The 144,179-nt window shown below is 45.6% G+C and overlaps 1 protein-coding gene across 1 annotated transcript; it reads right to left on the bottom strand.

Annotated features, from left to right (window-relative positions):
* Positions 1 to 64,926: 64,926 nt before the first annotated feature.
* On the bottom strand, positions 64,927 to 143,912 carry NUAK1 (NUAK family kinase 1). Its single transcript, XM_027541899.1, has 7 exons — positions 143,410 to 143,912; positions 110,038 to 110,158; positions 89,309 to 89,460; positions 86,151 to 86,216; positions 73,910 to 74,029; positions 72,034 to 72,166; positions 64,927 to 69,125 (listed from the first exon to the last, which is right to left on the bottom strand). Exons 1-7 carry the CDS (start codon positions 143,650 to 143,652, stop codon positions 67,972 to 67,974), a joined length of 1,989 nt encoding a protein of 662 aa, XP_027397700.1. The 5' UTR covers positions 143,653 to 143,912; the 3' UTR covers positions 64,927 to 67,971.
* Positions 143,913 to 144,179: the final 267 nt, after the last annotated feature.

Genomic DNA, 144,179 nt, shown 5'->3' with positions numbered 1-144,179 from the left:
TGCTTTTCTAAAATAAAATGCTAATAGTACCCACTTCACATGATTTTTGCAAGGATAAACATGCTGCAATATACATAAAGCAGTTGGCACATAGCAAGCACTCGATAAATGCTAAATACTATCAGTTCTTTATTAAGAGAAGGGGCATATAATAGAGGTGGTCAAAGTCTTCTGGGGTGACCCAATGCATTCCTCCATATTCCCAGACCTTGATTACATCTTCTACAAGTTAATCAGAGCATTCTTCCCAACATTCAGAGTTGGGATGAGTAATTGTTCCTGTGAGTCTTATAATTAAAAATAAATAGAAAATGATAGTAATACTTACCTGACCAGATTGTTGGGAGAATTAAGTTTATAACAATAAAAATGTATTGACAGCTGACATGCCAAGCAGTATAGTAAATACTGGCTTCCCAGGTGGCTCAGTGGTAAAGAGTCTGCCTGCCAACCAGTACACATGGATTTGATCCCTGGAGAAAGAAATGGCAACCCACTCCATTATTCTTGCCTGGGAAATCCCATGGACAGAAGAAGCCTGGTGGTCAACACTCCATGGGGTCCCAAAGAGTCAGATGTGACTTAGCAACTAAACAACAATAACATAGTAGATTCTAGGGAAACAGATATGAATAAGATATTGTATTGTTTATCTATTGCCCCAGAGCTCAGTGATTTAAAGCAACAGTAATTTTATTGCCCACAGTTCTGTGGGTTGGCCAGGTGGTTCTGCTGATTGCAGTTGGGCTCACTCATGCAGCCACAGTCACCTGGTGACTTGACTGTGAAGTGCGCTCAGCAATCCTCAGAAAGCTGTGTTCCATGACAATAAGCACAAGTATGCACCAATCCTCCGCTTGCATCTTGACTGCTGACATCCCACTGGGCCACAGGAAAGAATACTGGAGTGGGTTGCCATGCCCTCCTCCAGGGGATCTTCCAGACCCAGGAATGGAACTCCCATCTCTTGTGTCTCCTGCATTGGCAGGTGGGTTCTTTTACCACTAGTATCACCTGGGAAGCCCCTTCATTTTCAGCCTAAGTAAGGGTTTGACGGGCTTTCCAGGTGGCACTAGTGGAAAAGAACCCACCTGCCAATCCAGATGGAGAAGGCAATGGCAACCCACTCCAGTACTCTCGCCTGGAAAATCCCATGGGCAGAGGAGCCTGGTAGGCTGCAGTCCATGGGGTCGCTAAGAGTCGGACACGACTGAGCGACTTCACTTTCACTTTTCACTTTCATGCATTGGAGAAGGAAATGGCAACCCACTCCAGTATTCTTGCCTGGAGAATCCCAGGGATGGGGGAGCCTGGTGGGCTGCCATCTATGGGGTTGCACAGAGTCGGACACGACTGAAGCGACTTAGCAGCAGCAGCAGCCAATGCAGAAGTCATAAAAGAAGCAGTTTCAATCCCTGGGTTGGGAAGATACCCTGGAGGAGAGCACGGCAACCCACTCCAGTATTCTTGCCTGGAGAATCCCAAGGAGAGAAGAGCTTGGCAGGCTACAATCCACAGGGCCGCAAGATTCAGACAGGACTGAAGCGACTCAGCATGCACACTCATAAGGGTACGATAGGGTTCCTTGGTTGTTTGTTTTTTAGAACACCACTGTCCTCTTTCTGTGCTCTAAGATCTTTCTGTTTAAAACGGAAAGTGTGGCTTCTTGGGATAGCCAGTGTCCCTACTTAGTCAACCATAGATTTAACACACTTACTTTGTACATTGGTCCCCTCTTATCCATGGTTTCTCTTTCCATAGTTTCAGCAACCTGCGGTCAGCTGAGGTCTGAAAATACTACATGGAAAATTCCAGAAATAAATAACCCATAAGTTTTAAATTGTGTACTGTTCTAAGTTGTGTGATGAAATCTCATTCTATCCTGCTTCATCCCACCCGCCATGTGAATCATCCCTTTGTCCAGCATATCCTGCCTGTTAGTCAGTCAGATGGTAGCCATTGAGGTTATCTGATCAACTGCCAAGTTAACACAGCTCTTGTGTTCAGGTAACCCATATTGTACTTAATAATGGTCCCCCAAAGGGCAAGAGTGGTGATGCTGGCAGTTCAGATTTGCCAAAGAGAAGTCATGAAATTGTGCCCTTAAGGTTCTCAACTTAATAAGGAAAGGAAAAAATCATAAGCCTAGGTTCCTAAGATCTATGGTAAGAATGAATCTTCTACTGCAAAGCTGTGAAAAAGGAAAAAGAAATTCGTGCTGGTTTTGCCATTGCACCTCAAAGTTAGGACCACAGCTCATGACAAGTGCTTAAGATGAAAAGGCATTAAATTTGTGCTGTAAGATATTTTGAGAGAGAGACCACATTCACATAAACTTTTATTATAGTGTATTGCTATAATTCTCTTAATTTACTAGTAGTTATTATGGTTAATCTCTTACTCTGCCTATTTTATAAATTAAACTTTATCAGAGGTAGGTAAGTTTAGAGAAAAACTATACAGGGTTTAGTACTATCTGCAGTTTCAAACATCCATTGGAGGTCTTGGAATGCATCCCCTGCATATAAGGGGCACATGTGCACTCATTTGGAATCTCACTGAAACCCTCCACATGATGAATACACTGGAATTTGTACTCTGGGCATCACAAATACTACTATACATGAAGGGGTGGCAGGCAAGTATGCTAGACATGTTTCTCCTGCTCACACGCTTGCTCCATTGTCCAGTCAAATTTCCCATATAGAACTCAAGTTCAAAGATCAAATTATTAAACATTTCAAGATGGCAATTAAACAAGCCCAGGGCCCTTCCTCTGAGCCCAGCACCTGGAACACACCCATGCAGCTGGAACAGCCGTTTGGAATTTTCACAGTCATCTCCAGCTAAAGACATCCCCAACTGATGTCTTCAACTACCCACCAACTCCACCATCAAACATTACCCACACCTTCTCCTCCCCATCTTGGGAAATGGTTCATGCTAAAATCACACATTGGTGGACACCTCTCTCCCTCACCACCAGCTCCTCCTCTCCACCGCCTCCAATCCACTGCCAAACCCTGTGGATTTTCACATTCAAAGTCTCTCCCCAGCCTGTCCACTTTTTTTAAATATAAATTTATTTCTTTTAATTGGAGGCTAATTACTTTACAATATTGTATTTGTTTTGCCATACATCAACATGAATCCGCCACGGGTGTACACATGTTCCCCATCCTGAACCCCCCTCCCACCTCCCTCCCCATACCATCCACTTTTACACATCTCCACTGCTCTGCATGTAAGCCACCATCAACTCTCATCTGAACAACTAAAACAGCCTTTTCCTTGGTCTCCCAACTTACAGAGTGAAGTAAGTCAGAAAAAGAAAAGCAAATATTGTATATTAATACACATACATAGAATCTAGAAAAATGGTTTTGAGGATCTTATTTGCAAAGCAGAAATAGAGACACAGAGATAGAGAACAAATATATGGATCCCAAGAGGGATGGTGCGTGGGTGGGATGGATTGGGACTGACATATATATATATAAATAAATATATATATATATAATTGATACTATGTATAAAATAGATAACTAATGAGAACCTACTGTATAGCACAGGGAACTCTATTCAGTGATCTGTTGTGACCTAGATGGGAAGGAAATCCAACTTCCACTTTTGCCCTTTAAGATCCACTTCGCACATAATTTTTGGAGTGATCAACCTAACATGTAAAGACTCGGTTCAACTCCTGCTACTGAAATCCTTTCATTAACAGGCTCCTCTGAGTCTTTAGATCTGAGCTCTAATGTTGCTTCCTCAGAGAGGCCTTCCTGGGGCCCTGATACTGAGTGGGCTGGCCCCATACCCATCCCATTCTTCTCTCTCCCAGAGCCAGTTCTTTTCCTCTGCCACACATATCACAACTTGAAACTATATACTTGTGGGTGTCCTTTGAGCTTGAGTATAAATTCAAGACTCTGATTCATTTGCCACACTATTTATCCAGCAACAAGCACAGTGCAAAATCCTTGGTGGGCACTCAATTTTTTTTTAAGAAATGAACAAAGGGATATATGAGCTGAAGTAGAAGGAAGGGTCTAGGCTAATCCCAGGGTCTCTGGGGGACATGACAGGGGACCAGTGGTGGCACACAGAGGGAGCGGCAGTTCTGAGGGGAAACCATTCATTCGGAAAGAGAATGAGCAGATGCATGTGAACTTGCTTTGTGAGCCTCGGCATTGTAAATGTGCAATAGGGACAGAAGCCATCGTGAGCTAGTGTGAGCTGAGGTGACTAGATCATCAAGACCGAGGCACTGTAAGAGTGAATGAGCACTAGAAATAATGTTTGGCAATAGGCATAAACCAGGACTGGCAGCAGACAGGACATGGGTAACCCTAGGCATAGATTATATAAAGATGCGTTACAGAAATGTAGACACAGATAAACTGTCATGGAGTCCAAGAGCAAGGGTACAGGGGAACTCATTCATTCTAGAATTGATAATAAGAAAGCTCTAGGGAAGAGGCAGTATCATGTCCCTGTTTCTCTGTCTTCCTTTCCCTCTCTCTTTCCATCATTTCCAGTTGCAACTTCCCAGGGAAAGGCTCTAACTGGCCCAGCTTTGGTGAAGTGCCAGCGCCTGCCCCCGACTCCCATCCCCAGTTCATTATACTGGGACCGGTAGGCAGGAGACCACCTCACAGACATGGTTTCCAGGTAGTACATGAAGCTGGGCAGACTCTCCAAAAGGGATCAACCACAAAATATAACTGCTGCTGCTGCTGCTAAGTCGCTTCAGGCTCCTCCATCCATGGGATTTTCCAGGCAAGAGTACTGGAGTGGGGTGCCATTACCTTCTCCAAAAATATAACTAACTAATGTTAATTAGTTAGTCATATTATACTATAACTAATGTAATTAGTTATATTATACTATTATAACTAACTAATGTTATATTAGCTCAGCTGGCAAGGCATGATGACACATCAAATAAATGTTAGAGTCAGATGCTATCCAAAACTTCATAGCAGGGAAAGACAGTCAGGGAAGACTTCCTGGAAGAGGTGACCCTTGAGATCCGCTAACTTTGGATGGAGGTGGAGGAACCAGAGAAGTTTCAGGAGAAGGGAACAGCATGAACAAGGGCCAGGAAGCAGGATAAATGATTATTTGTAGATAGGTCATTCTCATTTGGCTTTTGCTATTCCCCCAGTTAGCTGCATGGTTTGTTATTGCAAAGTCATTTTTTGGGTAATAATCTGTTTGAGGATTTGAAACCTTGCTCCCCATTATCCTTCTGCTTCTCATGGGTGGGCAGAGTGAGCAACTGGCCATAATTGGCATTGTCTACAGGGTTCAGGCAGGCTTCCCTTGTGGTTCAGCAGTAAAGAATCTGCCTATAATACAGGAGACCCAGGAGATGCAGTTCCATCCCTGGGTTGGGTAAGATCTTCTGGAGGAGGGTGTGGCAACCCATTCCAGCATTCTTGCCTGGAGTATTTCGTGTACAGAGGAACCTGGTGGGCTACAGTCCAGACACAGAATCAGGCACAACCGAAGCGACTGAGCCCTGCAGCACAGCGTTCAGGCTGTGGGACGAATAACTGAAGCCATTTTATGAGATGCCATTGAGACCATTTACAAAGATTTCTATAACAGAGCTTTTCCAATCATGTATTAGTGAGTCAACCTGTATTTATTTTTAGTGATAAAAATGGCAGCAGAATAGAACATAGAAATCGTTGCAAGAAGTAAGGGTAAATATCACATTGTGAAACTTGTTTCAGTCACATTTACATGATGTGTAGGTCATGGTCAAAAGTATTTCAGAACATTGCCTGAGTCAGACTCTCCTTTTCAGAACTTCTCCTGAGGAATGGCTTTATGGGAGTGAGTGTGGAAGTCAATGCTATTAACTGGAGGCTTTTCCAAGATTTGAAATGAGGACAGAAGAGAACCCTCCAGTATCTGGGGTTTTGTGTTTTAAAGAGGTGCGTTGATGTATGTCAGCCTCAGTTTTCAAGTGCTTCTGTTACCTTCCTCTCATTCTCTATCCCATCCTCCTTTTACCCATAAAGAGGTCCACTGATATGGAGCAGGAAAAAGGGAAACAGCACAGACTGATGTGCAATAGTGATGCATGGTTTGGACAAGAATTTCCTGCTCATCAACCTCAGTGTGGATTCCCCTGGTAGGCTGCTCTTTGAAATGCCTTCACAGTGACAGGTCATGATCCTGGAACTCTCCCACTAAGATACAAATGACCAGACCTCCCTCCCATCCACAAACAGATCATCCCAATCTTCAGACAGCCATGCCAAGCATTTGGGTTGTGCACCAGTTTGCACAGGGTGGACCAGCCCCTGAGGAGTAAGCTAAGCAAGTTCCCAGGGTCTAGCTCCAAGGTCGGGATGCTAGGAGCCAACAGATTCTGCCCTACTTTTCCTCACCCATGGAAAAGTGCAGCCTTTGGGTCATTGAATAGGCCACTGAACAAATGCCCAGTTGGCCCGTGAGCCACGCCTTGCTCATTTCACTGTGGGAGGTCAGTTTCCTTTTTCCCCTAAGAATCCAACATTGAGTTTCCCAGTCCCTCTTCTCATTACACATTCCAGCTGTTTCCTGCAGCCGCCGGCCGGGGTGAGAGCACTCGGCTGGAGATATGGCTCTGAGACCAGGCTCCAGCACTCTTTAGCCATAGCTAGGTTGCAAGTCCTCTGTTCTCTTGGAGCACAGTTTCTTCATCTGCAAAATAGGAAAAGCCTCCCTGGGCTTCCCTGTAGGGCTGTGGACAGGATCAGGTGGCACTATTGCCACATTCCCTTCCGGAAGCCTGGCTGCAGTCTGTGGAAGTTGGAGGGGTGGGGCGGAGGGAGAGGCCAGGGTTGATGCTCAGACGAAATGCTGACCCAGGGATACCTACATTGTACTTGGCCCTCGGCCCACCCACAACTTTCCCAGCAATCTTGCCGCACCTTAAAACCACCCAGCGAGAAAAGGGGGAAACTATTTCCCTCAGTCAAACCCTCGGGTCCTCCCTCTGAAACCAGAGCTTCAGGGAGAGTAGCGAGTGAGTGGTGACTCAGTGTTTAGTCTGTGGCATTTTGGGAGCATAGGGAGACTCAGGGGGGTCTCGCTGAGCTTCCAAGGCTGCTCGTAGGAGTCTGTCTGGGAATGAGGCTGAGTCCGGGATGACTGAGGCTGAGGGGACATGCTGTCCAAAGCAGTGAGGAGGGAAAGGTTTAAAAGGCTGCCCTGAGCCTGCAAGTTGGGGTCAAACATGGGATGGGCTGGGGTCAATGTGGAAGACCTTCCAAGTGGAGGTTTCTGGAGCCGATGTGAGGCTGTTTGGCAATCAGAGAGCTTCTTCCCCAGTGGATCCCCAGAAGGGAATGTAAACAGCACGTGGTCTCCTCAGGACCCCATGCATGACTAAAGCTAGGGAAGGAAGAGCCCTGACCCACCTCCCACCTCCCAGGCTCCTGTCAGACCCTCCACCTCGAACCCTGGGAGAAATGGTCCCCCCAAGTCTCAGCCCCATCCAGGAGAGGAAAGTGCAACAGAAGAAACGTCTGCTCCTCTTCAAGGGAATAAAATGGCCTCTGTGTGTGTGTCTCTGCTTCCCCCTCAGGCCTCTGCTCTCCCAGCTCTCTTTCTTCCCGACTTTTATAAACATAATATGTGATGCTTGGGCTCACAAGCCAAATCCTGGAGATATCTGGGTGGGTCTGGCATACGTGGTTCATTTGCTCCATGAAGGCCTGGCTGCCAGGTTGAAACACATCCCTAGAAAGAGGCAGGGAAAGAAGAGGAAGCAGGGGTGAGTTGGAGGTGTGAGGAATCCAGGGAATGAGGGACAAGCCAGGCTCACACTCTGGAGGTGTCACCACCTTCTCAGCCCACGTGCTTAGTGACAACTGGGGACACTTTGATTTGTCCCTTCCTGATGTTGCAACCTCCCCAGCCCCAGGCCATGGTTTCCACCTGCACCTTATTTCTTCCAAAGTTTAATGCCAGGACTCAGCAAGTCATAAATAATGGTAAAATAAAGAATACTGGTGGATGTTAAATCATTTAATACATCAGGCTGACCAGACATCTCCCCCTTTAACTGAAGGGGCCAGTGACAGCAAAAGCAGCTGTTGCCTGATGGCCACTAGCCATTCATGCCATGCATTTTGACCAACCCAGATCAAATCTGCTGCTACTGCTGCTAAGTCGCTTCAGTCGTGTCCGACTCTGTGCGACCCCATAGATGGCAGCCCACCAGGCTCCCCCATCCCTGGGATTCTCCAGGCAAGAATACTGGAGTGGGTTGCCATTTCCTTCTCCAATGCATGAAAGTGAAAAGTGAAAGTGAAGTCGCTCAGTCGTGTCCGACTCTTAGCGACCCCATGGACTACAGCCTACCAGGCTCCTCCGTCCATGGGATTTTCCAGGCAAGAGTACTGGAGTGGGGTGCCATTGCCTTCTCCGAAAACCTCACAATATACCCCAAATATTAAGTAGCTTGTATTCTTTAAAAATGGAGGTCAATCCATAGATACAGACATGTGAATTCTAAAATGTAGTTAGAAGAAAAATAATTATTACAGGGCAATGTGTACAATATGACCCTCTTTACATAAAATAAGATGTGAGAATCACTTTCATTTCTTCTTAATCTGAGCACACGTAATTATCTTTTCCTAGCATTATTGCAAAGTCCTCTCTCTCGGGTTTTCCCTTTTATCTCCCAGCCTCTTTTTTCCTAGTCGTATCAGCCCGTGTGCTTCATAGGAGACCGGTGATACTCATGCAGATGAATTGCTTGGATGCAAGGGGATAAGTCCAGGAATAAAATCGTCTTTGTGTTGAAGGAAGATAGAAGATGATCAACCCCCTATCTCCATAACACTTCATTTTATCACTGCCTGACATGATAGTCTGTGTGTTATATATATCTTCTGGCTCCTCCATTAAAAGATAAACTCCATGAGGATGGAGACCTTGACTTTCAGGGTTGATTGCTCACTGTATCCCTAGTGCCCAGGACAATGCCTGGAACCTAGTAAGTGTTCAGTGAATATTTATTCAATGAATGGATGCTTGACTGAATCTCTCTGATCAGATTGGAGTATGAATGACAAGTGAAATGTCTAACCACACAAACACAACGGGCACAAGTGTGCATGTACACTCACACAGGACTGGGAGGGTTTGTGTGAATATGTAATGATAATATTAATTCTGACAATAATAGCTAAGTCAAGCCTCTCTATGTCATGAACTGTGCTAAGCATGTACCAGCCTTGTGTTAGTGAATATTCACAATGTCTTGCCCTACCTTAAAGGTGACAAAACTCAGAGATTAAGTGACTTGGCAAAATCAAGACTTAGTTGAGAACAGAGCCAAGACAGGAGACAGATCCATCTGCCTATAAATTCCATGCTTTTTAACCATGATATTCTTCTCAAGGTCATCATTTCATTCAAGAATTTATTGTGTCCAGCAAAATATTCTACAATTATTATTCAACTTCTCATAGTGCCTAATCTCTATCACTAAATTAGAACCTCACAGAGTTAGGGACTATATCTTATTTCTCTATTATATTACAAGCAGAACCCAGTACTATGAGCTGACCAGAGCAGATACACAATACGTCTATTCAATTAATTAATTAATATAACCAAAGAGCACATCATGAAAGAGAACTCAACTATAAATGACCTTCGAAGGATGAAAGAAATGATAAGACAGAGGTGTCAAAATGGCCCTCAGTCAGTTTAGTTCAGTCGCTCAGTCGTGTCCGACTCTTTGTAACTCCATGGACTGCAGCACGCCAGGTTTCCCTGTCCATCACCAACTCCCAGAGCTTACTCAAACTCATATCCATTAAGCCGGTGATGCCATCCAACCATCTCATCCTCTGTCACCCCCTGCCTTCTCCACCTTCAATCATTCCCAGCATCTGGGTGTTTTCAAATGAGTCAGGTCTTCGCATCAGGTGGCCAAAATATTGGAGTTTCTGCTTCAGCATCAGTCCTTCCAATGAATACTCAGGACTGATTTCCTTTAGGATGGACTGGTTAGATCTTGCAATCCAAGGGACTCTCAAGAGTCTTCTCCAACATCACAATGCAAAAGCATCAATTCTTCAGCGCTCAGCTTTCTTTATAGTCCAACACTCATATCCATACATGACCACTGGAAAAACCAAAGCTTTGACTAGACGGACCTTTGTTGGCAAAGTAATGTCTGTGTTTTTAATATGCTGTCTAGGTTGGTCATAACTTTTGTTCCAAGGAGCACCATCTTTTAATTTCATGGCTGCAGTCACCATCTGCAGTGATTTTGGAGCCCCAAAAAATAAAGTCTTTCACTGTTTCCATTGTTTCCCCATCTATTTGCCACGAAGTGATGGGACCAGATGCCATGATTTTAGTTTTCTGAACGTTAAGTTTTAAAACAACTTTTTCACTCTCCTCTTTCACTTTCATCTTTAGTTCTTCTTCGCATTCTGCCATAAGTGTAATGTTACCTGAATATCTGAGGTTATTGATATTTCTCCCAGCAATCTTGATTCCAGCTTGTGCTTCATCCAGTCCAGCATTTCAAATGATGTACCCTGCATATAAGTTAAATAAGCAGGGTGACAATATACAGCCTTGATGTACTCCTTTCCCAATTCGGTACCAGTCTGTTGTTCCATGTGCAGCTCTAACTGTTGATTCTTGACCTGCATACAGATTTCTCAGGAGGCAGGTCAGGTGGTCTGGTATTCTCATCTCTTTCAGAATTTTCCACAGTTTGTTGTGATCCACACAGTCAAAGGCTTTGGCATAGTCAACAAAGCAGAAGTAGATGTCTTTCTGCAACTCTCTTGCTTTTTCTATGATCCAACGGATGTTGGCAATTTGATCTCTGATTCCTCTGCCTTTTCTAAATCCAGCTTGAACATCTGGAAGTTCTTGGTTCACGTACTATTGAAGCCTGGCTTGGAGAATTTTGAGCATTACTTTGCTAGCATGTGAGAGGAGTACAGTTGTGCAGTAGTTTGAGCATTCTTTGGCATTGCTTTTCTTTGGGATTAGAATGAAAACTGACCTTTTCCAGTCCTGTGGCCACAGCTGAGTTTTCCAAATTTGCTGGCATATTGAGTGTAGCACTTTCACAGCATCATCTTTTAGGATTTGAAATAGCTCAGCTGGATCCATCACCTCCAAAATGGTCCTACCTGGTTGGAAATCTCTCCTTGGCAGGGCCAAGTTTTTTTCTCTTTATACTTTCAGTTGTTCATAAAATTCTTGGCATCATGTTTATTGCATGAATTAAAGACAAACTGGTTCATAACCTGGGGTCTCACACAGTGGAAGAACTGAATAGTCTTGGGGAGGATTTTATCTAGAATTCTGAAGGTTTTGATGGATAAGCACCTCATATAATGTCTAGCCTGTACCATATACTCCAAAAATTCACTAAATCAGTGGTAGCCTCAAAGTACCTGGCACAATATTTGACAAAGAGTGAGTATTCAATAACTGGTTACTAAATTATATGATCAAATGATTTTTGCTGATCTAATAAAAAGTTTCCATTTATTGAGCCAGGCACTTGAATTAATCATCTCATTTAATCCACATATTACTCTATGGAGTAGGTTTTTTTTTTTTAATCTGTATTTTACAGATAAAGAAACTGAGGCTCAAAAAGGTCAAGAAATCTAAGGTCCCACAGGTAGAAATTGAATTGTTTAATTCCAAAGGTTTAGCCTTTGGAATGCTAACAGGATAGGATGATGCTTGGTGCTGCCCTGTTAGCTCCTTCTGGCAGAAGCAACGTGACCTAACAACATTGTTTAGTGACTAAATCATGTCTCTTTTGCGACCCCATGGACTGTAGCCTGTCAGGCTCCTCTTTCCATGGGATTTTCCAGGTAAGAATACTGAAGTGTGTTGCCATTTCCTTCTTCAGGGGATCCTCCTGACACAGGGATCAAACCTGTGTCTCCTGCATTGGCAGGCGAGTTCTTTATCACTGAGTCACCAGGGATGGTCCTGGAAATACGCAAATCCATGAGCCCACTTTCTGGAAAGAACATCAGGTACATGGCAGAGACTTAAGGGGGCACCATCTTCTGACTTCCCCGTGGCCCACAGCCAGAATCCCCCATGTTCTCCTGCCCTTGCCCTAACAACTTTAAGTCTCGGGTAGGAACATAAAAGGTTGAAGGCTCTTAGTCTACAAGGATGTCCAGTACCTAAGTTCTTTGCTTTCATTGTGTGATTTAGGGGTCTCAGAACTGTGTGATGTATATACTGATTTTATTCCCATCCTTTGGAGGAAGAAATTGAGGCTTAGGGAGGTTGAGTTTACTTGTCCAAGTTCACATTGCTGGGAAGTGGCAGAGCTGGGTTTCAAACTCAGTTCAAGTGGCTTCCTAAGCTCTTCACCACCACGACTGCTTTATTTAATTTTACAGTCAAGACGTTACTATTTTATTTTATTGAAGCAATGTTGTGTTAATTTCTGCTGTATAACAAAATGACTCAGTTTTATATATATGTATGTATATTTTTCATGTTCTTTTCCATTACAGTTATCATAGGATATTGAATATAGTTCCCTGTGCTATACTGTAGGACCTTGTTGTTTATCCATCCTCTATAACAATTTGCCTGTGCTATTTGCTCCTTGGAAGGAAAGTTATGACCAACCTAGATAGCATATTGAAAAGCAGAGATATTACTTTGCCTACAAAAGTCCATCTAGTCAAGGCTATGGTTTTTCCAGTGATCATGTATGGATGTGAGAGCTGGACTGTGAAGAAAGCTGAGTGCCGAAGAATTGATGCTTTTGAACTGTGGTGTTGGAGAAGACTCTTGAGAGTCCCTTGGACTGAAAGGAGATCCAACCAGTCCATCCTAAAGGAGATCAGTCCTGGGTGTTCATTGGAAGGACTGATGCTGAAGCTGAAACTCCAATACTTTGGCCACCTCGTGTGAAGAGTTGACTCATTGGAAAAGACCCTGATGCTGGGGGGGATTGGGGGCAGGAGGAGAAGGGGACGACAGAGGATGAGATGGCTAGATGGCATCACCGACTCGAGGGACATGAGTTTGGGTGAACTCCGGGAGTTGGTGATGGACAAGGAGGCCTGGCGAGCTGCGATTCATGGAGTCGCAAAGAGTCGGACACGACTGAGTGACTGAACTGAACTGAACTCAAGCAACAGCAAGAGAAGGAAACACATGTGCAGAGTAAGAAATGCAGGTGCTAAGTGGAATGCCTTTTAGCAGGTAGGATTAGACCCCTTCAAATAACATTGCGAAACCTATAAAAACCTGTTGGAAAATGAATAATTTAAATAGATGGCTCTAGGTGTTTTCCAGAAATAAGCATGTTACGTTGTTATCATTAGAATCAACATTGTCGGAGCAAGTCTTACACATTCATTAAGCTGGCAAATGCTTCTGAGTCTAATTTAGGCACTCAGGGAGTGATCAGAATAACTCCTAACATCCATATGAATTTATGGTGCATGTTGCTTTTTCACATATACCATATTGCTTTGTACTGACCACAAACCATTGACACGTACAGGATTTTCATTCAGAATTAAGGAGATGAATGTTAAGATTTTAGGTTTTCTGAATTAAAAGGCATTGATTTTTCCATTACTCTTAAATGTAACAATAATAATACGTATAATATTAATAATGGAAATTAAGGGAATAGCCTGGCAAAGCAGATATACTTGCCTTTCACATCTGCCTGGGCCTTGTGTGATATGTTGGTTTCTTGTATTTTGTAAGAGATGATGAATAGTGAGTTAAAAATGGATGTGATTCTTCCCTAATGGATGAGTATATTCAGGTGAGGTAATGGTGTTGCCTGTCTGAAGAAAATGCATTTGTGCATTCATCAAATACAAGGACATAAGGCTTTGCTGGCACATGACAAGTTTTTGTGCAAATTCCCAAAAGGCACCTCATCTTTACCCCAGGTAAAGACATATTTACTGACTGGCACAGCACTGGCCAGATTTAGCTCCCATTCATCCCTCAGGCCAGATACCTTTGTCCAGTGTACAAATTGTTTACCCAAAGCAAAGACTCATATCTAGAGGAGGGGATGATGTATATAAGTGGATCATTGCAGCAATGTAATTAATATAATAAAAGATTTGAGAAAGGCACTTCAGGAGGATTAACTAGGAGTTGTGTTCAAAATTTTGCTTTTAATACTACTGTTGAGTACTTTTAACAGTAGTACTCCTGTTGAGGTTTGAGAGAGCCCAACTAGTGTTCTTTTTCCCTGACCCTGAACCAATTGAGAGATAAAATTTTAAAATAAACATATTAGAGAATGTGACTTTAAGCCTATGAGCAAGTAGACATTTTCTTACTAAACCTCAGAAAGAGACTAATTTATACATCTGATCAGTTACCAGTCACATTAGGTTTTCACTACCTTCAACCCACCTGGACCCACACTGGGGCCTGGTCATATCAAACTCAGTGTTTGGAGAATCCAGGCAGAATGTGTGTTCCTACAAAGCGAATTACACATGAGAAATGAGGAAGAAGAGATGGAGATACCCATTCCCAGTTCCTTATCCCCAGTTCAAAAATTCAAAAGGCCAGGAATTATAGCAGAATTACTCCCCCATGAAAAGAAACATCAAAAATGGGGAAGGACTTTCACCCTACCCTGCTCTCATCTAACAAATATGAAGATGTTATCCCGCCCCAGCACTAGATCACAAGCAGGGACCATATCTGTTCTACTCTCTACTTTTTCTCCAGTATCCATCACAGCCCTTGGTGCACAGTAGACCCTCAATAAATACATTAAAAAAAAAACAATGATTAGGGACTTAACTGGTGGTCCAGTGGTTGAGAATCCACCTGCCAATGCAGGGCACATGAGTCTGATCCCTAGCCCAGGAAGATTCCACCAGCTACAGGGCAACTAAGCCCATGAGCCACAACCACTGAAGCTCATGAGCTCTAGAGCCTGTGCTCCTCAGCAAGGGAAGCCACCACCAAAGAAGCCCGCACACCACAAGGAAGAGTAGCCTCTGTGAGCTGCAGCTAAAGAAAGCCTGTATCCAACCACAAGGACCCAGTGCAGTACTCAGTCACTCCAGTTACGTCTGACTCTTGCAACCCTATGGACTGCAGCCCGCCAGGCTCCTCTGTCCATGCGATTTTCCTGGCAAGAATACTGGAATGGGTTGCCATTCCCTTCTGCAGGAGCTCGTCCCCACCCAGGGATCAAACCCACATCCCCTGTATTGCAGGTGGTTTCTTTACTGTTGAGCCGCCAAGGGAGCCCAAGCAAGACCCAGTGCAGCCAAAAATAAATAAAATTTTTTAAATGATTAAAAGTTGACTGGAAAGCTCATAAAAAGCCTTTAGAAAGGAAAAGTCATGTGAGTTAAGCCTTAAAGAATCAGTAGCCAAGATAAAGCAGTGATGGAGGGGAATTGCAGGGACATGAATAGAAGCAGCAGGATCTGTGAAAAGGCAAAGATGGGAGGTGATACAGGGGAAACCAGGTGGTGAGATGCCTCAGATGCCAATCAGAGCAGTATTGGAAAAGAAAGAAAAATAAACAAGGGTGAGCTGTGGATTCACGGAATAATGTCTGGGTAAACAGAACAGTATGGAGAAGGCAATGGCACCCCACTCCAGTACTCTTGCCTGGAAAATCCCATGGACGGAGGAGCCTGGTAGGCTGTAGTCCATGGGGTCGCACAGAATCAGACACGACTGAGTGACTTCACTTTCACTTTTCACTTTCATGCGTTGGAGAAGGAAATGGCAACCCACTCCAGTGTTCTTGCCTGGAGAATCCCAGGGACGGGGAAGCCTGGTGGGCTGCTGTCTATGGGGTCACACAGAGTCGGACACGACTGAAGTGACTTAGCAGCAGCAAACAGAACAGTATAGCAGTGTAGCTGAGACCCCTTACAAACCTGCCTCCTCAAGCCTCCTATTCAAATGCCCATGAAGATGTACCAAAGGGCAAAATCATCCTCAACAGAGTGAACAGAAGATTGTAGATTACATCATTCCTGGGAGAAGTTCCACCATCCACTTTATGGAAGGAAATGCTGCTACAAAGTGCGTTCTAGAGCTTTGTTTCACATGCTCCACCTTGAAGCAGAAGAGCGGAACCCCCAAAAGGCAGACACCAACACTGCCGCTCACACTGCCATTCCCTTTTAATGGGCAAAGACTTTAAAGGTGCATAAAAGAGAAAAATGTTGAACTATGTGCTGCTTAGAAGAGTTTCACCTAGAAGAAAATGGCTTAAAATGGTTAAAAACAAAAAGATGAGTATATCATTGACCCGCGGACTTGTCTGGGCTAGGGCAGGCAGGAGAATCCATTCATGAATTCTCAGTGTGACACCATAGCAACTAACTCCAGGGAAAATCATAACCAAGGCCAGTAAAATCAAACTACCACAGTCATTACTTAATCTTTCTGTCTTCCTCCTGGCTTCCATCTTTGATTGCTGCTGCCCGTGTGCCCCTTACCTGCCCCCAGGATGCTCACCTACCTGGGCATGCTGGCCTGCATTCAAGAGTATCGTGAAAGCTCTCTTACACAGAACTGGGCACAAACTCTTCCTTGTACAAGACCATCCTCCTGTTCTACCAGTGTTCTCTTCTGGCCACAAAAGGTAAATGAAGTGTGTGGGAGTTGTCCAACCTCGATTTTTTCTACAAGTCAATCTTTTAAATACACAGCCCAACCCAGGACCTCTGTGTCCTCAGATACAAGAGCAGCCACGAACAAAGAGGAAGCAAGGGCACCCAAAGTCATATCAGATGATACAGAAAGCAAAGTAAAAGTGCTTTGCATTTGGGACAAAGAGGGTTATTTTATTTTTAAATGTATCTATTTATTTTTGAGTGTGCTGTCTTTCTTGCTGCTCGGGCTTTTCTTCAGTTGGGATTCGTGGACTTCTCATGGACATGACTTCTCTTGTCACTGAGCACAGGCTCCAGGGTGCGTGGGCTTCAAGATTTGCAGCTCAATAGCTGTAACTTAGTAGCTCTGCAGCATATGGGATCTTCCCAGATCAGGGATCGAACCCGTGTCTCCTGCATTGACAGGCAGATTCTTTACCATTGAGCTGCCAGGGAAGCCCATTGAGGGTCATTTTAAATGGATACATGGTAGACTCCACCACAAAGACATCGCTAATTTTTATGGACCCAGTATTCATAAAGTGAAAACTTCCATTGCTAATCTCAGTCCCTCTCATTTCTCTTTGTATTGTGACAACCTCCCAGCTTGTCTCCCTACCTTCTCTCCTGGGACTCTGTAATCTCACTCCCTACTGAAGACAGAAAAGATTTTTAAATGCATTCTGTGAGTGTCAGGGCTGTGAGAGCAGGGATTACACTTTATGTTGTTCCTTCTTAAAACTCAGCACCCAGCACCAGTGCCTGGCACCTGCTAGGTCTACCTAAATGTATTAGAGTAAATAAGAGAAGAGTTTGGGGTGGAGGGGGGCATGGAGGAAGTGAAAGGAAGGAAAAGAGGAAGGCAGGGAGGGAAGGACCACTTAGAAGAGACAAGGACAGAGAACTAGTAAATGTCTTCAGCACAAGGAAAGAAATGGAGTAAGACTCCATCAAGGAGAAAAGTGAAAGTCACACAGTTGTGTCTGACTCTTTGCCACCCCATGGATATACAGTCCATGGAATTCTCCAGGCCAGAATACTGGAGTGAATAGCCATTCCCTTCTCCAGGGGATCTTCCCAACCTAGCAATCAAACCCAGGTCTCCTGCATTGCAGGCAGATTCTTTACCAGCTCAGCCACAAGGCAAGCCCAAGAATACTGGAGTGGGTAGTCTATCCCCACTCCAATGGATCTTCCCGACCCAGGAATCAAACAGGGGTCTCTTGTATTGCAGATGGATTCTTTACCAACTGAACTATCAGGGAAGCCCTCAGGAGAAAGGAAGAGTCAATAGATGAGTGTTCTCTGAGTCTTCTGTTGGGGGATCCGGGAGTTTGCTCCCAGAAACCTTCCATCCCTTTGAGGGTCTGAGACTTTCAAAGGGATGGAGCCAAGCCAGGAAGGTCTGTCAAATGAATCAAGTATTTGAAACAAAGACACCCTAAAAATCCAGGAATTCTGGTCATTTGTCCCTGTAACCCACATGTGTGTGTCCACGCTAAGTCACTTCAATCATGCCTGACTCTTTGCAACCTCACGGACTGCAGCCTGCCAGGCTCCTCTGTCAGTGGGATTCTCCAGGCAAGAATATTGGTGTGGGTTGCCATGCCCTCCTCCAGGGAATCTTACCAACCCGGGAATCAAACCCATGCCTCTTAGATCTCCTGCACTGGCAGGCAGGTTCTTTACCACTAGCACTACCTGGGGAGCCCTGTACCCACATGGGACAGACCAAAGCCACACCCAGAATGAAGCCACAGAAATTCAATGCACTCCACTGGAGAAGCAAACTAGCTAAACAGCCCATTTCACTTTCATTTTTCCTTTCAGGGGACATGAACCTTATGTGAGAGTTGCAGGTTTGAAGAGAAGCATCCACCCAGTAAATAATGACGGGTCCTGTCACCTTGCGTTCACCATCATGGCTGTCCAGGATTGTCATCTTGGGGCCTCCAAGATGCTTCTCCTTAAGGACAGAAAGAAGCTCATGTTCCTGCTCTCTGCTCTACCCACCCTCTCTTCCTCCCCTTCTCCCCCATCCTACCCCTCCCTAAACACACACACACACACACACAGCACCCACCCCCACTCCTTCGCTAACACACAAACAGCTGTGTTCTCATGATTGGAATGATATGAGATCTATTTATTTGGGCTTAAGAAGAAAATGTTTATAATTCACAAAATCAATGAATGGTTTCCTAGCAACTTCTTGTATAACTATTATGAAATAATATTCTTTCACTTCTCCCTTAGTCGCTCTCTTTCTCTCTCCTTCTTTCCCTCCCTTCCCTTCCCTCTCCGCGTTTCTCTCTCATATCCTCTCCCTGACCACCAAGGAGTCTTTTTCTATTTTAAATAACAGAACACACTGAGGGTTTGATTTTTAAAAACTGCAAATCTCTTCCTAGAAAAACACATGTAAATAGACCCATACTCATTCACACTTCTGTGCATACAATTCAAGGAGTTCATAGCACCCCTGAAACCTACTCATGGAACCTACTTAATAACCCTTTCCTACACAGGTAACATCCTCTTAGTTTGACTTCTCTCTTATCCTGACAAGAAAAAAAAATGGCTATGGGGTGGTTATTCTGGCAAAAACTTCATGAACTAAGCTTACTTCAAACTATCTCCTCCACCCATCCCCAGCATTACACATTCTACTCCCAAAGCATCGTTTCGCCTGCCCAGCAGCATCTCTTCTGCCTGTCTCTCCCTGCTTCCCTCCAGCTAGCTAGCTGGCAGCTAGCACATGTGAACACACTTTATGATTGCCTGAGAAAATGCCATTAACACAAGGCACCTGCAAAGCTTTCAATATGCACGTCACCAGTCTCCTCTCTCGGCCTGAGCCACCGCTGGGTGTTGGCGAGAGCCATGGCCAAAAGCAAATGCTGGGATACCCTGCTCTCCCACACTCCTAAACACAGCCCAAGGTTGACGTCACTGCTTCATGAGGCCCAGGGGCCTTGTAAATGTCAGCTGGTTTGGGGATAACCAGTCACTTCAACATCATCAAGCTGGAACATCTCCTTGATCAATCCTTTATAAAATGAGAAACAGAATAAAGGCAGATGCTAACAATGATCTCTTAGTATTTATTATGATTATGTTCCAGGCACTGGGTTAGATGCTTACCTTACATATCCTTCTTTTGTCTATGGTATCACTTTCAGGAGTCAATATGGTGTGGAAATTAAATAGGCAGCCTCTAGAGACAGAGTCGGAGAAGGCAATGGCACCCCACTCCAGTACTCTTGCCTGGAAAATCCCATGGACGGAGGAGCCTGGAAGGCTGCAGTCCATGGGGTCTCTGAGGGTCGGATACCACTGAGCGACTTCACTTTCACTTTCACTTTCATGCATTAGAGAAGGAAATGGCAATGGCAACCCACTCCAGTGTCCTTGCCTGGAGAATCCCAGGGACGGGGGAGCCTGGTGGGCTGCCGTCTATGGGGTCGCACAGAGACAGACACGACTGAAGTGACTTAGCAGCAGCAGCAGAGACAGAGTAACCTCCTTGGAAGCCCATGTCTGCTACACACCAGCTATGTGACTTTGGCCAAGTTGTTTAGCCTCTCTGTGCTTCAGTTTTTCATCTATAAAAGAACTCTCCTTTTACATCATTTACATTATTATTCTAACAATGCTTTCAAATATCTCTGTTATAGAGTTGTCACGAGGATTAAGAGAACCATTAAATATATGACATTTGGAACAACCTAGGACTTCCCAGGTGGCTCAAGTGGTAAAGAGTCTGCCGGCCAGTTTAGGAGCCATATGAGATGAAGTTTCAATCCCTGCATCAGGAAGATCTCCTGGAAGAGGAAGTGGCAACCCAATCCAGTATTCTTGTTGGGATAACCCCATGGACAGAGGAGCCTAGCAGGCTACAGTCCATGGGGTTGCAAAGAGTTGGACATGAATGAAGAGACTGAACACACACACGAACTGGCAGCAGTTAAGTGCCTGATAATGTAAGCCAATACCACTCTATCCATTTTACAGATTATAACACAAAGCCTGAGAGAGGTGAAGTGACTCTCTCAAGTCATACTTCTCAACTACGTCTCTGACAAGTGATCCTAAGGCATGGAGTCATAACCAATTTGTGATGCTTCCAATCTTGCTTGAATTCCAAACCCTTTGAAATGCTCGCCTTTTCAAAGTCAGTCGTTATAATACCACATTATTCCCATGATATTTCTGTTCAAAATGCAAAGCTGCATCTAACTTATAAGGAAACATCAGATAAATCCAAATTGAGAGCCATTCTAAAAATAACTGGCCCCCACTCTTGACAAACATCAAGGTCATGAAAGACAAAACTGAGGACAATCTTACGTTTCAAGAACTAAAGAGACTTCACAATTATATTCAACACAGGAGCCTGAAATGGATCCAGAGTTAGAAAAATGTTTTTTTCCTTTGCTATAAAGGATATCATTAGGCCAGTTGGCAAAATTGAACAAGATCTGTGAATTACAAATAACATACATCAATGTGACTTGCCTGATTTTGATCACTGCGAGAGACAGTCCTTGTTCTGGAGGGAATACACACTGAAGTATTCAGAACTAAGGGGACATTGTGTCTGCAACTTCCTCTCAAGAAGGTCAGAAAAAGAAATGATAATATGTATATAGAGAGAATGACAAGGTGAATCTAGTAAAATGCAAACTTTGGAGAAATCTAAGAATATTGGGGGAATCTTTGTAATATACTTGCTACTTTTCTAGATCTAGATTTTTTAGATCTGGAATTACTTTGAAATAAAGTGGTTTGGATGGGCTTCCATGGTAGCACAAGGAATCCACCTGCAATGCAGGAGATGCGGGTTCAATCCCCAGGTCGGGAAGATCCCCTGGAGAAGGAAACGACAACCCAATCCAGTATTTTTACCTGGGAAATTCCAAGGACAGATGAATCTGGCAGGCTACAGTCCATGAGGTTGTAAGGAGTTGAACACAACTGAGCCACGAAACAAGAACAAAGACAAAGTGTTTTGGAAAAAGAAAGACAAAGCATCAGTCTTTGTCCATGATTGCCCCTGAGCATACTAGCTGTGGGGCATGTTTTCTTACATTCTTACCTGTAGACACAGCCTCATTCCAGAGAAGGCTTCCTTCTTGATGTTAAGACCATAGATACGCTTTTCCAAGAGAGAAAATACTCCTAAACCTTCCACTGGACCCTTCACATTAAATGAGAGACTTTTAAAATTAGAAGGCATTGTTCTTTTTTGTCCAAGAGGATGTAACAATTCCTTATCCCTTTCCCCACTCCTAAAAAAAAAATGTTCATGGCTACACTCATCATCTAACACCCACTCACAAAACCCTTTTTTGTCTGCCAGATTTTCACAGGCTTCTAAAGAATGCGGTGAATTTGCTGTTGCTGAATGTGGTTCATTTGAGCAAAATTCCTCAACCCCCTATTTCCATCCTCGCTTTCATCATCCCTGCCCTTTTCTCCAATAGGTCACTTAAAAACAGGACCAGAGAATGAGGGGAGGAATGGCAAGGGTGAGGAGGGAGGCTGCAGCTCATTCCTCCGAGTAAGATTTGTTTAGTGATTCCCCTACTATGTGCTGCCAACAGGGACAGGGACCCAGCAAAAAGGAGGAGCCTGACCTGCCTGCATGGAGATTGCCTTGCAGAAGGAAAGTGGGAGCTGCTAACCAAAGCGTAGAGAGTGCTCCAGAAAGGGAGGTACAGGGTGCTGGTGGGGCATGTAGGAAGAGAACAGGTCAAGGGAAATCTTATACCTGAGGGATGACCACGTGCCAGTTAGATCAGAGGGGGTCTGGGTGAGGAGTGGGAAGGAAAAAGAATGATTTTTCACTCATAAAAATAAACAACCTACTCTCCCCCTGCCCCATGCCCACATCTCCATTCTCTGCATTTGTGTCTCTATTCCTGCCCTGCAAATATCTGTACCATTTTCCTAGATTCAATTTAATTCGCTCAGTCATGTCCAACTCTTCGAGACCCCATGGATAGTAGCCCACCAGGCTCCTCTGTCCATGGAATTCTCCAGGTGAAAATACTGGAGTGGGTTGCCATTCCCTTCTCCAGGGGATCTTCCCAACTCAGGGATCAAACCTGGGTATCCTGCATTGTAGGCAGATTCTTTACCATCTGAGCCACTTGGGAAGATTCCATATGTATGCATTAATATATATTTGTCTTTCTCTTTCTGACTTACTTCACTCTGTATAAAGGGCCTGGGTCCATCCACATCTCTACAAATAACCCAATTTCATTCTTTTTTTATGGAGACATATATACACTACCAAGTGTAAAATAGATAGCTCTGAAAAGATGTTGTTAGCACAGAGAGCCCAGCTCGGTGCTCTGTGATGACCTAGAAGGGTAGGATGGGGCAGGGAGGTTCGAGAGGGAGGGGATATATGTATACGTATGTCTGATTCACTTTGTTCTACAGCAGAAACTAACATTGTAAAGCAATCATACTCCAATTTTTTAAATTAAATTTTAAAAATAAGCATGTATATACTTTCTTAAAGCAAAACCAAATAGCCCATAGTTAGTAGAAGGAAATAATACAGGTCAGAGCAGAAATAAATGAAATTTTAAAATGATAGAAAAGTTCAATGAAAGTAAGAGCAGTTCTTTGAAAAGATAGACAAGATTGATAAACCTTCAGCCAACCAAGGAAAAAAAAAAAAAAATAGACCAAGGAAAAAAGAGAGAGGGTCCAAATAAATAAAATTAGAAATAAAAAAGAAGTTACAAAATGACATCTCAGAAATACAAAAGACCATAAGAGGTCACTAGGAACAATTATATGCCAATAAAATGGATAGCCTAGAAGAAATGGATAAATTCCTAGAAATGTATAGTCTAATATCAAAACCTCAGGTTCTAATTCAAGCTGAAATTTCTCCCTCCAGACCCTGGCCCCTCCCCACCACTCAGTTCAAGCCACACTCCAGTCTGGAAGCTGCCATTGAGGAGTGGGGACCAGAGGGTCTTTCTTCGCCCTGCTCCAGCTCCTCTCTTACTCCCTAAGGCTGTTTCTGGTCCCTCAGGGGCAGGGGAGAGCAGGAGCGAAAGGAAGCTCTGACTGGGTTGGTACTTGCGAAGTGGCCAGCCGTGCAGCAGATGAGAATGATTTTGTGGTGGCTGGAGATTCTCTCCTTGGCACTTCTCTCTAGCCCTTCTCTGGCCTAGGTGACCCACCCGGACTGACTGATTACCACAACCTTCTCCCATCACCCCACACAGCCCTCAGCTCACCTTGCAGTTCCAAGGAGGGGGTGAATCCTGCCATGATGATCTGCCATGGCTTCCTCATCCATTCTCTGCCACTGCTCCCCTCACCATTGGCTATCCTATCACGAGCCACTCAAACCAGCTTCTCGCTTTTAAACTTCTCCAAGCCAGAATCTAGTAACAGTCCCTGCATTTCTCCAAACATCCCCAGACATCCCCAAATTCTCCCAAGAGCTCTCTAATTACACTCATCTCCAACCCAATGGAGGCCTGGAGGCCAGGAGTTTGCACAACTCGGCTGGTATGTGGGCAATTGGCATATTTGCTTGCTTCCTGGTGGCCCTCTCTACTCTCTATGAAGGGGAGCTCCCAGTCTCTGACAGCTTTCTGCACACAAAACCCCCCCTCCCCTTCTTCCCTTGCTCTGTCTCATGTCTTTCAGTTTAGTAACTCAGTCATGTCCGACTCTGCGACCCCATGGACTGCAGCACGCCAGGCCTCCCTGTCCATCACCAACTCCAGGAGTTTATTCAAACTCATGTCCATCGAGTTGGTGATGCCATCCAACCATCTCATCCTCTGTCATCCCCTTCTCTTCCTGTCTTCAATGTTTCCCAGCATCAGGGTCTTTTCCAATGAGTCAGTTCTTCGTATCAGGTGGCCAAAGTATTGGAGTTTCAGCTTCAGCATCAGTCTTTCCAATGAATACTCAGGACTGATTTCCTTTAGGATGGACTGGTTGGATCTCCTTGCTGTTCAAGAGACTCTCAAGAGTCTTCTCTTTAGCACTGGCTGAAATGAGTGATGGGCACAGGTCACAGAGCTGGTCTGGGACCACACTGTACATGGATGGTCTAGCACAGTGGGTCTCAACAGGGGCAATTTTGTGCCCTCCTCCACTTCAGGGACATTTGACAATGTCTAGGTTGTCATACCTGGAGGGGTGTTACTGGCATCTAGAGGGTCGAGAGGTAAGGATGTTGCTAAACATTCTACAAGGAGCAGGACAGCCTTTCATAGCAAAGAACTATCTGGTGCAAAATGTCAATAGTGCCAAGATATGGAGAAACTTGGCCTTGTACCTCCCTTTATATAATGCTGGGGGGAGTGGACAGGTGCCTCTCAGGTTTGGGACCTTGGTCAAGAGTAGAAAAAAGTCCCGTTAGACATCTGTCCTTTATTATTTGTATTAAGAGCTCCCGAGGGAGAGTAGCTCTAGACTGGATCAATCCAGCACCTCAACCCTGCTTCAAGGGCCCTTTGAGAGGGACTGGGGCATCCCCGGTGCCAAACTCACTGTGCCAGTCCATCTGCTTAGGCTGGCTCCCCTCACGTTCCCAAGATGGCTGCTTCACCTTCCAGACTCCGAAGTCTGGGGACAGAAGAGGGAATGTGTATGCATGCGTGAGTGCCAAGTCATTTCAGTCGTGTCCGACTCTTTGTGACCCTATGGACTGTAGCCACCAGGCTCCTCTGTCCATGAGATTCTCCAGGCAATACTGGGGTGGGTTGCCATGCCCTCCTGCAGGCGATCTTCCCAACCCAGGGATCTAACCCATGGCTTCTGCAGCGCCTGCCTTGCAGGTGGATTCTTTACCACTGAGCCACTGGGGAAGCCCCAGAAGAGGGAGTGATTATCTTTTTAATCCACAAGGATAGCTATTCACAAAGACCCTGTTGACATCCGTTCCTATCTCCCTGCCAGCACTGGGTTACGGGGCCACACCCAAACCTGCGGTGGCAAGAAGGATCCCTGGCTTTCACTAGTCAGGATTTGAGGCTGGAAGTGTCCAGTCTCACCAGAACAACACAGCCACCCATGACCTCACACTAAGTTTTGTCCAGGCAGCAAGTACAAAGTGGAAGGGTGACTGATGGGTAGGAACCCAACAGTGTCTGCCACGTCCTGATCCTATGTCCCTGGCCTTCCCCTCTCACAGCTCAAACAATTGTTCACATAGTGGCCCTAGGGCAGTGCTTCTCCAATATCAGCACACATCACTGCCACCTGGGGACAGAAGCGTCTGCACTGGGACCCTTGCAGATTTGTCCTGTGTACCACTTCCTCTGATTGCTCATGTGTGTCCTTTAAATGGTCATCATTCAGAATAGAGTTTCCCTGAGTTCCATAAGGTCTTTCTAGTGAATTATCAGACCTGGGGCCTAGGGATCATGGGAAAACAAAAACAAAAAAAAGTGAAAATGTTAGTCACTCAGTCATGTCCAAATCTTGACCCCATGGGTTGTTGCCCACCAGGCTCTTCTGTCCATGGAATTCTTCCAGCAAGAATACTAGAATGGGTTGCCATTCCCTTCTCCAGGGGATCTTCCTAACCCAGGGATCAAATACGGGTCTCCCGCACTGCAGGCAGATTCTTTACTGTCTGAGCCACCAGGGAAGCCCCAGGGATGGTGGGGACTGCTGAATTTGTAGCCAAATTAGGTAGGATGTGTGTCGCCTGGAGACTCCCACTTGCTTCTCACGTCTGAAGTAAGAGCCATCTTGTTGGGGACCTGACCCTTGTGGAACCTGATGCTAACTCCAGGTAGTTAGTGTCAGAATTGAATTGTGGGACACCCATTTGTTGGCAGAGAATTGCTGTTGGAATGCATCAATCATTAAATCGATATTATACATATACGTTTTAATCATTCCCATTTTAGAGATGAGAAACTGAGACAGAGTGGATTCACATTCCCACAATCACACAGGAGGAAGCCATAGAGCCCAAATTTACACTCAGATTTGTTTATCTCCAGAGCCTGAGCACAGTGCCGGGGGTAGTGCTAACATTTCGTTCATGTGGATGATCCTCCTGCCATTGTGCATTATTGTGAAATGCACAACAGCACTTCCCCAGCATTGGCCGGACTTGCCTGATCACCAAAATCACCTGGGGCACGTAAACAGGCATCTCCAGCCCCTCCTCTGACTCGGTAAGTTTGGGGTGGGGCCTGGGAATTTCTATTTTTAACAAGTTCCCCCCAGTGATTCTGACATCAGGCAGTTTGGCAAACACTGCACTGCATTTGCCAGCCTCCTCAATCAGGTGTGTCCACCTGCTCTAGAACCCAGCCCTCCTGTTGCCCAGGTTTTGTCAGGGACCTACGCATCCCTGTGCAGAGTTTCTAAGAGCTGGATATAGCCTTTTCCAATCTCCATTCTGTTGCTCATTCTTACATGGGAAGACTTTTTGTGAATCAGGCAGTGTGAGTCCAACTCAGCAAGGCCAAAGCCAAAGCCATCAACAGTCCCCCTCCTGCTTCCTGCTCTTCCTCCTACGTTCTCCAGCTCAGCAAAGGACCCACCATCCACCCAAACGGCAGAGCCAGGAATCTCTGGCACATCTTCTTTGCTCCACTTTCTCCTTTACTCCTCATTTCCTGATCACAATTTTCTAGTGATTTCTACCTCCCACATAATACAAATCAAGCCCTCCTCTTCTTCTCCTCTTTCTTACTGCTTATTTGACATCCAACTCAACTTTCACCCAGACCAGATTGCTAATAAGGCTTTCTGCCATCATCTTCTGCTCCCATAGGAGACAGATTGCATAGTCCAAAGATGGTTACAGTATCTCTCGTCTCGTACATTCTTCTAGAATCTTGCCACTACTCCATCAAAAGGTAGGGTTTAATATCCCTTCTCTTGAATATAGATGTGCTTTTGTGACTATTTCAATCAATAGAGTATGCAAAAATGATGCTATATGATTTCTGAGGCTAATTCCTAAATGATGATTCAGATAACCCTTTACTCACTATGACACTCACTCTTGACATCTCTAGTCTCCATTTATGCCTCCACACCACCAGTCAACTGTTCTGAGACCACCATGCTGAGAGGAAGCCCAAATTAGCTCACAAGAGAGATCTCTTGACATTGCCTTGAAACTACACAGAGAAAGAGAGATGTCTGATCAGCCCCCAGTTTCTCCAGTCCAGCACTATTAATAACTCCAGCCATCTCCAGCTACAATTTCACAAGAGACCCCAAACCAGAAGTGACCAACTGTGCCCCTCCCAAAATTCCTAATGCAAAGAAATCACGCTGCTGCTGCTGCTGCTAAGTTGCTTCAGTTGTGTCAGACTCTGTGCGACCCCATAGACGGCAGCCCACCAGGCTCCTCTATCCCTGGGATTCTCTAGGCAAGAACACTGGAGTGGGTTGCCATTTCCTTCTCCAGTGCATGAAAGTGAAAAGTGAAAAGTGAAAGTGAAGTTGCTCAGTCATGTCTGATTCTTAGCAACCCCATAGACTGCAGCCCACCAGGCTCCTCAGTCCATGGGATTGTCTAGGCAAGAGTACTGGAGGGGAGTGCCATTGCCTTCTCCGAAGAAATCATGAGAGATAATAATAAAATAATTGTTCTAAACCAGGAAGTTTTGATAGTGACATTTTTATGCAGTTAAAGTTAACCAGAGCCTCATTCGATGGGCACACAGTGGCCAAAACTACATGAAACATAGCTACACAAAGCGTGGCCCCTGGCCCAGGGCTGGAGAATGAATTGTTTGTTACCAGTCAGTATAGAAAATGAGAGTAAGTATTAAGAAGCTTTCTTGGGGTGGTTTTATTGAATCTAATAATTTTAAAAAGTTGGACTTTTGTTCTATCTGGATGTGGGCAGACCTGGGCTCAAAGAGCAGAAAGGAAAGCATTTTCGATTGGTTGGTCAGACACAGCCCCTTTGGGAAACAACAGAGCATTGAAATGATGGAGAAAGGCCTCGGGTGAGGAGCGTGAGGAGAAAGAGGACCGAGCAGAGGTGAGTGTATAAGGCAAGTCCCAATCTAACACAAGAAAGAGTGACATGTTCAGGGGACTAAAAGAAAGTGAGGTGTCTTTAGACAAATGCTCACCTTGAGAATCCCTTTAGCTGCAGGTCACAGGAAGCCCTTCTCCAGGGGCTTAAACAAATTGTGGTTTATTTTTCTTGTTGCATCAGAATCTTGTTGTGACACCCCCATATCCTCTTGGGAGTGGACACTTCTTGTGCATACCAGCCAGTCTTCCAGAGGCCAGAACGTACAACTCTTTGAGGGCTTTCTCCAAAGTTCCAGAAGGTCACTCTGCCCTTGGGGAGGATGAGGAGTGTGTGTTCTGTATGGGATCCCAGGTGCCTGAGCAGGATTCAGCCCCAGGTGCCCAGAGGGGTCATACTGAATAACTCACGTTTATCGCCTTTCTTCTCCCCCTTGTCTTCTGCTCCATGTCCCTCATCCACATTTCCAGGGATCACTTACTAAATAAACTACTTGCATTCTGCGGAGCCAAAGCAGCCTGAGTAAGATAGAGAATGGTCGGTGGTAATGCTGGAAAGTAGAGACCAGAGAGACAGAAGGGAGTAGACTTGCCTGAAGACACCCAGAAATCATCACTCAGCTAAAATTAGATGCTCCCACGTGGTAAGTCTGTCCATTTCATGAGGCTGCATTGTGCTCACTAAGAAGTCCGGAGCAGAATGGTCAACCTCGAGTTGCCTCCAAAACCATCCTCGTGATTCTTCCTCCAAAGGATTCCACCCAAATTCTTACTCCTCATGGTTTCCTCCAGCCAGGTAGAACCTACCTCAGAGCGTTTCTAATGCTTAAACTTTTAGACCAAAAACAAAGAAAAAGAAAAGGCTCAGAGGGGCTGGGAGTGTCCCTACTAGTATGTCCACATCAGTCAGCTTGAAGTGGGAAAAACATAGCCCTTGAAGTCACAGACTCTGCTGCACGTATGCCTCCTCTATCTGCTTGCTGTGTGACTAAGGGAAATTTTATTAATTTTTCTGTGCCTTTTGTGTAAATAGACATAAGCTCACAATGCTATCTTGCTGGGTCATTTTGAAATAAAACATGGAAAAATGCTGAAGTTGTGCCTAACACCCATTAAATGCTCCAGTAATGGCCAATCTCCTCTCTTTCCATACATTCTCTTTCACTACAGAAGGAAAGGTCACGGAAAGATAATATTGGCCAAATAATCAGCTGCACTGCCTGGCATTTCTCATCCCACTTGCTTCACATGATTATTTCTACGAGGTTAATACCTCATACAATATCACTGCCCTCTAATACCAGGGGGTCCATAAAAAGAGGCCCAACTAAAATACAACCATTATAATCATGGCCCAGTTTTAATCACTGGCTAGTGGGCTCCCCAGTGGTTTGATTAAGAGCCAGGCCATAGTCAAATAATCAAACTGCAGATGCTAGGAGAGCAAGTCAGCTTGGATTTAAACAGTGGCAGTGACTCAAATGGCAGTGAGGAGAAAAGAGAGATGAGGAGTGGAGAGGCAACCTTGCACAATGTTGGAATTTCCCTTCCACGTCCTCCGGAGTTAATTGGCCCATAAAACAACCAGGCTTGTTAATGAACGATAGGCTCATTCCTGAGCAGCCCCTGGGTCAGGCAGTCACTCAGGCCCGGCTGGCTGTCAACTCTGCTCTTAGAGCTGAAAGGAACCCCAAAGGTGACATGAAGGCAGAGGCACTGTGATCTCTTCATACCAACTGCTCATGAGAAAGAGAATCCTGAGTCCTAGAACCAGTCAGGAGAGGAAAGAAGAGGCAGATTAGCTTGAGGAGCCTAAAGCTTGTTCCCTAGTGGCTTAGTGATAAAGAATCCACTTGCCAATGCAGGAAATGCAGGGTTCGATCCCTGGGTCGGGAAGATCCCCTGGAGGAGGGCATGGCAACCCACACCAGTATTCTTGCCTGAAGAATCCCATGGACAGAGGAGCCTGGCGGGCTACAGTCCATGGGGTTGCAGAGTTGGATTCAGCTGAGCAACTGAGCACGCACACACACAAAGCTTATACAACTGGGGTGGGGGTGGGGGGGTTCCTCTTTGAGAAAAACCAGACAAAACTATCCATACAGAATATGCAATACCACCTGGGAGGAACACCATTCAGTACCACCTTGGTCATCCCAACTCCACTCAACCCAAGAAGTGTGAAGGAAATGAAGTGGGGTGGAAAGAGAACAGCAGGCGGAGCCCACTGCAGCTAAAATGACTTTAGAAAGCCCACAGCCAGGTGAACACGAAGCCAGAGACACACCTAAGCAAGTGGGGGGCCCTCAAAGCTTCATTAGCTTCATGGTAAACTCATCTCTGATGGGGACATAAGACCATGCACTCCTGAGTTTTCCAGATTTTGTTTCCTGATGTCATTCCATCAAACCAAGAACATGATGCTGCCTAACTTCAGAGCTGGACTGTCAATAAGAGCATGGCTTAACTAGTCATGCTGGCAAGGCAGAGGATACCTGAATGTGAATGACAGCACATAGATTGTTTCCAAAACCAAATCACCAAGGGATTTTGATTCCCCAAGTTGTTCTCTCTTCTATCCATAAGAAACTACTTTAAAGCTAGATACTTCAAGAAATAGGTGGATACTGAAGCCCAAATTCTTCAAAGGAACCTGGACATTCAAAGAGAATTACAGTTTAGACCCTCACTGGGCAGACTGTCAGTGGCTGAGACCATCATGGCTAAAAGTATAGGTTTAGGGGCTTTCTTATTTTTTAACTGGAGGAAAATTGCTTTACAATGTTATGTTAGTTTCTGCTGTATAACAACATGAGTCAGCCATATATCCCCTCCCTCTTGAGTTTCCCTCCCCTTCATCCATGCTGCCCGTCTTGGTCATCACAGAGCACCAGGCTGGGCTCCCTGTGTTATACAGCAACTTCTCACCAGCTATCTATTTTACACATGATAGTGTAGGTTTTTAAATTAGGCAGATTTGGGCTCAAGTTCCTACTATGCTGTTACTAGTTCTGCGACCTGAGATAACTTACTTAACTGCCTTCAACATCAGTTGCCTCTTATGTAAAATTGAGGTAAAGATAATATCTATTTCATAGAGATTGAAGGGTTAATTAAGATAATTCACATAAAGCACTTAGTCCAGTTTCTGACATATAATCATGGGAGACAGATTCACTGAGATTAAGAATAAATCTACTATCCCTGAAAGTTTGTTACCTCCCCAAAATTCATATGTTGATGCCCCAGCCCGTGGTGGAGATAGGGCTTTTGTGGAGGTAATTAAGGTAAATGAGGTTATAAGGTGGGTCCCTGATCCAGTGGGGTTAGTGTCCTTATAAGAAAAGATAGCTACCAGACAGTTCTCCAGGTGAGGACACAGGGAAAGGGCCCTTTTAAATGTCTTTTGTTTAAGCCACTCCAAGCACTATCTGCGGACTGCCAGTCTTCCCAACCCCATTTCCAGCCACAGGGGTGGGCCAGCAATCCAAGATAGCCAACCAGAACACTTTATCTCTCCAGCTACAGGAATTGGACAAGAAGTGGACACATGACCTGAGCCAAGTTAATCAGTCTTCACTGAGATTTTTCTGTTAAAGCTATCTGGGAGGACAACTTCCTGTTATGGGGGTTCTTGGGAGCATGTGTAGTTACAGCTTCCAGGTAATCTTCCTCTATAACAGGGAGTTAACCTGTCTACAGGAGGAGAAAATAAGGCCAATGCAGAGAAGGAAAAAGAGCAAAGAGATGAAGAAAAATAGGGCACTCTGAAGCTGAGTGAGGCTTTGATCCAACTATGCCTGAAACCTACCTTGGACTTGCCAGTTACATTTTACATTTTCCTTAAGCTAATTTGACTTGGATGGTTGTGGATTTTTGTTGTTGTTTTTGTAACTTTTGTCAAAGAGAGTCCTAATACACTTCCCAAGATACACAACCTGACCAAATATTTTTGGCATCATTTGGTCAGATGGGCAGCATTCTCCCACATTACTCCATACTCAAAAGTGGCCATTCTTTCTTGTTGTCCAGTCCTTAGCCACCAAGTGGCCTCGGTGGTATCATGCCTACAGGCCTCTGCAAAGCACATGGCCCACACAACAGCATTTAAAGCAGGAAAATCCAAGTCAGGGCTGCTCTGCTAAAGTCTATGCCAGGTACCTTTAAACTTGCAAACGCACTTACCTGAGGGAAAGTTGGTGGAGTCTGCCAGCCCAACAGGTTCAGCCTGAGGGAGGGGTCAAAGTTTTTCTATCGCTCCCACCGCTGGCTTCCAAAGCTGGGACTGCGGGTCCAACGTCTGCTCCGGAGAGAGATGCAGTTTGTCTGTCTCGGGTCCTCTGTGCCGAGGAGCCAGCACTTCTATCCACAGGACACAGAGAAGTGAAGCCAGCTTGATCTGAAGAGTGGCCAAACCATCTGACGTGGGGCTGGAGGGCACTGGCTCCTGGGAAAAGCACATTCCCGGGTATTTGGTTGACAGCCCAGTGCAAGCGAAACAGAGCCATTGCTGGGCCACCACGTCACCGCCCCAGACTCGCTGGTGACAACTCATCTGGGAAACAAGAAATCAGAGCTTCATAGCATTTCTTCCCCTTTAACCTGTGAGAGGCTTTCACAGACGGCAACTCCATTTGAGTCTCCCCCCAATCCAAGGACGGGAGGAGGGGACCGGGCAGAAGGGAGTCTCTTCCATGTGCTATCTAGGGACACTGAGGTTAAGAGACTAAATTCGTTTTTCAAAGCCACACGGCCATTCCTGTGCCTCAATTGCCCTGCCTCAGCCCTTTCCAAGTGTGCCTTATCTTGGCCCCCTGACCCATCTGCCCCCGAAACCCGGAAGGCCTTAAGTGATCCCTGCAGTGTCCTGCCTGAGCATCTTGGAATGAGGCAGAAATTTCTTCAATACACAGACAAACAGTCCCACACAAGCACACCTTCTTACACAGGTACACACACACACGGACTTACACTCACTCATATGTGCACAGGCATGTCATGCCCCCAGGCTTATCACAAACACATACACAAATACCTGTGCAGGATACACAACAAAAAGACACATTCACCTCTGGTAGAGTTTAGTACCTGGCACCCCTTTAGGCAGAGGTTTCCCTGGTGGTTCTGTCAGTAAAGAATCCACCTGCAATGCAGGAAACCCTGGTTCGATCCCTGAGTCAGGAAGATCCCTTGGAGAAGGAAATAGCAACCCACTCCAGCATTCTTGCCTGGAGAATTCCATGGACAGAGGAGCCTGGCAGGCTACAGCCCATGGGGTTGTAAGAGTCGGACTTAACTTAGTGACTAAACCACTATCGCTTCAGGCAGCTTCACAACACAGACCCTTAGAACTGATGCCTGCTTTCCTCTGTTGAACTGAGTCTTCCAGCCTGTGACCCCTCCCCTACACCCCCAGAGCCTAGTGATTTCATCCAGAACCAAGATCTGAGTTTTTCTTTATTCAAAACTTCTTACTGATGCTCCAGGACTATAGGTCTGTCACAATAGCCGGAACAAAATGTGTCACTAACATATGTGGAAATGCGATGAAGAGGAGGTGTGATCCAGTGGAAAAACCAGCAACGGTTCACTTGTGCCAAAACTAAACATGGAGAAAATGCAAATAAAAATCATAGTCCATATTCACTAAGATAGATGCCAAATTCCAAATAAATATTAACATCAGATTTAGCACTGTAATAAAAGAAATACAGTCATGGAAAGAGTCATGAAGTAAGACATCTGTGATTGTAACTTATTACATTAACTCATTCAAAAATACTTATTGTGTTGTTTGAACACTTACTCTTTGCCAATGTAGTACTGGCTCAAGGACAGAGCAATGGAACAAAATAGATGGATGACCATGATTAAGGCTACAAATACATAACTGGAACAGGAGATCCCAGAGACAGACTGATATCTAGAGACATACCATACTTCTTCGATAAGGGTGACAATTTAACTCAGAAAGAAAAAAGGCTACTCAATACATGATATTGACACAATAGCTCAATTACAAAGGGAAAAAATAAAATTAGATCCTACTCAATGCTATTCAAACTAATATATCCCAGATGCTTTAGATTTCAATATAAAAACCCAAACTACAGAGTATGTCCCATAACAAATGAATTCAGATAAAGCACCAGTGATTGGCAATTAATTCTCATCTTCAGGGCCTGAACACCAGCCCCACCTCTTAAGTGACAATGTTTTGGGCCCCGCTTCTAGGAATATCATGAGGTTTTAGTATACCTAAAGAGAACATAGGAGAATATTTTCACAACCTTGATCTGGGGAGAAGTCCATTGTAAATAAGACACAAATTCAGATGCTGTAAAGAAAAGATTGACAGACAGAACTACACTAAAATCGGAAGTCCTACAGGGCTTCCCTGGTGGCTCAGTGGTAAAGAATCTGCCCGTCAACGCAGGGGACACAAGTTCCATCCTTGAGCAGGGAAGATCCTACGTGCAGCAGAGCAGCTAAGCCTTGTGCCATGACTGTTTGGCCTGTGCTCTAGAACCCATGGGCCACGACCACTGAAGCCTGCATGTCTAGAACCTGTGTTCCGCAACAAGAGAAGCCACTGCAATGAGAAGCCCGTACCCCACAACTAAAGAGCGGCCCCCTCTCAGCAAGTAGAGAAAACCCTCGTAGCAACAAAGACCCAACACAGCCGAAAATAAATAAATCATTTTTTAAAGATAAATGAAAAACTGAAAAAAAAGTTTTTTTTAACGAGAAGGCTCTGTTACATTAAGAGCAAATGAAGTTCCAAGGTGAAGCACTAAAAACAATATAAATGTTCTCAAAAGTGTAATCACTCATAAATTTAATAACATAATTTACCATCCAGTCTTTTGATGCAATCTTAGTTCAGTTCAGATCAGTTCAGTCACTCAGTTGCGTCTGACTCTTTGCGACCCCATGGACCAAAGCCTTATGTATGGAATTTTATATGGAATCTTAGTACTGGTTACCAAAAGTAATGCAAAGTTATATGTATACAGGTGGAGAAAATTTTCTAAGACATAGAGCTGTGTCAAAAATGAGTCACAGAACTAATGGGATAGATGTGAGATGATAGATCTCACTCACATTCAAGAAGCAGTGTGAAAATTATCAGTGAACTCCATAGAAAATGAGCAACACTCATCCATAATGAAGCGTTAATAATAGTTATCTCTGAAAGTAGGCCAATAGGTAAGGGGAAATTTCACTTTTCACTCTATATGCTTCTGAATTTTTGAATTTTTACAAAAAGAGTGCAGTTGTACATTCCATGTAAGAGACAAAGAAAATAACATGTGAAATCAGTCAGGCTGTCATCCTAGCTCCAACTTGGATCATCTTTCTGAGTTCTAGCAGTTGACTCTGTCAAAATGGGGCAATAACACCCTCCTCATAAAAATGTCCTGAGCACTGGATATATTATCAGTTCAGTTCAGTCACTCAGTCGTGTCTGACTCTTTGCGACCCCATGAATCACAGCACGCCAGGCCTCCCTGTCCATCACCAACTCCCGGAGTTCACTCAGACTCACGTCCATCGAGTCAGTGATGCCATCCAGCCATCTCGTCCTCTGTCGTCCCCTTCTCCTCCTGCCCCCAATCCCTCCCAGCATCAGTCTTTTCCAATGAGTCAACTCTTCGCGTGAGGTGGCCAAAGTAACTACTGTTTATTGAGTACCTACCTCATACCTGACATGCACTACATGCTAAATCACTTCTGTCATGTCCAACTCTCTGCATCTCTATGGGCTGTAGTCCACCAGGTTCCTCTGTCCGTGGGATTCTCCAGGCAAGAATACTGGAGTGGGTTGCCATGCCCTCCTCCAGGGGATCTTCCCAATCCAGGGATTAAAACCGTGTCTCCTACATATCCTGCATTGGCAGGCAGGTTCTTTACCACTAGCAGCACCACATTACCTTTTAAATCTATTATCATGCTGAACCGTACTAGCAGCCTTTTAGCTATTGTGTTTTGCTTGTAAGAAACTGAAACCCAGAGGGGTGAAGTGATTTGCCCAGGATCACAGAGCTGGTAAGGAGCAGAGCTGGGGAAAAACCTGGATCTTTTCGACTCCAAGATCAATGCTAATTCCTCCCATGTGCACCACTCAGGGTCCTTTCATCTTCTCTCAGAGGGGTGATGCTTGCCCTGGGCTGAAGCAACAGTCCAGAATAAATCTTCTACCAGCTCCAGGACAGCCCTCAGCCTAGACCCTGCAGAAAGGGGATCAGGAATTCCTGACTCAGAGCCGCAGCCGATTGCTCACAGACAGTGTCTGGAGGCGCCTATCTCCCACTTCCTCTGAAAGAGATAACAATGGCTATTTTAGCCTGAAATGCCCTTGGTGTAGACACACAAAGAGTGATAAATCTCGGTCTGAAAAAACACTCTTTGTAAGATAGTTAAGGATAGGGAAGCCCGGTGTGCTGCAGTCCACAGGTTTGCAGAGTCAGACATGACTTAGCCACTGCACAATATCAATAACAAAGTGGCAGTCAGGGACTTGCATTTTAAACCCCCTTACCCTGCTACAGCCTGTTGGAACTCCCACTCTGGGGACCTCCTGCCAAAGAAAGGAGAGAAAGACCAGGGGACCGATACCATAAACAGTAGCAGGCTAATTAGAACCTTTAGAGGCAGAAACTGAACAGAGGTAATTAGCCAAGAATGGCTAATCGGCTATTGAATTTTTTATGGCAGGGTACAGATTTCCCTTGGTGAATCTGAAATGTTCAATGTACCTACAAATATTAGCCAACCCCTTTTAAAACTTATTATGTGCCAGGAAGTGTCCTAGGAATTTTCACAAATTGACCCACTTAATCTCCACAACAATTTAATTATTATCTTAAATTTCCAGACGAGGAAACAGAGGCATAGAGAAATTAGGTAAATTGTCCAAGGTCCCAAAGCTTGTGACAGGCCCAGGAAGTCTGACTTCAGGATCCCTGCCCTTCACTGCCACGCCACACTGCCTCTCAAACCTTTGAGGGAGAGGGGGTGCTTTGCATTGAAATCAAAGTAGGAGCTGAAAGTTAGGTTTGGGTTGATGTAGCTCAGAGAGGTTCATCTCAAGGCCAAAAATGGCCTAGAGGAAGTCAGGAATATTCAGAAGTCTGGAGAAGAGAGTTGGACTGCCTGGAGAATGGGATTTTTCAAGCCAATCTTATCTGGATCTCAAGGGTTCCAGAAACCCAGCTGTTGTCTGAATTATGTTTCTGAAAGACTTGACCACTTTTTCTCCCCCAGATCTCTTGGGAGGTCAAGAATTCCTAATGTGCTGGTCCTTGGCAGCTGGGTCTCTCCCTTGTAGTCCCCCTCTCATTCCCCAGTCCAGTTTCTGGACTGTTTCACCCTTGTCCTTGCTTGACTGTTTGGGATTTGAAGGGATCCATTCTCCTCTGCCATGAAGCCAGGCTTCAACAGTATGTGAACTGTGAAATTCCAGATGTTCAAGCTGGATTTAGAAAAGGCAGAGGAACCAGAGATCAAATTGCCTACATCCACTGGATCATTGAAAAAGCAAGAGAGTTCCAGAAAAACATCTATTTCTGCTTTATTGACTACACCAAAGCCTTTGACTGTGTGGATCACAACAAACTATGGAAAATTCTGAAAGAGATTTGAATACCAGCCCACCTGACCTGCCTCCTGAGAAACCTGTATGCAGGTTAAGAAGCAAGAGTCAGAACTGCACATGGAACAACAGACTGGTTCCAAATAGGAAAAGGAGTACGTCAAGGCTGTATATTGTCACCCTGCTTATTTAACTTCTATGCAGAGTACATCATGAGAAATGTTGGACTGGATGAAGCACAAGCTGGAATCAAGATTGCCAGGAGAAATATCAATAACCTCAGATATGCAGATGACACCACCCTTATGGCAGAAAGTGAAGAACTAAAAGCCTCTTGATGAAAGTGAAAGAGGAGAGTGAAAAAATTGGCTTAAAACTCAACATTCAGAAAACTAAGATCATGGCATCTGTTCCTATGACTTCATAGCATAAGGAAACAATGGAAGCAGTGAGAGACTTTATTTGTGGGGGCTTCAAAATCACTGCAGATGGTGACTGCAGCCATGAAGTTAAAAGATGTTCACTCCTTGAAAGAAACGTTATGACCAATCTAGACAGTATGTTAAAAAGCAGAGACATTACTTTGCCAACAACTGTCCATCTAGTCAAAGCTATGGTTTTTCCAGTAGTCATGTATGGATGTGAGAGTTGGACTGTAAAGAAAGCTGAGCACCAAAGAATTGATGTTTTTGAACTGTGGTTGGAGAAGACTCTTGAGAGTCCCTTGGACTGCAAGGAGATCCACTTAGTCCATCCTAAAGGAAATCAGTCCTGAATATTCATTGGAAGAACTGATGCTGAAGCTAAAACTCCAATACTTTGGCCGCCTGATGCGAAGAATTGACTCATTTGAAAAGACCCTGATTCTGGGAAAGATTGAGGGCAGGAGGAGAAGGGGGCAACAGAGGATGAGGTGGTTGGATGGCATCACCAACTTTATGAACATGAGTTTGAGTAAGCTCCAGGAGTTGGTGATGGACAGGGAAGCCTGGCGTGCTGCAGTCCATGGGGTCGCAGAGAGTCGGACACGACTGAGTGACAACCGATTTGCCTCTGCTCCACTGCCCCCAGGGCAAAATACCTCTAGCACTATAAACACAGAAGTCAGGTGGAGGGTAAAGTGCCAGTTTTGTATTGTCTGGCTGGAGAACACAGCTAATAGCTCCTGGCTAATGGGGTTCCTATGACTTTCCCCAAACGTCCAGCCCAGTGCCATCCAATTGAACTTTCTACGATGATGAATATGTCCTGTACCTGCACCGTCCAATAGGTAGTCATAAGCCATGTAAGGCTCTTGAGCAGTTGAAATGTGACTAGTACAATGGAGGAAGTGAATTTTAAATGTGTATTTAATTTTAATACCTACATACGGCTAGTTACTGGGCTTCCTTGGTGGCTCAGTCCCTAGAAAATCTGCCTGCAATGCAGAAGACCCAAGTTCAATCTGTGGGTCAGGAAGATACCCTGGAAAAGGAAACAGCAACCTACTCCAGTAATCCTGCCTGGGAAACCCCATGGCAGGAGAAGCTTGGTGGGTTACAGTCCATGTGGTCTTAGGAGTCGAACACAACTTAGTGACTAAATCACCACCAATGGCTAGTGGCTACTGTGTGAACAACACAGCTCTAGACCTTGAAGCACAACCCATGAAGATGAGCCAGACACCACACAGCAAGAAGGGGAATTGCTGCCTAATAGCAACTGAGTCTGTATTAGTATCTTACTGCTGCTGTAACAAATTACCCAAACTTCATGGCTAAAAGCAACACAAACTTATTATCTTATAGTCCTAAATATCACAAACACATGTATTAATTTCACTGGGCTAAAACCCTGTTGTCAATGGGCCGTGTTCCTTTCTGGTGGCTCTAGGGGAGAATCTTTCCTGCATTCCTTGGCTCACAGCCCCATCCTCAATCTTCAGAGATACCAGCACAGCATCTTCAAGACTCTTTCTTCATCACATCACCTTCTGTCTATAATGACTCTGTGATTTAACTGGACTCACCCAGATAAACCAGAATAAACCTCTCAAGAAGACTCTTAAGAGTACATTGGACGGCAAGGAGAACAGACCAGTAAAATCCTAAATGATATCAATCCTGAATATTCATTGGAAGAACAGATGCTGAAGCTGAAGGTCCAATACTTTGGCCCTGTGATGTGAAGAGCTGACTCATTGGAAAAGACCCTGATGCTGGGAAAGATTTAAGGCAGGAGTAGAAGGGGATGACAGAGGATGAGCTGGTTGGATGGCATCACCAACTCAATGGGCATGAGTTTGAGCAAGTTCCAGGAGATGGTGAAGGACAGGGAAGCCTGATGTGCTGCAGTCCATGGGATCACAAAGAGTTGGACATCCTTAACCTAATCACATCTGCAAAGTTCCTTTTGCCATGTAAGGTAACATATTTGGAGGTTTGGGGGTTTAGGATGTGGATGGCACATTAGTGAGATGGCACTATTTTGACCACAACAGCCTAAATGGGGAGAGCAAGAGATGCACTTGCAGACCTGCCTCTAAAAACTGTCTTTGAGCCCTGATCCAGAGGTGTTTTCCACTGGAGGCTGGAGATGGAGAAGAATGAAGGGCCAGCACCCTGCTCAACTCTAAGGAGTGCCATTGCCCCTTTATGCAAAGGACTGCAAGGAGTTTTGCAGTGCACAACATTAGCAGCTGTATGTGGGAGCCCTGGGAGAAAGACTTCAGCCTATAGACAGATCATAATGAAGGAAGAAAGAGAAAAAGAGGTGGGCATATATGTTCATTCTTTCTCCGGGTTTGGCCAATCAGATTAGATCCTCTTCATCCCTTGGGGGAAGATTCAGTGAACAAAGGTAGAAAATGCATTATTTCCAAATACTTTCACCTCCTGGAAACATAAGGAAAGAGGGGAAATTTCTCCTAAAGGGCTTCTTGGTTCAAAGCATCCAGCTACTACTTGGCCAGAGTAAAGAAGCCTCCCCACATCGCAACACATACCCAAAACCTCCCCACCTCAAACGCTCCATGGACTGATGCAGCTGGAAGACCAATAAACCCCAAAGTCCCTCACAACCAAGATCACTAGATAAAACTGGCCCACAAAAATGTCCTGTGGGGTTGACTTTTCCCCACTGCCGAGGACCAAGTGAAATCAGCATTCCTTACCCCGCTCTCGGCCTAAGTCCCATTCACCATACCCCACCTCCCTTCAAGAAGAGGATTTGTCATTTAGCCACAGTTTTCCCCTCTACCCAGTACCAGTAACAAACAGCATTTCTCTGGCTCCAACCCCACACATCTCTCAGGGGAGATCCAACCACCATCAGATTCCCCACAGTGAGCTGTGGGGGCCCCAGGTGGGGCTCAAGTGTGCTCACCAATGTTCCCTCCCAGAAAACAGTGGCCAGTCTTCCGTCCTGCTCCCACAATGACATGTCCTGGCCCTTGATGTCTGGGCCATCACGTCCTCTCTCTCCTCTGACTGCACTATAGGCTGGGACAGGTCATAGCCTGACTTGATCTCTGTTTCATAAAGGCTACAGTGCTGAGCCTGGAGACAGCAGGGACTAGCCATGAGGAGACTGGACGCTTGGGATCGTCTGCCCAGTAAGAAAGATGATTTGAGCAGAGTTTCTCAATGTCTACCTCAGTGTCCCTCTAGAAGTGGCCAGATAGCATTCTGGGTGCAAAAACAGAATGAAACCCATAGATTCAGTGATAAATGAAATGCTCACTCACTTCATTAACAGTAGCTCCTCACTCGGTCAGCAAACGAACTACATCCAAAATATTAAATCAGTCACACCTTAAGTTGGCTGCTCTTATGCTACCACTGAAAATCTTCTAATGGTCTCCCATGCACTTAAAAAAAAAAAAAAATCATGGATACATCCTTATCCAGATGTTAAGGCAGTACTAGCAGCTGTATCAAGCACAGACCCAAATCTCAGTGGCCAAACCCAATAGAAGTTTAATTCTTGTATCTGTGCTGTGGACTGAATGTTTGTGTCCACCCCACCTCCAGCCCTGGCCCACCCAAATTCATATGTTGAAACCCTAATCATCAATGTCATGGTATTTGGGGCCTTTGGGAGGTAATTAGCTATAGATGAGATCATGATGGTAGAGCCCCCAGGATGGAATTACTGTCCTCTTAAGAAGAGGAAGAAACTACAGCCATCTCTCTCTCCCTCTGTCCCTCTCTGTCTCTCTGTCTGTCTGTCTCTGTGTGTGTGTGTGTGTGTGTGTGTGTGTGTGAGCGATAAGAGCGTACAGCAAGAAGGCAGCCATCTGCAAGAGAGATACCTTTTCCTGGACTTTCTAGCCTACAGAACTGTGAGAAATAAATGTCTGTTGTTAAAGCCACCCAGTCTGTGCTGTTCTGTTATGGCGGCCAAAGCTGACATGGATAAAGTCCAAATGGGTGCTCCTGAATGAAGGGTACCTGGCCTCTAAATAATGATTCAGGATTCAGGCTCTTTCCATCTTATGGTTCCACCATCTTAAAATGTGGCTTCTAATGTTATCATATTGAAGAAAGAGCATAAAGTATGGGGCTAATGGAGGTGCCATTGCCTAGAACTCAAGTCGCATGACCACACCTAACTTCAAGGAAGGCTGGAAATTGTAGTCTGTGTGCCCAGGAGGATGAGGAGGACATCTAATAGGCTTGCCCTCCATGTTTACAATGTTCCTCACAATCTGGCTTTTGTCTACATCTCCAACTTTCTCCCAGGATCCTCCTGTTACCTGCTATGCCTCAGTCTTCTTTCCATTTTTGAATACCAAATCCCAAACCTCCCAAGCTTTTCCTGCTATGAAACTAGCTGTTCATCTGCCCATGAACTGTTCATCTTCACCTGATCTCTCATTGACTAAATTCTTCTCATCAGGCTCATCTTTATTCAAAGGACATCTTCGATCTAGAAATTCCACTGTAAGTGACTTTCACATACATTATCTAATTTTCAAGTCCTTAATGGATGTCATATATATATATTTTTTTTTTTTTTTTTGGGCACAGCAGGCTACAATAGCAAAACTTCCAGTAAGATATGTATGGACAACTGTCCTGATGGTGGTGATTGGGAACTGGTATGGGTTGAATTGTGTCCTCTCCCCAAAATTATGAAAAATGTCAAAACCCCAGGACCTCAGAATGTTATATTATTTGGAGACAGAGTGTGAACTGAACAACAATACACATACACACACACACACACACACGTATATTTGTTGTTGTTTAATCCTAAGGGAGATCAGTCCTGAGTGTTCATTGGAAAGACTGATGTTGAAGCTGAAACTCCAATAATTTGGCCACCTGATGTGAAGAACTGACTCATTTGAAAAGACCCTGATGCTGGGAAAGATTGAAGGCGGGAGGAGAAGGGGATGACAGAGGATGAGATGGTTGGATGGCATCACCGACTCAATGGACATGAGTTTGGGTAAACTCCGGGAATTGGTGATGGACAGAGAGGCCTGGCATGCTGCAGTCCATGGGGTCACAAAGAGTTGGACACGGCTAAGCAACTGAACTGAACTGAACTGAATCACTAAGTCATGTCTGACTCTTTTGTGACCCTACAGATTATAGCCTGTAGGTTCCTCTGTCAATGGAATTTCCCATGCAGAAATACTGGAGTGGGTTGCCATTTCCTTCTCCATACACACACACACACACACACACACACACATGTAAAATTTACAGGTGTATTTATAGGTATTTATTTATTTACTGATTTATTCATTTATCTATAAATATTTTTAAATCCTTGATAAATAGCAGTAATTAGTTCTGGTTGGTAGGCTTATGGGTGATTTCTGGGTTTTTTCCCTTTATATTTATTAACTATTCTATAAGAGACATGTGTTACTTACATAACAGGTTTTTGAGGTTTTTTTTTATTATTTTAGAAGAGTCTTTGAGATTCTGAAAATTATATTGCAACACAGTGATATACAAGTTGATCAACAGCCAGTTAACAAAAGAACATTTTCTCCCTGAGACCTGGGCTTGGGTTGTTAGTGTCAGGGAGAAAGAGACCTGCAAATTTGCCATTGGCAGGATTGAGCCCTTCTTCCTGTTCCTGGATTGGTCAGCATGGGGAGGAAGAATGTGGGTACAAAGAAGAAGGGCTCACAGGACACAGCCCAGGAACAGAGGGTAAAGCTAAATCTTGCAGGCAGGGGATCTGGCTTCTGATGATCACTCCCTCCATTCATAATGTGTGTCTATACCAGAAAGGTCTCAATTATTTATTAACTTATGTTCATTCCATTTATTGCATTCAAGAAACTTTTACTAACTACTACACACCAGGTATTATATTGAAAATAAAAAGATGATTCAGATGTAGTTCCTACCTTCAAAAAGCTCGCATTGTCCTTGACATTTTGTTCTTTTATATTTACACAACTAACTGAAAAGATGAAGTCAGACATCTGAGAAAGAAAAGTACTCCAGTCCCATAAAATGCAAGCATTCCAATTTTTGACACTGGAAACTCCTGCCAGGTTAATAATAGGCGATGAAACATGTGTACAAAGCTCTCTGCAAATCTGATAAAAAGGCATTGTAAAAGATCCTGGACAATGTGAAGAGAGATGTACATGATAACAAGAACAAGCAGTAATAAGGGGATGAGATGGTCAGATGGCACCATCGACTCGATAGACATGAGTCTGATCAAACTCAGGGAGATAGTAAAGGACAGGGAAGACTGTGCTGTAGTTCATGGGGTTGCAAAGAGTCAGACAACTTAGTGACTGAACAGCAACAATATCTGGATAGCATTCTGTAAACTCTCTCCAGAATCTCAAGTCTCAGACCAAGAGAACCCAACTGCTTCATATCATCATCTCCTAAAGGCTGAGTTGCCTCCTTCTGAAATGTTACCCCTTGGGTTGTGTGTTTTTTGACCTGCACTGCCTGTTATCCTTAAGATTCCTGCAAGACACAGAGAGAGGCTCTGAAACTGAGGTAGGTCAGAAAAGAATAAAATTTGTGAAGCCTGGGAAGGAGGAGATTAATAAGCCCTCATCCCCTCCATCATCACCATCATCATTCTCTCCTTCAGGAGATTTTATTGAGCATGAGCTATGTGTTCAACACAACTGCAGCTACAGCATGAGCAACACAGAGGAGGTTTCCGCCCTCATGCAGCCCCCGTCCTCATCAAAGAGTGACAATAAAACAATTTCAGAAAACACCAGATAATGATAAATGTTTTGAAAGAGATAAGACATGGTGACATGGCAGGGAGAAGCTTGGGTCCTCAAGCGGGGAGAAAACTTGGAGAAGGAGATAGGAGGAAGCATCCTTGGAGGTAAGAATCTAGGGATAAGAAGGAGCCATGAAGCTAAAAGTTTGTGAGGACCATTCTCCGTGCATGCGCCTTCCCTGGAGACCCAAGTTCGATCCCTAGGTTAGTAAGATCCCCTGGAGAAGGAAATGGCAACCCACTCCAGTTTTCTTGCCTGGAAAATCTTATGGACAGAGGAGGCTGGCGGGCTACAGTCCACGGGGTCGCAACAGTAGGACACGACTTGGCGACTAAACCACCACCACCATTCACCATGCAGAGGGAATAGCACAGGCAAAGGCTCTGAGCTGGGAACAGTCTTGGCATGTTGGAAAAGGCAGAGAAAGAGTGGTGTTTGCAACAGTGTGTAATCAACAGCAGGGAGAGGAGAGGAGACAGGGTGGGAGAGATATGAGGGACCAGAGCATGTGGGGCTTGTAGACCACATCAAGGAGGTTGAATTGTGTTCATAGTATTACTGACTATCTATTACCTTCCAGGCATTTTACAGATACCCTCTCTTTAAATCTCAGAGTAACCACACAAAGTTGATGTCATGATTGCCGTCTTATAGATGATGATGACACAATGCAGGGAGTTTACAGGATGTGTTCTGTGTTCCACAGTAAAGGGCAGAGCTGGAATAAATCCACATTTGTTGGGCTGCAAACCCTGTGCAGCTAACCACTGCACCACGCTGGGTAAAAGGATAGGATTTTAGTGGTTACAATACCACTGTGTCTTCCCCTCTCCTCTCTCCTCATCACCCCCCCAACTCTTTCCCTCAAATATCTGTGGTATGTGAACAATTTGAGGGCCAGTGCAAGACAGCCTCCCTAGAACCTTCCACAAATCTCAGAGCCCAGGACTCTGCATCAGCAAGCACTTCTCACCATTGAAAGGGAAACTTTATTTCCCTCCCCTGGAGTAACATTTCTAACTTCTCTGATTAATATGTACTTAAAAGACTGGGGTTCAAATCCTGGTTCTTACTGGTGAACTTTATGACAAGCCCTCACCCCCTATCTAGGCCTCATTGCCATATCAGTAAAATGAGTAAATTTAAGAAGTAAAAACTCTACGCCCTGTTGATGGAAAGGTAAATGATTATTGACATTTCCAAAAGCAATCTATCAGCCCTGAGTGAAATTAAATGCATCTATGTCCTCCTGGGTACATATATCCCAGAGAAATTCTGGTTCACAGTAAGGGTTTATGGTAATAGATGTTGCCAGGGAAAATAAAGTTAAATGTAATGAAAGTGGTCCATGGAACATAGTGTTGCAAGGAGGTGACAAATTTCACATCCCTAGGGCAGAGTGGATAGATTTCAAAGGGATGGTATTAATATGCAAAATAAGCGAGCAGCCAGAAACACATGAAAAGACTTAAACCCTTTACTCATAATAGCAACAACAAAAAATGCCAATTAAATCTATAGTAAGATACCATTTCTCACCTATTGTGTTGTTTAGTCGCTAAGTCATGTCTGACTCTCTTGCAACCCCATGGACTGTAGCCCACCAGGCTCCTCCGTCCATGGGTTTTCCAGAGCAAGAGTACTGGAGTGGGTTGCCATTTCCATCTCTAAGACACCACTTTTCACCTATCAGATTACTCCAAATAGACGGGTGTGACTTCACTCTATTGGTCACTGGGAACGGGGCATCTGTCTTCCTGTTCCACTGACCTCATCTGATGGCTTTGGCCTTAAGGTCATTTCACGGTTCAATACGAATGCCAGAATGCCACAGATACATCTACATTACAGGCCAGATAAAGGGGGAAATGTGAAAGACCAAAAGGAAGGAAAAACACTTTGTCCCCTCCTTTTTAAACTTTCCAGAAGTACCAAAAAACACTACACTGTGACTACATTTCATTTGACCTAACTTAGACACTTGGGCACACCTAGATACTACAGCCCAGTAATGGAACCCAGGAAATACCATCCTTCATTCTGGAGGATGCACCCAAATGGAAATGATGGTTTGTTAGTGAAGAGAGAGAGTTCAGTGTCTGCCAAAGGAGTAGGAAAATAGGCTTTTTGAGCACAGATTATGTGCCAGGTATTTTAGCAGACTTAGCACACCTATTCATAGGTTGACCAAAAATCTTTGTTTGAATTTTTCCATAAGATCGTATGGAAAATTCATACAAAATTTTTGACCAACCTAATATATGACCATAAAGCATGGGATACACTTATACTAAAAATTTATTTGTGGCTTACCTGAAATTTGAATTGAATTGTGCATGCTATAGTTTTGTTAGTGAAAACTGGCACTCTTACACCCTCAGGTGATAAAGGCTAGCAATTAGCCAGGAAACTGTACGGTTTAGCAGCAAAGCAAGCCAACTCCAGGGGCTGAGTACAAGGGTTCAAATCCCCACAAGTGATGGGACCTTGAATAATTTCTTGGTGTTTTTAGTCTCTTCCTATGCTTCAAGTTCTTTGATTATAAATGAAGATAATAATAGGCTCTGTTTCTTAGGGGATAGTCGTTAGGATTGGATGAGCTATGTGAACAAAGCACTTGGACAGGGTGTGTCTAAATACATACAGGAAGTCAGTTTTGGATAAAGGGCCCAGTCCACCATCTTGTGCTTCCTGCTGTCTTGTCCTCCTGTCGCTCTAGCAGGCTGTGGTCCAGAGAGCACGTACAACCATTGGCTTTCTATATTTCATAGTCAGTACTATTGCTAATTATAATGATTGATCATAATAGCAGGAATTCTAATCATCTATCCACTGTGCTTTACGAGGTATGAAAACAATCTCCCTCATACTAACTCATGCTCTCACCCTCCATTTCCTCATAAAATAGCAGTGATGATACCACCTCTGGGGCTGCAGTAACTAGTGAGTGAGGTCGTGTGTGTTGCATGCTTGGCACATAGTAGGTGTTCAACAATCATGTGCTTCATTCCTGTGCTCTACTGTGTAGCCCTGCTGCTGCTGCTAAGTCGCTTCAGTCATGTCTGACTCTGTGCAACCCCATAGATGGCAGCCCACCAGGCTCCCCCATCCCTTGGATTCTCCAGGCAAGAACACTGGAGTGGGTTGTCATTTCCTTCTCTAATGCATGAAAGTGAAAAGTGAAAGTGAAGTCACTCAGTTGTGTCCGACTCTTCGCAACCCCATGGACTGCAGCCTACCAGGCTCCTCCATCCATGGGATTTTCCAGGCAAGAGTACTGGAGTGGGGTGCCATCGCCTTCTCCACTGTGTAGCCCTAGGTGTGCACCAAATAGCAAGTGTTTATGTATTGAATATTTGTCTCATATATACTTGAATATTGAATGTGTATTTATATCTTTATTGAATATATAGTTTGCTGTTGTTCAGTCACTAAGTTGTGTCCAACTCTTTGAGACCCCACAGACTGCAGGACTCCAGGTTCCTCTGTCCTTCACAATCTCCCAGAGTTTGCTCAAATTCATGTCCATTGAGTCAGTGATGCTATCTAACCATCTCATCCTCTCCCGGCACCTTCTTCTTTTGCCTTCAATCTTTCCCAGGATCAGGGTCTTTCCCAAAGCATTGGCTCTTCCCATCAGGAGGCCAAAATATTCAGCTTCAACATCAGTCCTTTCAGTAAATATTCAGGATTGCTTTCCTTTAGGATAGACTGGTTTGAATATATAGGTATATATTGAATATTTATCATAAATAAATGCCTCCATGAACCAATTCTTGTCAGTGCCACTAGTCATCCTCAAAGATAACTTATTGGGGAATCACCTGAGGCAGTTTTGAATTGGGGTTTCCCTCTCTGGGGGTCTGAGCTTAGTTGTTTCCATCTAGCTTGGCCTTCACACCAACATAGTAACTCAAACCTCATAATCACCGGCCAGTGCCTCTTCTGCTCCAAAAATCTTGAGTAGAAAACAGGCTCCAAATGAGAGGGGGTTTTGCTGTTGTTCTCTCTAGTGCTGGCCTGGCTCAGAGCTAAGAGGACATGTGGCAGAAGAAGAAAGGATGCTAGGTAGTACCTGGAGTGCTGAAAGCACCAGGTAGGTCCCAAGACCCAAGGAATGTTGTGACTGCTGGCTCTTCCTGGATGAGTGGGATTCTGAGGACTCCATCCCATTTCCTGGCAATGCCAGGTGGAGAAAGACAGCCAACGGGACAAGAGAGCTGGTATCTGGTGTGAGTAGGTAGGAGAGACAGAAGGGTGAGGCTTCCTCATGCAGGGGGAGTCTCACCAGGAGGGCTCAGACATCCCTTGTCTGAGTCTAACATAATCACATCTATGAAGTCCCTTTGCCATTAAGACTTGAGTCTTATAGGGGCTGTAATTCAGCCCACCACATCTTCCTCTCCTAACCTACTCTGCCAAGCCTTAAATTTCTCTCCTTGCTCATTGACCAGCTTAAACCAGGTTTGGAAAGAAAGAAGTGGAAGCAAGTGAAGTCGCTCAAGTCACTGACTCTGCGACCCCATGAACTGTAACCTGCCAGGCTCCTCTGTCCATGGAATTTTCCAGGCAAGAATACTGGAGTGGGTTGCCACCTCCTTCTCCAGGGGATCTTCCTGACCCTGGAATCGAACTCAGGTCTCCCACATTGCAGGGAGACTTCTTACCATGTAAGCCACCAGGGAAGTGGTTTGCCTCCCTTAAATAGATTGACTGATTAGTCAAACCTTGAGTTATTTCACAGACAGCACTGCACCTGTTCAAGTTGGGTGTCCAAGTCTCCAGGATGACCCAGAACCCAGAACCTTCAGTCTACAGAGCTCAAAGAATAGAAATGCTGCCACCAGAACCCTTTACAAAGCAAGGAGTGCTGCAGTAAGGAAAATCTGGCCTCCAGCAGCCCAAGTAGCTAATATGGACTGATTGGAGACTAGCCAATCAGCTTCCATGTTTTAAATTCCCTGAACCCTTTAAATTTCACCCTAGATTCTGGATCAGGGAAACAGACTTGTGAGCTTGGCCTCCTGTCTCCTTGCCAATCGACCTCTCAATACAGCTCTTTCTTCTCTCAAAAGCCAGTGCCATGATATTGGCTTCTTTGTGCGTCACATAGTGAGCTCCTGCTCAGTAACACTAAGACTGTTGATCTGTCCTAGAAAATGTTTTACAAGCGTGATCCGATCTGTGTTTTAGAGAGATGCCTGTGGTGGCAGTGTGCAGGAGGGAATGAGGAAAGAAGAAGGCAGTATGCAGGAGGGAGTGGGGAAGAAAGAAAGAAAGATTAGCTGGTGTGGGAGAGGATAAGGGTGAAAACCAGGACGCTGGCAGTGGGAGCAGACATGGCATGGAGGGTGATGGAGAAACCGACTGGAGATGGAGGTGGAGAGCCGGCTCTTCCTAGTTTCCGTCCTCATCTGATGCCTTCAAGCAAAGCGGGAAACTAGGGAGGAAGACAAGCAGGTTTGCTGGGTGGGGAAAAAGTGGCTTTTATTCTAATGCGTTGCATGGGAGAGGCCTGAAAAATATCACAGTTAACATGCATCCCCAGGTCCCAGGAGGAGGCAGAGGGACTTAAGAAAACAAAAGTTAAAGCCAAAAACAGTGAAAGGAAAGGGAGGGAGGAGGGGTTGGGAGGGAGTGGGAAGCACAGTCAAGGAGGGAGAATTCAGAGCGTCTCAAACATGTGAGAGTGCTGCGGAGGACTCAGATCCTGCCGGCTCCGTCCAACATGTGACTTCAAGTTCCCATCTGCTGCCTAATCATCCACGCCAGCCATTGCTTCCAGAGCACAAGGCTCTTAGGCTTCCCGGCAAAGCTGCAGCTCGGCACCGGCCGGCTGGCCTGATTTCGCAGAGATAAAGGCTGCTTGCGGGGACTTCATGGAACTCCAGATGGCACTCTGGGATGCCTGCCCGCACGCCTTATGCTTCCCAGTTCAGTTCAGTCGCTCAGTTGTGTCCAAGTCTTTGCGACCCCACAGACTGCAGCACACCATTCCTCCCTGTTTGTCACCAACTTCCAAAGCTTGCTCAAACTCGTGTCCATCAAGACAGTGATGCCATCCAACCATCTCATCCTATGTCGTCCCCTTCTCCTCCTGCCTTCAATCTTCCCCAGCATCAGGATCTTTTCCAATGAGTCAGTTCTGGGAAGTCAGTTATGCTTCCCAGGCCCCTGAATTCTCCTCTTTTCCTGCTTCCCATCCCCAAACGGCCTACACAGCAGCCCTTTATCTGTCTCCTTCCTCCTGCATCTGCCCTGTGAAGCCGTGGAAAGATCATGGACTCAGGAACCCAACAGACTTAGGTTAGTACCTTCACCAGCTATGTAGCCTCAAGCAAGTTTCTTAACCTCTCTGAGGCTCGGCTTCTTCACACAGAGAAAGAAATCAGCAATACCGGTGTCAATAGGCCTGTTGCGAGTAAATTGCCTAATACAGTGCAAAGTAGAAACCCAATCAGGGTCAGTCCCCATATCCTGCCTGACACACAGCCTGTGGCTCTCTTTTCAGAAGCAGTAAAGCTACAACCACAAGCCCCAGGGCCAGAATGACAGTGATGAGCACAAGCTTTACAGTGAGAAGGAAGGAGTTACCATCTGTCTTTGTCACTTCTCATTGATGTAATTGTGGGCTCATCATCTATCTAACCTCTCTGAGCCTTGTCTTCCTCATCCAGGAAATAGAGGCAGTAATAGCTCATGCCTGTGCTGAGGATCTACCATGTGCCCCTCCAGAAGTACTCGCCACCTTTTGCCATGTGCTCTGAGCCCTTAGAAGGTGTCGATCACATCAGAAGATGTCCCTGCCCTGTGGGTCCCATTGAAGTTCGGCTGAGGGCTGCGTGGCAGGGGGGGCAACTACTGGCAGATCAGAGGAAGGGAGAAGAGTGTTGGCTTGGTCAGTGCCAAGCTCCCTCCCTTCAGGGTCACTGTGGAGCAGTATGGTGCCCAGGTCGCCAGTCCCGGGGGAAGGCTCTAGACACTTCTACCCCCACTGCATCTTGTTACCAGAGCCATCAGGAACACAGTGCAGTCAAATACTGGGTGGAGCAAAGCTTTACTTTCACAGAGAAGAGATGGGACAAGGTCAGCTTCCAACAGTGGGTGTGGGTCCCCCCTGGCTGTCGGGTCTCTCTCGGTGCTGGGTACAGGGCAATTGGCCTCTGTGGACTCCTCTGTGCCACCGTGGAAGGAGCCTGTTCCCTCCCCGAGGACAGGTCCAACAGCGCTGCTGGCCAGGTGCCATGTGACACACACGCCTTAGAAAAAGAGCACCCATTGTGCCTGAAGCATGGAAAGATAATCCCACAGAGTGGGAGGCCCAGCGCAGGTGGGGTGGGCCCTTTCTCACGAAGGAAGCCATCAGTAGGCAGCTGAGTGGAGGCTCAAAGACGGCCGGCCGGAGACCAGCTTTCCCAACGGTCCCCCCAGCTGCCGCTTCCCTTGATGACAGCTCCTGTCCTTCCAGAGTCCAGCACCTGCCCCCTTCATCACACGGACCTCACTACCCCTGGGGACTTCGGAAATTGTCCTTTAATTAAAATATCAAGTTATCCTGTTTCACGCCAGGACCCTGCCTAAAGCTGATAAGGGATGAATTGATTAAAAGATGCCAAGGGCTTTAAAAAATTTCTGGTATAAACACTAAATGTCAGCTCTTATGTTACTTCATAGGGATTCTGTGAAAATTTAATGAGATTATTTTTGTAAAGTGCTTGGTAAACGTGTCTGACACAAAGGAAGACCCCAGCTAATGGCAGTACTAGGAGAGTGTTTATTCTTCCTGCTTTGACAAAGGGGAGGGAACTCCTTTCCTACGTAACAGAGGGAATAGCAGGACTGTTTTATCCTTCTCTTCACCCCTCTCTCCTATGGGACAGAACGACCAGCTGGTGAGACCAGAAGAAGTGCACAGAGCAAGGTCATCCAAGGACACTTTGGGTCACTCCCTTGCTCAGCATCCACCCACAGGAGCCTCGGGTTCCTCCCTTGTGCCAGGTGAGGCATCTTGGGTGGAGGAGGCTATGTTCATCAGTTGCTCTGCCTCTCACTGTTTCACGTTCACCTGAAAAGAAGACGCAAAAAGGCTCCGTATGGTCTAAGGGCTAAGCTGTAGTCTCTAATTTTGCTTGATCATCAATATAGCTAATGATAAAGCTAACACCTGGGGCAGTTTTCAGAAAAAATGAAATTGTTACCCTATCTTAAACTAGAAGTTGATTTGGTATCATCATCACCATCATCATTATTATTGTTGTTATTCTACTAAAAAATAACTTGCAAACAAAAGAGAAGTAGCATTCGTTGCTTGGCTTTTTGAGGAAATATGCCATATGAACCTATTTTTGCAGAACTTGTCAAATCTTAGTCTTCCTCTAAAGTATAAACAAAGTTCTTGGGGCCAAAGATGCTATATATTCAAACTTATTCCTTAATATGGCAAACACTGTGGATATTTGTCATCCACCTAGCTGCCTAACACCTCTGGACTCTCACCCTTTGTCCAAAGAAGTCCTCATCTTACGAGGCTTAGTGCAAGGTAGAGGTTGTTATAGAAACCAGATAGTCATGTCCCTTGATGCTAGGGTACAGGCATGTGACCCAGTTCCCATGAGTTAGACAAACCCATGCCCAGCTTTGACCCACAGGCAGACCCCACATAGAGTCTATATTCTAGAAATGGAGGTGGCTGCTATCTCCAACTTTCAGCGGCATCTGTGACAAATATTGTATCATTAGTGGCCTGTCCCCAGCATCACCTTGTCAGATGTTGGCAGGGCAAGGGGGAATGTCTGGAACTGGCTGGGGAATCTCTACCTAATAAAATCTACAGCAAAACTATTTCTGTACCTGCAGTCTCAAGGTCTGGCCCTCCCAAAGTTTCTATGTTTACAAAGCAGCCTTTAATAATTTCCATTTCTACATAAAAGACCCAGAATTTGATTCTAATGTTTGAAGCTAAGAACTCTGAATGATACAGCCATTGAAATGACAGCCTCTTGGACCATGAACAACATGAGGGCAGAGGCCAAGTCTGTCTTGATCACCACTGCACCACTAAGCGTTCTCTTTGGCTTTTTCTTCCAGGTTATGCTCAGAAACTGTATCAGACAAGAATTCTCTGGTCGCAAGTGACAGAAATCCAAATCGAATTAATTAAGCCTGCCCCCAAAGAGACTAACTCTTATAACTGAAGCCTTGGGCTACTGTTGTCTTTCTGCTCAGTTGTGTCCAACTCTTTGTGACCCCATGGACTGTAGCCAGCCAAGTTCCTCTTTCCATGGAATTTTTCAGGCAAGATACTGGAGTGGGTTATCGTTTCCTCCTCCGGGGGATCTTCCTGACCCAGGGATTCAACCCAAGGCTCCTGTGTCTCCTGCATCGGCAGGTGGATTCTTTACTACTAGCACTATCTGCGAAGCCCACTGTTTGCTTTAGGGACAGCTGAACCCAGAAGTTCAAACGATGCTGCAGCACACATTCCATTACTTTTCTTGGTTCTTTTTTTTTTTTCTCACTTGGCTTCATTCTCAGGTCATCTTTCTTATCACTTGGTTATAAAACTGCCACCCTTCATATCTCTAGGTTTACCTCATTCTTACCGTGATTCCAGAAAGAAAAGGAAAAAACACAAACCCCTCTCTCGAAATATTCACACCTGATCACCCAAATGACACTGACTGACCTCGTTTGGGTTTTGGAGTAAATCTGGGACCCATCATTGGATTCAGGAGAAGGAGAATTCCAACTCATTAGAGTGGGTAAAGCACTCACTTGTGCAGCGCAGAAGGTAATTACAGCTGGTGGTGCCTCACGGGAGTCACATTGCTTTAGGAGGGACTATTCCCCAAAGGAAAGTGACACAGAACATGCAGAAATGACAAAAAGGGCAGATTTCCACCTGGGAACCATAAGCGGCACAGAGTTGGTAGTCAATAAAAGCCAGTAGAAAGGAAACAAAAAGTCTTCTCCTAAAACCAGTATATTTTTCTCTCTCTCTCCTATCTCACTGGCCCATACATTCACATACAAGGAAGTGGATTCAAACAGTCCTGGGATCCTTGGAAAGTGGAAGACGATCACCCCACTATTACTTAGGCAACAAAGCTCAAGTCTCTTGTTACATCAGGAGGAAAAGACAAACCGTGAACTGAGGCATAAACTTCCTATTGTGAGGCCCCTAACTGGCAGACAGTGAATACCTCATCATTCTCAAGTAGATCATAAGCTTCAGGAAGCTTTCAGTAAATATCCTTTTATGTTGACATGAATAAAGTTGATAAGGTGTGGGCTATGTTTGAGGTAGTAGAGACTGAAAAGAGAAAAGAAAAAAAAAACCCTGTGTTTCTGATGTCCCTTTGCATCTCACTCATTTCCAGATACTGACATTGAACCACCACAACGAGCCAAGTATCATATTCCCAAAATATCTGCCAGACATTCTTGCCATTTCAGCCTTATTGAATTACAATGTGGTGCAGCCTTAGAAATATAAATCATGGAGAAGCAGGAAATGCATTTATTTCATTAACCCATGTAGCCTTCATTTAAGGCCTGCTTAAGCCTCTCTTAGGAACAGCTCTGCAACCTCACCCTGCAAATACATTACATTTTGCTTTCCAGCTGCAGCAGACCTAGTGATAGACCATCATTTAAGTCCTGCCTCTCCTCAAAAGTCCTTTCTTTCCAATGCAGTTGCCCAGATGGAGTGCAGAGCTTTAAGATGAGAACATCTTTGTATGTTTTTGTTTGTCATTTCTTGGTCTCCTGGGCAGTTGTTGGCCAGACTTGCTTTTCGCTTCCATTCCAATCAACCAGCCACATAGGGGAAGAACTCATTCCTAAGTCTGGCAACAAACATCTGGATGACATGCAAGAGCCCTGATGACCTTTGGCACAGAACTTGGTGCTCTGTGGAGGGGCTGCATAAGCAAGATGCTCAATTGATTGCACGAGTAATGAAGATAGATGATTCGGTCATAGCAAGCAACTTTGCATGCTTAGATGACAGAGCAGATTTTAGGATTGGAGTCTCTGGAGTTACATGGCCTGAGTTCAGATTCAGGCCATGCACTTACCAGCTGAATGACTTGAGTCCATGACTCCCCTTCTCCAAGCATCCATTTTCTCAGTGGAATTAATGTTTGCCTCCAGGGTCTGTTGAGAGGCAGCTTCAAGGAAAAAGATAGTATGGAGGGAACTTGTAACCCAGGGGTCCCCAACCTCTAAGATCTAATGCCTGATCCTCTAAGGTGGAGCTGCTGTAATAATGACAGAAATAAAGTGCACAATAAATGTAGTGTGTTTGAATCATCCTGAAACCATCCCCCACTCCTTCCAATGGAAGGAAATTATCTTACATGAAACCAGTCCCTAGTACCAAAATGTTGGGAACCATTGCTGTAACCTACAAAACATTACTCGCTTTGTTATTATGACACCCAGACCGAAAAAGGCAAGAAACATATGCTTGCCTCAAGTGGCTCAGCTTGAGGCAAATTTCAGAATGTATCCTTGCCACCTTTCCTGTGAGAATTTCTTTGTTTTCTCATCCAGTCCCATTTCCCAAGGAGCCATGTTGGTCTGCATTCTTATTCTCAGTTAGCCTTTAATACATTTCTCCTGAAGCACTGATGGCTGGCTTATGTTCAGTGGCTTGATATGTGATTCCTCCTGGGGGTTATGGTGCTTAATCAGGAAGGAGACCCTAACTTCTCTCCTAACCACTAGAGACCTCACCAGAGTCCAGGGAGACATTCTGAAAACGTCACCATCTGGGCATTTCCCACACGATCACATTAAAGTTTTGGGAGAATGAATAAGGAGAAGAAGAAGAAAGCAAAAGAGAACCTAAGAGGAGTTACTTCTTGTCCCCCAGCATGAAGAAAAGCCTAGTGTCTGGGATGTGGTAGTTATTCCATAATCTTGAATGGATAAATAATGATAGAGAGAATGAATGAGCAAATTAAGTGAAGAGCCACCCTGCATATTCTTCAGTCACAAGTAAAAAGAATAAATGAAAGCTCACTTTGGTAGGGCACCTATGAGAAGTTGGCACCTATGTAGCCAACTACAATGGCAAGCTCCTGGACTAATCCTCTTTGCTGGAATTACCAGTAAGCAGAATAATCAACTTGCCTTTCACTGACAGGATTTTTACCTACCTGCTTTCCAGAGTGTGTTTTTAAACAGAGGGTGGGGATGGTGAAGAGGAACATGATCTTAGTAACACTGAAAGCCACAGGCTCTAAATTCTGTCATATCTGAGTCTAAGATCCAGTTCTGCCATGAATTATTTCTGTGTTTGGACAAATAACTAAACTTCAACTTCTATCTGTGAAGGAGAAACTCCTGTGGGATACGCCTTGCCCCACTGGTTTTTTGTTTTGTTTATATTTTTTTCTTTTACAAAAAAACCCTGCAAGACAGGGCAAATATATTAAACAGTTGTTTGCAGACATTAGACAATAAGCAACCTAGGACTATAATCGCCAATAGAAAGGAAAAAATGAGGTAACCAGAGGGCAGTTTCTGGTGAGAATCACCAGGAAGGGGAACCAGAGAAAATGACGGTACTCAGGAAGACCATGAAGACTAAGGCAGCTCGATTTGGATCACAGAGTGCTGGAGAGGAGGGCACTGTGCAAAGAAAGATCTCCAGAAGTCTGCACAGGGACACTAATTTGCTAATGTGTAGGGGGAAAGTAAGCAAAGAAAAATAACATGAAAGAGAACTTTCTCGGGAGCAGCAAACCAAACAACTTCTGAGCTTACCCAGGCTGGAAATAATTCAAATTCCCACCAGCCAGAGTACAGGGACATTGATGAATTCATGTAAGTACCCAAAAGTACTTTTAGAGATGAAAGTAACAATATCTGAAAATCACACATCTAAAAATTTCACTAGATGAAATTAACAGCAGATTAAATACTATCAAAGAAAAGTGAACTTGAAGACATACTCCCCCGCCCGCAAAAAAAAAAAAAATCCAAAACAAAGCACAGAAAGACTAAAAAATATGCCAACAAAGGCTCATTGTTTTAAAGAATAAAATGTGTGAACAATATCAAGCAGTATAACATATATAACTTGAGTTCTGGAAAGAGAATAAATATGAAGAGTATCTGAATACATAATGGCAATTTTAAAATCAAAATTTTAGCAAAAACAATAGACTTATAAATGTAAGTAGGTCAATGAACCCAAAGGATAAACACACAAAAAAAGCATACCAAGAGAAATCAGAGCCAAATTACTTTAGAAAAAGTGATAACTAGAAAACATGAAATGTTGTTCAGAAAAAAAAGACATGCTAGACACGCTATACACAGAGAAGAAAGAGGAAAATTTTCATAGACTTCTCATCAGAAACTATGGAAACCAGAAGACAGTGGCATATCTTTAAAGAACAAAAAATAAAAACTGTCACCTAAAATGTTATAACTGGAGAATATCTTTCCAAACTAAAGTTGAAGATTTTTGTCAGACAAAAGCTCAGAGAAGTTGTTACCAGCTAATCATTACTAAAAGAAATATTAATGAAAGTTTTTACATAAAGAAGGAAAATGATACCAGAAAGAGAAACTTGGCACACAAAGTAGTAAAAATACAGCAAAAGTGAAATCAGGAGTACACGTGAATTATATGGTCTGATTCTTTAATGAAGCTAACTCTATTTTAAAGATAATATTAAGATAATTAAAACAAACAGTAATGTACTGTGAGGTTTAAAACATGTAAAAGTAAAATGGGTAAAAACAGTAGAGGAAGTTAAAGTTTTTACATTATATCAAGTGGTATAATATTATTTGAAGGTAGATTGTGATTAAAGTTGGATGCAGTAAACTGCAGAGCCATCAGTTTACCAAAAAAAAAAAGGTCTGTCCTCACTCTGATATGTAGTTGTGAAGATCTGGGGGATTTCTAGCCATCCTTGGGCCATATTTTTGCAAGTTTCAGGAAAATAATCTCTCCATATACTCCATGTGGGCTTCTGTGGCTTGGGATGACACAGCCATCTACCTCCTTGGCATCATCTCCAGTCATTTTCCTAATATTCCTCTGCTCCAGTCACCCTGGTCCTTGTTTTCTCTTGAGTTCCTCAAATGTACTCCTTACTCAAAGCCTTTGCACTTGATGCTTCCTCTGGCTGAATACTTTCTCAGTACACAGCTGCAGGGCTTACTGCGTAACTGTCACCTAATCAATAAAGCTTTCTCTGACAACTGTACCAAAAATACTGCTCCTCATCCCATCCCCATTTCCTTGTCCTGCTTTATTTCTTCCATTGACTCATCATCATCTGTCACATTGTGTGTTTGTTTGTTTGTTGCCTGTCTCCTCTGACCCACCATGATTCTGGATCCCAAAAAGACCTGAGCATGTGATTATGAGTTGTTTCTCTCAAAGGGGAAGCATTTTCCCCCAAGTGTCTTAATTCATCATCATGATGCCCCAAATGGTGTTTATGAGAAGTCAGCCTAAAGCAGCACCCACTACCTGGGACCATCTGTACTTCATAGGGATTAAAGCCACAGCCATGGCCTCCTTGGAGCTAACCAGCAGGCTTGGTTCAGAGGTCCACATCTGGCTTTCTGCTTTGCATGCATCTTTCGTCTGGGCTCCAAAGTCTGATGGCTGATGCTTCTGGAATGCCCTAGGCACTGCTGAATCAGATGTTATTTAGCTTCAGTGATTCACAAATTCCAATTTGCAGGACTTTCTCAGGATGGCCATTTTGGGGAGCTCCTTTTCTCCATTGCCTCGTAAATGAATTTTTCCCACCCTGAATTTCACCTAACCGCAAGGAGTTCCTCTGGAAGTCCAGCTGGAACCATGCCTGTACAATGGCCCCCTGCTCTAGGCTTTGAAGACACGGTGATGCTCTGCGTCTTGTGTGATTGAAGATGCTGTTGCTGTGCCTGACCCTAAGCACATCCATGCAACCCAGACTGATATCCTGTGTTTCCATATGTTTCCAAGAAGTTGCTTTGTGCTCTCAGGTCTCTAGGAGCAGGGTTGTGTTAGGCACACTAGCACAGGAAAGAATGTGTGGAGCCCTCTTTGGGGACACACCTGATTACATAGCTTTGGACAGAAGGGACCTGGCCACTGAAGGCCTATGTCCTCTTTACTGAGTTCTAAGACCCAGCAGGTTCTCAGGATGGGAAAGACTCACTGTTCATCCCATGCCAGTCTAGCATAAACAAATCTGAGTCAACTATGTTAACTCCATCTACTGATATTAGGTCTTCTAGAACCTGATGCCAATGGGGTGTTGGGGGACTATTGCTCTCCTATCCATGTTTGTTGGGAGAATGCACAGACTTGGGCCAGCATCTTCATTTCTGATGGTATCTACTTAGCTTCTGCATGGAAATGCCATTTCCATGAACAGGAATGGTGACAGGATGGGTCATGTGATCAAGGAGCCTGACTTGAAGGATCATCCCAGGTGCACAATAGAACAATTAAAGTCTTGGACTCAGAAGCTGGTCAGTCTGGTTTGTATTGGAACCCAGGTCCACATTTAACCATTGGATGATCTGGACAAGCTACTGTATGTTTCCAGGACTGCTTCCCCATCTTTGAAGTGTTAGTTGTTCAGTTGCGTCCAACTCTCTGCGATCCCATGAACTGTAGCCCACCAGGCTCCTCTGTCAATGGAATTCTCCAGGCAAGAATACTGGAGTGGGTAAGACATTCACTTCTCCAGGGGATCTTTCTGGTCCAAGGATCAAACCTGGGTCTCCTGCATTACAAGCAGATTCTTTACTCTCTCAGCCACCAGGGAAGCCCTTCATCTTTAAAAACCAGAGATAAGGAAACACAAGGAACATTAAAAGAGGTAAAGCATTAAAGGGAAGACTCAATGCTGCAGCTCAGTGGGTACCTGGTTGCTATTAACAATACTGATTTTTGTTTATGCTGCCCGCTCACCCATGGTAAACAGGTGGAAGTTATGACAGAGCCATTGTTATGGGTCCATCTGATTTTATTTTACTTTTCACTTTTTTAAGTACTATATACTTGAAGACTATGAAGGAAGTTAGGTTGGGGTCAGGTGACTGATTTCTAATGATGAACACCACATCCAGTCCTGATCATTAAGAAGTCCTGACTTGTGCTCTCTCTTGCCTTCACTGGAATAGATAGAAAAGAAGGACCCCAAGATGACAGAACCACAGGATGAAAGAAGCTCAGATCCTGGAGTACCCACGTGGAGATGGCATGCTCAGAAGAGCTGCCCAAGTTATATTGCACTTGGTGAGACTAAGGGCCCCTGAGTAACCCACATTTCAGGGTTGGCTACTTTAATATAACATAGCCCATCCAGACTAATTGAAAAATGAAAACTAGCACAGGGAGTGGACAGAGGAGCCAGTTGGTCAAGATAGAGTTGCTATTCCCAGTCAGGTAGGGACAGGAAGTGTAAATTTTTTATCAGTAAGAAAATAACTGTCAGTTTTAAAATAAAATGGATTGCTAATTTTCTACACAATTCCTTACTGGAACCACACAGTTGTGATAGAATGGGGCAGGTTTTATGATATGAAAACTTTAGTCTGCATTTTTCTGATCTTTATAGAACATCACTGCTCCACGTCCATGCCCCAAACTTCACATGGTTCTGTGAATTTAAAAAAAAAGAACCCTCTCCATAAATGTCAATACATTGGCAGCGATTTTCTGCAGTGGAAACATATTCTCCTTGAAAATTGCATGTCCTGGCATATGTCTCGTCTGGGGACCACCTGTCAGAGGAAGCAGCCATTTGTAATTAAGGATACACAGAATCATAAATGATCACAGCCAGTTCACATTAGAACGTGGCCACATATGTTTAGCAAAACACCAGACTTCCTGGATCATGATTGTGCTATACAAATGGACCTGAATTTAACCCTATAAAGCTCTGTTTTAAAGACACTAAAGCCTTTGCATACATTGTTCCCTCTGCCTGGAATGATCACTCTTCGTATAGTTAGTTCTTCATCTTCAGACCTCTCCCCAAGGGTCATCTCTTCAGGGATGCCCTCCCTGACTACTTTCTACAAGAGGTAGCCTTCCCTTAATTCTCTGATTCTGGGCCCTATCCATTTAATTTATAGCTGTCACTGCAATCTAATTTGGGGTGGTGTTTGTGTGTGTGTGTGGGGGGGTGTTTGTTTACTATCCATTTTTGGTGTTTGTTATTTACTATCCATTTTTCCCACTAGACCTAAGTAACCATGATATCCGTCCTATCTAAAATCCCAAATATATGAACTACTAAAGTCCCTGTAGTGTTTAAACCAGTCTCAGCTGAATTTTCTGATGTTATACCTGATTGTACAGCTAAAAATCTTCCTAAAAAATGTGTTTCCTCTCTATATTGCCTTTCCTGATCTCTTGTTTATAAATTAAACAAGAGATCTGTGTCAGATCCTGTATTAAGTGATTTATTTCATTTAATCTTTACAATAACTCTGAAAGTTAGGATCGTTTAATGCTATTTTATAGATGAGGAAATTAATGTCCAAAAGTTGCAACAAATATGGGTCACTTTTTGTCAGGTTTACACATCCCTTCTTTTCAGACAGCAGCCCTCCCCCACTCTGTGATTCTGAAGGAGCTGTCACTCAAGTATACCACAAGGGTGGGCACATGATCCAGGATAGCCAATCAGAGCATCTCTCTACATGGACTCTGTGATTGGGTCAGAGTGAGACATGTGACCCCAAAAGGCCAATCACGGTCCTTTTTTGGCACATAAAAGCTAATATATTAAACATCTCTCTTGACTCTAGGATCAAACTCTAAGAGGACTACATAACTCTGTTACTAGCTGGAGCTCTCTTGCTGCCATGCAGAGAGAACTTGCCCCCAAATAAAGCTTACATCCGGCAAACGTCAGTGAAAAAGAGACAGAGGAATCACTTGAACTCCTGGATCAGCTGTGCCTGAGACATACATCTTGGACTTCTCAGTTGCACGAAGCAGTAAATTTGTCTTGTTAGGTAACAGGGTCGCTTCAGTCGTGTCTGACTCTTCCCGACCCTATGGACTGTAGCCCACCAGGCTCCTTCTATCCATGGGAGTCTCCAGGCAAGAATACTGGAGTGGGTTGCCATTTCCTCCTTTAGGGGATCTTCCTGACTCTGGAATCGAACCAAAGTCTCTTATGACTCCTGTATTGCAGGCAGATTCTTTACTGCTGAGCTACCTAGGAAGCCCTAACATGGTCTAAATTGGGTTTATACCACTTGCCACTGAATAGGATGAAGCGAGCACCCATGTAGAAGCTCAATTAATACTAATTTTCTTGATTTTCCTGAACGTTACCACTTTACATTAACCTCACATAACCTCAGTGACATAGTTTACAATATGTTAGCTGTGGCAATCCAGACAGCTCTATTTTCTGGCTACCCTTTACATGTCACATTTGATTCAGCCTCTACAACAGGGTTTCCCAGGTGGCACAGTGGTAAAGAATCCACCTGCCAATGCAGAAGACATGAATTCAACCCCTGGATCAGGAAGATCCCCTGAAGAAGGAAATGGTAACACAGTCCAGTACTCTTGCCTGGGAAGTTCCATGGACAGAAGGAGCCTGGTGGTCTACAGTACATAGGGTCACAAAAGAGTCTGACACTTCTTTGCAACTAGACAACACCTGCCCAGATGGAGAGAACCCTGGCAGGGTGCAGGCAGAGGAGGCTGACATGGCAAGCAAGTGTGGCTGAGTTAACCTTTGATGCTATCTCCAGTACAGGTTGCAGGAACCTGGTCAACTTTTTGGAAACTAGAACTGAGAACATGTGAATTTGTAAGCTATCGGGTAAGCCAAGGTGGGTCATTAAAACCTGGGAGAAGAAAGTAAGGCTATGGAAACAGAATAATAAAATCGGACTGTGAGAAGGAGCAGAAAAGAGGGCCTGGATCCTACTTTTTCAATTCCTGGTTCCAACTGCACTGCCAGCTACATTTCCTCTTCTGAGAACTTTGAAGAAATTTCCCTTTTGTACTTAAGCTAATGGGTGGGTTTCTGTTACTTAATACCCAGGCTATCTCTTAACTAAGAGAAAAACAACCAAATAAAGACACAAGTTTCCAGTTCAGTTCATGGCAATTTATTTAATTTAAAAATAAAAACAAACAAAAACAAAATCAGTTTCCAATGAAAATACAAACATTTTGGGTGGTTATCCAGCTTTTTTTTTTTTAATCCCCTATAGGCTGTCCTGGGCTCAAACCAATCAAATGAATGAAAACCAATTTTGACTGGAGCCATAAAGCATGTTGCACCAATTAAATTACACCAATATATTATTATTATACCTTTGAAATGCCTTTCAGACCAATAAATAAAAAAAGACAAATTCAAATAAAAAAGTCAACTTTTTATTACCAAAAAAAAAAATAGAAATTAAATAAAAGTCACAACATGGATTAAAAAAAAAAATGTGCAGTCAAGTTTCTCTCTTTTTTTTTTTTTTTCTTCTAGGAATGATACCATGCCAGTAAATCCCTACAGAACATTTCCAGTTTGGCAATAAGCAGTCAGTCAGTCATTCACATTTGTACTCAAGACAACAGGCTTGGCCTACACTCACCTGAGTTTCACCCCAAGAGGTACTCTTTGCCATCTGCAGAAGCAGCACCTTATAACAGGGATGGAAATTCAGAGAGCACTTGGCATTTTCATTTCACCTGAGGTCTTGAAGCACTTCCTGAAAACTGATCATGCCTTGAAATTTACCTGTAAAAAGAAGTATTAACTCTACTCCTTTGGCAGATGTGTAAACTAAGACACTGAAAGGCCCACGGAGGCAAGGAAAGGACCAGGAGAGTTGACCTCGAATCTCCTGCTTGGTCCACCAGGTCATCAAAGTGTCTCTCACTTGTAATTCCATGGAAATAAATCAAGCATGATTTCCTTGGCTGGAAGGGATGAGAGGACTTACTCAAGAAGGAAGGGAGCTGCTTTGCGGTCTTTTCCCTCTATTCCAAGTTTTTTCTTTCTTTAAAAGGACAGAGTCAACATCATATCCAGAATCAGAGGACGTTAGCAGAATGTCAGAACTAGGCAGGGACTTGACAGACCAGCTAATCCAGCCCTCATTGAAGAGAAAACTCAGCCCCTGAAATACTGCAGGTGCCTAAGACCACCAGCAGACTAGGACTCAATGCAGTCTCTGCCTCTGAGTGGAGAACCGTCTTTGCCACAATCCACTGTCTGGGTCTGCTGAGAAAGAGAAAATACATGTTTTCTCTTTTGGAGGCTAGGGATAGAATGACTTTCCTTAATAGTGTCACTTTTACTTAAAGATTATAAGGATGGAAAATACCAAACAGACACAATCACTTGGGCAAAAGGAAACTACATCAACCAGTAGGTAGATGTTATACCTAAGTCACACTGACAGCTACCAACTAGACAGGCTGCCATGCATGAGGGACCAGCAATGTGGCAGTATAGGCTGTCCAGAAAAGGTTGCATAAAGTGATACAAGGAAGAGGGAGCTTTAGAGGTTGGAGAATGGCCTCCACGCACCCACATACCCCACATACAATTTGCTAGCTATAGGTTTTTTTCCCTTTGAACCTATATTGGAATTCAGGAAGGAGGTGGAATTGAATGAAAGGAAACCCGCAAAGCTTCCCATATTACACTACTCGGCTCAACCCGAAGGGATGCACAAGCCAAAACCCCAGAGCTGGTGACAAGGGGAGAACTGGAGCCATCTCCTTTGGCAAAGGGCAGTTTCATTCTAATTAATGTTCTTAGTGTCTGAAGGTAAATTCCAATCTCAGCTCCCCATGTTGGTTTTCCCCCCAAACACCCCCCAAGACTAGTTCTTCTTAAATATCCAGGTGGCTTTCAGAAGTTGACCATCTTGAAACAAGAGTTTCAATTAGCTGGGGCCAGTAGAATCTGAGGTCGTCCCAAACTCCCAAATATGACCATCAATCCCAAACTCAGTATCTGAAGATGTCGCACCGTGGGAGTGATGTCTTCTCACCTGCAATGTGGGTGTCCAGGAGTTACACAAGTGAGTTATGTGACTTTTCAAGATAAGAGTCCTGTCACACCTCTCGTCTGCCTTCTCCAGAACCATCAGGAAGACGTCCAGGGAAATGTTCCCTCTCCCACTTTCTTCCTCCCAACCCACTCTGCTCTTTCAGCAGCTTATTCATTTGAGTGGTTGGAACCTTTCCCTCAAAGTCTAGGGGTTCAAACCCATGACAGAGAATACCTAGATTTGAGGGGGAAAACACCTTCTGCCTGACTTGACTTTCCTCCTTCAAATATCCCACCTACGCTCTAACACCCAGAAGCAAACTCGCCTACCTCTGAGGATTCTACACTGAGTGGATGAGGAAACTGTTTACTGTGAGTAAACAGGGTAAATAGTTGAGTCAGTTATTCCTTTGGAGACTATAGCCAGTATCACATCCAATTCAAAACATTCATGCAGGTGAGAACCCACAAGGCAGCATTCCAGTTAATATTGAGACATTAAAGAAATTGACAAGTTGCCCCCTCGCTGGTATGGATCAATTTCTGTTCATTTAGAAAGATCACAGAGGGTCTCGAGCACTGTTCTACACCATAGTTTTGACCTCTGACACCACCAACTTTCCCCCTGTCCACCCTTGGGAGGTTGTGCTAAAGAGCCAGGCAGACACTAGGAAAGAAGAGGCAGACAACAAGAAGCCAAACAATCACCATGGGCTGACTCGAAGTCCTTAGCAGTGTCCAGAGCATTCTTTCTCTGACCAAGGCCCTGTCTTCCATTCAAGGTAGAGTAGCAAATTAACAAATGCCCCACGGTGGCATAAAAGAGACAACATAGATCCCATGGGATCTACACTAACACTCCCAGGGCTTAGCCAGGTCAAGGATGACAACTACAAGGCATGAGTGCCCCCACACCCCTTCCCCTCCCCATGACAGCCATTACTAATCAATCACAGCACTCCTTCCCACTGGGCTACTCAAACCAATGCACCCAGCAGTCCTTATCAATTGATCACTGATTCGAGCTCAGATAACTAAAATCGACATGCCCACCCTATGCAGTCAGACCAAGCCTGCTAATAACATGAGAAGGAGCAAGCTCTGAGTGATTTCGAAACAGATGGCTATAGTCTGTCCTGCCCTCCTCCAGAAGCATGTGGATGACTTCTAGAGAAATGCTTCCTCTCCCATATGCTCTCTCCCTATCCTGGAAGTGCTGGCCAACACCACCTCCCCTGGACAGCTGGTCCCCTAGGAGATGCCATAAAGCAAAATGCCAATTAGGATCCCAATTCTAACTGGCAGTCAGCAGGACTGGCCAACTGCCCACCTCTCCCACATAGGCACTGACTCAGCTTTCAAATTTGGCCAAAGCCAAACATCACCAATCCCTTTGTCAGTCTGTTGTCACGGCCATCAAAGAGGTAACCAGCTCCAGAGCCCAGTCATCATTCCCACTCCTCTCCCTCATACCCACCCCACCCCACCCCTGCACCCCAGGAGCTAGTTGAGCTTGTTGCAGATCTCTAGCGCCTTCTTGTAGACCTGAGTCACGTCATCCATGTCCGTGAGGAGGGAGAAGCTGCTGTCTGCCAGCCGGTTCCGGTACCGCTTCAGGTACTGGGGCCGGGGCCGGTTCTGGAGCCCCTCAAAGTCCTGGATCTGGAGGAAGTTCTCGGCAGAGACGCAGCTGCGGATGCGCTGGCGGGTGGGGCGGTTCTCCTGCAAGTCGAGCAAGTCGAAGGAGTCGCTGGACAGGACGCTGTCATCGCTGATGACGCTGGAAGGCCGGCTGTAGCTCCGGGAGAGGCCCTCAGAGGGGACGCCCGGCTCTAGCAAGGATTCCAGTGTGGGCATTTCGGGGCTGGCCAGGGCCGGGTCCATGGTGCCCGCTGAGTACTTGCTGTTGTGCTTCAAGATGCCCTTCCTGCGACAGGAGAGGCTGTGGGATGGCACCCTGGCCGGGTCCGGGGGACTGGGGGAGGGGATGCTGCTGCCAAGCCCATCGTTACTGTCAAGCAGCTCCGAAGACTCGCTGCGCTCCGGGGATGAATAGTAACCCGATTCTCTCTGCTGGGTCTTTTTCAGGATGCCTTTCTTGGGCATCGTGGCCGACTGTTTGGGGCTGAGTTTACCTGGCGCTTCGGCCTCTGGGGGGCTTGGCAGGGGCACAGCAGTCCGGCACAAGTCCTGTTCCAGCTTGAAAGTGGGTGGTAAGGCCGGGCTGACGACACCCTCGATGAAGCCAGTGCTGTGGGAGCGATGCTCGCTGTTGCTCCGCTTCTTCAGGATCCCTTTGGGCCGCTTGGAGCTCAGCTTGGATGGGCTCTCGGGCACCGAGTCCTGGCCAGACTGAGGGAAGTCGTTCTCTTTCTTGGACTTCTTCAGCGACCGCTGACGCTCCAGCACGACCTCAGGGGCCCCAGGTTTGGCCAAGCCTTTAACTTTGGCTTCGGCTTCAGCCTGCAACCCTGTGGAACGGTGGTGCCAGTCGATAATGCGGGCCAAGAGTGGGGACTCGGAGCTGTGAAGGGCGTCACAGTCGCAGACACTGCTCTTGTAGCCCCAATTCACCCACCAATGGTTGGCGATGTCCTCGATGGTGGCCCGGCGGTCGGGATTCACCATCAGCATCCACCGAATGAGGCCTCGAGCATCTACGGGACAAGAAGCAAAAGGAACAATAAATTTTTTTGTTTATTTTTGGCCATGCCCTGCATGGACCAGTGATCGAACCCATGCCCCCTGCCATGGAAGTGCAGAGCCCTAACCACTGGATCACCGGAGAATTCTAGGAACAATACATTTTATGGGAGCTTTGGGCTTTGCCACAGGGCTGACACTCCAGGAGACACTCATTTGAGGAAAATCCAAAGGAAGCCCTAGTTCGGCCACACTGTGGAGCGGGAAGCTGCAGCCTTCCAAACTGGACATCAGAAAGCACCAGCCAGACTCAGAGCCACAGGCCGGGGTGCCGTCACAGCCTGGCATGCTTCTTCACACAGGTGATGCAATGTCGAATTGTTGAGCTTTCCATCAACTCAGATCTTTATAAAATGGGGAAGACCAGGTAACCAGGAAAGAATCCAGGTCCAAGCCCAAGCAGGGCCCCACCATTCTTTTGGTGGGTATCATCTTACCAAAAGGGAAACAGGTGTAGATTACCATGACTTTCTTTAGTCCTCCAAAGGTAGACTTATATAAATACACACTGCTCGAGTCATTGGGAAAGTATGTCAGCACAGAGAGGGAATTTTAGGGCTAAAATGGCAAAAAAAAAAAAAAAAAAAGAGGCTTATCAGAGAGGGAGAGACAGAGAAGGATGGAGCGGTGCTCATAGCTGGCATACCTGGGCACTGAAAGGCACTGTACTCAAGGCTGGCCTGAACCCCAAGGCCTCAGCCAGGCTGAGACCCACACCCAGCGCTCACCTCCTATCCCTCTCAGACATAATCCACAGCCTACCCAGCTGTCGGATCAGAGAGCTGATCTCTATCTGCTATCCGTTTATGGCCCGTCTGAAAAATTCCATTTGCAAATTTCTGCTGCCAAAGAATTAAGGGAAAGCCCCAAAGGGATGTTGAGGAGGCCACAGGAACCAACTGACTCTCGCAGCTTATAAATCACCTTTTAAGATCAAACTGTGCTTCCCCAGTGGGGGTTGAATTATATCCTGGGAAGGTGCCACCTCCCCTCTGCTACTTATGCAGCTAATGAGTAGCTGGCAGGGGCCTGGCAATGGCGCCGGGGGTGAGGCACACCTCTGTACAGCAACAGGATGTTCATTCATTCGGTCAAGAAATAGTCTCTGAACCCCTGTAATGTGCCAGAAACTGTGTTGGGACCATTTGGCTACTGAGCCAAAAAGGCTACCATAGAGGTCACCCTGAATTTTCTCCAACAAACCCCACAGATTGGCTCATTGAAAAATATATACAGATATAGATATGTGTATATCTATATCTATTTATATAAAATAAGTCAATGTTCATTATTCAGATTCTATATTTGTAAACTTGCCCACTCACTAAGCTGTATTTGTAACCCCCAAATCAACACTCGGGGTGCTTTCCACAGAGGGGCAAAAAATGTGTTGCCCCCACTGTGCATTGTGTGTTCCCAGCTGAGCCAGAGCCAGGCAACATGGCACTGTCTTCTTGCTTCTGCTCTTGTGCTGTAAGTGTCCTTTTCATAATCCATTTAGTTCATGCTTTTCACATTGTTGCCCTTTTTGTTGGTGATTTCACTGTTGAAATGGCCCCCAAGTGTGGTGCTGAAGTGCTGTCTGGTGATTGTAAGGGCAAGAAGACAGTGAGGTGCCATGCAGAGAAAATGTCAGACAGGTATCAGACAAGTGTCAGACAAGCTGCTCTCAGGCATGAATTAAAGTGCTGATGGCTGTGAGTTTGATGTTCATGAATCAACAGTATAGTTTAAAAGAGGCATCTTTAAACAGAAATGTACAAAAGACAAGGACATGGAGTGATCCGTTGACAAAAACGTTGTGACCAGAGGCTCACAGGAGTCGAGCCCTGTATCTCCCTAGGAGCAGTGGCTCAGTATTCAGGAATTCAGCATTCACTGCAACTTTACTGAATTGCCACAAATAATGAGAATCAACTTGTGTGTGTGTGTGTGTGTGTGTACACATGTAGGATGCACATATATGAAAGGTCTGTTAATTACATTCTAAAGTCGACTACCTATACACACCCCTTCTATACCCACATGATGCTCTCCTGTCAAGAGATGGAGCTTATGGCCTTGGTCACTTTGACTGATAAAACATGGCAGATATGACCTTATCTGGCTTCCAAGGAGACATTAAGAAGACCTGGCAGCCACTTCTTCCTCCATCTTCAAGCCCTGAACTGCTATGTAAGAAGTCCAGGCTACTCCCTGGAGGGACAGGCCTGAGGAGGCTGCTCATAGAGACAGCCCACACAGAGGGACCCCAAGGTATCCCCACAATTGGCCCCAACCTCAGCTACCATCTGACTGCAACTGCAGGAGAAACCCCAGCCAGGCCAGAGGAGCTCTCACCAATCTGGGAACCAAGAGACATGGCTCATCGAAGTCATTTAAACTGCTGAGTTTGCTAGGAGGTGGGGGCAATGGGACAGAGTTGTTCTCGGCCATGGTAATGAAACAACACCCATGCACCATACCTGCAGTGGGGCAAGGTGTGAAAAAGAGTAGTTGCCACCCTCGTGCACTTAGAGTCTACCAAGGGATTTTATGTCTACACAGACTCGAAGGGATTTCATGTAATACTTTTTCCAAAATGTGCACCAATAGCGGAAAACAGAATCTAAACAGGGTAAGAGCCTTGCCCAAGTTTGCACAGCAAGCAAACAGGACTCTTAGCCTGCTCTGTAGAACAACTGATCTGCAGGTACCACATTGGAAAGGTTTGGGGAAAGCGGACTAACAAGTCAGCTCAGCAAAGATCTGGGGAGAAGAGGAATAGCAGCTGTCTTCCTTACAGACATCGACACAAAAGCGGGACATGTGAGCTGGCCTCGCCCAGCCCAGCCCAGCCACTGGCTGTCCACGGGTGCATACCTGAGGGCTGCGTGGGCTCCCGATATTCACCACTGCTGATCTGCCGGATGAGGTTCTTGTGATCGAAACCATCGAAGGGCATCGTTCCGTAAACAAGAGTGTAAAGCAGTACGCCCAAGGCCCAGCTGTCCACCTGAAGCAGAGAGAGACAGGACAAGTAGATTCCCTTCCCAAACATCAGCATCACAGACCGTGAGCAGCCACCCGCAACGACCCCAGGAAGGGAATTTAGCACCTGGCAGCCAGGTTCCCACCATGGCCTGACACCTGATATGTAGTGCACCTGGGGCCTGCTTCAGAGCCTGACCTTTCTGTTTCAAACAGTCCTAATTCATATCTTCTTTGATCCTCACTATAATTTGGGGAAACAGGTAGGGCCCTGCGTTATTTTCAGCCCCATTTGACAGAGAGGCCCAAGGGAGTTAAATGGTTTCTCCGGAGACGCCCCATCCCAGTGATGGAGGTCAGACAGGAACACGGATCTCTGGACTCCTAATTCAGGAATCCTGCACCGTCTTCAAATGGCTCAGAGGCTACAAACCCAAATGGCTACAAGAGCCAAGCAGGCAACAAACATGAACAAGGCAAGACACAGGGTGGGGTACAACGTGGAGTGTTGGTTTGAAGGCAAACTGTGGCGGGCAGTCACCCATCTTAAGCAGGCAGCCTCCTCCGGCTAGTGGGTGCCACTTAGTCAAGCAGGCCCAGCACTATTAGAGCCTTTGGGTTTTCAAGAGAAGTCAGAAAACAGACTTTTATGTGAAATCGCCCACTGATTAAATGTTTGTCCACTTTTTTAGAAAGACTAACGTGGCCAAATAAAGTATGCTTGCTGGCCAGATCACAGGCTGCCAGCTTGTAACCTCGGAAACAGACCATCAGCGATCACAGGAGCATTCGTTATCTATGATAAATTTAGTGTCGAGTTTCTGCAGTTTTGTAAATTGGATCCTAGGCTCCTCCCTTACATTCTTATTTTAGAAAGACTTTACTGCAGTTGATGGAGGCTCTTGGCATCCATCTCTCTACCCTCTTGCCCTGCCCCTAAACACTCTCAAACAGATAAATATTTGGAAGAAAACATTTCAATCCACTGAACGGCTGCTATTTAAAGGATCCTAAGTAGATGACTCTGTCTGCAAATAGAACTATCTTTCTAAAAATGAGTAATCAGTCACAACTCACCCATTTTCAAAAGGACTTTCTCACATACACGTCTTTCATTGGCCCTGATAGGTTTAGGCATATAGAGAGATGCATTTCTCATGAGTCAGAAGATGCAATTAATGTATTAATGGAAATGTATTTCCATTAATGTATTTCCTGGATCAAAAATACATGCTGTCCAAAATGCATGCAAAAAGATTCACTGCAGACTGAGACAGTTTGCTTTCTGTTTTGTCTGTTTTGTTATAACAGGGAAAAACTAAAAACAATCTAAATCTAGGTAAGTGATTAAATAAATTATGGTATATGCATAAAATAAGTGTGTCATCACTAAAAACCATGTTTTTAATAACATTGAGAAAATGTGACAATTTTAAGTTAATAAAAGGTGAGATATACACATATATAGTGGTCTCAATTATTTGAAATATGAGATCTACACTGGGGGGGGAAAAAACCCCTTTTAAAAAATCACATAAATATTAAGTGCTTATCTCTCATGGGGAAATTTGGAGGCAACTTTATTTTCTCTTTTAGGCTTTTCTGGATTTTTCTTCCAGATATATATATATACACATATATGTTATGGCTTTTATAATCATATAAGGTTTTGCTTGCTTGCTTTTATGGGGTTTTTTTTAAGTATTCCTAGGTTAAGTTCTTTCCTTCCCTTAAGCCCCCCACCTTACACACCAGGCAAGCTGCTTACCTCTGGCCCTCGGTAAGGCCTCCCATTGACAATTTCAGGAGAGGCGTAGAGTGGGCTCCCACAGAACGTTTGCAAGAACTTGTCCTTCTGGTACAGGTTGGAAAGCCCAAAGTCCGCAATCTACAAAGAGAAGTGAGACCCAGGGAGCCTGTTAGCACTGCAGTCAGTGTCTGCACGAGCTCCGCTCACACCTCCCAGACTAGAGCATCTGAGGCGCCCCTGGCTGGCTCTGCCAGCTGGGTTGAGTCATCCTTTGCTCTCCAGCCCTGAGCTTTCACAGAAGGACCAGTTTGCACAACTGGGCCTGTGACTCCCGACTGCAGTGCTTGGCACCCACTGCGTGGTCTATTACTTAAAAATCACTCTGTGCAAGGACTCTCTTCTCACATCAGTAAAGATGTACCCTGAGAAATACCCACAGAATCACATGCTTGGTGTTTCTGATGAACACTAATGTTTATAGTTGCTACTCTGAGAACTGTCTGCAGCCTACCGAAAATCTCATGGCATCCATCCATGTGGTACATGCACCTACCTGTGCACCAGACATCGCCTACACACTGATCAGAACTGTGTTGTGCACACCTTGGAACCCTAGATGAAATGGACCCAGAGCACCGGGCTCTGTGTCACCACATTGCAGCCCACACTCCACCACCAGCCATCTGTGTGCCATGGAGCAGGGTCACTTAGCCACTCTGAGCCTCAGTTTACCTACAAGAAAATGGAAACCCATGATCCCTACCGTGTTCTAGATTGCAGGACTATTGTGAGAATGATAAGAAAAAATTAATCAAGGTGAGATTGTGAAGGCCAAGGTACTTTGTAACTTTCAAGTCTTTAGGGTCCAGCCAAATGTTTTTCTTAACCTTCCTTCTCTTGTATCACACACCCCTTGGAATCACTCTCTTCTCCTTTGGTTTCTTCAAGTGTTTTATTATCCTTCATGGCAGTGCTCTTCCATGTGTTTGTGTGTGCACCTATTCATATATTCATATAAGGCATATATGTTACATGTATACACATATTGTCACATGCATATGTATATTATACATTATGAATTATCACATATATTCATATATACTACATATGTACATATAAATCTGTATATACATATATCCTGACATATACATAAGTATGTAGTATATATAAGTATATATATACTACATATATATAGTATCTATATACTATATACTACTTATGTGTGTATATATACATCAGGACATATGTATATACAAATATACACATACATATATATGTAAATTCACCTTGCATACTAGGTTGAGTCCCCTGAGTCAGGTGGCAGGTTCCACATCCACCCCTCATCTTTGTATCATCCACTGCTTAGCCCCTGTCCTCACCCAAGAAACACTTGTCACCAGAATAGGCCTTATATTTTGAAAAGCACAAGATAATTAGTAGATAATATAAAATAATAATAATAAACTTAGTTACCACTTATTGAATAACCTCCAGTTATTAGGCTCTGTCCTAAGCACCTTAGCTCCTTACACTCTCCAATCTAATCCTATCTAAAATCCCATTTACACAACAATGTGAATGTATTTCATGCCACTGAATGGTACATCTAAAAATATCGAAAATGGCAAATTTGACATTATGGATGTTTTATCACAGTTTTTAAAAAACCCACTGAACAGATGAGGAAACTGAGGTTTAGGGAAATTAGGTCTTTCATCTCAGGAGAGCTAACTAGCAAGCGACAATGTAAACCAGGTGTCTCTAAAGGTTCAAGCCGCTGCCTTGTGCTACCCGTGGGCAATCTGCAAATTTCAGCCAGTCTAAGACAGCCTTCCATGCTGAGCCTCTGAGGACTTCTGCCCTACCCTACACCCATTTCCACTCGAGCCTTATAAATAGGGTGAGTGATTTCATCCATCCAGCTGAGGCTCTGAATGCAGCGCCAAGAAGCCAGTTTTGTAAAGTCACCCCAAATGAATGGAATGGCACAGAAAGCAGTTGGCACATAACCGCACTCAGAAAATGCATTCTCGGGACTCAGATTGCACTTAATTGCCCTGAATTTCACTTTCTTATCAAGGCCCCTCCCTGCCTGGCTTGCAGGAAGTTGGTTAGAAGCTTTATGAAGCATGCCCTGTCAATCAGGACACGAAGGGACCAGCTGCAGCCCTGGAACATTCCAAGAAGTTGGCTAAGGCAGGAGCCGACACAGCACTGTGAACGCTGGTGGCATCTGGGGCACTGTGTGAGCTTCCAAATACACACACACACACACACACACACACACACACACACACACACACAAGACACCCGCCACCACTACGTGCAAATCCCCACATGCACACCCGAGTGCTCCAAGTCTAGGCATCCTCGCTTTCTTTGTAGCCCTTCTGAGAAGCGTGTTTATGTTATGTCCCACTCCCATCCTTACAGACTGATGTCTATCAGCCTCTCCCAGTAAAACTGTCATTGCTGCTGACATAAAATTAATAGAAATCTAGATTAGTCCATGTTCCTGGCACTTCAACAGAAAAGCAATATTAATCAACACATACACTTTTCCATCTTTGAGCCACTTGAACTTGGGCTGCAGCTCTAAAATTCCACACCACATGGAGCGTATAACAACGGTAAGACAGGGAATGTCCACTGGTTCTAAAACTTCTCAAAGTCTCCATTTCTCACCTGTAAAATGGAGGTAGGAATAGTATCCAACCCCACGATGTCATGGTGAAAATTAAATGACATAATGTATGTGCCAATTACCATTTTAAGCATTTTTACAAAGTTGGAGCTCAAATACATGTCCCCCCTTTAAATCCACATGGGTAACTTGATTAGCTTCATTATACTCAAAGCAATACTGGTTTTCCCTTGGAAGTAATTATGTAAGGTTTCTTTTTCAAATACATAGGATTTTTTAAGTGAATTGAACTCAATAAAAATATGAAAGTGAAATAACACAGAAGATACTAGAAAAAGGCAAAGAGAATGAAATAAAAGATATTTGGGGATTTGGGGAAATGATTATTTTATACATGCTGCTAAGTCACTTCAGTCGTGTCCGACTCTGTGCGACCCCAGAGACGGCAGCCCACCAGGCTCCCCTGTCCCTGGGATTCTCCAGGCAAGAACACTGGAGTGGGTTGCCATTTCCTTCTCCAATGCATGAAAGTGAAAAGTGAAAGGGAAGTCGCTCAGTCGCGTCCGACTCTTCGCGACCCCATGGACTGCAGCCCACCAGGCTCCTCTGTCCATAGGATTTTCCAGGCAAGAGTACTGGAGTGGGGTGCCATCGCCTTCTCCAATTTTATACATAATAAAACAAAAAAGAATCCCAGAAATAGTTCCAACCTGAAAAAGTCATAATGGAGCTAGTCCTGCCCCTGCTCTGGAAGTGAAGCATATGAAGGTTAGAGGACGTAAGAAGATACTATGTATACAACAGTGAGAACCACTGTGCAGCACACAACTCCACTCAGTGCACTATGGTGACCTGAACGGGAAGTCCAAAAGGGAGGGGTATATGTACATGTATGGCTGATTCATTTTGCTGGACACTAGAAACTAACACAACCTTCTAAACCAACTATACTCGGGTAAAAATCAGTTTAAAAAAGAAAAAGAATCTCTGCTGAAGGTCAGAGACAGAAGACCCATGTGAACACTGGGTTCTCTAAGACTCTCTGTAGCAGAACATCAGTTGTGTATTGAGACTGACTCTCCACCAAGGAGGCATCTGGTTTTGCTTTCAAAGTTGTACTTTGCTGACACACTGGTAAGCTTTGGAGGAAAGTAACCACTTTGCATTTGTACTGCTAATGGACTGCTGCTCTACCTTGTTCGGAACCACCTCTGTCCTCACACTGGGCTGTTCAATTCAGCCTGAACTCTGAAAAAGACGTCAATGCTCATGTCCTTAATTTCTGGAGTTTTGTTGTTTTCTAGAGGCGTGCCCTGCTGGATGAAAATCAGAGACACAAACTGGAAAATGATTATTCATATTTCAAAAGAATTAGCCTCGCTACAATATGGATGACCCTTGAAAATACTATTCGCCTAAGTGAAACAAACCAGACACAAATGGATAAATGTTACATGATTCCACTTATGTGAGGTACTTAGAGGAGTCAGGTTCATCAAGAAGCGGGGATGCCAGGACCGGGATGGGGGACGGGGGATGCAGGGGCAGGGGTTCGGGAATGGGGAGTTTCTGTTGAATGGGAATGAGTTTCAGTTTGGGAAGATGTAAAAGTTCTGGAGGTGGATGGATGCGGTGGTTGCAAAACAACGTGAATGTACTTAATGTTACTGAACTGAAAACCTAAAAATGCTAAACTTTATGTTACGTATATTTTACCACCACTGTTTTAAAAATTATTGTGAGTAATCCCTGGGAGTTCACCCAATGAAAAAGGAAGTACTGGCTTGCTGATGGTTAACCTCTGGGAAAGAAAGTCGATGTTGATAACATAAGCTGTGGTCAGACAGTAACTGCAGTGACTAAGAGGACGTGCATCGGACAGATCAGAGACAGCTAGAAGAACCTGGAGCTAGCCTTAGACTCGGCACTGCCAGGTGATGTGGGAACTGCCACCAATTTCCTCATCAGCAAAACAGGAATAATAGTAGAACCCACCTCTAAAGCTGCTGTGAGGATTAAAGACATGTATGTAAAGCCCTGCAATAGCCCTAGTACTGGCCAACTCTATAAACTACAGCCATTAGGATAATGCCAAGGGTTTGGTTTACTTAACAACTGTTTGCTCAGAGTCCACCAAAGAGCCAAGAGAAATGATTAACATCCATTTCCAAAATAAGCATGTCCAGCCTTACAGAGGCTGCATCATATGATGAGAAAAGCAAGGGATGCTGGGTTTGAATGTTTGAGCTCAAATCCTGGCCTCACCACCTACCAGCTGGGAACCCATTGGAAACTGAGGCTCCCAGGCCCCGCCCAGAGCCTACAGTGTCAGGGTCTGCACTGTCAGAAGATCCCCAGGGGATTTGCTGCATGTCAGCCACTCTGACCCTGGGGTCCTTCAACTGTAACTTAGAGGATGATGGTTATGATGTAACCTACCTCACAGGGCTAACATGAAATCAAATGAATTGGTAGATGTTAGCCTTTGACTGTGTGGATCACAATAAACTGTGGAAAATTCTGAAAGAGATAGGAATACCAGACCACCTGACCTGCCTCTTGAGAAACTTATATGCAGGTCAGGAAGCAACAGTTAGAACTGGACATGGAACAACAGACTGGTTCCAAATAGGAAAAGGAGTACATCAAGGCTGTATATTGTCACCCTGCTTATTTAACTTATATGCAGAGTACATCATGAGAAACGCTGGGCTGGAAGGAACACAAGCTGGAATCAAGATTGCCGGGAGAAATATCAATAACCTCAGACATGCAGATGACACCACCCTTATGGCAGAAAGTGAAGAGGAACTAAAAAGCCTCTTGATGAGAGTGAAAGAGGAGAGTAAAAGAGTTGGCTTAAAGCTCAACATTCAGAAAACGAAGATCATGGCATCTGGTCCCATCACTTCATGGCAAATAGATGGGGAAACAGTGGAAACAGTGTCAGACTTTATTTTGGGGGGCTCCAAAATCACTACTGATGGTGACTGCAGCCATGAAATTAAAAGACGCTTACTCCTTGGAAGGAAAGTTATGACCAACCTAGACAGCATATTCAAAAGCAGAGACATTACTTTGCCCAAAAAGGTCTGTCTAGTCGAGGCTATGGTTTTTCCAGTGGTCATGTATGGATGTGAGAGTTGGACTGTGAAGAAAGCTGAGCACCAAAGAATTGATGCTTTTGAACTGGTATTGAAGAAGACTCTTGAGAGTCCCTTGGACTGCAAGGAGAACCAACCAGTCCATTCTAAAGGAGATCAGCCCTGGGCGTTCTTTGGAAGGACTGATGCTAAAGCTGAAACTCCAGTACTTTGGCCACCTCATACGAAGAGTTGACTCATTGGAAAAGACTCTGATGCTGGGAGGGATTGGGGGCAGGAGGAGAAGGGGACGACAGAGGATGAGATGGCTGGATGCCATCACCGACTCAATGGACGTGAGTTTGAGTGAACTCCAGGAGTTGGTGATGGACAGGGAGGCCTGGCATGCTGCAATTCATGGGGTCGCAAAGAGTCAGACACAACTGAGCGACTGAACTGAACTGAACTGACTGAAGTGCCTTAAACCATGCCTTATACATAGCAGGCCTTCAGTCAATGTTAGTGATCACTACTTCCAGCTGAGTCTGTTTCCTTTTCTGGAAAAGGGAATTGCAACTGGCCCAACCACACGCTGTTGTGAAAAGCAAAATCAAACTAAATGAGAAAATCATAACAGCAGCATTGCTACACAACAGTCGCCATTCTGTGAGTGGTACGTATATTAAATTCTCACACCAACCCTAGGTGTTATCCCCATTTTGCAGATGAGGAAGCTGAGGCCAAGGGAAGGAATGCAGCTAGTCTGAGATGTGGGTGAAGAGCTGCGCTGGCTGTAAAGCTCCACATAAAGGGGAGTTATGGCTCTCGGTGGGTAAGGAGGACATGGGCTCTCTGTGTCACTCTTTAGGAAGACACACTCCATAGCTCTCTTGGAACCTGGAGTTCACCACCGTGGCTCTCCCCATGACAGCCTCGCTCGAGTTGTTCCAAAGTGAAGGTAGGGAGTGAACCAGTGAGCAGGAGTAAGTGGAGTTGGCTTCTATCTTAAGATCTAAGATCACACCTCCTCCCAAGAGAGACAGGAAATGACGCACCCCAAGCCACCTGGGGAAGGGAGGCGCGTTCAACCATGGTTTCCCGAAACAGCTGTTCTGACCACAGTGACTCGGGCTGCCTGGCCACAGCCACCATCGGCACTTGGAGGGTTTCCCCTTGGGCCTGCTGTCTCCAGGCCGCCTACACACAACGTCAGGCAACTGAAGCAAGAACGCTTGTGAGTGTGAGGATGCACTGTTGGATTTAGGGCAAATTTGGGTGGGAGAGTTACAGAATTTATCAGGTGCCTGATCTTCACTGTCAAACAGCCCTTAGGATGGTAGCCAGCCCCACTGCTTATCAGCTATGGGAGCCTCATCTGTAAAATGGTGGTAATCAGACCCACCTTAGTGGAGGCATTCTCAGAACCAAATGAAATAAGGCATGTGGAAGCTCTGCCACAGGGTTCTGGCTTCTAGCAGGGGCTTAGACTAGACTTCCTAGTCTAGCCTCCATGACTTGCCCTATTCCTGTGTTTACTGCTTCTTCCCCTTGGAAGGTCATCATCACATTGGGCTTCCCTGGTGGCTCAGCTGGTAAAGAATCCACCTGCAATGCAGAAGACCTGGATTCGGTCTCTGGGTTGGGAGGATCCCCTGGAGAAAAGAACAGCTACCCACTCCAGTATTCTATCCTGGAGAATTGCATGGACTGTAAAGAGTCACAAAGAGTCAGACACAACTGAGAGACTTCCACTTTTTGTTTCACCCCTTGGAAGGCTGTCATCACATTCCTTTCTATTGAACTCCTACTCATCCATCAAAACCCAGTTCAGTCACCACAACCTCAGCAATGACTTTCTGATCCTCCCATAGTTCAGACCCACTGCTTCCTTTTAACAGGAAGGTTACAATGGGGCTATAATGCACACAGCAGAGCATCTGGGCCTGCTAAGAGATAAGGACCAAAGAAAGCTTTCTGGAAGAAGAGGACTTGAAGGTGAGACTCTAAGGATGGGTAGGTAAAGATCAATAGGAAGAGCATTCCAGGTGGAGGGAATTGTGTGTACAAAGGCCAAAAAGCCTAGTGAATTTGAGTTGAGTCCTATGCAAGGGGCCATCTCTGACTGCCCCCACCCCCACTGGCCCCTGGCCAAAATAACACCCCCATCCTCCAGCCTCACCCTGCATGGATTTTCATCACCACCAGGGAACTACATGATGTATTTATTGTTTGTGACCCCAAATGGAATTCTAAATCCATTAGGGCAGGTACCTTACCTTCCTCATTCACCTCCGTAACCTTCTCAGGCCTCATTATTACTACAGCTAGTTTAACAACTGCTAGAGCCTGAGCTCCGAGAAGAGAAGAACCTGGACATCTGGTTCACTATTAAATGCCCAGCATCATCTAGCACCACATCAGGTACACGGTAGCAACTTAGTAAATACTTGTGGTCGAATAAGTAGTGCTTATGGGAGATGTTCACTCTGCTGAACGGATAAGTGCAAGGATGGAGGAGTGAATACAGGCATTCATGGATATATATGTACCCACACACACACGTAAGTGGACAAATTAACAAGCAAATGAATGGATGTGTGAATGCATGAACGCAGCATCCTCACATTCACATAATCAAAGCCCAGAGGTCCGTACCCTGAGCTGCCTATCCTGGTCTTGTTAAGCCTCGGGCCTTCCATTTCAACTCAGCCCTGGCCATTCAGAGCCGCTCTTATCTGCAGCAGTGGGTGTTTCCATTGTCATCAGGGGCAACGGGCCATTTCCCCTGCGTCCTTCTACTCTGAGCCCTGGGAGCTCACCAAATTCCCAGCCCTCTTTTCTTGGGGTCGGTTGACCCTGGTGCCGGGCCCTCTTCTCATTGTCAGGCACTTTAACAGGAGCCATCTATGGGAATTGTCAGCATTCCATTCTCCCAGAGAGTGGGATGTGAATCTGGCCCGTTTTTATTAATTGCAAATTAATGCTATGCTGGGTGTCTATTTTGGTAGACATGCTTCTCCACAGAGGACGGAATGCAACCCAGAGAAGCACATTGCTCTCATTCTTTCTGCCGACTGACTGTGTGAATATTTTTAGAAGCCGCACCCTTGCGCAGTGGCCAGATAAATAATTCCCAACGCCAGATGTGCTCTTTGCAAGTCAACATCAGGAAGGGAAGGGAAGAGGAACGAAACAAGAGCCATGGCTCACACCAAAATTGCAAGGACATGTGACAAGTTTCCACCAGTAACATCTTTATAGGCTTCCTGGGCAAAGGCCCTTTACCCTTGAAACACAGAAGATGGACCCACCTTTTGAGAGGCACCTGCTGCTCATACTCTGCTGGTTGGTAACAGACCTTCAAGGTCAATGCCCACCTCCACCCCTTTCACCCCCTGCCCCCTACCCCGTCCAGACACTGATGACATGGGATCTCTTGAACTCGGAGGCCAGCTTGCAGCCATGTGTCTGTCTGTCTTTGCTACAAGTGCCCTTTCTAAATATATTTCCAGCAAAATGCTGAGTCAGGAAGAGCTGAGCACATGCAGCCAGAAGAGAGATCAACAGCAGCTGAAACACATTTTCAAAAACCTTGGAAGTGGGTGTGAGATGATGAAAAGAGAATCTTCCTGGAAGTCAAACATGCGAATTCTAATCCTGGCTGTCATCCCTTCGCTGCAAAATCCAACAGTTCAGAGTACCTACTGTGTGACAAGCTCTGTGCCACTTTCCAGGGAAACAAAGACACAGTGATGTACTGAGGCAGTCAGACTTTGTAGGCCATAAGGGTTAAAACAGCAGTCAGAAAATGACCTAAAGACTCCTTCAAGCTCTAGGTTTCTCAGATCCTTTTAGGAGTCCTTGAACAAGCAGAAGGAAGGGATAGCATCAGAGAAAGGGAAGGTTATAGCTTCCCAGGTGATGCACTGGTAAAGAATCTGCCTGCCAATGCAGGAGGCTCAAGAGAAGTGGGTTCAATCCCTGAATCAGGAACATCCCCTAGAGGAGGAAATGGCAATCCACTCCAGTATTCTTGCCTGGGAAATTCTATGGACAGAGGAGCTTGGTGGGCTACAGTCCATGGGGTCGCAAAGAATTGGACACAGAGCACACACACACTCTTCTCACTCTCAATTAGGCATTTTAGGTTGGTAAATGCCAGGAGTAGAAATTCTTAAAGACTCCTAAGGCAAAAGGATCAAAACCTCAATTTTCATAATATTTAATGTATCTGCTTTTTCCTTACATAATGGTCAGGGACCCTGGAAGGAAGACTTGGTCCTGGGAGCTGAGAGGCCCTATATCACTGCCCTTTTGCTTTATGTAAATGAGCCATTCTCTCAGGCCTCCTGCCCATTGTTCCCAGCACAATTGCTTTCTGAATGCTAACCATTCTTCTCCTCCATTGGGGAATTCTATGACTCCATAGGAAGCTATGTGCCTTATCACTTCTGCTACTACATCGTGGGACCAGGAGGTCAAGCTGTACCACAGAACCCAATCCCTGAATGACAGGCTTGCATTCCAGGCCTTGTAAAGACTACGTCTTGTTTTGAGAGCTCTGGGAGCAGGTGGCAGGAAGAACCTGCAGAGAAAGTTGCCAGGGTGGAAGACACAAGCCCTTAGAATGTGTCCCTTGGAGCAGAACCCAGTTCTCTCGCTGTGGTCTGACCACCAAGCCCCAGGCACCTTCAGTGCAGCTGACTTCCTGTTCAACTTCCTCCTGGACGGCCAGCCTTATCAGCAGGTATCTTGGATATGAACAGTCAAGTGCTAAGAGCTTTGACTGTCTAAATTCCTCACATTTGTCGTGGATTATCCAGGACTAGGCACAGGGCCTGACACATGGTAATGAACAGATAACCAACAATCCCCAAAGAAATGGGCTGGCATCTCTACTGGACAGATGAGGAAACTGAGGTTTAGATAAGTGAACAATTCCTCTAAACACTGCCGTCAGTAAGGGGCAAGGCTGCATTACCAAACCAGGCCCTCCAACCCCAAAGTCACTGCTTTTCTTAACTGTGACTCACTGAACAGTGCTCAGATAAAGCTAAACAGAGTATCTTGTTCAGTCCTCAAGACAAGCCTGTGGGCATTACCACCTCCCTGTTTTATGGCTGAGGAAACAGGGTTAAGTGGCTCCCCCAAGGTCAAGCAGCTAGTAAACCACACAAGATGGAACTCTTTTTAACCCTGCAGCCACTGCTCCTTCGAGAATCATCCAACCACTTTGCCAGAAATGGAGAAACCCTGAGATTTCACTTCCTGTTCCTAGAAAGACTAATTTGACCAACTGTTTCCTTCTTACACGATGGACTACAGAGAAATACGTGATCACCGCCAACCACTCACAAAAAAAAAAAAAAAAAAAAGAGATCACCCTGACGTGTCTTCCAGGGGCCTCTCATAGGACGATGGTGACTAATGGTTGCCACCATGATCCACGAACAGAATCCAAACAGCAAGGCAACTCCACTCTCCCTGGCAAGGAAATAGTCTCCCTGTGACGCACTCCCCCAACTGAGAGCAACAACCAAAGGAGGGGATGATGCAAGGTCATTCCCATGCCTGGTTTGGGGACCAGGGCTGAGACACTAACGTCACCAGCAGCCAATGGGAGGGACCCCTGGTGCCGGGAGTACCAAGGCCATTTCATAATGAAACCCATGCGGTGAGCTCCCGTTTATTTTGAAACTGCATTTGCTTATTTTGTAGCCATGATCAAAAGGCCATTTGGAGTGCTCTGCGGGAGGCACTGGAACCCTGTTGGCCAGGAGAGCTTTCTCCAGCTCCGGCAGCAGCCAGCAATAATATTCCCCATAAAAGTCAACCCCATCACTTTGCTGGTATGTTCTTTTCCCAACAGCATTTCAGTTTCCCGGTTCCACAGCTGGGGTGGGGGTGCGGATGAAGGAGAAGTAGGAGACAGGGGATGGGAGTGACAGAGGAGTGACCAGGATAGATAATAAAATTGGGGGCCTGCGGGCAAACCCAGCACAATGGTTCAAACTTGGGCTCAGTGGATCAGAGAGACGTGGGTTCAAACCCCCAGCTCCGCTGCTTACCACTGTGTCATTTCAGGACAGTTATTTAACATCTCTGTGCCTGAGTTTCCCTATCTGTTAAATGATATAAATAACAGTCTCTATCTCACACGGCTGTTGTGAAGATTCTATTTAAGTGATATCGGGCAAATATGATGTGACGTACAAATGCACTGGGCTACTCTAAGTATTTTGATGGTGATCATTACAGACTATGAGTTTCCCAAGGGCAGGGACAGTATTTTAAGTCAGTTCTTAGGACAATGTCTGGCATGGAGTTGGAGATCGATAAAAGCTCATTGCATGAATTCAACCGAACTGAGGGCTCAAGCCTCGTGATGCTCCCCACCCGGCCAGCCAGGGAAGGAAGTGGCTGTCTTATTCGTAGGCTGCAGCTTGAAGCAGCATTTAACCACCATCTCCCCGCCCCCCACCAGCTACAATCCCCAGGTCTGGCACATCCATCAGCGTGGCAAGAGCTTTACCTTAATATTACAGTTGTCATCGAGCAGTATATTTTCCAGCTTCAAGTCCCGGTGGACCACACCATTCTGAAATGAGAAGACATGCAGGGAATTGAATGGGAGTAGTTGGGATGAAGGAGAAATGTGGGGAGGGGGAGGAAGGGGAAGGAGGGTGAGCAAAGGGAAAAATCTTTGACAGATTAAAGTGCACCAGTGCCGGTGGTCTTCGCCCCCATCCTTCGGGGGCCTCTCTCACTGTCATGAAGCGTCCCGCCAGCAACCAGCACCAGCGACAGGAGAGCATTAGTCACTTGCTGCGTGGTTAAGGGAAAAATGACTGGAATCCATTCTCCCCCAGAGCCTGTAAAACAGCGGGGGGATTCTCTGTGGGAATGTCATTCCACCGTGTGAAAGCAGTATCGTCCCAGGCAGGGGCAGACATCGTCTGTCTGTGATGGCGATTCCCAGGGAAGAGGCAGATCTCCCTGCTGGCGGCTCAGAATGCAGGGCTCACAGACCGGGCTTGTCTCTCTGGTCTACCTGTCTCCCCAACACTGGGTTCAACCTTTTTAGACCCAGAAAACCATGCACAACTGTCCTGAGGATAACAGACGCCCTTTCAAGGGTTATTTCCTAAGCAGCTGGGAGGGAAGGTTCTAGAAATCCCTCTCTTCTGGGCAGAACTCAATGTGGGGTGAAGGGTGAAAGGCGGAGAGGCCAAGGAGACCAAAGCAGACCACTGCCATACTGCAGGACCTTTCCGTTCAAGCAAACACTGGCAAGGCTGGCTGCTGAGCCCAGTGACAAGCACACAGCCAGTTGAACAGTGAAAAGAAATCCTTAACCAATAGGCCGCTGGTCTATACAGCAGTTACAACTGTCCAGTTTAATTCTTTTTAAAACCCAATGATCTTTTAAGGGGGTGGGTGGGCAGGGAAAGAGAAGAGGAACTGAAAGAACCAGCTACTCAGACCGGGAGATGTTTTTAACATCATTCAGCATAAAAGACCTTTGCAATTGAAGCTGCCCTTTTAAGCAAACCAACTGGCTAGGAATTCTCTTTCATTCAGGATTTCTTTAGTTCAGAATCTGCATGTTCACAGCTGGTACTTTATTGCTTAGTTTCCTTTCCATTTGACAATTCTTAATTTCTCCAAAAACACTGACCGAAGAGGTTGAAAACATGTATTTCTACCACTCTTTGTAATTCAAACCTTCAGGGATGTGTTCTGAAATCAGAAATGCACAAAGCAGGGCTCCTGAACAAAAGATACAGATCACAAGGTGGCTGATTTTGTTTAAGCATTGGAAGTAGTTTGGTTTACACGGCTGCATTCCTAGTTTTCATAAGATGGAAACCCCATTCATACACAATCCAAGTTTCACACTCTTAAATAATGAAAATAGGATCTATGATGCTTTATGATAATGCATGATGATAAGATACAAAACACTGTACAATCTGAATCATAAGTGCCTTTTGAGTCAGCTAAGAAGTCAAATAATGTTCATGGGTTAAGGATTTTAAATTGTAAATAATTAGAAGATGGTCATCCCAGAGTGACTCTCAATTAACCGGAATATTGAACAAACCAGAAGGCCCTGTGTTGCAATCACTTCAATGAAGAAAATGACTCTAGTTTGGAGGCTATGCTGGATTCAAGTCACTACAGTCCTCAAAGTGAGGGACTGTTCCAGGTGTGACAGTTCTGTGGAAAAGTATGAATGGGATGAAAATCAGGACTAAAGTGATAAATAATAATTGGGTGAAGTACGGCTTGGAGTTATCTGTGTACTTCACTCCCTTCTGCAGAGGCCAAGGGTAGCTAAACTAGGGGTATTAAGAGTACATCCCATTAGTTGTGTGGCAATAAACTGTACATGTGTGTACAAAACCTGGCTTCCCAGGTGGCGCTAGTGGTAAAGAACCCACCTGCCAGTGCAGGAGACTTAAGGGACTCGGGTTCAATCCCTGGGTCAGGAAGATCCCCTGGAGGAGGGAATGGCAACCCACTCCAGTATTCTTGCCTGGAGAATCCCATGGACAGAGGAGGCTGGCGGTCCATAGGGTCCATAGGGTCACAAAGGATCAGACACAACTGAAGTTACTTCCTACACTCGCACACTCGTACATAACCTATGTGGATGTAACCTATGCAAGGAAAAGAAACCAGGGCATAGAAAGGTTCAGAACCTATGGTCTACTAATTCCAGTTCTGGAATTTCTCTTAAGTCAATTATTCAAATGATAGAAAAAAGGTTACTGTAGAAAGATGTCAGTCATTATTTATAATAGCCAGGACGGCGGAGCCTGGTGGGCTGCCGTCTATGGGGTCGCACAGAGTCAGACACGACTGAAGCGACTTAGCAGCAGCAGCAGCAGAACGTCTAAACATCCAACAATCACAATAATGATAGAGAATTTTTAGTAACATAGAAAACTGTTTAAAACCCTAAGTGAAAAAAGTAGCAAGACAGAAATATAAAAATGCTTACAAAGTGGTGTCTGGATTGGATCCTGGAATGGAAAAAGGTCACTGGTAGGAAAACTGGTGAAACCCAAGTTGGAAAACTGGTGAAGCCCAAGGAAAACTGGTGAAACCCAAGTAGGGAAACTGGTGAAACCCAAGTAAAACAAAACTGTGAGTTTTGTTAATCACAGTATACAAATGTGGGTGTCTCCGTTTTAATGAGTGTACAACAATCTTGTAAAATGTCAGCATCACGGTAAACTGAGTGTGGTGCATGGGGACTCTGTACTATCATGGAAACTCCTATAAACCTAAAATTATTAAATAAGCTTTTAATAAATGTGAGGAGTAGAGGGAAGAAGATTGGAAAGAAACAAACAAGAATGTCGATAGTGGGTGATTCCTGGATTCTGAGATTCAAGGTCATGGTGATTTTCTTCTTTCTAGTTTATAAATTCTATGTATATACTACAATGACTACAATGGCATCACCGACTAGAGGGACACGAGTTTGAGCAAACTCCAGGAGTTGGTCATGGATAGGGAAGCCTGGCGTGCTGCAGTCCATGGGGTTGCAGAGTTGGACACGACTGAGCAACTGAACTGAACTGATACTACAAAGAACAGATGTCACCTTCATAACATGAACAGAATCGCGTGGTCCCATGGAAACCACCTGCGGCGGAAGCACTGGTGGGCGGGCCGTACCTTGTGACAATAGTGCACGGCGGAGACGATCTGCCGGAAGAAGTGTCTGGTCTCCCGCTCGCTGAGGCGCCGCCGCTCGCTGATGTAGTCGTACAGCTCCCCTTTACTGGCGTACTCCATGATGATCACAATCTTATCTTTGTTCTCAAACACTGCGGGGGGAACAGCGACACACAAACAGCCAGTTTAACCGACAAGCTCACTTAGGACTACAGACAGCACAGTAGAGAGAGGCGATGGTGGAGATGTCGCTGCACAGGGAGCAGACCAGTCAGGCCATCAGCGTGACGAGGAGAGGGGCAAGTTGCCCAGCCAGGTGGACAATGACATCATCGCTGCTCTGACTGGACTCGCCTTGCTAACGCTGCAGGATAAGTGCCTCTCTTCTGAGGACCCCACCCACTTCACCAGGTTCATTTCTCACAAGCCCCTCCCACTTCTACATCTCCCTTCTTGATGGGATGATGGGGAATAACAAACACAACGACCATTTATTAATCACTGGATATGTACCAGCTACCTGGATCCCCAAATGGGTGGCTGAACTTGTCACCTCTTTACTCAAAACCTTCCAGATTCTCATCTTACTCAAAACAAAACCCAAACTTCCAAATGTGGCCCCCAGGTCCTACAAGTCCTATGGGCCCTTCTTATCCCTGTTACACATCTGTACATTTATTCTCTCTGTCCCATTAGAATGTAAAGTAGGCGGGTCTGTTTTATTCACTGAAGTATCCCAAGCATTCACGGCCTTTTGGCAAAGGGGTTCAATCAATATTTATTAAATGAGGGGTACTCAAAACTTCATAAATGCATTCTAGACTGTTACAGTAAACCACTGCATGGCACTAAATGCTTCTTTCTGCTCAACCCTGATATTCTCTAGCAATGACACTCAAACTCTGTTAGACTGACCTAGGAGTTCTAGGCAGTCAGATGCCCATGGGGCCAGGTCAGAGGAGGACATGAAAGACGGGCTCCAGGTCCTCAGCTCCACCTCAGCCAAAGCTATTCCACTGCTGTTTTATGAGCAGAAAGCTTGGGGCTTTCACATATGATGTCTTTTGAGCAAGGACAAAATAATCATTGTGTTGAAATCCATCAGTCCCAAAGGATATAATATAAAAATGTTTGTAGGATACCCAAGGCCCTCCTTCCCAGGTAGACACCTGCCTACCTCTCTCCATCTCATCAGCTTCTGCCACTCCCTGTCAGGCCCCCTATGCCCACTGATGCCAGACTGTTCACTGTTTCTCACTATCACACACACACACACACACACACACACACACACACACACTGCTGTCTCCCACCTCCATGCTCTTCCCTCTTTTTTTACTCCCACCTGTCTGACCTACCAGGGCCCCTCCAACTCATCAGGCAACAATAAACTCAAATATGGCATCCATGTTGCCTCCTTTCTACCTCTTACCATACTTTCAAACTGTGTGGATATATTTGCTGACTTACATATTTATTTCCTCTGTCTGGACTGTGAGCCTAGACTTAGAGAGGTAATAACTAGTTTTGGAACCAGACACTCCTAAGTAGATTTCTGGATCTGCTTCTTACTTGCTGTCTGACTCTGGGAGAGTTGCTTGCCCTCTCTGTGCCTCACTTGAACGGTAAAATGTAAATATATCAGTACGTACTTCTAGAATTTTGGGGAGGATTTATTGATATCCGCTATTTTAAATGCTTATAACAAAGCCTGCCTTTTCACTCAATAATGTTAGTTATTCTTGTTGGTATCAATACTATTGGAGCCCAGGACCTAGCACTGAGCCAGACACACAGACACACTCAGTGAACCGGAACGTGCCCGGGCCTGGGTCCCCTGTCCTCCCACATCTTGTCACTGGCTGCTAGAAGCTCAGGCCCCTCCAGTTCCTTTTTGGCTCCTTCAAGTCCAGCCAAACCTCTCTGATAAAAAAGAAGGGAGAAGCAGGAGGGCAGGGAGGAGGAGGAGAGAGAACAGCCAGATAAAACTGGCTGCTCCCAAGTCTCCTGGCCTCGCTGCACCCTGCAGTCTTGGCTCCTGCTGGGGATTTCAGCCTGTTGTGCACTTTTCATTGACAATAAACTCTGGAAACTGGAAAACCTGCCTCAAGATGCATGGCTCAGCCTCAAAAAATGACAGAGTAACAGGCCCTGGAGAGGGCAGCAGGTTTTCTAATTTTAAAAGTTGGGGTGGCAGAGCGGGTTTGGGGGGAGGTAATTGAGGGGGAGAGAGGGAAAGTACTTTGATAGGGAAATAAACACGGAGCCTCACACTTCCAACAAGCCTGATACGTGCTTAAAGAAGGCCAAAGCCACTGGTCCCTTCAGTGACCAGCAGAAGGTGTGGTCACTGGCTGCCTGCATACAAGAGGCCTGTGACAGTGACCAGACGTGTCCCTTTCCAACTGGCTAACTTGGTATCAAGGAGGTATAAACACAATTCTGTTTGACATAGTTCAATGTGCCAAACATTTTACTACACAGCTTCCAACAGTCAGTCCTGCTGCTCCTACCTTTAAAATAGACCCTGGTTCTGTCCACCTGTCTCACGTTCCTAGGCATGCCTTTCCTAATAATCTCCCCCAATCCTTTCACTCTTGTTCCTTTGCTGACTGTGTTTGGAGGGGCTGGGGAACAGCCAAATACATGTTTCATGGAGCACTAGTCCCGCAAGACATCCAGAGGAATAAAGGGTTCCACGGTCAAACATCGGTAAAATACTTGGAAAATGCTGATACTTGATCACCCCTGGAGAACCTGGCTTCTTTAACCCTGAGTTTTGCAGGGTGATTTGGCCATTTCAATATTCTTACTGAACTAACTAGGAGCCAGTTTGGGAAATGCTGGATGAATGAGGCAAGAGCCCCACTGTTGCCGACAAGGCTGGTGGGCAGCTGGGTTAAGAGAACTGTCCACGTGACCAGGCCTGGCTCTGGAACCCCACTCTTAAGTCCTCCAGTAGGAAGCAGCTGGAGTCTCGGGGTCAATGCCATAACTGCAACCCTGTATAAGGTAACTGCAAACATTTCTAGACTTGGAGCATCAGTGATTCATCAAGGAGGCCATGAAGTGTTATATATGAAGCTTTCTGAGCCCTTCCTAATAATAGCAGCATTTTTGGAAGGCCTACTATGTGCAGGCACTGTGCCGATATTGCATGAATTATATCACATGGCTTTGGTCCTATGACTATCCCTGTTCTACAGATGAGAAAGCCCAGGTACAGTGAGGTTAGTGACTGCCATGGCCACAAAGCAAATACAAGGCCTGAGCCCTCGAATGACTGCACACTCCACGCTCTTAGCCCCTATCCTACTATCCACATACATCAACCTCTCTGAATCTCAGTCTCTTCATCAGTAAATAAGGCCAGGAACCTCCTCACACAGTAAGGGGAGATTCAGTGAGCTCACGGGCCCTAGCCCCCTAAGCACGGTGCCCAAGCCACTGCTCAGTCACCGTGAGCTATTCTTGTAATTACTCTGTCTGCTTCTTAGGCAGCTCTGGCAAAACAAAACCCTAACTTTCCTCTCCCCACTGGCATCACTCTTTAAAACATGTGGTGGCTGCTCCAGAATCACAGGATTTTTGAGCAGGAAGAACCTTAGAGATCAGCTATTATTTTTCCAGAGTAGCCCAAGATTTATCACATATAAGAGCAAGGCCTTGGGAATTCGTCCTGAAGAATGACCGGTTTCCGCACCCCCAGCTCACGGCTCGGGCTTGCCTACTGTAAGGTCTCTATCAGCCAGGTGATAGGAACATTCTCAGCCATTCTTTGGGCAAAAAAGGGCCGCTTCCCTTGGGCACTTTTACAACTGGTTATTTATAAGCCCAGAAATCTCGTCTGTGTTTATGTTATTAGTCACTAAGCAAAAGCTTATTTTCCACCAGTTGGGAAGGGTTTCCTTTCTGAAAAATGAAAGCCTGTGTCTCTTGGCCAGACAGTTTTACCCAGAAGCCTGGTGGCTCCAGAATGGTAAGGAAAACTATGGCCCTTGACAAGCCAGGCCTACCAGGAAAATTAAACCCCTGAATAGAAACTGAGCTCAGCTTGAGTCAGCCTACAGTGTGGGGCCCGAGTCCATGTGGTGCAGACCCAGGTTTTTAACAGAGCAACAGAGCTTTACAGAGCACCCACGGGGGTCAGTGGAAGAAATCTCTACCAGGGTAGAAGGGGAGGAGACACCAGCCGTCAGAAAGAGCAGCGTGAGCGTGGGGGAACCAGAAGCGTGTTAAGCAGGCTCACCAGAGTGGACAGTGCTGGGGACTAAGATGAGAGAAAGAAGGAACAGACTATGAATAGAACACAGAGTCCTTGAATGCCCACAAGGAGCTCAGCAGACATGTGACCAAGAAAACCTGTGACCAAGAGCCCATAAGGAGCTCAGCAGACATGAGACCAAGACATTGCCAAGAAAAATAAACAGATGGAACAAGGGACAGGGTAGCATCTAGGATCCTGGACCCATGAAACAGTGCAGGATTTCATCACATCACCCCGAGAACTTCTCCAGACAGTGATCCCTCCAAGAAGGCTGATCCATAATCACTGTGCATTGTTAGTTGCTCAGTCATGTCTGACTCTTTGCAACCCCATGGATGGCAGCCCACCAGGCTCCTCTGTCCATGAAATTCTCCAGGCAAGAATACTGGAGTGGGTTGCCATTCCCTTCTCCAGGGCATCTTCCAGACCCAGGGATTGAACTCGGGTCTCCAGTATCACAAGCGGACTCTTTATGGTCTGAGCCACCAGGGAAGTTCATCATAATCACTGTAGTGAACATTTATTGAGCAATTACTACACACCATGGATTGTCACATCCAACCCTAACAATCCTATGAGATTAACATTATCCCTCCTTCATAAATAGGGGACCAGCACTCAGATCATGAAACAATGTGGCCAGCACCCTGCAAGTACCCACCATGTCTTCTTCAGTCACTAACCATCTCCCCAGGGGTATGTATATAGGCCACTATCACAGATTAGTTTTGGATTTTGAGTTTTCTAAAAGTGGAATCGCATCATGTAGTATATTCTTTTGTGTATGGCTTCATTCGTTCAACATTATATTTGTAAGATTAATCCATGCTGTTCTATGGAGTCAAAGACTATCCATCTTCACTGCGGTAGAGTACTCCAATTTGTGAATGCATCCATTCTGCTGGTGAGAGACATTTGGGTTGTTTCCAGGTGAGGGTCACTACGAACCAAGTCGCTATGAACATTCTTGTGTATGTCTTTTGACACTGCTCCGTATGCATTTCTGTCAGGAAGATAACCAGTTAGGATTTGATCCCAAATGTGTGTGACTCAAAAGCGTGTGTTCTCGTCATGACTCCGCACCACCTTCCTGCATCATAGGTTTACCCTTCTTGCCTAATACTCAATAAAGACTCTCTTTCATTAACCAACATCACTCCCTTTTCTGAAAATGCTTGTTTATCAGCCTATCTGAAGCATTTATCTGAGCATCTCGCTACATGATAAAGGGAATACAAACATAGCATAAGACACTGTTTTATGGAGGAGTTGCTATCTAGTTGAATAAAACTGCATGCATGCATGCATGCATGCTAAGTTGCTTCAGTCATGTCCGACTCTTTGCAACCCTATGGACTGTAGCCCAACAAGCTCCTCCATCCATAGGACTCTCCAGGCAAGAATATTGGAGTGGATTGCCTTTCCCTTCCAGCACTTACAAGTCAAGGGCTAACCTGTGAGATACAGACTTTAAGTACCTGGATGATCAGAGAGGAAGATGGGAAAGGCAGTCTGAAAGGGGGTGCAGAGATTTCTTAGAGAAAACAAGGGTGGAACTGAACCATCAAAAACGCCTTGCATTCTGTTTGCACGAACTGGTTTTACCATTGTCTCAGCAAATCCTAAAATATCCAGACTCTCTCCTTTTTCTCCTACTGTTCCACAGAAGGGCCTTCTTTCCAGACACTCACTTGAAGTATTTGTCCTGTTTTCTGTTTATTTTCCATTTTAAGGGAGAGTGGGAATTGGTTACTATGGTAACAGCTACTTCTCCCAATTAATTCTGAATTTCATCAGATGTTGAGTTTGACAGTCCAGTTCTGCCTTCTGATTGCCTGGCTTTCACAATCTCCCTAATTACCCGACTCCTAACCATTCCCTCCTGCTGCCCTCAGGGTTAATAACACAACTTGTAGATCTTGAGAAAATGCATATGATAAAAACAATGCCCTGGCCTGGGAGAAATGCTGATGAGTGAGGAGATCGTGGGATTTCAACCATCCACTGGCTGCTTTAGAGCCAAAAAGAGGCCATTTAGGAAGAAAATGGGCTTGGGAAGGGAGAGGGTGGGAATCATTTAATGTTCCAAGAGAAGCAGGTTATAAAAATTGGAAGCTATCATTCTGCTTTACATGTAACCTCAAGAGAGGCAGGCAGGATTTCCATGGTGGTCCAGTGGTTAAAAATCTGCCTTGCAATGCAGGGGATGTGTGTTCAATTCCTGGTCAGGGAACTAAGATCCCACCTGCCTCAGGGCATAAGCCCTCATGCCACAACTAAGACTCAATGCAGCCAAATAAATTAAAAAAAAAAAAAAAAGAGGAAGGCTCATTTGTTAGTTTTAAGCAAAAAGCCAAGGGCCTAAAATGGATCAGTCAGAATTCTTTTCACGCCTTTGCGTTCCATTAGCTCCATTTTCTAAATCAGTTCCAGGATGCTGCCCTTCCCTCCGTGGTGGGGCCTCCTCACATTGCCAGCATTTTTATTACTTTCCTAAAACCTCAGACCATTCCACTCCTCAGGGATGCTCTTTTATTAAAGTTCAGAAGGACCCTCGCAGAAAGCCTCTTTCTTTTTCATTTCAGAAATAGAGTGATCTTTCCTTTGCAAGAATTGTCTGCAGCCTAATTAGGTCATTTAGTCAATACAAGATTCATTCTTCAAGAGTTCCCTCCCCAGAACTAAATTTCAAACACCTCATGGGTTCACGGCTTCATAAAACGGTCCTCTAAACCCTTACATCAGAAAGCCTAGGGCAGTGAGAGTGAGAAAAATAACCTAAACTGGCAGCTCTCCCATTGTCCATGAGTTGGTCAGTGTTGACTCAATGTGTTTCCTGGTGTGGACAATGAAAGATTCTTTAATTCACTCATTGTCTTTTCTTAAACCAAAACTCTGGATGTTGGTTGGCATGCCCAAGGAGAACCAGAGCCAATCAGGCCACCCACAGCCAGCAGTGGACTCCACAGAAGGCAGACGAAATGAAAGAAAGTATATAAACTACCTAAGGAAGAGTGGATGCAAAAGCCTGGCCAAGAACTATTCATCAGTGTTATCTGAAGGGACCAACGGCAAATACTGAGATGGCAGGAAAATAGCCAGCAGAGGGGTTGTATGGGAGAAAGATGCCAATCAGGGAGCCATGTTGGACCAACTATTGGACTCCACCCTCCTCCAATGAACTTCTAGGAAAAAGCATGCTTCTTCAGTTTGGGCAGTGAAGGGGTAGAAATCCCATCCTCTGTGAAAACAACCTTCATCTCCCTCCCCTGAAAATCACTGTAGGGGATTTCTCTATATGGTTTCATTCCACCTTTTTTTTTTTTTACTTTCTATTTTGTATTGGATTCCTTCAGGATCTAACTTGCAGAGTCTGAGATTTCTTTGATTTTGGAATATGTGCTCTGTCCCTTCCTGTAATTCCTGATGGTGGGTTCATCTGGTATGTGCAGCTCCGAGATTGCTTTGGAACTCCACTGGAAACTGAAGAATGGATTCCAGTTAAGACAACCAGTCAATCCTAGAGGAAATCAACCCTGAATATTCATTGTCAGGACTGATGCTGAAGCTGAAGCTTCAATACTTTGACCACCTGATGCGAAGAGCCAACTCACTGGAAAAGATGCTGGGAAAGATAGAAGGCAGGAGGAGAAGGGGACGACAGAGGATAAGATGGTTGGATGGCATCACCAACTCAATGGACATGAGTTTGAGCAAGCTCCGGGAGATGGTGAAGGACAGGGAAGCCTGGCATGCTGCAGTCCATGGGGCCGCAAAGAGTTGGACACGACTGAGTGACTAACAACAATTTTGTATTGGAGTATAGCCCTTGGACTGCAAGGGAGATCCAACCAGTCCATCCTAAAGGAAACCAGTCCCGAATATTCATTGGAAGGACTGATGTTGAAGCTAAAATTCCAATACTTTGGCCACCTGATTTGAAGAACTGACTCATTTGAAAAGACCCTGATGCTCGGAAAGATTGAGGGCAGGAGGAGAAGGGGACGACAGAGGATGGGATGGTTAGATGGCATCACCAACTCAATGGACATGAGTTTGAGTAAACTCCAGGAGTTGGTGATGGACAGGGAGGCCTGGCATGCTGCAGTCATGGGGTCACAAAGAGTTGGACATGACTGAGCAACTGAACTGAACTGATAGCCAATTAACAGTGTTGTGATAGTTTTCAGGTTCATCCCCCCTTATCACTTAGGGTGGATAAGTCAGATTTGCGGTTATCACACTTTTGGTTCTGGTCACTGCTTGACCCTCCAGGAGTGGCTCATGACTTTCTTTTCAACCCTAAATCCTAGTCTGCTTCATTAGACAATAGAGTGCAGAGTTTAAGAGCTTGACTCCCAGTTCAAATCCAGGTCTGCCATTTACCCAGCTGAGTGACCTTGGCAAGTTACTTAACCTTTCTGTTCCCTCAGTTTCTTCATCTGTTAAATGGAAGCTTCTAACCTCATCGTAAGGATTACCCCAGCACATAACAGTAAGCAGACACATAAGTATCAGCTGTTATTATTAGGCAGCGGGTCTTAGTTTAACAATGAAGAACAAATGAAGACATGCCTGGATCAAATCCAGGATTATTATGAATCTGTGTTGGCAGAATCCACTCCTGAGATTGTATTTGTGCCCTTGGACGAGAGGGGTTCGAGAATAGAGGAGATCGTGAACTAACACTCAAAGGCATCAAAGGACTCAGCAAGCCTGGCTCTCTTAACTAGGGTCCATTCTTCAGTTCCCAGTGGAGTCCCAAAGCACCGATGTCGATCTTGGATTCACACCTACCAGATGAACCCACTCTACAGAATTGCTAGAGCAGGCAGAGCACAAATTCCCAAATCAAAGAATCTTGGACTCTGAAAGTTATAAGTTACAGTTCATTAAGTCCAGTCCCCCTTTCATGATCCAAATGCCCCTGGAGGGTATGGTCATTGTAAAGACAAGTCCATGAGCCTTTCTAATAGTTGCAGCCTTGGCAAATTTACAGAGACATCCCAGTTCATTTCAAAAGACCCTATGTTACATGGCAATACAGTTCATTTTTTTTTTCTTTAAAAATTAGCTTCAAGTACAAGTGGTATTATTTGAGGCACTAGAAAATATTGAATTCCAGGAAACCCAAGAGGGCGAGGCTGGACAGCCAGGGAGTAGCATTCGCGTTTGGTTGTTTTATGTCTAATCTCCTGCCTCTAGAAAAATGACTTGGGTGTAATCAAATGAAAACAATGAAAATAATACACTTGAAGGTCAAATAGCTAACTTCATAGGAAACTCATTAAAAACGTGACTGGACAGATTCATAGCCCAAGAGCTTGTTCATCTGATTCTAAGTGAAGAAAACTCTCTGAGGGCTGTGCAATTGATCGGGGGTGGGTCCTCCATTTGGATCCAGTCTGATGAGAGAGACTTCATGTGGAACTTGTGAATCTGGCAGCAGAGGGAGTGTGTTAAAGTACTCAGCAATTCGCCATGGGTTCAGAAGAGTAAACACAAGCATAATACACCACTTTGCCAAGTTCAACAAACTGTTTCATGGGGCTCTGAGTCCCTGATGAGGGCAGCAACCAAATGGCTGAGGAAGGAAACCCAGGCCCAGAGGTATCGCCCACGGCTCACTGGTGACGACTGCCAGATGCATGTTCTGCTCTGGAATCCACTGATGACAAATGATCGGACCAAGACAACCGTTTCCTCCTAGTTGGAGGATCAACCCAATCTTTCTCAGCCTGGCCAATTAAACTGAAATCTCTAGGGGTGGCATCAGCATTCCTTCTTACAAACACCCCATGAGATTCTAATGTGCATCCAGAGCTCAGAATCACTGACTGGGGCAATCTCGCCTCAACCCCGCCACCACCCAACAGAAGTTTCTACTCCAGCCAGCAATGACCTCTCAGATCTCTAACATCACATCAAGAACAACTAATATGACTTTATTGAGCATAGAGCTTGGACCATGCTTAGCAATTTTATTCATTATCTTTTTTTAAGATGTTTTTTAATGTGGACCATTTTAAAAATCTTTATTGAATTTTTTTATCTTACTGCTTCTGTTTTTTTTTTTTTATGTTTTGATTTTTTGGTCATAAGGTATGTGAGATCTTAGTACCCCGAGCAGGGACTGAAGCTGCATTCCCTGCATTGGAAGGTGAGGTCTTACCAAGACTGCCAGGGAAGTCCCTACTCATTAGCTTAATCCTCACAGTTTTATAAAGTAGCTAGCTATTGACCTCATTTTATAGCTAAGAAACCAAGCCTCAGAGGGCTTAAGTCACTACCCCAAAATCACACAGTAGTAATTGCAAAGCAATTGATTCATTCAAATCTAAGCCCATTTGGACAAGAAATACATACTCACCCTACTAGACCTATTAGACCAGTACCTGGAACATAGGTGCTTAATACATTTTTGTAAAATGAATGAATGAATGACCACAGAAATGAAGAAGAACATGGGGTACTATTAGTGACCAACAGATCTTGTTAGATCAATTCAGCTGTCCCCTGCCTTCAAAAGGGCCAAAGTCCAGATCTGCTTCAGTTCAGTTCACTTCAGTCGCTCAGTCGTGTCTGACTCTTTGCGACCCCATGAATCACAGCACGCCAGGCCTCCCTGTCCATCACCAACTCCCAGAGTTCACTCAAACTCATGTCCATCAAGTCAGTGATGCCATCCAGCCATCTCATCCTCTGTCGTCCCCTTCTCCTCCTGCCCCCAATCCCTCCCAGCATCAGAGTCTTTTCCAATGAGTCAACTCTTCGCATGAGGTGGCCAAAGCACTGGACTTTAGCATCATTTGCTTTAGCATCATTCCCTCCAAAGAAATCCCAGGGCTGATCTCCTTCAGAATGGACTGGTTGGAACTTCTTGCAGTCCAAGGGACTCTCAAGAGTCTTCTCCAATACCACAGTTGAAAAGCATCAATTCTTCGGTGCTCAGCTTTCTTCACAGTCCAACTCTCACATCCATACATGATCACAGGAAAAACCATAGCCTTGACTAGACAGACCTTTGTTGGCAAAGTAATGTCTCTGCTTTTGAATATGCTATCTAGGTTGGTCATAACTTTCCTTCCAAGGAGGAAGCGTCTTTTAATTTCATGGCTGCAGTCACCATCTGCAGTGATTTTGGAGCCCAAAAAAATAAAGTCTGACACTGTTTCCACTGTTTCCCCACCTATTTCCGATGAAGTGATGGGACCGGATGCCATGGTCTTCGTTTTCTGAATGTTGAGCTTTAAGCCAACTTTTTCACTCTCTTCTTTCACTTTCATCAAAAGGCTATTTTTAGTTCCTCTTCACTTTCTGCCATAAGGGTGGTGTCATCTGCATATCTAAGGTTATTGATATTTCTCCCAGCAAGCTTGATTCCAGCTTGTGTTTCTTCCAGCCCAGCGTTTCTCATGATGTACTCTGCATATAAGTTAACTAAGCAGGATGACAATATACAGCCTTGACATACTCCTTTTCCTATTTGGAACCAGTCTGTTGTTCCATGTCCAGTTCTAACTGTTGCTTCCTGACCTGCATACAGATTTCTCAAGAGGCAGGTCAGGTGGTCTGGGATTCCCATCTCTTTCAGAATTTTCCACAGTTTATTGTGATCCACACAGTCAAAGGCTTTGGCATAGTCAATAAAGCAGAAATAGATGTTTTTCTGGAACTCTCTTGCTTTTTCCATGATCCAGCAGATGTTGGCAATTTGATCTCTGGTTCCTCTGCCTTTTCTAAAACCAGCTTGAACATCAGGAAGTTCACGGTTCACATATTGCTGAAGCCGGGCTTGGAGAATCTTGAGCATTACTTTACTAGCATGTGAGATGAGCGCAATTGTGCGGTAGTTTGAGCATTCTTTGGCATTGCCTTTCTTTGGGATTGGAATGAAAACTGACCTTTTCCAGTCCTGTGGCCACTGCTGAGTTTTCCAAATTTGCTGGCATATTGAGTGCAGCACTTTCACAGCATCATCTTTCAGGATTTTAAATAGCTCCACTGGAATTCCATCACCTCCACTAGCTTTGTTCATAGTGATGCTTTCCAAGGCCCACTTGACTTCACATTCCAGGATGTCTGGCTCTAGGTCAGTGATCACACCATCGTGATTATCTGGGTCATGAAGATCTTTTTTGTACAGTTCTTCTGTGTATTCTTGCCACCTCTTCTTAATATCTTCTGCTTCTGTTAGGTCTATACCATTTCTGTCCTGTATCGAGCCCATCTTTGCATGAAATGTTCCCTTGGTATCTCTAATTTAGTTGAAGAGATCCCTAGTCTTTCCCATTCTGTTGTTTTCCTCTTTCTTTGCATTGATCACTGAGGAAGGCTTTCTTACCTCTCCTCGCTATTCTTTGGAACTCTGCATTCAGATGCTTATATCTTTCCTTTTCTCCTTTGCTTTTCACTTCTCTTCTTTTCACAGCTATTTGTAAGGCCTCCCAGACAGCCATTTTGCTTTTTTGCATTTCTTTTCCAGGGGGATGGTCTTGATCCCTGTCTCCTATACAATGTCACAAACCCCATTCCATAGTTCATCGGGCATTCTATCTATCAGATCTAGGCCCTTAAATCTATTTCTCACTTCCACTGTATAATCATAAGGGATTTGATTTAGGTCATACCTGAAGAGTCTAGTGGTTTTCCCTAGTTTCTTCAATTTCAGTCTGAATTTGGCAATAAGGAGTTCATGGTCTGAGCCACAGTCAGCTCCTAGTCTTGTTTTTGCTGACTGTATAGAGCTTCTCCATCTTTGGCTGCAAAGAATATAATCAATCTGATTTCGGTGTTGACCATCTGGTGATGTCCATGTGTAGAGTCATCTCTTGTGTTGTTGAAAGAGGGTGTTTGCTATGACCAGTGCATTTTCTTGACAAAACTCTGTTAGTCTTTGCCCTGCTTCATTCCATATTCCCAGGTCAAATCTGCCTGTTACTCCAGGTGTTTCTTGACTTCCTACTTTTGCATTCCAGTCCCCTATAATGAAAAGGACATCTTTTTTGGGTGTTAGTTCTATAAGGTCTTGTAGGTCTTCATAGAACTGCTCAACTTCAGCTTCTTCAGTGTTACTGGTTGGGGCATAGACTTGGATTACTGCCTAAAAACCCTGCTGCTGCTGCTAAGTCGCTTCAGTCGTGTCCAACTCTGTGTGACCCCATAGACAGCAGTCCACCAAGGCTCCCCTGTCCCTGGGATTCTCCAGTCAAGAACACTGGAGTGGGTTGCCATTTCCTTCTCCAATGCATTAAAGTGAAAAGTGAAAGTGAAGTTGCTCAGTCGTGTCTGACTCTAAGCGACCCCACAGACTGCAGCCCACCAGGCTCCTCCATCCTTGGGATTTTCCAGGCAAGAGTACTAGAGTGGGGTGCCATTGCCTTCTCCGCCTGAAAATCCTAGATTAAGGTTTCTTCCGCCAGAGGAGAAAAGTGTTAATTGCTCTACTACAGGTGTTTCCAAACCACTGATGCTCACAGAGCAGCCCTGCTTTGGTTTCTAATCTAACCTACTGAGTAATGGTTATTCTATGATGCTTCTCAAACTTGAGAGTGCATTAGAGTCACCTAGAAAGGGAAAGGGAAGTCGCTCAGTCGTGTCCGACTCTTTGCAACCCCATGTACTGCAGCCTACCAGGCTCCTCCGTCCATGGGATTTGCCAGGCAAGAGTACTGGAGTGGGGTGCCAGAGTCACCTAGAGGACTGGCTATTACACAGCACATCCAGGCCCACCTGCAGGGTTCTGATTCTGTATGTCTAGGGCAGGGCCCAGGAGACACTGATGCTACTGGTTCTGAGTCTCTGTCAGAGAACCATGCTCAGATGTATTATTCAGCAGTTTCTTGGGATCCTGCCACCCTCAAGGGGTTCTTTTCCAGGGAAGCAACAGTTTCTGACTCCAGGACCTCTGCTGGGTTTGTGGAAACATGTTTTACTGGCCCAACTGTCTCTGGCCACAAGCTGTGAGGGAGGAGAAGGCAGGAACACCCTTCATTGGAGCCTGGATTTTTAAAGCAGTGATTCTTCACTAAGAGACAAGCAAACTCTTTACCTGCTGAGCCATGGGAGAAGCCCATATCCCCTTCCAGAAAGATCTAATGGAATCTCAGAAGGCACAGTTTGCTTGAGAAAGCATATTATGTTTCTAAGAAGCTGGAAGGAGCTTTTAACTGATGTAAACTCATGCAAGACATCTCCATGGTAGGAGTTCTGAGAATTGAGTAGAATACAGTCTCTTTCACATCTTCTCATGGGCAGCAGGTTTAAGGCAGATGGAGCCAGGCCATGAAACTCACATGATTATCAAAAGAGACACATTTGCTTGCGATTTTGTTTCTGAAGTTTGAGAGACTCTCCCAAAGGCAAGCGATCACAGCTGACAGATGCCAAACAGCCATCCTACTTTGTCCCAGAAAGCCAGGCTCCCTCTTACCTAAGACAAGGGATGTGATGAAAGGGCTAGCCAGTTCCAGAATATCACAATGCAAAGGGCCAAGAGAGAGATGTAATCTTTCAGGGCCAAGAAGAGAGATTTCCAGGAACAAAAACACCGAGGGCATCAAAGTGAAAGCAGCAGCCCAATCTCCCCCACTCCCCACCTTTCTGCTTTTACGTGCGTGACTGTTACCAGATGGGTGCTGTTTCCCTGAAGTGTTATGCAGCAAGACACTGCTTCATGGTTTTGCAGATTTGAATCTCCGGGGCTTTCAAAGGGGAAATGGGGGTGAGACAATGTGCCTTTGATGTTTGAACTTGGGTCCTGAAATCAGAACCCCGGGCAAAAACCATTTTTATCTCTTCCATCCTAGGCAACCAAGTTGAATGCTCAGGCGGACACTTCCTTTTCAGCTGTTCTTTCCTTATTGTCAATTACCTCCCTGCTGAGAGAATGGAATCCCTTTGACTGAAAACAGGGGTCCATCTTGAGACCAGTTATTTCTTTCTTCCTTTTCTCTCTTGATTAGGTTACCCTTAGTATCACACACCAGAAGGTAGAGGTCTATCCCCTCTTATTTACTTAGCATTAGGAGCCAGTGATGGTTTGTGTTTACACAGAGTTGACAAATTTGAGGGCCAATCACGTTCACTACAGGTCAACACGAGAGTAACCCTGGGGTCTGGTTTAAGAAAGAAACATTTGAAAGGAATTATTTTGGAGATCTGGTGACCAGCAGCACTGATTTAGTGAAGCTGCAGATTTTATGAGCCTGCAGATATTGTGTGGTGGTGGTTTAGTCACTAAGTCATGTCTGACTCTTTGCAACCCCCTGGACTATAGCCTGCCAGGCTGCAAGTACTGTGAATAATATACAAAGAACTTACATTTCCATGAACTAAAGCTCAGAAAACACTTGACCAGTGAGTTCACCAGACTGGGGACCCAAGCTTCTTCTTGAGATATATGCAGAATTATTTTCTAAGGTACACACCATGCTGAGATTGAACGCTCTCACATATTTAAGACAGTAACCACTATGAAGGCCAGGAATTTTGTCATGACTGCTATTATTGTTTCTGCTACTGCTGTTGTTGCTAGGGTATGTTTGGTGTATATGTTTGTGTGTGTGTGTTTTAAATCACAAAGGTCCTTGTTCAAGAAGAAATTGTAAAGTTCACTTGGCTAATGTCCCAACAGCCACTTAGATGCCTGGGCACTGATTTTTCACTCCAAAAATTAATGCATCTCAGCACTAAGCTAAGGCTTCTGATTGGCTCATCAAATAATCAGCTGTCAAGAAGAAGGTTCCCCTTTCACTCTGTGAGCTGCAGAGACCAGTGTATTAACTGATAAACTCGGGTTTCATCACCATTGCTGTCACCACATTGTCCATGCCATGCTCCAGGGTTCAAAAGGAGGGGACAAAGGCCAGGCTGAGGGGGATGCCTGGAGCACAGTGGTGGGCTGAAGAACCAGCAAAATATGACATGAGGTCAGAGGTCCAGGGCTGAGGACTGGCAGAGGAAAAAAACAAATGCAGTAAGAACTTTGTGCTAGGGCCATCAACTAGTCAGCATACTCAATATTACAAGCTGAATGTGCTGTGCTTAGCTGCTCAGTTGCGTCCAACTCTTTGCAATCCCATGGACTATAGCCTGCCAAGATCTTCTGTTCATGGGGAGTCTCCAGGAAAGAATACTGGAGTGGGTTGCAATGCCCTCTGCCAGGTATAAGCTGAATATCCCCCCCTGAAAAAGTTCATATGTCAAAGTCCTAAACACCTAATTCTTCAGAATACAACCCTATTTGGAGTCTTTAAAGAAATGATTAAGTTAAAATGAGGTCATTACAGTGGACCCTAATCCAAAAATGGGCTTCCTTGGTGACTCAGTGGTAAAGAATCAGTCTGCCAATGCAGGAGATATGAGTTCAATCCCTGGGGGAAGGTCCCCTGGAGGAGTAAATGGTACCCCACTCCAATATTCTTGCCTGGGAAATCCCAAGGACAGAGAAGCCTGGCGGACTACAATCGGTGGGGTTGCCAAAATGACTAGTGACCTTCTAAGAAGGAGAAATTTGGATACAGACACATACAGATGTGAAGATACACAGAGAAGACAGCCATCTACAAGCCAAGGAGACAGGCCTTAGAAGAAACCAACTCTACCCACACCCTGGTCTTGGACTTTCAGCCTCCAAATCCAAAATAAATTTCTATTGTTTAAGCCACCCAGTCTGCGGTAGCAGCCCTGGCAAGCCAACACACCCAGCAAGTCATGAACCTGCCTCAGGTTCTACAACCACAAAATGGGAACACCTAGGCTGATTACCTCCTGGGTAGGCTGCAGGGATCAAACAAAAGTAGGTATGGGAGAGCTCTGTGCACAAGGCAGAGTTCTACAGATAACATCAGGATGTCTAACCTCACTCTGGGTGCTGCGTTCTCGGGTCCTGAACAGGAGACAGATAACGTCACAAGACCTGGAGACTCTGGGGTCACAGGCGGAGGGTCACAGCTGGAAACACATTTTGGGGATCACCTGTTTCTAACCCCTTGGGAAGGGAGGGGAGCTGCCCTCCTCCACAGTTATTTAGTAGATGTGGGAGAAAAAGAACTTGCGTGGGAGAAGGGAAAGAGAATGGAACAGAAACTGGAGATCTCCAAGAAATTAAAAGAAAAAAAAAGGCATATTTAAGTTCCTGGGAGTTCTGTGGCTTAAAACAATACCTTTTATTTGTAAGGTACACTGCTGGTCACAAAACATTTAAAGGCAATATAGTTCTTTTTAACCTATTTGAGGTCAGGAAAGGCTTCCCTGGTGGCTCAGACAGTATAGAATCCGCCTGCAATGTAGGAGACCGGGTTTCAATGCCTGGATTGGGAAGATCTGGAGAAGGGAATGGTGACCCACTCCAGTATTCTGGCCTGGAGAATTCCACGGACTGTACAGTTTATCCTTCTGAGAGTCTGATGAAAGCTATGCATTCACCCGCTACCTAGAGAAAAATAACTCATGAACTTAACACATAAAATATTATATACCAACATGGTCCCATCCTACAATAATGAAAATGCTCTATATCTATGCTGTCCAATACGGCAGCCATGAACCACTAGTGGCTGTTGAGCAACTTGAAATGTGGCTAATGTGACAGAGCAACAGTATTTTTTATTTATTCCAATTAATTTTAATTCAAATATCCATCTATGACTAATGACTTCTGTTTTAGACAATATAGTTATATACTATTCCAGAGGCTTTACAGACCCCTGCTGCTCACCCATGAAACACTTTGTCAATAGACCCCACATTAAGAACCACTTGGGATGAAGCTGACATAAACTTCACATCAGTGACCTTTTGGAACCTACCTGTATATGTATCATCTCATTTAATCCTGCTGCCAAACCCTAGGAGAGGAGTAGAATGGCTATCCCCATTTTATAGGTACAGTCACTGAGGCACTGCAAAGCCAACCATCCTGCCCAAAGTCTCATGTCTAGTGTAACTCAAACTCTTTCTTGACTCCCTAGACCAGTTCAAAGGGTTTTAGAAATTGAAGCCCAAGCTCTCGCCTGAGGCCTTAGTAGAAATTATTTCTAGTCACCCAAAGAACTTTAATGCATGCACATCTTTAAAGTTACAAGCAAAGGCTTCTCTTCTGGAAGCCACCAGCAAGGCCTGAAGTAAGGCCATTTTGACCTTGATAATAGTATGTGATTCCATTGAGGTTCATCTCTGGCCTTCCTTTGGGAAGTAGACAGACTCCTGTTTCCCATTCAGCCTGAAGAATTCCCAAGGCCAAGGAGGGCATGATGCTAATGAAGAAGCAGGCTTCTTGATGCCAGATTTCTGTGACCACAAACTGCCTCCCAAATAAAGAACTGGAAACTTCACACTGGATTAAAACTCTCTCTGCCTTCCCGGCAAAGAAGCTTTCAGCTCTAGGCCAAGAAATCTCAAACACGGAAGTGCGCACAGAGCACGTGACCCACACTGGTCCAAGCCATGCACGGTGGCCTTCAGGTTTCCACGTTGGGCAAAAACACTCCACATTTAATAAAATTCACTTTCATCCTGCATTTTGTATCTCGACTCACTTCTCACTTCTGGAAATTCCCCTCAATTAGCAGGCGTATTCAGATTTGTTTCTATCAGCCTGGAATTCTCCTTTTGTCAACTCTTCCTCGGGCTTCCCTGGTGGCACAGTGATAAAGAATCTGCCTGCCAATGCAGGAGATGCAAGAGATGTGGATTTGATCCCTGGGTCAGGAAGATCCCCTGGAGTAGGAAATGGGAACCCACTCCAGTTCTTGCCTGGAGAATGCCATGGACAAAGGAGCCTGGTGGGCTACAGTCCATGGGGTCACAAAGAGTGGGACACGACTGAGCACACACAGGCATGCAATTCTTCCTCAAGAAAAAATTCCCTTCAAGGTCCAGGCTGGATGCCATATATTTCCATGAAAACGTCTAAGCTTAGGTCTCCATGGTCCCAGAATATGTTATTTACATATCTACAGCAGGCCCTAGGACTCTTACATTTCTAACAAACCCAATTGATGCTGTTACTACTGGTTCAGGGGCTGAAATCAGAGACTCACTGCAAGAGATGTTTGTGGAATGAATAAATGACTGAATAAATATAAATTTCCCATAAAACCCTATCCCCAAGGGCCCCAAAAAATGAGCTTTAGAAAAATCAAGATAAAAGATATTACCAGCACTTACTTCTAGATGAGGAGCAAAAACAGAAATAGCAGGTGGGGGGGAAAAAAACAATAGCAAAAATCAACAGGGAACCAGAAGAAGGAAAATTTGAAATATCAGAAAAACTTTAGGGTTACCATCTGGTTTCCTCTTAGCCCTTACTGTATAAATTATGAAGAACAGACCAGAAATTAAAAATAGATTTATTTTTCTGAATCATATATTAAAAATATTCTGTAGAACTGCTTTGACTCAGTAAGTCCAAGACTAGGACTATTTCATAAGAAAATAATCAGAAATGAATGTAAAAATGATCTGCAAGGGAAGTCATTAAAAGCCCTGTTTATTATAACCAGAAATGTGAAACAATTTACATATTTGACAAAAGGAGATACAGCCAATAAATTATGGTATGCCCATAAATGGAATACTATAAAGCCTTTCAAAAATGCTCTTATAGGGGAATATTTATTCACATAGGAAGAGATGTATGATATAAAAAATGAAAAACAATAAAGCTAAAACCCAGTATAAACAGTATGATCTAATTTTGGATTAAAAAACACATACATATACAGAGAAGTAGATAAAAATCTAAATATGGATAGAGAGCTATTTATCATACTAATAATTATGTTAATTTTAACAGTTATATTTTGATCATTTTTGCAATAAACACATGTTGCTTTTCTAATTTTTTAAAGGATATTTTTTTAATGTGAGTTGATTTCTTCCTGTGAAGGACCACAGAAGTGAAGCGTGAGCATATATATAAGCTTTTTCCCTCCCTATGTTTCACCAAACACCAACAACGTGCGTTCTATTTGTAAAATATCTGTCACACCAACTGATCCCTCTTCTTTCTTGGTATTTCTTGGACCGGTTGGAAATTCTTAACTCAAAAAGGCTAACTTTCAATAAGTAATGACACCACCCCTGAAGCGTCAGCTTTGGGGAATGACATTTACAACAGATCCACCGTTACTTGGCCACCCAGAAAACTGCCATTTTTCCAGAAAGCATGGGTGTCTCACATACTGGCTTTCAATAAGGTGGGTTGCTTAGCAACTGCCAAGAAACTGGGAAGATGGAAGAAGGCACCAGCCAGAGCTATTTTATGACCAAAGTACACTGTGCTACATGTGTCTGGTTGCATTCAAGGTAACCAAATAAGAGATAACACCCGGCTATTTTTGCATCATGAGGAAAAATACTTGGCTTCTGCCCAGAAAGGCAATTACCTAAAAATCTTGGCAGGCCCCATGGTATGAGAAATGGTCACTGATACGGGGGTGAAAAAAAAATCACTGACCTTCATAAATACTGATGATATGAGGATGGTTGAGGGATGACATGATCTCAATCTCTCGTCTGATGTGAACCATGTCTTGTTCATCCTTAATTTTGTCCTTACGAATGGATTTTATAGCCACCTATAAAGTCAGGAAATGAAATGTTACTCAGAGACCTAAACAGATGCAAATCAGCCATTGGGAGAGTTTAGAAAATAAATACAGATGTTACTTGTTGGCAGAACTGACAATAACCAAAACAAAACTTCGAAATACCCCCTATCATGTCTTTCATTTATAGCAAAAACACCCTTCTCCAGACAACAGAAAATATCAGGTTTTAACAGCCTCAATTCGGGATGGTGTTTCCCCCCCACAAAGCAAAGGGCTCCTTCAACAGGGCCAGATTCATTTACTCTAGGAATCCTGATCCTTTTTGAAAGAAGAAAAAAAAGAAAAAAGAGCCTGGTGTACAGGAGGTCAGTGACTAACACCAAAAGATGAAATCAGCATCAATCGGCCCCACCGTGCAGCTGCCACAGTGATGGACAGAAAAGGCCTTATTGCATGGCCTGTCTGGAGGCCAATTCTGATTAAAGCTTGGATTTTAAGACTTTAGCCTATGCTGTGCTAATGCAATTGCTCAGAAGCCAAATCCTCCCTATATCCTTCCTCTCACTAAGGTACCTTTGATAGCACATGATATGACCAAAAAGCTCTGCTAAAGAAAAAAATCAGAGTAAATCCAAGAAAACAAAGCTAGACTCCCTGCCTGGCCCCGGTTGATCCCAAAGCTCCATGCCAATGTGGTCTGCAAATCCAAACTGTAGAGAATTCCCAGGGCCATGACACAGAGCACTTACTCAAAAGAAACACAGAAATAAAAAAATTAAAAAACAATTTTTTTTAATTAAATGACAATGGGAATCTCATAGGGAAAAACTATGTTTGCCAATGGATTCATCTCTGCTCATAAACAAGTTGGTTGATAATTTCATCTGCCCTGTTTCTAAGGGGGGCAAAAACTACTTTGTTGGGGGGGGGTGGGCAGGTTTTGCTGCCAGCTCTGAAAGCCTGCTTGGTTCCCTCCAAACTGGTCCTCTTGTGACCTCAGCCCTCAACTTAGCACTCTTTCTTGGAGGAAAGGCAGTAAAACCACCCCTCGGATTGCAAAATCACAAAGCACTCTGGAGAAAAAGTCCTTGTTAGCAGCTGCCCAGGGTCACACCTTGACTGTCTAAGAGTCAAGCAGGGGTGGTCTCCGCAGGAATGCACTCATCTCTGTGAACATTTGCAACTTCTGACTTGCAGCAGATACCCATGCAGCCCTAGACTTGGAAATGTTTCCATAAAATACAACCAGTCCAAGAGAACTAGGAAACTCTCATTATTCTTGATTTTGCTATGTGTTGGTTAAATCAACCAGCAGGTCCCCGGATTTCTCTTTTGCAGAACTTTCCCCAGTTGTCGTTAAATCCATATTGGTGTCATTAATATAATAGTGGTGATCTTATTCATTGCTTTAGCTCCAGAGCTTAACAACAGGCCGGGCACATGGCAGGCCTGCGAAAACACTGAGCATGGGCAAGCAGGGAGAGGGAAGGAAAAGGAGAAGGAGAGAAGGAGAGTGGACAACGGGGAGGGGCTGATGCTACTGGATGGCTGGGAAGCCAGACCAGGGAAGTGATAGTCGCACTGAAGCACAAAAGGAGGGACCATTCCAGTCGAACGTCACCACCAAGACAGGAACGTTAGGTTGATGGCTTAGGATTTCTTTGCATCCTACCTATGTGGGCCATCGAGGAGTGGGGAAAGCAGAGGAGGAATACATGATGCCCAGGGGCAGGGAGCATCTGCCCTACACTGTGGGTGGACCACACAGCTGGAGACAAAGAGATTGCACAGAGATGAATGAGCTTCCAGCTTCAAGGCCCCCTTTCACCAGGGTGTCAGGCCCCCCAGCTCACCCAGGCCCTCACCTCAGCCCCATTCAGGACACAACAAGAAAAGCCTGCCTTTGCTTACGTCAAATGTAAAGACATGACTGGGAGGCTTTATTTTATCTAAGCGGGGCCTGCAATCCTGGGAGCCTGCTCTGGAGGAAGCCGACAGTGAACACACGCAGGCCAGGGAGGATGTGGGTGGCTCCTGGACCAACTACTGCATTCCTCTATGAACTAAAGATGGGCTGAGGGGAGAAACCACCCCGGTGATTATGGAGCAGGCTGAACTTGGCCTTGAGGAGGCCCTATTGTCAAATGACAATAGAAATAAATTCTTTCACCATTCAGGGTCAGGCGAGGGTAGTGACATTCTCAGGGGTAAGAAAATAATCCCACCTGTCAATCTCCCCAACAGTCCAGTGAAGGAAAGTGCCCACATTCTAAGCAAACCCCACCCCAGCACTGAGAAGACTAAAAGGGCTCCATATATGTTAATAGCCGTGGTGGCTGTCCTTCTACAAAAGCTTCCCTCATCCGACAATGAATCTTCTATTAAAAGTGTAAAAGAGGACTCATTCTGCCCCTATGTCAAAGGCATAGTGGGAGACAAATGCTAGAAATCACTTAGAACCGTGCAACTGTCGAGGACAGAGGGAAGACATTCAGTTCAACTCCCAAGAGCGGTGTGATGATTCACCCAAGGTCACAGATCCAATTACTGGCCAACCATGAGAGCAATAAGGATAAGAATAATAGCAGGCATTCAAGAGGCACTTAATATATGGTACAGACATCATACTGTGGTTCTTTACGTCCTTAACGTTCAGGCTTCAGCTCCATGGTCCCTTAGGGAGACCTTTCCTGACCCTCCAGCTGCTTAGAGCTCCTCCCCTACCCTCTCACTCCCTTCCTGCACAATCTGAAATTAGCCTGCTGCATATTCAGCCGGAAGCCAAATCCAGCTACCAAGATGTTTCCAGAGGAAACCCAGAGAGCTCAGAATGGTTGTCGCTTTTTTGAAGAGTTGTTTAAAGAGGAGAATGAGCTCATAAATGCCGCTCCTGTAACGTAAGGTAGTGCCTCCTTTGTGGAGTGGAAGGATATAAACGGAGGGCAGCACATAGTGAAGCAGTATGGCAAGATGGGTTATGAACTTGGCTTTGAGTCCGGGCTGAAACCACGTGCCAGCTGTGTGACCTGGAGCAGGTGGCAAAACCTCTCTGTGCTCTTGTTTCTTCATCTGTCAGGCAGGAAAATACAGCACCTGTCTCACAGGTCCTTATAAAGATTAAATAAATGGCTTAGAATACGCCTGGCCCAGGATAAGTGCTCAACAAATGTTTAAGGCAGAGAAAACGCCCCATAGATAGAGCCTTCCTTTCTTACCCTCCACGCTGGGAACAAACTTAATTCCTCCTGCTTCCTCATGGGGCAGCAGGAGAAGGTCTAGGGAATGGGGACCCTGCTTTGTTCTCACAAGGCATTAAGTGAACGAGAATTTCTCTCCTGGGACTTTAAATTGTACCCTCAGCGGAAACGTCCAGAAACTCAGAGCAGCTGGGCTCACGGGAGCATCGTGGCTCCTGAGTCTGAGACCAGACAGGAGGAGTAACAACTGGAATCCAAAACACAGCCTCGGGGCCGTTTTCCCCTTTCTTCTAACAGTGGCTGCCAGGTGAACATGGGAATCAAATGTTCCCACTTAGAGACAGAAGTCTGACTCGTGGCATCCACTTGAGCCTTTCTGGATTTTGACTGTTCGTGGACTTAATCCTTTTGAGTGCCCACCTGGGACTGAGCACAGTGCTGAGATGTCGTGATGCAAAGTGATTCTGCCCCAGCCCTTGGGGAGCAGGGGATGAGAGGACAAGGGCAATAAGCAAAAAACACACAAGTAATTACATGATTACCCTCATGGCCAAAGGCTACCAAAGAGACCCACAGATACACGATGTTATGGAGCAAACCTCCTCTCCAGTTTTCCTCAACCCTCACCCATATCTCCCAGGTGGCTCAAACAGTAAAGAATCTGCCCGCAATGCGGGAGATGCGGGTTTGATCCCCGGGTCGGGAAGATCCCCGAGAGTAGGAAATGGCATCTCACTCCAGTATTCTTGCCTGGAGAATCCCACGGACAGAGAGGGGAGCCTGATGGAGTACAATCCATGGGGTCGCAAACAGTCCGACACAACTGAGCAACTAACACACACACCCACATCTACAAAGAAACAGAAGGAAAGAGCCCAGCAGGAAAAGACTACCAAACGTCTGAAATCATAAACCCTCTAAAAAAATAGGTTCAGTTTGTCCCTGCAGGAGTTGGAGAGATTTCACTGAAGCTGGGAACCCAGGTGTGTGAGCCCAACACACAGCCCGGCCCCTTTCCTAAGTGTTCCCAAGTCTAGACAGCATCGTGTGCCTTATAAAATGGTCTGCTTTTAAATAAGGCCACCTTATCGTTTAATGATTAAACCTTCTGGCTGTGGACCTGCAAATTCTGCCCCGCGGTGCCTGCCTGTTTAAGAGGCAAACAGCCCAGCCAACGGTGATCCCTTGTTTAATGTAACAGCCTTCTCTTCTGCAGTGTTCATTTTTCCTTTTTTGAATAATCACCCAAAACCACCTGCTCTGCAGCCACTTTTCCACAGTGGCTATTGTGAATGTTCAGAGCTCAGGGATGTAGGCAGGGCTATGCAGAGCAAAGCAGTATGATCAAAATTCAGGCTTTTGCTGACTGGGTGACCTCAGGTGAACCCAAACCTCACAGGTCTCAGTTTCCTCATCTGTAAAATGGAGTCGGCAAGTCCTAACTCTTGGGGCTGTTACAAGGAGGGGAAATAATGTAAGTAAAGTGACTGGTACTCAGGTATTCACTGAATGGCAGTGACTATAACAAGGTCTGTCAGGACAATATAGTGATACAGGGTCCTGGGCCACATGTAAAGGCGTGACAAGCCCACAGTATATCATCATATTGACTTCCCCCCTGCTGATTTCTCCCACACATATCCTCCCCTTCCCCATATTTGTACTGAGGCAATAGGTGAAATTTTATATCCACCCTGCCTGCCTACAAAGAGCAGGGCAGCCAGCCATCTTCCTGGCCTGCTTTGAAGAGTGGGGGAAATCCTAGGCAGACTGCATATTTGAGCCTCTAACCAAGAGAATCACTACCCTGCTCCCTCCACAGCCTCCTCCCATGATGCTCATTGATTGACACATGTCAGTCTGAAGAGAGGGTTCTAGAAGAGTATCTGTCAAAGGGGTCCTGGGTTTCACGTCAAAAGTGAAGATTTTGAATCCAAAGGTCTAAGATGGAGCCTGGGATTCTGGATTTCTAACAAGCTCCCAGGTAATGAGCCTGTGATGTCAGCCCAGGGACCACACTTTGAGGAGCAAGATCTTAATGCTTTGTCATGAGCCTTAACATTACCAACATTCTTAAAACAGTAGCAATATTCTTAATAACAACAACACCTAATATTTATAATGTGTTAACCAGTTAAAAAAGTCCAAAATGCAGTACTTGGATGCAATCTCAAAAACGACAGAATGATCTCTGTTCATTTCCAAGGCAAACCATTCAATATCACAGTAATCCAAGTCTATGCCCCAACCAGTAACACTGAAGAAGCTGAAGTTGAACAGCTCTATGAAGACCTACAAGACCTTTTAGAATTAACACCCAAGAAAGATGTCCTTTTCATTATAGGGGACTGGAATGCAAAAGTAGGAAGTCAAGAAACACCTGAAGTAACAGGCAAATTTGGCCTTGGAATATGGAATGAAGCAGGGCAAACACTAATAGAGTTTTGCCAAGAAAATGCACTGGTCATAGCAAACACCCTCTTTCAACAACACAAGAGATGACTCTACACATGGACATCACCAGATGGTCAACACCGAAATCAGATTGATTATATTCTTTGCAGCCAAAGATGGAGAAGCTCTATACAGTCAGCAAAAACAAGACCAGGAGCTGACTGTGGCTCAGATCATGAACTCCTTATTGCCAAATTCAGACTGAAATTGAAGAAAGTAGGGAAAACCACTAGACCATTCAGGTATGACCTAAATCAAATCCCTTATGATTATGCAGTGGAAGTGAGAAATAGATTTAAGGGCCTAGATCTGATAGATAGAGTGCCTGATGAACTATGGAATGAGGTTCCTGACATTGTACAGGAGATAGGGATCAAGACCATCCCCATGGAAAAGAAATGCAAAAAAGCAAAATGGCTGTCTGGGAGGCCTTACAAATAGCTGTGAAAAGAAGAGAAGCGAAAAGCAAAGGAGAAAAGGAAAGATATAAGCATCTGAATGCAGAGTTCCAAAGATTAGCAAGAAGAGATAAGAAAGCCTTCTTCAGCGATCAATGCAAAGAAAGAGGAAAAAAAACAGAATGGGAAAGACTAGAGATCTCTTCAAGAAAATCAGAGATACCAAGGGAACATTTCATGCAAAGATGGGCTCGATAAAGGACAGAAATGGTATAGACCTAACAGAAGCAGATGATATTAAGAAGAGATGGCAAGAATACACAGAAGAACTGTACAAAAAAGATCTTCACGACCCAGATAATCACGATGGTGTGATCACTGACCTAGAGCCAGACATCCTGGAATGTGAAGTCAAGTGGGCCTTAGAAAGCATCACTACAAACAAAGCTAGTGGAAGTGATGGGATTCCAGTGGAGCTATTTAAAAGCCTGAAAGATGATGCTGTGAAAGTGCTGCACTCAATATGCCAGCAAATTTGGAAAACTCAGTGGTGGCCACAGGACTGGAAAAGGTCAGTTTTCATTCCAATCCCAAAGAAAGGCAATGCCAAAGAATGCTCAAACTACCGCACTATTGCACTCATCTCACATGCTAGTAAAGTAATGCTCCAGATTCTCCAAGCCAGGCTTCAGCAATAGGTGAACTGTGAACTTCCTGATGTTCAAACTGGTTTTAGAAAAGGAAGAGGAACCAGAGATCAAATTGCCAACATCTGCTGGATCATGGAAAAAGCAAGAGAGTTCCAGAAAAACATCTATTCTGCTTTATTGACTACGCCAAAGCCTTTGACTGTGTGGATCACAATAAACTGTGGAAAATTCTGAAAGAGATGGGAATCCCAGACCACCTGACCTGCCTCTTGAGAAATCTATATGCAGGTCAGGAAGCAACAGTTAGAACTGGACATGGAACAATAGACTGGTTCCAAATAGGAAAAGGAGTACGTCAAGGCTGTATATTGTCACCCTGCTTAGTTAACTTATATGCAGAGTACATCATGAGAAACACTGGGCTGGAAGAAACACAAGTGGAATCAAGATTGCCGGGAGAAATACCAATAACCTCAGATATGCAGATGACACCACCCTTATGGCAGAAAGTGAAGAGGAACTAAAAAGCCACCTGATGAAAGTGAAAGAGGAGAGTGAAAAAGTTGGCTTAAAGCTCAACATTCAGAAAACGAAGATCATGGCATCCGGTCCCATCCTTTCATGGGAAATAGATGGGGAAAGAGTGGAAACAGTGTCAGACTTTATTTTTCTGGGCTCCAAAATCACTGCAGATGGTGACTGCAGCCATGAAATTAAAAGACGCTTTCTCCTTGGAAGGAAAGTTATGACCAACCTAGATAGCATATTCAAAAGCAGAGGCATTACTTTGCCAACAAAGGTTCGTCTAGTCAAGGCTATGGTTTTTCCAGTGATCATGTATGGATGTGAGAGTTGGACTGTGAAGAAGGCTGAGCACCAAAGAATTGATGCTTTTGAACTGTGGTGTTGGAGAAGACTCTTGAGAGTCCCTTGGACTGCAAGGAGATCCAACCAGTCCATTCTAAAGGAGATCAGCCCTGGGATATCTTTGGAAGGACTGATGCTAAAGCTGAAACTCCAGTACTTTGGCCACCTCATGCGAAGAGTTGACTCATTGGAAAAGACTCTGATGCTGGGAGGGATTGGGGGCAGGAGGAGAAGGGGACAACAGAGAATGAGATGGCTGGATGGCATCACCAACTCGATGGACATGAGTTTGAGTGAACTCCGGGAGTTAGTGATGGACAGCGAGGCCTGGTATGCTGCAATCCATGGGGTCGCAAAGAGTCAGATATGACTGAGCGACTGAACTGAACTGAACCAGATGCCAATGGACCGTATCTCATTTAATCCTAACTACAATCCTAATCCCCACTGAACAAAGCCACCAAGTCACCAAGAAGATAAATATTGCCTAAAATTCCACAGCCTGTAAAAGACGGAGTGAAGATTTGAACCCAGGCTGGCTGAGCCCAGAAGCTGCTGATTCTTGAAGTTATGGATAAAGTTGGGGTAGACAGCAAACACGGCAGGTGAGAGAATTTCTCCGAAGATCCCAAAGAATCTCCAAAACCCAGTGTGATGAGAATCCTCCAAGCAGATGAAGTTTTTTACAGGGTCCCATGTGAGGTCCCGGGGAGGCAGGACTAGGGGACCAAGCAGCAGGGAAGAAATGGGGCCATAAATATGGCATCAGTCTCACTTAGTGAGAACAAGTTTGAGTTCTGCTCCAGCAACGGGAGCTGGCCACTTCCCTGCCATTCATAGGTATGATCTCATAGCCGGCCACATTCCACAGGAGCTGCAGGGCACTGCATCAGAGGTAGCTTGGGGGGTCTTTTCTTACCAAGGAGCCCAGAGGCCACTAGCAGTGGGAATGGTTACCCAAGTCAAGTTGGAGAGGTGGGGGTTCCTGCCCTGGTCTGGCTGATGGTCAGAGTTCAAGGCCAGGCACAGCTCCTTGTGGGACCCATGGGTCCAAAGTTCCCTAGGATCACCAAAGAACTCCCATTAAGAAAGGCTATGCTCAGCCGTGACCATGGTGATGCCAGCCAGAAGGCCACCTTCTAGCCAAAGCCCCTGATTCATCAAATGACCCCCAGCATTTTGTGAGGAGTCCGGCCAACTCAGGCCAACACTCACTTCTGCAAGTTTGCCGTGATGCAACCAGCCCCGCAGGGACGCAAGCCAGCTCCGCCGCAGGGCCTCTGGGCCTCTTCCCTTCTGGCCTGTTGATTCATGTTGATACACGATACATGGATGTTTTTTCAGACAGAAGCGGGTTGGAAGCCAAGAGTTGTATCAACAGGCTCCGAGGAGAGGCATCCTGATGCCAGGGAGCACGGCATGTGTAAGAAAGAGCTTTTTCTTCAAAGAAAAGCATCCTACCATTTGCTGCCACCAGCCCTTTAATCATGCAAGAGGTTATGAAAATATAATCCTAAGTAAATCAGCTCTCAATCTTCAATTTATCAAAATTCCCCATAAAAGATGCTGTTTCCTCAGATGACACTGATTTTTTTTTTTCTACTGCCATGAAAAATGTGTTCTATCTCCAGAACTAAAATGGCAAACCAGACTTTGATTTGACCAGGCCAGGGCCCACCTAGGACCCAGGGACATTTCTATCTACTTGTATAGCCATCTCTGGTTCCATGCCCGCCCCTTCAAGGGTTGAGTGGAGCATGTCATCATTACACGTGGCGATGCTGCAAGGGGAGTAGAATTAATGACTAAGAAACTGAGGGCAGATTTACACTCCCTGTATGGCACTGAGGTTTGTAAACAGGAGACAGTGGCCAGGGCTGACCAAGTAGAAACCAAAAGAGCCACTGATGGAAAGTTAGTGCCAGCAGCAATGCCAAAGCTAGCCACGAGCATTTGCATTTGATTGTTCAAATGCAAACCCCAGGGTCCACCCCAGACCTACTGAGTCCGAGCATGAGGGCAAGCTGTAGGCACCCAGGTGATCCTACAATAGTGATGTCTGAGACCCATCACCTTAAACCCCAATCAATGAGGCTAAAAGGGCACTCATTCCATAACTTAAACTATGAGGGGACTTCCCTGGTAGTCCAGTGGTTAAGACTTCACCCTCCCAAAGCGGGGAGCACAGGTTTGATCCCTGGTCAGGGAACTATAGGGCTTCCCAGGTGGCACAGTGGTAAAGAATCTAGCTGCAATCAGGAGATGCAAGAGACATAGGTTTGATCCCTGGGTCAGGAAGATCCCCTGGAGTAGGAAATGGCAACCCGCTCCAGTATTCTTGCCTGGATAATCCCATGGACAGAGGAGCCTGGCGGGCTATGGTCTACAGGGTCACAAAGAGTCGGACACAACTAACCACGTACACACGGAGAACTAAAATAAAAACGGTACACCCAAAAATAAAAAATAAATACATAAAGATGAATTAGATAGAGCTTGAGTCAAAAAAGAAAGAAAAAAAAATACCCTGTAGCCAAAAAGCTAGATAATTAAAAAAGCTAGATAATTCAGGGAAATTCATGAACTGCCTATCTATAAAGAAAGGAATTTAAAGCAAGTTACTTCCTTGAGGAGACTCAGTGACCTGAATGAATTTGCCCCTGGGAAAAGGAAGGTTTGTTCCCAGAGGACATCTGGGTCATCTGGACGTCTGGGGCCCGTCTTAACCCAAGGCAGGCCTGTGGATGCCGAGACCACAGACGCTTGCTGCTCATGGGTTACTTATGGCTTCGCAGGCCACCTGGAGCTCCCATGCCGGGTCAAAGTGAATGTGTCCGAAGGAAGAAAGAGCAAATGAGCTCTAGAGCCCCGCCCCCAGTCCTGCCTGCTCTGTGAGAGAGGGTCTGCCTGGGGCTGTGAGGAACCCCCTCTTACTGGGATCTGCTGGAAATCTCTATGAAACAACCCCAGGGCTCCTTGCAGGAAAGGCCATCTGGTAGCAGAAGAGATGCCACAAAGGCAACACCAGAGTCCCAAAACGACTGAAAACGTAAGGCTGGGACCGCAGGGTTTATCTGGGGACTCACACTGAAAGTGAGATGCCACAGCAACTCAGAAATAAAATACAACAGCAACTTGGAAATCTAAAGGGCAGCAGCTCTTGCTCCAGGTTTTAATCATTCTGGGGAGAGGACAGACCAGACCAGAGGGCTGAGGTTACTTCTAAGTAGGACAGCCTCAAGCAGTAGCATCTGATCACTCTGACACTGTTTACACCACGGTTTGAATAAGCTTAGGGTTGTGCAACTCTGATTCATCCAGCTCCAAGCCCAGCAGAGCCCCAGCCAGCAGTGCTGCTAAGACAGCCAGCCTCAGCCCCTCGGCCCTGTCATCAGTCACAGGAACGTGGCCCAGGAGCCCCCCCTTCACAGGGAGGTCCTCGGGCCACCATGTCACAGCCTCAGTTACCTCATCTGTAGGGGAGGTGACAGAGCACCAACCCCACAAGGTGGCCGTAGGGATCACATCAGATCAGATCTTGCACGTGGTGAAGGGTGAGAAGGCGTAGCCAGTACCGTTACTGCCAGCAGATGTCTGAGCTGCAAGGACCCCCGAATGTTCTATGCCAACCCCCTTGTTTTACAGATGAGGAAACTGAGTCCCAGGGAGGTTAAAGTACAGACCCAAGTTCACGAAGTTAACAGCAGCACTGGAACGGCAACAAAGGTCCTCAGTTCCTCTCTAGTCTGGGATATAACACACCTAGGGTGAGGATTCCTAACAAATTCCAAACCATAGCTAGCTTCAGAAATGAAACTGCCACCCCAAAAATATCATATATTAAGGCATATACATGGAATCTAGAAAAAATTATACTGATGAACCTATTTGCAGGGCAGGAATACAGACGCATAGAGAACAGACTTGTCGGCCCAGAGGGGAAACCAGAGGGTGGGACTATTGAGAGAGTAGCAGTGAAACATATATATTACCATATGTAAGACAGATAGCTAGTGGGAAGTTGCTATATAACCTAGAGAGCTCCCTACAGTGCTCTGTGACAACCTAGAGGAGCGGGATGGGGTGGGGGGTGGGAAGGAGATTTAAGAAGGAGGGGACCTACGTATAAATATGGCTGATTCATGTTGTATGGCAGAAACCAACCCAACATTGTAAATCACTTATCCTCCAATTAAAAATAAAAATTTTTAAAGGGGTTTAAATTAACATTTACATGTAAAGCAGGCCCCAGCACAACAAAGTTCCTATTATTAATAAATTGAGGTGGGGGGCAGTGACAGCCACTCGTAAGTGTGCTGGCAAATCAGGATCCGTTTCACAGCACGACGCGTGATTTCATTCCATTTGATGCCAGGGAGCTGTCCTCACACAGACATGCTAGGGACGCAGTTTGCAATCCAACTCAGTCCAAACCTTGCTCCAATTCCTGAAGCCTGATTTGATATCACACATGAGTAGGCATACCTGGGAGGTTCTTATCCCATTTGTTCTTAATTCACTGAAAACACTTCTTTTAAATTTTAACTTCAGACTCCCACTGGATCAGTGACCCCGGGAACCAATGAAAAAGAGACAGAAAAGACCTAAGAAACAACATTAGTTTTCCAAAGGGAGAGGAAATTAGCTAATTGAGTTGGCTGATCCAGGTGAACAGAAGAAAGAAAAGAAATTCTTCATGTCTTAAGATGGTAGGATACACATAACACACACACACAAATGAAAGGACAAGGCTTTAAGTTTTCCTTTTTTTCCATGGGTGATTTCACAGACAAGTGAAAGAAGGGAGTCTTCAGAAGTTATTTTTATCCTGACTCAATCCCCCTTAGTCTGAAAAGGGATGCATAGCAATTAGGGTGCACAGACAGAGCAGACAGGAAGGAACAAGAGGATGGGCTGCAGTCGGTCCCCCCAGAGGCCTCATTCATCATCTCCTCAGAAGCAGCAGCTTCTTTCTGAGGAAGCTCGCAGTGGCTCTCAGTGTCCATTAGCCAGAGAGTTCACAGGCTGGTCCCTACTCCACAGCCCCCCCCACACCCCCCCACAATCCATCTGGATGCTTGTCAGCTCCCTAATTACCGCCCTACCATCCTTCCAGGGATGCTGTCACAGCGGGACCTCCGGCTACAAACACACAGACCCCACCCAGCACTGACAGCCCGACTCTCAAGGAGCAAGCTCAGCCCCCTTGCGTCCGCCACCACATCAGGCCGGCTGCCTCCGGGACCCTCACCCAGCACCCATCACTCAACTCCCACCCCTGGGGACACTGGGGCAGGGTCTGTTGGTCTCCACAAGGACTCAGGGAGCAGCCTGGGTGTGTCTATGCCCCTGGACATTTGTGCTTGTCATTTCCTCTGCCCAGATCCCTCCATGCCCTACTGTCTGCAACTAACTTCTCCAGCTGACCACCTCCTCCACATCCACCCCCTGCAATGAGCCCCCATGACACATACACAGATCCCGTTTCATAACCTCACTCACCATTACTTGTAGCTTTCACTTACACAGAGACCGTTAATCTTTTATTCACTGCAATGTCTCCAGTGCCTAGCAGGTGACTGGTGTTTTGTAAATGCCAAAAAGCTGTGTCTGAAATGACCCTCCCGCATATCAAAAAGACCTTTATAAAACCCTAAAACAATAACAGGGCATCTTATTCCACCCAACCTAGCCCCCAGCTTCCTGTCACTGACTCCTCTCTTGCTGAACTCTCAACTGTCAAATCCCTACTTATCCACAAATTATTGAGCCTGAAATTCCTCGTCTTTAAAATGGAGTGGTAATAGTGCCCACTCCAGAAGGGCTGGAAGAGAATTCACAACAACAGCTAATGGTAATCATAATAATCACCAGTTATCAAGCCCTTATTGTGTGCCAGGCACTGGGCACCACTCTGTTAAACCTCTCCACTGCTCGCTCACTCATTAAAGTCTTGCTAAAACATTATTTCTGCTTGCTTGATTAATTTAAACTGAGTCTGAGGGAGGTGAATAACTTGCCCTAGGGCACACGACTAATGAATAGGAGAGCTGGGTCTCACTAAACCCAAAGACCACATTCCGAAATTTGGTACCAACACTGACAAAGCAAGGAGCACAGGGCCTGGCATTTAGTGCATGTTTAGAGGAAAAAAAAAAAAGAAAGAGCTGAATCAGAGTCTCTGGAGATGCAGGTCCCACCAAAGCCACACTGCACTGCTTTGTCCCCACCCTAAGTCCTTTCTTTTTTTAATTTAAATCATTTCATCTTCAAAAACACAACTGCTGCTGTTCCTTGCTGCTCTCTGTGGGATCAGTCAACACAGCTGAACAAAGGCCAGAATCAGACAGGAGGGTCTGGGAAGTGCACCCCTAAAATGATGCAACAACGAGTCAATTCTCCAGCAAGCAATTCTGGGAAATCTGCTCTGGATAAGGCACTGATCAAGGTTTAGCAGATCATGGGCCTACCCTTCCGGTTGCTTGTAATTCCCTGGAGAGGGCAAAGAACAGGTGGGCTCTGTCCTGCCCTGCACCTGTTCATCCTTCTACTAGTAGGAGCACCCTGACTTTGCACTGGGGATCACCCCTACCCCACTGGATACAGTTTTATAGAGACTACCAGACAAGATGCTTCACGTTCCCTGTGCCAATGAGTAGACACGTGACCCAGGGTTTGGCCAAGGAGATGCTCTTTCTAGGACTCTGAGTCCCTGGCAAAGGGTTCTTTTGTGAGGTAACAGGCAGAAACTGATGTCTGTGTGCAGAGGCAGGGCCTCGTGAGAAGTCCTTCCCTGCCTCACTCCCCATCTCCACCCCTGAGTCTCACTCTTGCTCCTAAACACGGAAACGAGTCCCACTATGCTCAGAGTATGAATTGTCCCATCCCCAACAAAGAGACCCTGCCCTGTCCCCTTATACGCCTCTTGTTGTGAGCCTTACTCTCCATCACCTCCAGTATAAGATGGACCTCTGACTACTTCACTTCACTAGTACTAGTCAAAATACCATCATCAGGACCCAGGAAGGTTAATTTTTACAATTTCCTCTCACGCCCCAATAAAGCCAGAGTAAATTATTATGGAGTTTTGCCCTTTTCTTTTCTGGTTGACAGGGGGTCCAGTCAGGTCATTTTGATCTATCTTGCAAAAGAGGTACAGGAAGTCCAACTATATTCTCTGCCAAATGATGTTCACCCCTATAAAATATGTGTGTGTGTGTGCTCAGTCATGTCCAACCCTTTGCCACCCCATGGACTGTAGCCCACCAGGCTCCTCTGTCCATGGAATTTTCCAAGCAAGAATACTGGAGCGGGTTGCCATTTCCTACTCTAGGGGATCTTCCCAATCTAGGGATCAAACCCGAGTCTCCTGCATTGGTAGGGGATTCCTTACTACTGCGTCACCTGGGAAGCCCCTATAAAATATTTACCAGTTGTTATAAACTGAATTGTGCTCCCCTCCCCCCAGCATTCTTGCCAGGATAACCCAATGGACAGAGGAGGCTGGCGGGCTACACAATCCATGGGGTCACAAAAAGTCGGACGTGACTTAGCGACTAAACAACAACTGCCATGTATACAATGTCATCCACTTTATTTTGCACTTTCTACAACCCATAAGGCAGGCTACTTATTTTGCAGAAGAAGGAAACTAATACTGGGGAAAGGAGTGCCCCGAGTCCCTGCAGGTCATCAATGCAACATCCCAAGTTCAACCGAGGTACCTGAATTGTGCACCCAATACTACCTGGGACATACCTGTTTCCAAGTGTCATCAAATGGAACCACAGGGAAAAGAAGAAACACCCCAAGTCCTAGCACTGCGATGCTTCCTTTTTCTGTCATTTAAACCTTGGGGAAAAACTAGTTCAGATATAGAACTATTCCCCGTGGGCGATCTGGCCGGAGAGCTAATCAGAGCAATTTGAGTGCACGGCTAAACGAGGACACCCCTTCCTGGACCAAGCCTTGCCTTTATGGCAACACTTCATAAGAACCATTCCCTTACAACAAAACTGTCAAATCCAGCAACCACAGGCCAGAAACATCCCAGCTGAAGCCCGCCAAGCTGCTTTCTGATGTACTGTACACACAAATACCAATATTCCCCAGATGTTCTCCATGTAAAACATTTGGTTTGAGACACAGCCCTCCTTGCCCCAAAACTCTTACATTTGTTTAATGGACTCATACAGTTCAGCTAAAATATCCTGGAGCCGACATCTGAGGCCAGCCAGGCTCTGATGCAAGCGCCCCATCTGCAGAAAACACGAACAAGTAAATAAGACCGTCCTCCCCGAGATTTATGCGCCCTGCATCTCTAAGCAGGTCATAAAATGTAAGCTATGTATGGAGACTGATGCAAGTTGCTTTCAAGTGTGTTTCTGCGTCCATCTCGGTATTAATCTAAGACTGATGTTCAAAAAGACAGTAGGTCTGGCATGCTGAAGAGGAGGCTGCATCCTGCTTCTCTTTTTTTAATTAATTTTATTTATTTATGTATTTATTTTTGGCTGTGCTGGGTCTTTGTGGCCGTGCAGGCTTTAGTTGCAGCAAGCCCAGGCCACTCTCCAGTTGCAGTATGCGGGCTTCTCATTGCAGTGGCTTCCCTTTTGCCGGAGCACGGGTTCTAGGGCATGCAAGCTTCAGCAATTGTGGTTCCCTGGCTCTACAGCACAGGCTCAATAGCTGTGGCGAGCATGCTTAGTTGCTCCACAGCATGTGGGATCCTCCCAGGCCAGGAATCGAATCTGTCTCCTGCATTGGCAAGCGGATTCTTTATCACTGAGCCACCAGGAAAGCCCTGCATCCTGCTTCCTACTCCTTCAGAAGTTAAAAAATCTGTCACTTGAGCAACCTAGGTGAATGAGGTGAAGGTAGGTTTTCTCCTGGTTTTAGTTTTCCAAATACTCCGAAGTCATTTATCCCTTAACCCACAATCTGGAACACAGGCAAAATGTGAACAAAATGGAAAATGCAGTGGACCCTGAATCAACAGAACCAGCTCACCCACATACTAAACTGAGTGAGTCTGGCTGGCCCAACTCCCCCCAAAATGGCTCATTCCATTACATGAGAAAACAGTACTTTTCTAGATTCACTGTCACGATTCTAGACTCTAGGTTCATTTCTAGATTCATTTCTAGATTTGTGGCCCATTCATCTCTGAAGATTGTATGAGGAAGGGAAATAAACTCTTAGAAAAGCCACTCCAAGAAATGGCCTAGAATCTATCCACTGAGCCCCTGAATATGGTCGCCCAGCGTCTTCCTGCTACCATGGTTCTAATAAGCTTGTCATGGCAAATCTGTAGGGAAGTGGGAACATGAAACTAGGAAGCCACTACAGACAGCCTCACTGATGGATCAAGGCAGGATAACTAGCTTTACCTTTCATCTTTAACTTTTCTGTACCTTGTGAGTTTTCAGTTACCGAGCATGCATTATGTTTGCTAGAGGTGAAAGAAAAACATTATCGTGTAAAAGGGTCACAAAAAGTCATGGAAGCTGATGAAGGAGCAGATTGAGAAACTATGAACAGCAGGCATGGGATCGCCACAATACAGCACTGAGAACAGTCTAGAAGTTCCCCCAAAGACATCAAGAAAATGTTTAACTACCTTCGAGGTACTTTGCTTTAAGAAGGAAGGAAGTGTACATCTTGAGAAATCTTGAGAAACATTTCCTTAAGAAACGGCTACAATTTTTTTAAAAAGACTGGCTTGTACATGGACGAGTTTCAATTACCTGAAAAAATATATACGGAGCTCTCTTATAACTTTTTAGTATTTCCACTTGACCAATGCATCAGACTAATGATAATTCTCCACTTTCTTGATTGGGACTCATGGCAGGTTGAATCCTAGAGACTGCTGGGCTGCTTTCTGCTTTTCCTGCCCTCTTCTGTTCAATCAGCCAATGACCGACCACCATCCCAGCCAAGCCAACTGCCCCAATATGGCAGCTTCTATAATCCATGGGACATCTCATCCTCCCAGTGTGTGAAAGTGAAGAATGAAAGTCACTCAGTCATGTCCAACTCTTTGTGACCCCATGGACTGCAGCCTGCCAGGCTCCTCTGTCCAAGGGATTCTCCAGGCAAGAATACTGGAGTGGGTAGCCATTCCCTTTTCCAGAGGGTCTTCCCAACTTAGGGACAAAACTCAGGTCTCCCGCATTGCAGGTGGATTCTTTACCATCTGAACCACCAGGGATGCCCAAGAATACTTGAGTGGGAAGCTTAATCCTTCTCTAGCGGATCTTCCCAACCTAGGAATTGAACTGGAGTCTCCTACATTGCAGGTGGATTCTTTACCAACTGAGCTACCCGGGAAGCCCCCTCTCCTCATCCTCCAAAAAACACCAGCAAACCAGGCTACAACTGTAACTTCCCCCACTCAAGGATAAAGATCCCCAGATTTCAGAAGTGTTTACACTCATTATTGCCAAGAAAAGGCGAAATGCAATGAGACAATGTATAAAAAATGCCCAATACTGTCCAACATACAGTACGTGCTACGAAACTGCTTTTTAAATTATTGTTATTAACAAATAGGCCATATGCAGAAATGTGTGTAAGTAAAAATCCTGCAGCAAAACCTTCCAAATACGAGGTTGAGAGGACGGTGTCAGAGGGCAAAGGGAGACGGGGGTTGGGAGACAAGGAACAGCTGTAGCCTCTTTTGAAAGGGGACAATTCGGGTCACCCCAGTAAAGAAGTCCCTCCAAATGTACTTCTGTAGCACTCAGGGAATCGATTTTGCAGGATGGAATTATTTCCCTGAAATAAACAGACGCACAAAGGTCGCTACAATTGAAGCCTAAAAAGAAAACAAGCCAGCTGCCGATTTACGGGCAGCCTCTGATGCAACGGAGCAAAAGGTCCCCGGCTCAGGTCCAGTGGGATGGCTTAGGCCCCACCAGCCCTCCCTGGAGGAAGGAGGCCACACAGGGGAGGGGCCTTGCCTTGCTGCGGGCAAGGTCCTAGGGTGACCAGGCATAGAGGGGACACCTTCAGGAGTTGCAGACCCTAGGGCCCCTGTTGTCAACAGGCTCCACCATGGACTCAGCTATGCACTGAGGCATCTGTTCAAAAATGGGCCCCATCCTCGAGAGCTTCTAAAAGGGCCCTAGGCTATTCTAATGCTCAGCGGGATGGAGAACCCACAGTGTAGGGGGAAGAGCCCACAGTGGGGTCAAATGTGCCTGAGTCTTTAACTCAGGTGCTACCCTGCTTCCTTGAGCAGATGAGTTACCCTTTCTGAGGATCAACTTCTCTAAGCGCAAAGTAAGGATAATGGTCACTTCACGACAGAGTCACTGTGAAATGGAATGAGGCATGGAAACACTTACGGAGGGTGATTATCCTACCAAGCTCACTTTATTCTCCTTCTTTCAAGGTTCTCCCAAGAGGGTCAGGAGTTCTGGCATCTCTCAACTCTAAGGGGTTGCCTGCCTTGCTAGGTGGGGGGAAAGGGCACATCGTTCCTTATGTTGAATCCCCCCCATCATACACACAAAATATCCACACTCAGAACCCCTACTGGGTGATATGGGCTTGTGTGCTAAGTCGCTCCAGTCATGTCTGACTCTTTGCGACCCTATGAACTATAGCCTGCTAGGCTCCTCTGTCCAAGGGATTCTCTGGGCAAAAAAATACTAGAGTGGGTTGCCATGCCCTCCTCTAGGGAATCTTCCCCACCCAGGAATCAAACCCACGTCTCCTGTGGGCTCCTGCATTGCAGGCGGATTCTTTACTGCTGAGCCACCGGGGAAGCCCCGAAATAGGCATATTCTATAGCAAAACTATGTAAAGAACGGAGTCCCAAGCAGCAAAATGAGGGAACAGCTAGTTGGTAAGATTTGCTTTGCTCTTCCTGTCCAGAGGACAACCTAACCTGGGGGCAACACTTTTTTGGGAGGTCCCTGCCCCTGCCTCTGTCTCCTCTATGAGCTGCAAGCCTCTTTCACCTTCCAGCACCACACAGGGCAAGGTCATCTTAAGCCCAAGGGAATGTCTGAACGAATTATGCTCCCTGAAGCCAGGGATGGGCATTTGTAGATCCACAGAGTTCCTAAGGCCTACACGTGTTAAGTCCCTAAACAGGAATTTCATAAATATACCTGGAACTTTGATTCTGAGTAACTGGCAGAAAAGGATATAAAGGCACATTTGACTTTTGGGGAGCAGCAGCTCAAGGCCCAGTGACTGAGAGCAGCAGCTTCACAGCACTTCAGGGTTGGAATTCCACCTACAAGTAGTGTAAACATGGGCCAGTGACTTAATTTTCTGTGCCTCAGTTTATCCACTGTCAATTGGGGATGATAATGCTGGGCATCTCTTAGGGGGACCATGAATTAAGTCAGTGATTCAACAAGCTTAGACTACTGCCTGACCCAATTCCTGCTAAGTAATTGTTTGCTATTATTATTATTCCTCCATGGGATAATAACAGACAAAGAGATCTCAAACTATGGCTCCAATATAAAGGTCTGCGGTCTTAGGAGGGCTCCAGTTATCACAAAAGGTGTGGAGTGAAGAAAGTGGGGTGATATATCCTCAGATGAATGCAGAGAGCTTCCCACTGTTGTGTTTCCCAAGGACACACCATGGACCAACCCCATCACATTTCCTTGTGGTATTTGGTTAAATTGCTGAAGACTCCCAGGTCTCCATAAGTCCCCCTACCCCGCTAGACCAAGCTCTCTGGGGTGGGTGTGAAGGATGGTACATTTTAACAGGCACACCCAGAGACTCCCATGTCCCTGCAAATCTAAGAGCCCTTAGACTGGCTAAGCTCCTTAACTAGAGTCATGTCCATTTGCTCACCATCACAGCCTTTAAGCCTTGCACAGAGTATGCCTGACATATACTACATGCTGGACAGGTATCAGGTGAATCCATTCAAGCGTTACAACTCTGTAAGTATTCAGTCAAGGTCTGCTATATGGCAGCTACATGCAAAGTGATGCTAAATCAGACAGACAACTTCATTCATTTACTCAAAATCTTCACCATGCTTACTATATACTAGGTAACTGTACTAGACCCTGGAAATGCAGAAAAGATGATGAATGAGGTTGCTTAGAGGTAATTACAGATGGTGACAAGAGCTATGAATGGAGCTAATAAACAAGGAAGCGGATGGAGCATGCTGTCATTAAGCTCAGCCTCTAGAGCAACACCATCCTTTAGAACTTTCTGTGATGATGGAAATTATCTTCCCCACACTGTCCGATGGTTGCCACTGGCCCCGTAGGGTTATCTAGCACTTACCATGTGGCTTAAGGAACTTAAGGTTTTAATTTTATTTCATTGTAATGAATGTTAACTTTAATAGGCACATGTGTCCACAAGAGACAGTGCAGGTCTGGAGGAGGAAAGAGATTAGTAAACGGGAAATTATAACACAAGGCACTCAGTGCTATGCCGGGGGGTGAGGGGGGTCAAGCACCATGTGTTATCAAATGCCTCTCACCCAATTACCAGATGCTCTAACATTCTCTGGCTCTGGGAATCGAAAGAACAAGGTCAGGTACAAGGCATTGTACTTGGGCTGGAATTTTTATAGGCCACGATCAGTTGGAAGTGGTATGCAGCCCGGCCAAGCCCCAGAGACCGTGGTTCAAGAACATCCCATCATCCACCAAGCCTGCCCACAGCTGCCAAAGAGATCTCTCTCGTCCCGTCATTCCGCTGACGGTCATTTTGTCCTTGGCTACAACATCCCACTGGGCCTTGCATGGATTTTACGAGATTTCTTTGCTTCAAGCATAAGTACGAATACAAGCCTCCTAAATTCCACCGGAAAATTGGTGGCTAATCCAAACATTTCATAAAATTAGAACTCATTGTGGGGCTGAAAGGAATTCAGACTGTGCCGCCACCAGAGAAATGCAAAATATTTGTTATAATTTCTTCCTTCATGAGCTGTTTCAACCAGCAAGGGCTCTTTCAGCTTGACATTAAAGAAGGCGGTGGGGTGGGGAGGGGAGGGATGGGAGAGTTTTTGTTTTTGTTTTGTTTTCTTTGTGGTTTGCAAAAATCTTCACCAGATGATGAAAAATCGAGGAATCCTGCCGGCCTCCCTAATCCCTCGGCTAGCAGGGATAATAACTGTCCCCATCTCGGCTGCATCTTGGCTTTATAAAGAGGGTGTTTTTCCTGGAAAATTGTACTTTTGCTGCTTAACTTTCTTCTTGGGCTTTAGTGACAGAATTTTTGATATCCTGAGATTTCACCAGCAAGAGAGATACCTGCAATCATTCATTCAGGCATGCATGCAGGCAGGTCAACAATACTGATTTGCCAGGCACTGTGCGAGGCACTTGGGCTACAGCAGGAGACAAAACTGGTGGAAATCCAAGCCCTGGGAGAGCCCGCCTTCCAGGGAAGGGAGACCAACAACGGAGGATTCAGTGACTCCCACTTTGAAGCAATTTGGAGACCAGACCTAAAGGCTCACCAATTGCAGAATCTGGATGGGGCTGGAGTGGAAGTCCAAATCAATCCTAGAACGCTCATCTCACAGAGAAAGTAGCTGAAGAAGTACAGAAAAGGGGATATAATTCTCCCAAGGTCAAGCGGCCCACATGGTGCAATGGAGGAACCAGCCCCCAAGCTTCCTGACCACATCCCCAGACTCCTAACACTCCACAGCCATTCAACCAACATGGACCGCCTTCTTCCTGTGCACCAGACACGGAACCAGGCACCAGGAGTAAGACATGGAACAACTGGCTTCACAGAAACAAGTTCCTCCAGTTGCTATTTTCACAAGCCCGGAGACAACAGTGAGTCTGGCTGGCTTCAGTGGGACTCCACCCCTGGCCCCCAAGTGTGTGTGAAGAACCAAAGCAGGAAGCTGCAGAAGATTCCAAGGATCCACACCCGTGAGAGGCCCAGCAATTACTACCTCGAACCTGAAGGCAGATGGCCCAGGCCTAGAGCCCAGCTCCATGACTCTGCGAAAGTCATGTGACTTCTCTAAGACTTTCCTTCCCAGTCTGCAAAATGAACATACTAATAATGCAGGTTCAAAGGAGAGAAGGCCCCTAAAGTGGTTAGAACAGTGCCTGGCATACATGCACCATTCAATGCGTGTTTCCTGCTATTATGATCATTAGGGAAAGGATCGTCCTTCCACTCTGGACCTTCCTACACATTCAAGAAGGTGGCTACGAATCAGTGGAGATTTCCACTTCATCCCTCCCATCTCCAGGATTGATACCACCAGCTGCCAGCATTCCCACTCACACACTGATTCCCTCCCAGAGCATTCCATTTGATTCTGCCTGGGAAACAGAGATCAATTAACTGTGAGGAAGACGCAAAGTGAGGTTCTCCTGAGCGGGTGCATCACAGTCCTGCCTTTCCATTCAAACACATCCATGTGCTGGGCTGAGCTCACCAGGTCAACCCAAGTCTCAGTCTCTTCCCTCCCACGGCTTCTGCTAAGTGAGAAAGATTCACTTTCTAGTCTACCCAGAGCTAGACAAGCTGGAATGTTACATCAAGGACCGCTGAGAGCTTCTCAAAGTTTGCTGGCAGCTCTTCTAGTTGATAACAAGAAAGTCAAGGCTGTATAACCAAAGTATCTGATACAAAGAGATGAAATTCTAAGAGATGAGAGAAAGGGAAAAAACACACAACAGGGAATGGGTCTCCTTCAATAGACGGGCGGGAGGGGTAAGTGCGCACCACAAAGGCTGGGAGGCTGGGGATGTAGAAATGACAAAGGGCAGCTGCATGTTCTAGAACCCAGAGCTGGTTGAGTTCCTCTGGGGCAGAGGCTGTACTCTGTCCCCTTGCCCCGGCCTCCCCAGTGCCCACACAGTGCCTGGCACAGAACAAGAGCTCAGCCAAAATGTGCACAAATATGTTTAAACGTGCGACCTGGGAGAGGCAGAAGGAAAACTGACACCTGTTTCTACTTCTTGGAAGCCATCTAGAGTCACAGCCGAGAGCTCAGACAGACGTGAGTTTCATTCCAGCCATCATCCCCAGGTCGTCACAGACAGTGCATCCCTGGGGGCTTCAGTTCCCTCTGCAGTAAAACGGGGGCTGTGATAGCATCTCTCTTGGAGGAGGGAGGGTCTAAGAATGACCAGGAATTCAGTGAGACGATGCAGGCAACACACTTACCCCAAGGCCTGGCGGATATAAAGTGCTCCACAGAAGTGAGTCTGATGGCGTGACTTCATCTTTAAGGATGGCAGAGTAGTAAACATGAGCATCTATTCTGCCTTTTAAATGAGGCTGCCAAACACATGCCTTTCCGTGGGGAGAGGGCCTCCTCCTTGAAGCCTTGCCTCCACCCACCTGTCCCCCGGATGCAGGAACTCCCTGGATGCCGAATGCCCCCCATCACTGCTAAAAGCACGGGACACCCAAATGCACAACAGAGAGCAGAGGTGGCCACAGGCCTCCAGCCTCCAAGGCAAAGTCCCCTAAACTAAAAGTACCCAAGGAATGAGTGAAGATCCCATCAAGCAACCCAGCAGAACATGAGACTGCCTTCCTCTGAATCCTGAATAATAACAGTCTATAATTATTGACAACCAGCTACATGTCAGGCACTGTTCTTGGCACAGTCCCTGACAACCTGGGAAGTAGGTTCTACCATCATGCCATTTTATAGATGAGAAAACTGATAGCTTCTTTGAAAGTATTTTCTAACTCACATGGGTTGTCCAGAACCCACTTCATAAACAAGCTTAAAAAGCAATGTCTGCCTTGAGCTGAAAGGAAATGCAGGCTCTCCCTACACTTGACAAAGCCTGCACCAAACAATCTTAAAAGGGTTTGGGGAGCCAAAGATACTTCCCTTTCCCGCAACAAAGAGACCTCCTGCCAAAAACCAGGCAAGAGGAAATGAAGTCTGTTTCATCAGTTCCATTCAGCAAATCCCAGGATTCTCTTCCTATGAGCTGGCAGGGACCTTGCTGAGCATTTTGTCTTGGTCTCTCGATTTATAGGTGAAGAAAAGGGATTCAACACTGGGGCACCTACTGTGTGCTGTCCCGTGCCCAGGCTACTGGAGATACAAAGACAGCTGAGCCCCTGTCCCGCCTTTCCCAAGAAGAGGGCTCCTTCAAGAATAACATTTCTCTATGGGCCAAACACTTTTCTAAGAATTCGACAGACAATTCGTTGATCCTCACAACCACTCCCCATTTCACAGATGAAGAAACTGAGTCTCAAATTTACACAGGATGTTAGAGCAGGGTCTCAAACCCCAGTGCCTGGCTCCAGAGGCAGACTCAGAACCACTCCTTTTGTACACTTTCCTTCCACCTTCCTGTAGGAGCTTGGGGTTATGAGTGTCCTTGGCAGCTGGGGTGAATCATACATGAACTGAGCCCAATCACAATGAAATGACAACAGCCAGCAAGGATTCCCTCCAACCTGCACCCATCAGTTGCCTCCGTGGCTTTAGAGTCAGAAGAACTAGCAATACACAAAGTGTGACACCAGCGGGAGGGGATGGGATCGTAAGGAAACACTGACAAAGCAGCAGCTCCCTTTTCTTACACTGGGGAATTGCCCCTTTGGCCACAGAGATGCAAGCTGCGCTCTGAGCCATCTGGACACCGCCCTTCCCCTCCCTTCCAGGGAAAGAGGGAACCAACCATGGCGGCCTCTTAGCACCCTCCCATTAAACACCTCCAGCTGCCCCTCAATACCTCTAAGGAAAGTAAACCAAGTGGAATTCTTTTCTCAAGTTTTAAAGGCAAATCACGACGGTGTTTTTTTCCAGACATACATTAACTCTGCACTCCAGCTGGTTTACAATTCTTTAAGTACTTGATTTACAACCCAGGGAGAAAATGTTTTGAAAATCTTGCAAATGCATTTTGCATCTCAAGCTTGCCTACTCCCAGAGCTGATCACCGGGGATTCTCAGACAGGGTGGGGGATGCAGTGAAGGGGGGCGGTTGCTGGTGGCTCCCGGAAGTGTGGGAGTGACCAGGGAGACCAGAGAGTTGCAAAGAACTGCGGGAAGCAGCCGCCAAGGGTGAGAATCAGCTCCCTTCTTCCTCCCTGCAGCCTCAGCGCAGAGCTATGATGGAGAGGCACCTGGCCATGCTGGGCCGACCCTCCACAGCTGTCCAAAGGGTGATAAGGAGGGGGGTGACCCGGAAAAGGGGGAGGATGGGGGCCCAAGGGGCCTTCCCTGCTGCCTCCCACCTCCACAGACCCCCTCCCTTCTCAGGACTGCTGGTGCACTCTTCATGCAGCTGTTTATTCATTCATTCATTCATTCACACTGAGCATCTACTATATTGCCTGGCTACAGGCCAGGATGCAGTGGTAAGACAGTGACCCTGCCTCCCTCCTAATGGGGGAGGAAGGGGAGGGTGTGTGTACAGACAAATCATCAAACCCACAAGCTCTGGAGGAAACTGATACAGGCCCAAGACAAGAGGATATGGAAGCAAGAGTTGGGCAGCCAGGCAGGACTTGAAGGATATGCAAATTCAGAGTTTAAGTCCTCAGCCACCCATGCGAAAGTTTAAAGCAGGGACAGCCACGACCAGGAATAAGAAGGCCACCAAGGTGCTCGTTGCTTGCACTTCTCACTAGCTCTGATTTCCAAGAGCCTAATATGCACAAGCTCTGCATCGGAAGGCTCCCAGTCCTACTTCTCATGGCAATCCCACTTTGTTGTATGTTGGCAGCCGCATTTTCTAGAAGAGAAAACAGAAGCTCAGAGGAAATATGTGATTTTGCCCAGGATCATCCAGGTGCTGAGCCGCAGGGGAGAATAGGAACCCAAGTCTGTCTGATTCTACAGCCATTTCTTCCTCCTCATTCATACCCTTGTGCTGTGCTCAGTTATTCCAGATGTGTTCATGACACGCCCCAACTAAGTCCTCAGTACCTCCATGGCAGGACTTGTCATATTCTGTTCTGAAACTTCCCACTGTCCTGGGCACTTTAGGAAGCCCTCGGGAAATATACCTTGCCAGAAGGAAAGGAAAAGATGGGACGACCCTAGTGGAGGCTGTGTCTTCATGATAGGGAATCTTTAGCCCAGCCCCGGGTTGAACATGCAGTTAAAAGTTTACTGAAGAGCCTCACTGTGAAGTCAACATCTGGCTGCCTCTGGACCATTTCCAGAGAATTTTATCAATACAGCCAGACTCTACTCACGGGTGGGTCATCTGGCCCGGCCCCTCCTGGGCCCTGGGCCTGGGATCTTCTCATTCCTGCACTGCACAGTGTCGTCTGGGCTGGCGGGATGATAAATGCATTCTGCTTTAAAGCAGATACTTCGCAAATCATAACTTACAGATGCTCCAGGACTTTCATGTGGGAAAGACAAATGAGACTTAAGCTGTCTGACTCCGGGGCCACTGAGGACAGGAAGCCACAGCCAGGACGGCTCTCTCCTCTCCACGAGCACAAGACCAAATGGGAATTCGAGCAGGGAAGGGTCTGCCTGACTTTGCAGACACTGCTATGTTACCCGCCATTCATTTCCAGCCATTGTCTTTTCAAGCCCACAAATCAGAAAGCTCTTTGAGGTCAGGGGTGATGACCTACAGCTCCCATACCTCCTAAAATAGTTACTCACTATTGTATTCCCTTCTGTGCCATCCCACAAGCCTTTTGCCCGGGACCTCCTATGTGCCTGGCACTCTGCTAGGAATGGACAGCAGATCCAAGATGGCTGGATGGGACTTGTCAGCAGACAAGACACCTTGACTCAATCCTTATCTCCTGCAGCTTCCTGGGAGGAAATGAGATCAGACATCCTGGAGTGGTGAGGGAGCACTTCTGTCGCTGCAAAGTGAACCAGCTGACCTCCAGAGGGCCCCAAGGGATTCCAGAACCTGAGGCTGCTGAAGGCACAAAGAACTCAGTGTGTGCCCAGGAGAAGCGCTCCTGGACCTGCTTCATTAACAGACTCGTGGCCCAACAAGCAGACCTCTCTCCCCGCCCTCACCCCTGACACCATTCCGATCTTTATCTTCTCATAGCTCAGCTCTTGAGAAAACCTCCAGGTTGGCTCCCTGCTCCAAGCCAGTACTGCAGATCCCTGGGCTCGGAGCCCCGCTGTGATCAGAGCCCAGCTCAGCCCACCTAGGGGAAGGGAGCTGGCCACAGTCTTCACGTTCACACTGCCTGAGTCCAGGCCCCGACTCTGCTGCAGCATGTGACCTCAGCAGGCTAGCGAACCTCTCTGTGACTCAGCCTCTTCATCTGGAAGATGAGACGATTACAGGATTGTTATGAGAATTAAATTAGTTAAATGGACCTGGCACGTTATAAGCACTCAAGAAGAATTAGCTGCTATTATTTATTGTTATTAAATGTTATTATTATCCCCCTATTCCTATCTTACCTGCCTTGCCTCCTACTGCATAAAGCCCATATTCCAAGACATCTGGCCTGCTCACCCCAGAATCTGCCCTCTGCCTGAAAGCTTCCATATTTCGGTCTTTGGAAATACAAATCAAGGGTCATCTTCAACAGCCCTTGCCCTCCCCAATCCTACAGTATTCCCTGGCCCTCTCTCAATCCCCTTCCTGAACAATGAGAAACCTCTCAGGAAAAGCATCTCCTCATGGCTAGTTCTCTTGAACAGGAGCAAAATACCACATCCAAATCCGGAGGTCACAACAAAGATAAAAGGTTCTCCATGTCTCCAGCAGCAGTGGGTCTCAAAATAGATTTGTCTGATGCTTCCTTGCTACTTAACCCTGGGCAAGTTACTTAAACTCCCCAAGTATTGTTTTCCCCATCTGTTGAATGGGTCTGAGGTGAGTGCGTGCCTCTTAGGGTCATGGTGACAATCAGACATGAGAAAATATCTGTAAAGCACTTAGCACAGCCTGACATACCCCTAACTCTCAAAAATATTGGCTGGTAGTAATAAGAGCAGTTGTGGCATTTGAGGGAGGGGGTGTTCCTATCTAGCATGGCACTCAAGTTAATGAACTGATCTTCAATGAGCTATGTTTCAACTTGAAAATCTCCAGAAGTAATCAATTCCTGTACAGAAGAGATACCCACAGCCTAGCAACTGCTCACTCTTGTCTCTTCCACCAGACTATAAGTTCCTTAGGTCTTATCCATGTGTATGCCCCAGAATTTAACATGGTGAGAAGCATATGGCAGATGGTAATAAATCTTTGCTGAACTGAGCAGAATTAGTTCAATATTTGTAAGTACATTTCATCATTGCTACTAGATTATAAACTCTTTTTTTTTTTTAGATTATAAACTCTTTAAGAGTAAAGATCATGTCTTGTTCTAGTAAAGATGTATTAAATGAGTGATGGAGAAATACCAAATGAAGAATCGGGTTTTTTAGACTCAGCCTACTCAGTTACCAGCTGTGCAACCTCAGAGAAGTCACTTGACAATTCTGTGCCTTATTTTTCTCACCTTAAGGATGGATGAAAAGTTTGGACTACACATCTGTCGAGGTCCCTTATACCTTAAAACTGGGTTTGGGCCTTAGCTGCAATATGGTACCCCAGCCACCCTGCATATGACAGTCATCCACCCCTGGTTCGGCAGGCCAGCTTACTAATTTGCACCCCTGAGCTGCAGTTTTCCAGCATCAAGCTATGAATAACTTTGGGCCAGTGCTTAAAATGCCCACTTTTAGTCAAATCAGTTGCTTTGCCGGGTAAGGATGCTCCATCACCCATCCCAAGGCATCATAGTAATTTGGGGGCACAACTGACCCACCAGCTCTGCCATTCCCATGCCAGACCCTCCCGGAGACCTGCTTCCTGCTCACACCACACCTCAAACTACTCACAAGAGATAACTTGGAGCAGAGAGAGAGTTGAACTTAGTTGACGGTGAGCTGATCGCATAACACCTCTCCCCAAAACGTTGTTTATTTTTGCTCTTGGATTTTTTGGCAATTCTCAGTGCAGCCTGAGGGTCCAGGGAGCTTGGCTCAAAGAAAATGCCATGTTATAACACAGGGCCCGCTCTGCAGCCCTGCCCGAAACTGTATCAAAACGAAAGTTGTGCAATAAACAAAGCCCAAATTCAAGGCCTTAGAAATGTGTTCAGATCCTATCAGAATCTGGCTGATGGTCTTGGCTTCCTATGGGTGCACTTCCCTAATTAACCTGAAAAGTTGCTTATTTCTCCTACCTCTCTCTGAGTGAGTTAATTGTCCAATGCATCATGCCTCTCTGATGGTCTTAAAACCTAAATGAAAGTCCAAGTGAAATGAAGGGGAAAAAAATCTGCTAAAAAAAGAAACTGAATTTGCTAATTTCCCCTTTTAAGGCTTTCTAAGGGCTTCCCTGGTGGCTCAGCTGGCAAAGAATCCACCTGCAATGTGGGAGACCTGGGTTCAATCCCTGGGATGGGAAGATCCACTGGAGAAGGGAACAGCTACCCACTCCAGTATTCCGGCCTGGAGAATTTCATGGACTGTATAGTCCATGGGGTCACAAAGAGTCAGACACAACCGAGCAACTTTCACTTTCATATAGGTTATTTTATTCAATTCTTACAACTAGTTCATGAGGTGGTACTATATTAGCCCATTTTACAGATGAGAAAATGGAGGCTTCTGAAGGTTAACATAGCTTGCCCAAAGTCACAAAGCTAGTCAGGAATCAGTCAGGATTTGAATATAAGCCAGGGCTCTTAGTCCTTCTGCCAGAGTGCCTCACTTGTGCAGCTTATAAACTCTGGAAGAAGCCACTTTGAGTCCTTTCTCATAGACATGCCCAGACAGTAGCAGCAAGACTACATTTGGGATGAAAAGGATGCCTGGAGAATGCCTGGACCACGTAGAGGGCTGGACCAGCTGACTCCAAGTTCCTGATTCTGCAAACTCTCTCTTCCGAACTGCCTTTCACAGAATGCTGATGCTCCATGGTGTGCTGTTTGACTCAGAAGGCCCTTCCAGACATGCAATTAAAAGCCACAAGATTCTTAAACAATTCTCTGTCTCAAGGGTGCTGATTTCATAGCATCTCAGGCAGCCTAACACCCAGCACTGTACTTGGGCCACTTACATTGGCAAAGCAGTTGAAAGGCGCGGCGCCTCTTGGAAAGTGCTCGGAAAGGCTTGAGTACAAACAAAAATAAAGCATCACTTTGCAATTCTACCCAAAGACCTAAAAGGCAGAATTGAGACAATGTGCTCTGAATTTGGAATCGCACCTCAAAAGCAAGTGGATATTCAGTGTATCCTTGGAACCACAAGAAAACTCCAAAGTCACACTTCAGATGAAAATTTCTTGCTGCTCTTGACAGATTCTGAGTCACCAAGCACTGTACAGGCAAGAACAACTTGCTGACCAATTTTTTCTAACGTATGTTTTATTTTCTGTCCAGTCAGGCATAGGGAATTTTCCACCTGACAATTTCTGTTTCTCACTTAAGGTCTGACACCATCTGTGAGCAGTGTGCTCCACGAGGGGGACTGAGGGGACGGAGTTGAAGTCAAGGAAGCCTTCCCTTCACTCAATCTGTTTTCTCATCTGCTTAATGCATCTACTTAGATGATTTTGCTAACATCCTAAGCTTATCAGGTAGAAAGCAGTCTGGGGATTGCCAGTTTCTGGATGTGGATCTGCTACCAGATTGAGAATCTTTACATAATCTTTGAGTAAAACAAGAGATTGAGCTGTAATGAGTAGCACAATGGGAAACTGAACGGAGAGCTGGACAACAGAGGAGGACTCAACAGCTTGCTGTTGTGAAATGAGCCTCTTCCGTTCTCAGGGCGCCCCCTAGTGGCCATTCGATTAAATTCCGAAGGAATGTTCAGAGTTCCTGCAAATAAAGGGAAAGAGACACCCACCACAAGAGAAAGGCAGGCTCGCGCCTACTGATGCAATCAATCCCTTTCGTTCTATCCTAGTCCGTGGATCAGACAGCTATCAGAGGGAATACCTGAGGCCCCAGTGAAGCTCAGAAAGATGTCTGCCATAAGACAAGCTTTCACTCTTGCAGTTGGCGGCAAGCTACTCAGCCTTCCGGAGTCTGTGCCCCCTCACAGATCCCAGACACACCCTTACCACTCAACCCCTCACAAGCTCACATCCTCAACCTGCAGCTCCAACCGCGTCTGGTTTTCATTACTGCGCTTTCGAACTTCCCAGCATGATTCTTCAACAGCTATTAAGACAACATGAGCAAGGAGCTAGGCTTAGGTTTTGCTTATTCAACATCCAGCCTGGGGAATATCACCTCAGACAAAAAGCATGAATGAAGCGCACGTTTCTCAGCCTCCTCTTCCACAGACCTTCGAGTGTGCTCCTCAAAGGACATTCCTGCATCTCCTCTTGAAAATTTTCAATCTACAAAAATGGCACCTGCCCTCTCGACTACTTGCTATAGATTTTGTTGATAGGAGACAGCTTTAAAATACTATGTACAATCTCTCAAATTTCCAGTTAATCTATAATGGACTTTAATTTTTAGGATCTGGGATAAAGCTGTATCAACCCAAAGAGTGAAGCCTAGAATGAAGGAATTATCCAGATAAACCAATATTTGAGAATTGGGCTGGCTGAACTTTCTGATTGGTGTCAGGCTTTGTCCACAGAACTGTCACTGCACAGATGCAAAAGAAAAATACTGACATCAACCCACCACTTACTTTATTCAGCAGCCCATTTTGCTTTTCCCCTGTGATCATTTGTTAAGTTTATAAGCAACCCTGGGCTCCCAAACACCCCCCAAAAGTGTGCACAAGGAGTTTCATAATTACTTCCTGACTTTGGCCCTCAATCGATTAAAATCCATCTGATAACGCTGAAAATGAAAGAACCATGTTAATTTTCTGCCACACACCACACAAAATCTTTCTGCAATAGTCAGTCACTTTAAACCCAACCCTCTAGCCACAAGCAGCGTGGATTGCAAGGGCCTGTTCTGCAGAAAGGAAAATGACAACAAGCCAAAGTTGGGACAATGCAAAGACTCCAAAGCACTCAAGATGTTACTTGGGGCTGAGTAAATGGCCTTAGGACCCTGGCAGGGTTACAGCTGTCACAAAGAGTGGGGAGGCTGGGTCAGACCCCTTACACAATACAGCAGTCTTGCAGCCGGGGCCTGAAAGGCCATTGAATCTGCAACTCAGTGTGGCTATCCATGCCCTAGGCATTTCAGTCCTTCCAGAAGCCAGCAGCAAACTGTCACAACCCTCAGGCATGAGTGTTGAACCTTCACTTCTATTCCCTAACCTTCTCTCTTAAAAACAGGCAGGAGTCCGTCCTCCCTTGCAGCGACCTCAGCACCGCGGCGACGGGGACTGGGAGGATGAAGGGGAGCGGGGGATGGGGGGGGGGGGGCGGGTCTCATTCATCCATAGGATACGGGACCAGGCGAACCAGCTCCGAGCTGCGGATGTGGCTGTGTGTGGAGTTACAGCAATAAGGCATTCCAGGGCATGAATGCGTGCCTGCGAGGGAGACCCCAACGGTCCCGATGGTGCAAAGTGTTTGCAAATCATAAACACTACTTTGCTGCTGGGATCAAAACCCCCAAAATATGCGCAGACAGGATGTAACAAGTGTTTCGGGAGAAAGACACGCCTGAGCCACGGGGGGCTGGAGCGGCGGGGGCGGGGTGAGAGTGAGGAATCTGTCTGGGGGTTCCGGGGAAGCCCCCTCTCGGACCAGAGACCCCCCCTCTGCGCCCCCAAACCCCGTCGCGTGAGCGCTGCGTCCCCAGCCGCGTCTAGACCGAGCCCGCCGGGTGTCCCCCCAACTCACCACTCGGCCCGAAAACCTCTCGGTGGCCCGCTTGACTTTGCCGTAGGTGCCTTTGCCCAGGGTCTCCTGCAGCTCGTAGCGGTGCTTCAAGTTGTGTTTGTGGTGATGCCGCTTCACACCGTGCGGCTTCCTGGGTTCCGGGGTCGCCGCCGAGGGGGCTGCACTCGCCCCCGCCTCCGGCGGAGAGCCTGGCGCCCCCGGCCCCAAGTCCGGGCCGGCCGCGGGCGCAGCGGCCCCCTCCATGTCCGAATGCAGGGCAAGCCGGGCCGGAGAGGGCAGGACCGAGCACAGCGCTCGCGGTGTCGGGGTCCCCGCCGAGAGAAAGCGGGGCGCGCTCAAGGTCGCCCCCGCAGCATCGGGAAGGCGGCCGGCTCCCGCCGGGGCTGCGGCTGGGTCACTGGCGGCGGCGGGGACTGCACATCTGGCGCCCCCGGCGCGCACGATCCGCGCACCGCCCACCGGCCGCGGCGAGCTGCGGCGCGTCGGGCGAGGTGGCGGCGGTGGCAGGGGAGGCGGTGGTGTTCGCAGAAGGGAGGGGAGAGGGGTGGCTCCGAGCGCAGGAGGGGGAGTGTTATGTGGGGCGCCGCGCCCCCAGACCCCTCCCCGGGAGGACGCGCAGACTGGGCGGGCGCGGGGGCGGGGGCGGCGCGCGGGCCGGCCCCCGGGGAGGGGGGCTAGGGGCGGCGCGGCCGGGGCTTCCCCCCACCTCCCGCCCTCCTCCCGGGCCCGGGGCCACCCCGAACTGGGAGGGGGATGGAAGCGTGTCGCGA

Source organism: Bos indicus x Bos taurus, chromosome 5 (assembly GCF_003369695.1).
Source record: "Bos indicus x Bos taurus breed Angus x Brahman F1 hybrid chromosome 5, Bos_hybrid_MaternalHap_v2.0, whole genome shotgun sequence".
NCBI classification, from domain to species: Eukaryota; Metazoa; Chordata; class Mammalia; order Artiodactyla; family Bovidae; genus Bos; species Bos indicus x Bos taurus.
Note: the sequence above shows the minus strand (reverse complement) of the source record. Positions and strands in the feature narration are given on the sequence as shown.

Excerpts from the sequence above, each read along its gene's own strand:
- NUAK1 (XM_027541899.1), bottom strand. The coding sequence starts at position 143,652 with ATGGAGGGGGCCGCTGCGCCCGCGGCCGGCCCGGACTTGGGGCCGGGG. Across the intron at positions 89,461-110,037 it reads TATCATCAGTATTTATGAAG|TGTTTGAGAACAAAGATAAG; the intron begins GTCAGTGATTTT and ends TTCCCCCCGCAG. Across the intron at positions 69,126-72,033 it reads GGAGCCCACGCAGCCCTCAG|ATGCTCGAGGCCTCATTCGG; the intron begins GTATGCACCCGT and ends CTTGTCCCGTAG.